The sequence below is a fragment of the Neopsephotus bourkii genome, unplaced genomic scaffold (genome assembly GCF_033783945.1).
Source record: "Neopsephotus bourkii isolate Nb327-2 ecotype Australia unplaced genomic scaffold, CSIRO-AGI_Nbou_v1 NB_1248, whole genome shotgun sequence".
NCBI classification, from domain to species: domain Eukaryota; kingdom Metazoa; phylum Chordata; class Aves; order Psittaciformes; family Psittacidae; genus Neopsephotus; species Neopsephotus bourkii.
In genome coordinates this window covers 1,364,704-1,508,882 of record NW_026901733.1, presented here as the reverse complement: position 1 = coordinate 1,508,882, position 144,179 = coordinate 1,364,704, and positions in this window count along the sequence as shown.

Here is a 144,179-nt window from a genome sequence, read left to right as displayed (position 1 = left end):
AATTTACACTCAGCTTTAAATCTCTGCAAAAATTAGCTGATAAAAAATAATGATAAATGATTGTTGTCTGAAGAGGTGGTATGCTAAAACTTAAAAGTACATTTACCAGTGTGTCTTTGTTTTACGTATTATTTTCAGATGTGTTTGTTTTTTCATGTATTTTGGTGTCTTCATGAAAAACTTTTTTTGAAAAACTCTTCCTTGAGGATCCTTCTCTAGTTTTGTCTCTTTCCATGAAAGAAGTTTTCCACCTTTTCCCTTTCATTAGTGACAGTATGCAGATGTATCATGCATGTCAAAATAAGAAATACTGTGTTTTTACCTCACCTGTGGCTGTTTTCCATTTTCTTGTATATCCCACTCCTGTATGAAGTATTTGTGGTCCTGTTTGAACCACTAGTTTGAAGGGGTAAAAGCCCTCTTTGGCTTTACCCTGTATAACATATGTAGACCTTTGCAGACCAGAACAACAACAAAATCTAAAGGAAGATTGTTCCCTTAAAGAATATCTCTAAACAGTAAATAAATCTTTTAGATGATCCCTCCAGGCAGAGCAAACTGTGGTAGGGGCGTTCAGTTTATGTGACTGTTTGGGACATTGAGACTTTAAAAAGAAATGGGATTTCACCATTGGCAGCATTTCCCAGGTCTTTTTTAATTTCCTTCCCAAGAGAAATGAGAGAATGCACTGAAGAAAATCCTCCAGTGCTGGGGACAGCCTGCAGGAAAACTTAACATGTGGGGTTTAAGTGACAATACTTGACAGACCTTGTTACCTACAAGGTGCTTCTTCTTTTTTGTCTTTTGTTCTGCTGCACAGCTGAGCTGATATGAAGCAAAAATGTCTGTTGCGTCAGAAATGAGAACTCTGCTTTTTATATGCTTGCAGGCACTGTTTTTTTGCCCCTCTGCTCAGCCTGCACAGACCTCTCAACAACTTCCTTACCTCTACTGCTCAAAGTAAAGCATTTGTTACCCACTGATACTTCTATTGCCCCCAGTGACATTAAAGATCACCATTTGATCTCTAGGTGCAGTGTGCAATGTAATTTTTGTCATAGTTTTATAACATTTACTACTCATTAAGTAGATGGCCTACAGGCTGAAATATGTAAATTAGCTAATTATCTGAGTGCTGATATAAAACTTAACACTTGTCTTCTCTGTGGAAGCTGTCTGGCATTGTTAGCTCCAGACCTTCAGCACCTTCAATTCTGTTATATTTCTGTGAACACATACTGTGCAGGGCCCGTATGTTCTCTGTCTATCCGTCCTGTCGTTCTTTGCAGTTTTTCTCACCTGGGTCTTTTCAAGCACCAGTCTTAGTATTAATTTTTGGTGCTTTAAATGCCCTCTAGTGGTAACTTTTATTACGGTGGTACTCCCTCAAGCTGAGACTTAAACATCAAGACAAGTATGTATGGGGGTTTTCGTGGAACAAACACTGCGGAGCAGCCCTCCATCACAGCCAGTTAAGGTGCTGACTGTGACAGAACTGCCACAGCCACCTAGGTTTGTGCTTAAGTATGTGACTGCAAACTTCCCAATCGGGAACTCACTTCTCTGTCCCCATCCCCCTGCACGTCCATTCCTCAGAACCTTTCCAGGCTGGCATCTCCCACCTTCTGGTGAATCCTTTCCATTTACCTATGTGGTGTGCTTGGTGTGCCATATCCTTCAGCAGGTGCTACTCACCTCACCCCATGAACTGAAGAACAAATTTGCCACAAATTTAATTTGGTGTATGTGCTTGCTTCAGGTCATGGTTCTGAAATCCGCCTGTGTTGAGGGTCTTAGAGAAGCAAGGCATCATGCAAGAGATAGGACTACTTTACCCTCCCTCTGGGGTTTTTCTGTTTGAACTGGTGTATATGCCATTGATTGTATGAATGCTACTGTCTGGATGTCTCTGGGTACCATGCAGGATGTCAGTGTTTGCATTTCTGATGTTATCTGCTGCTGTTGTTACAGATGTAGTGTCAGGAGTAAAATGCAAAAATGTAAATCCAGAGTTGAGTTTATATATATGAACAGATGCGCCACCAGAAATACTAAAGTAACTATGTAAAGGAGACTAAAAGATGTAGACTGGAAGAAATAAAAGGTTATGAATTCAGAATGACTAGAGCTTTATTTCTGACCCTTCTGGTGTGTCTGTGACAAAGTATCATTTATTATTATATTCTGTGTTTATGAGCTTCAATGATTTGTGGATTAGGAAAATTCAGTGCTGAAGATAGGGCTTTGCATACACATTTTCATCCTACTTTATTTTTCATTAAAACCCTAAAATATTTATAAATTTAATGTAGGGTTGTTGGTTGTTTGTTTTTTGTATTTTTTAAATAAAATTATGATCTACCTGAGAAGAAAAAGAGTAAAATATAATATTTTAACGATTTTTTTTTTTTCTCAAAAAGAGAGGTAAAGCTCCAGTCTTTAAAATTTTGCTCTGTATTAGCACAGGCTTAATAGGGAGTGAAACAAACAATTCCTGTTTAAATTACAAATTCTTGCATAATGTTAAGGCCTGCAAGATGGGAACCTACGAAACTAGATAAAAAAAAGAGACAGAAGGAGGATGGGCAAGAAAAAATTAATAGTGTGTAAGGTGGACAAATACATAAATGAACAGTTACATAGTTTTGTATGAAAAAGACAAACACTAAGTGCCTCATCCAAGAGACTAAAGGAAAATGCTGTTGCTAAAATTAAGTAGGCAAATGATGAAATCTCTTTTTTATTAAGATGTGAATTGAAGCTTAAGCTGAGCCAAGAGGGGTGATCCTGGAGAAAAAGGAGGTCATTTGCAATTTAAATAATCTATCAATGAATTAAAACATTAAGGGATACCAGGGTGTGGAATTCAACAACTGAAGTTGAGAAAAGGATTAAGTCACCCTTGTGAAACGTTTTAGGATGTAATGAAACACATTGGTGAACTTTGGCTGGTGAATAGTTGTCAGAGCAAATTGTATGTTAAATATTTGAGTAACTGTTAAAATGTCAGTTTATGGAGGAATCAAATCCATCTCTGACTATATATATTTTTTCCTTTAAAAGGCTTTTTAGGCTAAAAATAGTGAAGTATTAATAAACTATAACCTTGTCAAGGAGTAAAATAAATTTTTGAAGTAATTTCTTTTAGAAGTATCTTTTTCACTTTAAGTACTGGTGTTAATCACATTGTTTTATACCAACATTAATAGACATAGTTTTTAAACCATTACTGTAACATTATTTCCTAATTTGTGAAGACTTGTCTAGTGTTTATTGCTTTCTTTAATGTCTGTATGCTATGCAACATTCTTACAGTTTCTCTTACAGCTTCTTTATATAGAAATCTAATCATAGACTGACAGCATAATTTCCAAGTATATGGATGATCTACATTTTATAACTTTATTAGCTTTTTAATGTCCCTAGTAAATTTTGACTGTGTTTTGGGGGTAAATTTCACCTAGACAACATCATCTTTCCAGAACATAATTACAAAACGTTGGAGGAATGACTATATACAGATAGCATACAGTAAACAGTGAAACACCATTATATCTGCAGGTGAGTAAGTGTAGCTAGGCAAAAAAAACACAAGACCTTTTCATAGCAAAACCAGATAAAATAATGGGTACAGGAAATGAAGACTAATGTTTAAGGATCGAGACTTCAAGACCTCAGAGTAACGTGACAAATAATACTTCAGCTTCTTTCTGTAAATTTGAAGTTTCCATAGAAAGAACAAAACTGAAGTATGAACATAGTGTAATTGGTAATGGTTTATTTCCTTACATCTGTACACTAATGAAAACAGTAACCTTCATTTTGAATAAACAATCCTACGCTTTGTTATAGATGTTCAATGTACTCATGTACATCATGTCAGTGGTAACTTAGCAGACATTTGTGTGTTTAAGAAAAAGTAAGGTTTTCAGAACTTGAAAATAAACCTTAATGGCTATAAAAAAGGAATTCTAACCAAAACTTCAATATCCACTAATACTAGAAACTGAGCAGAAATTAAGGAGGAACTGTCAAACTACTCCTCTAACAGCTAGGCTCCAAAGTAAATGTACAGCTCAATGATACTTTGGACTCATCCTTTAGTTTCAGGTTGTAAAGGCACTAGAAGAGATTATAGACATGCAGCAATGAATAACAATAAATCAGCAGTGTCAAAAGCTTTTCAACCAGGAGCTCCAAAAGTAAAATAAATGTCACGTAGCTGAACACATGATTTGTAGGTAACCATTTTAATTAACTTTGGTACCTGCCTATGAGGGACTTGCAAAAACATCCAAGGGAGCACACAGAAGTACAGACAACTAACTTCCACTTTCATGTTGGGTAAACATTTTGAAATGCTAGAAAATGGTCATGTTAAATATATGGATAAATGTGATACAATGGGGAACAGTTAATGTGTCTTTAGTAAAAGAGAGCCATATCTCACATTCATCTCTTGTATGAAGAAATCACTTTAGCACATAGACAAATTTGGTATGGTTGGTACAGTATGTATTTACAGAAAACTATTTAAAAAAATCTTTTGTGAAGGTTATTAGAGAGACTAAGCTGCCATGAGATCATAGGGAAGATACCTTCACAAAATCACTACTGTCCAAAAAAGGAAAACCAGGACTGGTGTTGACAAAAAATACAGTTGCAGTGTTGTGAAGTCCCTGGTGTTTCACATATTGTTTACCATGTGGTGTTCTATTATAAAATTACAGAAGAGTAAAACTCATGGTTCTACTGAGCTATGATTGGAATTAAAAATGGTACTGGCAAGAGTAACTTTGGTAATGAACCATAGAGAATGGCTTCTATACAAGGAGAGATTTTATAAACAAGGTTATTCAAATTTGGAAAAGGAATGACTAAGGATAGTATAATTGAAATATACAAAGTCATGAATGACAGGGGAAAAGTGATTTAGGAGCTGCTCTACACCATTCAGAACATGAAAGCCAGGAAGGACCAAAGTAAATTATCAAGAAGTGTAATTGCCTTTCATATAATACATAATTAAATTGTGTAACTCATTGCTGCAGGATGTTTTGGATGCCAAAATATAAACAATTTCAAAAGAATAAAGTCCCATTAAAAGCTATTAAATACAACAATGTGGGTACAACCCTAAAACCTTGTTTTTCCAAAAGGACTCTTCATTGAGAAACAGCCTAAGTATGCTTTCTCTTCACCCCTAAAAAAAATGAGTCCTGACTAGTATAGGAGATGAGATTCTGGGTACTACAAGCCTTTGTTTTGACCTAGAATTAATAATCCTGTCCTAATCCCTCCTGGTTACAGAGGGAATCTTACTCAGGAGGATTCAGGGCTGTGAATGCAAAACCCTGTGTGCAAAACCCTGTGAATGCAAAACCTGTATGCAAAGCAGTGTCATGAAAGGACAAGGGGATCACTTGCAACTGTTGCATGGGAAAGTAAATGAAAGGCAGTACAAGGTAAGGGCATTTTAACCAGATTTATCTATCCTATCCTGTGCACAATATAGGTATAACTATCTTGGACCTTAGATTGGATTTCAAATTCTGTAACATTCAATTAAAATTTGTAATAAAATTTAAGCACAATGAAATAAATTATTTGTCATAACTCTTTTTACAATTGCGTGCCTCTACATGCTTGATTACAATTGGGAAATCAAGCATGTTGCAGAAATACTCCAATAAGGGCTACTGTTCTATTTTTTCATATGATGGTTCTCTACTCAGATGTGACACCCCATGACCAAAACCCATGTCTCTAATGAGCATCGTAAAGTCACAGAATCATTTAAGTAAGAAAAGACCTTCTTGGTGATCTGGGCACTGCTCGCTCATGTTCATCTGGCTGTCAACCAACAACCCCTGGTCCTTTTCCACTGTGCAGCTCTCTGTCCACTCTTCACCCATCCTGTAGTATTTCATGGGGTTGTTGTGACCCAGGTGCTGGACTCGGCACTTATCCTTGTTGAAACTCATACGTTGGCTACAGCCCGCTGATCCGGCCTTTCCTCTGTAGAGCCTTCCTACCCTCAAGCAGATCAACATTCCTACCCAAATTGATATAATCTGCAAAGTTATTGAGGATGCATTCCATCCCTTTATCCAAATCATTAATAACGATATTAAAAAGAAATGGGCCCCAATACTGAAGCCTGGGGAACACCACTTGTGACCAGTCACAAGCTGTATTTAACTCCATTCACCACTGCTCTTTAAGCCCAGCCATTCAGTCAGTTTCTTAACCAGCAGAGTCCACTGTCCAAGCCACAAGTAGCAAGTCTCTCCGGCAGAAAAATGTAGGAAATGGTGTCAAAGGCTTTAGTAAAGTCCAGGTAGACAATATTCACAGCCTTTTCCTCATCTCCTACATGCTATAGAAGGAGAGCAGGTTAATCAAGCAGGAGGGGTTTATGGGTTCATAAATCTATGCTGAGTAGGCCTGATCACCTTCTTGTCCTGTAGATGCTGCCTGATGGTACTCAAGGTGTTCTGCTCCATAACCTTCCCCAACCCCAAGGTGAGACTGATAGGTCTGTAGTTTTGTGGATCCTCCTTCCAGCTCTTCTTGTACATAGACATCACATTTGCTAATCTCCAGTCTACCGGGACCTCCCCAGTTGGCCAGGACTGCTGATGAATGATTGAAAGTAGTTCTGTAAGCACAGTCGTCAGCTCCCTCAGTAGTCTTGTGTGGATTCCATATGTCCACATACATATGTGTGTGTCTAAGTGGTGTACCAGGTTGCTGAGCTTTTCCTCCTGGATTATGGGGACTTCATTCTGCACCTTATCCCAGTTTTCCAGCTCAAGGTGTTGGGTATCTGGGGAAAAATTGTCTTACTATTAAGGGCTGAGGTAAAGAAAGAATTAAGTATCTCAACCTTTTTCTCATCCTTTGTTAGTATATTTCCCCACCCCCATTCCAATAAAGGAAGGACATTTTCTTTAGCCCTTGTTTCATTGCTAAGTATTTATATAAATAGTTTTTATTATCTTTTACAGCAGTAGCCAGATTAATTCCTAGTTGGGCTTTAGCTCTTCTAATTTTCTCCCTGCATAACCTCACAACATTCTTATAGTCTTTCTGAGTTGCCTGCCTCTTCTTCCAAAGGTTATAAACTCACCTTTTTTTCTTGAATTCCAAACAAAGCTCTCTGATGAGCCATGCCAATCTTCCATCTTTCAGCACACGGGATTGTGCTGCTCCTATTTGTGCCTGCAAGTTTTTTCTTCTTGAAGATGGTCCAGCCTTCCTGGACACCTTTGTCTTTCAGGACAGCTTTCCAAGGGACTCTGACAACCAGTCTCCTAAACAGGCCAAAGTCTGCTGTTTGGAATTCCAAGGGAGCAGTTCCGCTGAACTCTTTCCTTATTTATCTAAGAATGAAAATCTCTAAGGCAATTTCATAATTGCTCTACCTAAAAGGCCCTCCAACCATCACATCACCCACAAGTCCTTCTCTGTTCACAATAATAGATTCAGTGGGGAACCTTCTCTAGTTGGCTTACTCACCTGACCAGCTGTGTCAGGAAGTTATCTTCTGCCTACTCCAGGAACCACCTAGGCTGTTTCCTCTCTATTGTATTGCATTTCCAACAGACATCTGATAAGTTGAAGTAGGGGTAAACAGAGCCTTTGGGGGGAAGGGGAAAGAGAGCAGCTAATATTTTTTAGATGTTATTTAATTTCCATTTTAAAAAAAGTTCTTTAAATAGTTTCCTTGTAATCAGGTATTTTTAAGGGCTACAGCTAGCACTGAGAAAGTGAAGCTTTGGAGTAGTTTTCTTGTTATGTTTTTTTTTCACTTTTCAACACTGTGTTAGAAAGAAACCCATCTCTTTCAGTCATTTCTTTAATGACCTTTTGTCACCAGTCTTCTAACTGAGCTGAAGATTTTGTGTAAGGTTTTCTGCTATTCTTGCACAGAAGTCTCTGATGTAAACACTAAGGAGAAGTTTTAATTGATATGCTTAAAATAATTAGAAAGCAACAGAGCTCAGCAAGGCTGTTTAGGACTAAAGGCTAACAAGGAACCAAATCCCCAGACAACAATGTGATCATTAGGAAAGCTCAGAGATAAAACATGACATTTTGGAGAGCTAGGATGTGTGATTCAAAGTATTCCAAAGAAAATAAAGAAAAAAACTGACAACTTGCAGAAACAGTGCTGTGAAATGAAGCAGATTTTTTTCCTCTGTGAGCATAAATGTCCTCTATTTAAAGTGTTATATTTTAACATTGTTTATGATTGTGACAGTCTTTATAGATACATTTATTTAAGACTTTTTTTGTGAAGCTTTTATATGCAGTATTTAAAAATATATAATCTGTTTTTCTAATACCTGATTTTTAGTCTAGTTTGATCTAGCCGAGTCTATTTTTTTAAATGCAAAGATGTATTTCCATTTATTCACCATGGCATAGTAATGTCATGTAATGCATAGTAATTCATTCAGCTGGTAACATCAGAGTGATAGGGACAAGTTTGTCAACTTCAGAATAGTTCAAAACTTATCTAGGTTAAAGACCAGGTGTAAGTTGCCCATGAGTCATATTCTTATAACATGAATATTACTACAGTATGTCTAGTTTATGTCACATTATGAAAAAGATCAGAACTTCTCTCCCTTCAATCTTCCAAATTAAACCTAAAATGTGTTATCTGCTCCAGAGTTTATAAGTAGCATTCAATTCACAACAAAATAATATAAGGCTTAGGAAGGGTAGGTGTGTATAAAAAAGTGAGATGACTATCTGGAACTATAGCTGGGGTGTCCTGAATCTAGTAGTTTTGACTATTTTCTGATCCTAAGTAGAAGGAGAATAATATTCCAGACAGTTTGTCTTTCCTGCCATTTTACTACATGTTGTCTGTAATAGGTGGCAAATCGCTTTATATTCAGTATTCCACTGTTACTAGTTAAAGAGCCTGTATTTCCAGTCTAGTAAATTGCTGATGGGTCTCACTAAAGTCTTAAGACAACAATGATTACATGTCCATGACTAGAAGAATTGCTTCATTGGCTTCTGTGTTTTCCTTACCAATACAGGAACTGTACCAATACACTGTACGTAGCCATGTTAATGACATTAGCTGGACAATGCATCAGGAATCTACCAGTGCGTGCATGCATGTGAAGGACAATGCTGTTTCTGTGGCACAATTGTGGTGGGTGAGAAGCACGCAGCACCTGAACTACTGAACAAAAGAGAACTTGCAGGTAACTGTGTGAGGAGAGGTAAAACTGGGACATAGCAAAAGGAGTTTGATTTCCACATAACAGTGCTTCCTTAACTGATGCTGGAACTCATATTCCGATAATGAATAATGGTGTATCTTCCTTAGTAACATTCTCCTTTACTTTGTGAAAGATAGTACAACATTTTTTTCTCTCATCTGCTTTTCAGCAGTAGCAGTGGTAACCTTGACTAACCCATACTTTTAAGAATGTGTTTTGTAACTTTCTAAAACTCTCTGAAAACTTATAATTCAATAACTTTGTATTGTAAAAATGGATAAAATAAGACTTAATGTGATTTTCACCAGTATTAACTGAGATTATTGTGTTCCTCCAGAGAACGAAAGAAAACTTATTTTATAAGAACTTGGGTATCATCCAAATAACTCTATGGTAAGAAACCCCCAAACATTTAATGTTTATTAATTTTCTAAATAGAAAGGGATTATTATTTCTGCAATTATTATTTTTGTGGCTCAGCTGTTCATAGAAAGAAGAGGACAAAAATACAAAAAGTTTTAGAGATAAAAAGAGAAAAGTGAGTCTTTGAAATATATAAAAAATGAGAAGACGGAAGTGTATGAATGAGGATTTAGGCAACTGTAGAAAAAGGTACATCTTAGACCTAGACCATATGAGGAAGAAATAGAAAGTAAAAAGTTGAAAAAAATGGAAATAAGAAAGCTACTCCTCAAATTTATTTATAAAAAACAAATACAAATGTCCTGGTAAAGTGTGTGGGTTCTCATTTAGCTGGAAATGCTTTACTACACTTTGAGTTATTGAGATAACTGTTGCAGAACAGAATCTCAACAAATAAGATATAAACCACTTAGAAGATAACAAGCTGATGAGTATTATCTGACATGAAGTAGCATCTGACATTTCAACAAATGATGTTAAACAATGGAAATTTCTTTCTACAAAAAGGTAAGAGACTTTGTAGACAAAAAAAAAATGCATGAATTGCACAAATTCAGACTTTTGAGAAACTGGTCAGTTTTATAGGAAAGATTAAAGGATCATAATGAATGTAATCAATCACATAGTTGCAAAACACACAGGCAACTCTTCAAGGCAGATGTGGTAATCTTCCTCTCCTACACTCCCATAATATTGCCGAGCAATACTGTATCCAGTTTTTGTCACTGTGCTTTGAGAGAGGTATGGTTCTATTTGGCTTAGACCAGAGTAGGGCAACAAAAATAGTTTAAACCACAAATCCATTTAAAGAAACACTGAGCATCTTAGTTCAAAAAATAGGAGCCTTAGGGGAAAGAATGAACAGAGAGAAAGGAGAATAAGTCTTTAGGTACCTGAAGATGCATGAAGATGCTTAAAGGGTTGCTGCAAATAGAAGAGAACTTGTCCATTTTGTATGTCCATAATGCCATAAATTCTGGAACACAGTGGTGGGAAGCTTACTGTGCCATCACTAAGAGATGCAGCCAGGGCAGGGCAGACAAAACTTTGTAAGGAATATCATAGATCTTACAGATCCTGCTTTTGAGCTGGATGTGGACCTTTCAAGATCTTCAAAGCTGTATTGGAGTAATCTTATGATTTAGACTGCTAAATTTTGCTTGCTAATTGTATCTATTCTATGATCAGTTTTTGAGGTAAGGTATGTGTATGTTTTGAGGAGGGTACATGGGAGGAGGGTGTTGTTTATAAGTGAAGATGATAGGATGGACCTTTTACAGTATGATAAAAATCACCAGCTGTAGGAGAAGCTGCATGTGCTTCATGTACATTTAACACTATGGTCTCACCACAGTGTTTTGGAAAGTGTTTGAACTGTGTTAAATGAAAAAAAATAAAATGAAAATTACCAAATCAGTATGTTAGCAAATACAGTATATATCCACAAAGACAGCAGTTTTATCTGGCAGTGTCTTCTGAATCTGAGTGTATTGCTCTATTTGCCTCAGATGTCTGATAAGCAAGTAGGTTATGCAAGCAGGTTACAATAAACAGGAGGCGATATAAATGACTTTTGTAAATGACTTGAGAAATTTTCTATTTTTTATCTAGTTATTTTCACTATCTTGAATTTAACTCTATTCAATCCATCCTAAACATTTTGTAAGTGTCCTTTCTTTTTATCGGGAGTTAATAACATCCTTCTATGTATAAACTATTCTCATACATATGTATGCCATCTTCTTAGCACCCTAATTTAGCTGAATATGACATTAGAAATCTGATGGCATTGTTAATGACTCATTTTCTTTTAAGAGAGGAGAAATTTGAAGTTGACTTAAATATAATAATTTCAACATTAAATGCAACAGTTAGCATAATATTTTGGAGTGTCCTGAAGAGGCTCCTGCTGTAATACTAATCACTTCCTTCCCCACTCCCTTAGCTTGTTTGAAAATACTTTTCATTTCCTTCTTTCCTTCCCTCCTTTTTTCCAGTATATTTGGTTGTAATGTGTTCTCTTGAAAATACTTCTATATTCCTCTATGGTAAAAAATAGTATTTTATCATAACTTTTACCTGATGAAAATGTGTTAAATTATCATCAGTAAGTGCCAAATATATATTAACTTATATTACACTATTTTCAAATAGTAGTCTAGAATTCTTAAAGTTAAAAAAGGATCCCATTTTGGCAGGAACATGGCATATAGCTATAGCCTTCAAATGTGGAGGCATTTCCTTCCCCCAGTACTGAAGAATCCTAAAGTAATTAAGGTCCAATCTTAAGCATTTCTGCCCAGTGTTTAAACCATGAAGAATGACTCTAAGTCATATTAAGACAAAAGTAAGATCTGAAAAGCTCACATGAACAGATAAAAAAAAAAAAGTATATTGCAGCAAAATAGTCTGGAGCAAGAGGTACAGAAGAAAGGTGTGCTCCACGTAATTCAAGTAGAAATTAGAATTCAGACCTACTTGAAAAATAGGGACATCCAGCTCATAATATATGAACCATTATTATTATTTTATATATCTTCCATTTTGCTAGACAGATCAATCAATGACTACAAAAATACAAAAGAAGATATTTTCTTTAAAAAAGAGAAAAAAGTTGAAGACAGCTGGATATATCTTTCATATGATTCAACCCATCATAGTACAACACTTTAAGGCTGTCAAACTTTTTTTGACTACTCTGTTGTGCATATAATGGAATGGCTGAGCTGCTGCAATATTGTGCAGTACAGTGAAGTCAGGAGATTTAATGCACATACTAAGAAATAAAATAATTCATTGCTTCCTTTTTTTAATATTAAAAATCAAAACTTAATGAAATAAAGGTGAAAGCAAAGAGAAGTACGAAGACTAAACATACCTTTTGTGTAACTGTTGCTGATGATGCCTAGACCATGTAGTCTTTTTTACTTGTATATAGAGAAACTCTAGCATTTTTCAGTTTGGAAATTGCAATAAGATACAATGAAGAACACCTGAAGAACACTGTGATGGCTGGATCCAACTTAATTTCTCATCTGCCAATCCAACTGCCCTTTATTTTGCAGGCTGTTTTCTTCTTTTTTCTCTACCTGCTTGCTGGCTATTCTTTGCACTTAAGGTTTACATGTGCATCATATTTTCTTGGTATCTGAAGAGAATCATCCAAAGAAAAGGATCTCCCTTGCTCTAATAAAATCTTAAAACACAGCCCATGCACACTAGCAGGAAAACAGTCAAGTCTTGAATTGCATTCTGAAGTTCCACAAAACCTAATTTAGAGGTAAACAGCAGTTTTGATGGATCTTGTAGTAGTATTTTTTCACAGGCTTTCATAGATATAATGGCTGTGTTAAGACTGGTTTTTTAAGACCTCCACTTGACATGATCTTTTATGGCAAAAAGGACTAAGGTGTTTACTATCTTTAAAACACCTGTGCTTTGTTTTTCACTGTCAGTATACCAGCTCCTAAGTATTGGTAACAAATTCCCATAAGAATTTTAAAGAAAAGAAATAACAGACATAACATGATGACACATTGCTGTGGTCAGGCTTAAAGGGAAAGGAAGATATATATCTGCTCAGAAACAGGATTTGTAGAAGATCTGTGTCTTACTGACAATTGGACTGATTTCTTTGAAAAGAGATGCCTGACTTCTGGCTTAATTTATAGTTATTTATAGAAACATAGTGTCAACTTCCTAGATCCAGAACAGCAATGTTTCCTACAAGGTTTACAATGCAGTGAGTTTTATTTTACTTACATGTTACGGAAAATGAACGATTGCTCTGTTTTGTGCCTCAAGATTTCTATGGTAGAAAAGAATAACAATCATAGACCACCTTCAGAAATTCAGATGAGGTCAGTTTATTGTGGAAAAAGATTTTTAAGTATATGTGAATAACAGCCATGCATAGTCATTTCAGTCTTCTGGTGAACCAGATAGCTTCCCTAATTCTGTATATGGTGACTTGGTAGTCAAAGAAATCAAAAATCTTGTCAAAAGGCAACTGAACTATTAAATAGAAGAAATAGCTTAAATGAGAAAGAAACATTTGCAGTGTGTCTCTTTGTACTCAGTGATAGGTGATAATCCCAGTTCATGTGGCCTCATTATGTCTTGTAGGTACAGTGTTCAAAATTAATGTGGTAAGTTGACATATCCTGCCTGAGAGGGATGTCCAGTTGTATGCCCTTTCCTGCAGGAGGTGGAAGCTCTTCTGTTGATATCTTGCTTTCCTGAATAAAGGTTGCTTCATAGGCATATTCTTGACCCATTTCCATGTGTAAGCCTAGTAAGTCAGGAGATAACACATCTTGGTCTTTAGTGAGAAAACATTTTTTAAATGTTCGAGAAACTGAGACCTGGAATACTTACGTATTCATTGTCATAGATAATGCCTTTTATGAGTGCGTTAAGGATCAATGCAAGCACTGTAATTAATGAACCAGAACAGAATTAACATTGTTGTGGTGAAATTTGTCTTGCTTTCCCCAGTGGAGAAATGCAGTGATCACCAGCTATGATATTGGCAGAAAATAGCAAAAGAAGATTAATCTTAAATAAATGTGGGCAAACATATCTGGGCATTTATAATAAAAAAAATTCAAGTACTCACTGGAAGTAAAACAAAGTCAACATAATTTAAAGTAACAGTGATATACTGGGCAGGAAATGAAATGCTTGCATTTACCTTCACTTCCAGACATACTATGGTTTAAATTTTGCATTCAAGAGGACAAAAACTGGAAAGGTATATCCTTCTCCTCAGGTGAAAAGGCTGGGAAAGAGTATTGCATTGAATTCTGGATGTTAATTATCCCAATTTATGACCCAGTTACTACCCGTATTTACTAAACACCTATGTACTATCAAAGTAAAATTAGGGGAATATTCCAGCTAACAGAAATAAGCCTATGTCTTCCTTTTTTAGTACTAAACTAAAATAAAACTTTTAGAACACGAGGAGAGGATATTAAGAACTGAGATACACATTATATTACAACAATGGTTTCTTCTGACAGTTTGCTGATCTAGAGAGAACTGTAGAGTACAAACCCTTCAAACCCTTGGCAACAGTGATGTGATTAAGTTTTAACAACAGAACCTTAACTCCAATTATATATATAAACTGCTGTATCAGGGAAGTGAAAATGTTGAAGTAAACTCTCCCACACTATTTTCTAGTCATAATCCTCCTGATTCATTCTACAGATTGAATAATTCAGTATGAAATGTACTGATTAATAGAGATTATGTAATAACGGAAGAGGCATTTATAAATTATTATCCTAAATAATGTGGTTACTGCCTTAATTTAGGTATAGTTATAATTAGAACAATAAGGTACTTGTGATTTTAAAATGATATATGGCAAAAATAGAAAGTTTGTTGGGTTTTTTTTAACTGAATTTATAGGCTTTACAATCCTAAAATGTCTAGTGACTCCTGAATGTGCGTGTGTGTTTGCAATGTTTTATCAAGAAGCAATTTAAACTTATGTTTGCTATGTCTCTCATAAAAAAATCTCATTAATATACTAACTATCCTATGCAAAATGTTTACCTCTGTGTAGAGAGATGCATTTCTTCCTATTTTTAAGCAAGCCTGTGGAAAGAACTACAGTGTTTTAAACCATTTGGATCCCTAATTGCTGATATATAATGGCACTTAGTGCATGATTTAGTGAAAACATGGTGTTGATTAAAAGCATTTCCCTACAGCAAGAAAACCAGAATATTTTGGAAAAAGCAATACTTAGAAAATTACAGCTGGCAAATTATGAGCCCATTCTAACTCTCATTAAACTAAATGGCCATAGATTGGGCCTAGAATGAAGCTAATCAAAATGAAAGTAAAGTTGATTACAAAGGACTATAATGATATTTTGGTATTAATTTAGGGGGACGTTGTAGGCAATTAGACAGTAACACTCTGGGCAAAATTAAAAATTTTACAGATTTTGAACATGTGATTTTGAGACTCAAAGCTATAGAAACCTAATTTATATTCCTTGCAGACTAGACTACACTGAAATGCATTCTGTTTCTTTGTACAACCCCTTGAATATTTGCTGCAGCAGAAAATGTCTTTCTCATAAAAATAAAATACAAGCAGTGTCTGTTATATTATGGGTTTTTGTTTTCTTTTGGCTAAACCACCCAAGAGGTTCAGGTTATCAATACTTGACATTTACAACCAAGATTTAATTACATTTTATACAGCAGTTCTTTCTCTTGATCAAATCCTGATCCTGTATTGAAAGGGGATGACCTAGCCTGAAGCAGGTGTATTTGTTTCTCTTTCCTGTGGTTCGTCTGCACAGTCATGACCTTTTCTTAAGGCAGCTGGAGTCTCTCATATGGCTGATACTCTGCTTGGTGGTCAGAAACATACTTGAAGGTCAGCCTTCCAGCCAAGTTGTATGGTTAGGCCTCTTTCTGATGGTTCTTTTTACGGAAGCAAATAGAAGTGCTGTGAGAGACTTTAAAATTGGTTAAGTGCTCTGTGTTCCTTCTTCCACTGGTTTGACCGGTGAACTAATAGCTATACTGATTTGCACTCCAGTGCTACATGGCAAACACATCTCATTGCCTGCAGCTGTATTAAAGAGAGAATTAAATGTATAGCTAATATGTGACTGATGCACAAAATAACTAAGGAATTTTAAAGAATGTGAATTGTGTGTGATAAGGCAATTGAAACAAAGTTCAGGATATGTTTTTACTTCTTCATGTAAAACACACCATTCTCCTTTACCTCTTTTATTTAGCATACTTGGGCAAGAATGAAATTGTTCCTTGCTCCAGTATAATAATAAAAGTCAGCTGATAAAATTAAATTAAAACTTCAGAAGATAAAATGTAAATCTGAAGTGTTTTATTCCCTCATGAAAGCAAGAAAAACCAATCTGAACTTCCACCTGAGCAGAAGTTCCACCTCTTCAAAGGTATCTTCATTGTGCAGGTTGTCCATTTTAGACTTTTAATTTTCTTATATGTCAGAAGAGAATGATTTTGGAAGACATGAGGAAAGGCCGTGGCATAAAGAATCAGTTTTCTGGACAAGATGCATGGAACATGAAGTTCAGGCTTCATGATGTATATAGGTTGAAACTATGGTTATTTCTATCAGTCACAGATGGTTTGGAGTACAGCTAAAAGTTTAAAACTTTGAGTGTACTTTGTCACTAACAGCTAAATGTGAAACAGAAGGGAGATCAGGTAAATATTTTCTCAGCATACTCTGAGGTTTTGACAGTTGCTACTAAACTAATTGGTAGCAGATAGGACACTTTCCAAGGATAATTGTTTCCGGTTTAATTTAACAAAACAAGTTAAGCATATATTTAAGGGCAAGCAGAGATCTAATTCTAACCCCATTCAATAAAAAAGGCAAGCTCTCACTCCTTTATGCTTTTTCTTCATGCTGAATATATATCTTAAGTCATAGCTGAGCACTAATCCATGGAAGCAACTTTTACCAAACAGAGAAAACCCCATTAAACTAGGTATGTTTTTCCTTGTTTGGTAGGTTTTTCTCTTGTTTGGTTGTTTTTTATGTGTTCTTAGTTTTGTTCTTAAAAAAAAACAACAAAAACCAAACCAAAAAAACAGAAAAAAACAACAAAAACAAACAAAAACCCCCACCCTGTGTTATTTCTTTTTGGATACATTTACCAGGCACAGCATAGGATAGCTGTACTCATACAAGATTTTAGACAAGGATTATTTTTTGTTTTGTTTTGAGACACTGTAAGTTTCAACTTAAGCAAATGGAAATCCCATTTAAAAGAACTATATAAAGTCTGTGGAAGAACTATGGTTCAGTGAGTTTCCAGTAGCTCACTGAGTTCAGTAAGAAAATTAAAATTGTTTTCATGACTCTTTCAAAAAGGGATTTCTTTAATTTTGATGAGAACATTTGATCCTATAAAGCTTTTCTTAATTACTCCAATAAAACATATAATCTTCTTTTCTCATTCTTTACTGAACTAACATGCTTACTACCATTTTTATTACAAGTGTTTACTGATTTTTTCATAAATGCAGCTTACTGCATATTCTTTGCATGTTAATTTATTGCATCAAATTCACGTAGAAATTACAGTTGTCCATATTGCACTTCCAATCACACGTAGCCTCTTGTGCTTCTGATATTGATGACCATTTGAGCATAAGCAGTCATCACTGTAGTGTTTCCTATGAATAAATACCTTGGGGTCACATGAACTGAGACCATGAGAGAAAAGGCACGTAAATTGTCAATAACATAACAAGACTTAATGTGGTCTAACCACATAGTAAATGTACCTGCTGCAGCTTTCTAATGTTGTGTACTTTCCCATGGATTGTATTCATACAGCATTATTTTGAACCAGTAAGTTATTACCTATTTTATATAGCAGCCTATGTGCATAGACCAGTGTTAAGTATAACACATTACCATAAATTAATAACTCTCTGTAGTTCTGAAATATGTAAAGCAAAACAGGGGATCTTGATAACCAACTTAGTCCACTGAACAAACATTGATTGTCATTGAACTATCTCAAGGACACCCCTCAGAATATTCTGGAAAAATGACTAAAAGTATACAGTAAAACAACATTCATTTGCTCTCCCTTGTGAAGGAGTTTTGTCTTTGTGTGAACTTCAGTCCTGACTACAGGCAGATTTGCTTTTTCAAGCAATATGGAAAAAGAGCTTCCTCTTAATTTGGGAAGGGTAATAAAGAGGAAATTGTTTGGAAAGGGTGAAACAATTTGACTACATATGGAAATACAGTTTAAAGTAACATTTGACCATTGCAAGTCTTTAGTGTTACAGTCTGAGCTATCTTTGAGTTACAGCACTCTATTCTCTTGAAGTGATGATTAAAAAATGTTTCACAGAGAAACTAATCCAGCTAAGTCAGCTTTCCCTGTTTGACAGTTTATAACTGTAATAGCCTATGAGTGAAAAATAGAAGTGTAAATAAACTGTCTACATTTATGTAGAAATCAAAATCCTCTTTGTAAACCCAAGTCCTAAAAAGTTGCAAAAAGGTCCCTGATTTGCTTTGAACACCAGATCAATAAATCAAAACCAAAAAGTTTTCTTTTAAAATTCTGAGACATATAAAGAAGAGGGGAAAGAAAAATATTGCTGGGTTTTTTGTTTTTTCTTTGTTTTTTTGTCTGGGGTTGGTTGTTTGTTTGTTTTGAAAGTTGGTCTTTTACTGGACACCTGTGAACACAAGCATCTGTATTTCTACAGTGTGCAATACCAATAGCGGCATACCACTCGTCTGCCTTTAACTCCTTCATACTGAAATTCTAGCATGTCTGGTATGGCGACACTCAATGGTGGTGTTACTTCATTCAGGCCATGACAGTCTAGTGTTAGACTCCACTGTCTGTTAGACTTTTACACTGGCCATATGGGGATATTAAAGAGTGAGCAGGTCCTGCTGATCACTCCTTGACTTTCTAGTCTACTGATCAGCTTATGGATGGGAATCAGGGAGACTCGGTGCAGTATTGCCACCAGTGCACTGTTATGGTCGTGACTGGTATTTTTCGTTCGCCAGCCTTCAGCAACCCCACAGCAGAAGGATCCTCTGAGAGACCAGGCAAGGTGGACAGCTGCTCAATTTCCTCAGTCTTCGAAGCAGCAATACCAAAAGCCCATCAGTACCCTTTTGGGTCTTTGAAGTATCCTCTTCTGAGGTAGTCCATGCCAAGGATGCATGGAGCCTTTGGACCAGTAACAGTGGGTTGCTTTTGCCACTTCTCCCAGTCAGGCTAATTTCAGCCTCCAGTACAGTCAACTCTTGGGATCCTTCTGTCACTCCAGAAATATGGATGGGTTCCATCCCTTCTCAGCTTTATGGCATCAGGGTACACTGTGCACCAGTATCTACTAGACCCTTATACTTCTGTCAGACTGATGTGCCAGGCCATCTGATCCACACAGTCCAGCAAATTTGATTGTCCTGTACCTCCACGTGGCTGGAGGCAGGTCCCCTCTAATAGTCATCACAGCATTGGATGCTTATGTCTCGTTGACAGGGATTAGTCTTTATCACAGGACCTGGAGTAAAATCAGCTCTTCCACTTCATCTGGGAACCTGCTCACCAGAGACTGAAGCCGCAGCCTTCATGGGATGGTCATCCTTGACCTTTGTTCTTCTCTTCAGTTCACACATCTGTTCCTCCAAAGCTGAGGTAGGTTTTCCATCCCACTTCATCATGTCTCCTCTGTTATGCTGCAGGTAAAACCATAGGGTGGCAGTGGTGTATGCCTCCTATATCTTCTCTTTTGAGCAGTAGCATGCCTTTTGTTAATACCTGAGACGTGGGTTGGTACACGTGGGGAACTGGATAGATCTGATAGTCTCTCAATTGTTTGAACTCCTGATACAGTTTTTCCACAGCTGGAATGATGGAAGGGGTGAGATTGTCTTCAAAGTCTCAGAGCTGACGAATCATTTCATCCACTGTTGGTGTTGCTGTATCATTCCAAGTTATTGCTGCCGATGAGTGGGCATATGATGAGAGTGCACGCTGTGTAAATTTCCGCCATATGGGTAGTGTACGTTTGACTTCATCTGGATCTATGGGTCCTTTCCCAGCATCCGGCTTGCAATAGATCATCTCTATCATGGCTGATTCCCTCAGAGACTGGATGCCTTTCTCTAGAGTAGTCCACTTGGCTGAACTACTCATAACATTGTCCTTGTATGGAAACCTCTTTTTCACAGCTGCCAAGAGCCACCTCCAAAGGCTGAGGGACTGTTTCTCTTTTGCAATTGCTTTGCCAATTCCCCCTTCTCTAGCAAGTGATCCCAGCTGCTTGGTTTCTCCACCTTCTAGTTCGTGACAGTTGACCCCATTGTCCCAGCATTGGAGCACCATGTGATGATGTACTGCCCTGGTTGACAGGTAAAATCTTTTCCCATATTCTGTAGCTGTTGAGGTCCAGGGTCGAGAAGTTACCTCTTCTTCTTCCTCTGATTCACATACTAATAACTACTGGTCAGATGCTGTCCCAGGTGGTGAGTACATTGTTTCTTCATCTTGCTTCATCTTTCTTGCCTCTTTTCTGCTTTTCCCCTTGTGTAGAGGGGAAACCAATACTGGCATGAATTGGTTCTCTGGTTTAGCTTCAGTGATTATCACTGTGGTTGAAGTGGCAGCAGTATTTGTTGTCAGGGTTTCAGTAGTTGCTGTACTTGTTGCTGGGACTGGTGTAGCTGCTGTGCTTGGAGCTGAAGTAGCTGCGCTGTCTGTTGCAGTCAGAGTTTGATTAGCGACTGTACTTGTCGCTGGGGTTGGTGTAGCTGCTGTACTTTGAGTTGGAATAGCTGCGTTATCTATTGCAGTTGGAGTTTGAGGAGCTGCTGTACTTGTCACTATGGTTGGTGTAGCTGCTGTACTTGGAGTTGGAGCAGCTGCATTGTCTGTTGCTTTGCCATCAGATCCAAAGACATTTTTTTTCCCTTTGAAGGTGCTGGGTGGTGTTGAACAGGATTCTGTAAGCATAGGCCAAGCCCCAGCATGTTGCCATGATTTGTCCATCTCTGGTACGACCAGGATGATAACACACCTCATTTAAGTGTTTTATTAATTTTTCTGGATTTTGCACTTGTTCAGTGGTAAAGTTCTAAAACACTGGAGGGGCCCACTGGCCTAGATACTTGCCCATACTGCCCCACACTCCCTGCCACTCATGACTGTCCAGCCTCAGGGAAAATCTCTTGGTCTTCCTATATTGTGGTCTATCTCTAGACAAGGCCCAAACCCGACTCTGCTTAGCTCCTGAGGTCAGATGAAATGGTCATGGGTAAAACACACTTTGTATGCGTACTAACATGCTGATCCCCATCACAATCAGCAGGCAGGTCTCAAGAGTACCCAAAGGCCATTCAAAACCTTCGGAACTCTCAAATGATGCTGTAAATGGTCTGGTGGGGGGGCTGGGAGCATAAGGGAATGTCTCCTTCACAGTTTGCCCACCTGTGGAGGAAAAAAAAGAAGTGTAGTTGCTAAACACTTCTATTATATACTTCCCAAAGTATAAAGGTGGTGACCACACTGGGAACGCAAACCAGATCAGTTCATGATCAATCATTCTATTGTATTACAAGTCATTACCACAAAGTACCTTGAAACAAGAACCTTAGCCCAGGCCCCCAGCCAATAAACACTAAGACAGCAAGTACAGGCTGTAAAAAATGTATGACATGTTGAAACTGTGAGATCAAGAGCAACAACTTTGAGAGCCAATAAATCGGCATTGTGACGAATGACAACTAATCCAAAACAGTAAACGTTTATCACAAATACATTTAGACACACTCTGGTCAGATCTGTTGTTATTTCAACCCTCATGCCCTACGCTGGGCACCAAAAATGCTGTCGTGGTTTAAGCCCAGCTGGCAACTCAGAACCATGAAGCCACTCGCTCACTTTCCCACTTCTTCCCCCTGCTCCCAGAGGGATGGGGAGGAGAATTGAGAGAATGTAACTCCCACGGGTTGAGATAAGAACAGCCCAGTAACTAAGGTATAACACAAATCACTGCTGCTACCACCAATAATAATAACAACAGCAATAACAAGGGAAGAGAATACAACCACTCACCACCCGCCAACTGATACCCAGCCTGACTGACCAGTGACCTAGACCTTCTGGGTAACTGCCCCCAGTTTATATACTGGGCATGATGTGCTGTGGTATGGAATACCTCTTTGGCTAGTTTGGGTCAGGTGTCCTGTCTCTGCTTCCTCCCAGCTTCCCCTCCTCCCTGACAGAGCATGAGACTCAGAAAGTCCTTCGTCAAACTAAACATTACCAAGCAACAACTAAAACCATTGGTGTTGTCAGTGCTGTTCCCAGGCTGAAAGTCAAAACCACTGCAGTGCACCAGCTACTAAGAAGGAGAAAAATGATTGCTAGTGCTCAACCCAGGGCAAATATTTTTAACCTCTCCTCCCAAAGCTCATAAATAACAGTGCCCAGAAGTTCAAGACTGCTGAAAGCTGAAACTGAATGTTCAGCTTTCAGATGCTTGCAATTCTCTTCTTGGGTGAAGAATTGATTAAAATGTTGTTTTATAAATGAAGACTTCCTTTGTTCCTTTAGGCTCAATTGACACAAAAGCTATTATGTGTTTATTGATAGATGCTCTTGAATCAAGGGCTGACATTTTCTCAAATGCTAATTTGTCTGCTTACAGTGCTGATAGGTGAGGAAATCCCACCTAAATATGAAGACCCAGGCAGATGTCTTAGCTAAATAGTGTGTACCAACTAACATTTCTGAGAGTTAAATAGGCATCTAGCATTTCACTGATGTCCAGATCTTTTAGCCCTAAGGAACTGAAATAATCCTCTTACCTTTTCCATTTTCTGTCTTCTGGTAGTTCAACACTGATGAAGATGGGCTGTTTTTTCATCTTCTTGAGAAGTAAATATAGTATATATTCATTATTTCAGTTTGTATATTTGTAATATGCCCTATATTTCCTTTTCACCTTACCATCGCTACTACACAAACGTTTCAAACATTTGGTTTCACTACAGAAATACTTTTTTTTTTTTTTTTTTTAAACTTAACTGCTTTTGCCATTGGCCTATGAAAAGTAAATGCAAAGCAAATTGTATTTAAATTCTGGGCAATTTTCGTTAAGTTTCTTTAAAGGTCTCCAATGTGTAATGCTCATAGACACACTTTTACTGGGCTGGTTTGGATTTAGACCAAAGATCTTCCATTTCTAAAGCTTTCCCACACTGTAGCCTTTAGTAAGACAGATAATTTGTTTTCTGAAAGCGCTGCCCGGATGTAAACTTAGTTCTTCGAGAATCCGCTCTTTAACATCTACCAAGGTTCTATCTGTATGAAAAATGTGGAAGATGGTACCTTTCAAAGAAGTAATTTGAGGATTAAATACTGTACATAAAATGCTTCAAAGATTAGGTATCATGCAAATACAAAATGTTATTATGTTATTTTGCAGCATTAATTTCATCTGTGTTTCTTTACTTGTGTATATGCCATTTTCTACACTCGCTGCAGAAAATTACACTTGCTGATATAAATGGAGACTTGAACTCCAGCTGGGTTGTTCCTGGATTTTAGCTCTTCAGACAGTTTCCCTCCACAATCATTCCCTGTGAGGCTGTGGCAGTGAGGTGAGGCACTGTAGAGCAAGCAGAATTTTAATGGCTATTCAGAATTAAAGCTTAGTAACATCAAGCAGGCAGAAGCTGCCAGGTCAGGCACATTTCTAAAACAGAACTTGGAAACGATAAATTCAAAGCAGTGGAATTTAAGCATAGACATACATGCTGCAACTTGGGAATAACTCAGGAGCTGCTACACAGCCCAGGAACTAAGATGTCCAATTAGCTAGTGCTGCAAAAATGATCCAGTATTCAGTGTAACCACTCAAAGTACTCTGAAGTATCTAGCTCTTTGTACTTTACTCAGTTGTAACATGAGCTTTGTAAAGGTGCTTTTGCAAAACTTTGATATTTTTTTTTCCTGGTTCAGTGTATAGGCATGTTCATATGAAAGTGTGATTTGTCTTCAGGTTCAGTAGCAGTTTGTGACCTTTATGTCCATGTCAGAAATGTGTCATATATGAGCACTGCACTCTAGGAAAAGTATGTATGTTTTGCTGCCTGACATTGCTTGAGCTATTTGTTATTTTCAGGAACTTTAATTTATTTTATTTATTTGTAATTTACTGGGAACTATCTCATTGTCCTTACACAGAGCAACCCTAAAGGTACACTTCATATTTTCAAGGATTTCAGGAAGTTGTAGGGTAGAACATGCTAGAGAATAGCCTTGCAAAAGGAGAGAAGAATCAAAGATATAATTCTTCGGGGTGTATATGGTAAAAGTTGCTACAATCACAAGGGCACTGAAAATACCACGGAGCAATGCTGCCCTCTGGTATGTGGTTTGCTCACAGTTCTCTAGGGCAGTGTTTCTGGCTATTTTGTTCTCTCTTCTTTAGTGGCAGCCCCTCTAGTCATCTCTTTCTAATGAAAGTTTAATTGAAATTTAATTCATCCAGGTAGGTGTCATTAAAATATATTAGATTAATCTCTTTGAATGTCAGGAAATGAAAATAAATTATGATATTGTTCTTTTTTAATAATAAAACCGATTTGACCCACAGTAAGTTTGTGTGATGCAACTGCCTATATGTATGTGCGTATACACATATATAGACACACAACATATGTACTCATATAAATGCACATATGTGCACACACTCAGAACTGGAAGCAGCAAAGAATGAATTTTCCTGCAAATGGAAGCATCTGTCTAATATATGGGTAGGTAAAGGCAACAGCTGAGAAGCATTTGTTTGCTTCCTTCTGTAAATTTTTTTTTGAAGTTACATCCACTGATATTAGGAATGTAGGAATACTGGATAATGGAAAAGGTCCATTCAGCTTGGTATCCCAGAATCTGACATTAACAGAAAGCAAATTCTTGGGAATGAGCTCACACTGGAGGAGTCATCTTATCATAGTTTCTCCAAGTCCCTCCTAGCAATAGTTTCTGACTCTAAGGCTTCCTAGGCTGGAATTTGTTTAGTTGATGTTCATAGAAATGCTGTTTTACGCATTTGATTACCTTTGTCTGACTTCTCTGAACTTTTTCTACTTCTGTGATGTATTCTATGATATTAATTCAATGTTCCTTTGAGCTCTTTGTGTTAGTTAAATGAATTAACAGTGTTGTGTAGTTTTAATATTATTCAAACATTTTTGAAAACTGATTAGAATGACTCTCTACCAATGCAATAGATGGTTCTGACTGCAATTATAAAATAGAAGTAGAGATGTTCCAGTCCTTTACACTCCTTATGCAGTGTCAACTTCATCAGGGTTTTGCTACACCTTACCATAAGTTACAGCAGTTCTTGTATAGCCAAAGTCAGAGCCAAAGCTGCACAGTTTCAAAAGTGAGTTTAAAGCTAAACAGGTGAAGTCTGTCCCACTTAGATCTGTTTCTGTACTAACTTATTTACATCATGAAGCAGTCCTTCTTCATCCAGCTAATCACGTTGGTGGTAATTTGTGCTTGTTCTTTTCTTGAGACCTAACTATTGTCATATTTCCTGTATTGCCTACTTAACGTTAGCTAAAGTAATACATGCTCAGCTCCTCCCTGGTTGCTTTTTAGGAAACTGTATTCAAAATCATGCATAAATCAGCATTCACATAAAAAAAGATGAAAGCTAAGAACCTAATTTTCATTTATGTTCTTACACCCTGGGCAGTTATGTGAAAATGTTGGTGACACTTCCTTTTTCATATTGCAGTGATTTTGAATGAGCAGTTCTGAAACTTGTACTGAATGAGTTTGCTAATGAATAGAAAGCTCATATACTCACAAGTTACCAATTCAGTCAAAACCAGCTTTAGAAATAACCTGACAAAGGTAAAATTGAGGCTTACTCCAAGAAGCCAAGTACTATTTATAAAGAAATGAGGTAGATTTATGTATTTGTATGTGAAAATGTATTATTATTACAACATTATTATTTGTATGTGAAAATGTATTATTATTATGACAGATTTTATACAAAAGTTTAATTGTCCACTTTTTGTTCTGCAACTGTTGGATTTTTTTTTTTTTCTAATCTCCTCTGTGGCCTGGTCATATTTGATTAAGTTCTGCATTTGTTTTTATACATTACTGTTTTTCCATAACTTAAGTATTTTAAAACAGTAATTGGAAAGATGTGGGGAATTACATTGGTAAACAAGTTTATTATTTTCTATACCTCCATACCTATCATTAAAAACAACCAAAACCCTCCTGCAAAAATTTGGGATCATCTTAATTTTAAGTAAATTTTTTAAAATTAAGAGCAAATGAGAAAAATCTCTAATAAAGCTCTAATACCAGGGAAAGCTTATAGAGGAAATGACAGCTAGCTAATACTCTCAATAATATACACATACATCCAACATGATAGACACAAACATCGACTCTTAAAGCTAGAACAATTCAATTTTGTAGTGTTTCAAGAACCAAGGAGAAAAAGATTAATATTACAGCTTTTCCTACTACATTATCACAAATTTTTTGCTGTAGGTAAAACATGATGTTACGGTTATCAGTAATTTCTGATTATTTTATACTGAAAACTGTCAGAAGACTGGTGAATGTGAAAGATCTGTATTGCAATAACATCCTTCCCTAGAAGTAAAATTAGTCAAAAGCTAGACAGCTCTGTTCTGAATTTCTATAGAAATACATCCATTTGCTAAATTTCAGAAAGGAAATCCTACTCTACTGAAGTCAATCGAAATGAACTTTATTGGTGTTGACAGGGTTAACATATTTTGAGATATTTTAATTCTGCATATTTTACATTTTTACAAAATGCAGATAATTATAAACTCTAAAGTTTAGAAAGATTGCATTAACAGATTTTGCAGTAGGAACAGGTTTGGGTTTTTTTCAGCATGATCAAACATAATTGTCTTAAAAAAAATTAAATATTGAAACCACTGAATTGTTAGGAGGAATATAAGAACATGAAAAAGGTCAAATTAAACAAGTTTTTCTAAGTCAGCATTTAGCATATCATGGGTGTTTCCTCAGAGCTCATATTAAACCCCTGACCTCGAACGTTTTTGATAGGAATTGTGTTAGACAAGTCATCTCTCTTCTATTTGTAATCAGGTTAAAGTGATTGGAAGACTTACTTTAGGTTTTAGATGAAATGGATAAGATCTTAAATGGTTCCTAATGGAAACTGTCTGATTATTTGCTGTAGGTCAATCACATACCAGTGAACGAGGGGAATATGCACACATTTTTAAGGAGCTATAATGCTTTCAAATTTTTTATATGAGAATGCACTTTATTTATATCCCTGTATGCTCATATTAAATAGGGAATTTTTGAATTTAGTTCAAATTACATTGCATTTCCCTCAGATTACACTGTGGGTTTTGAAGGAGGCATGCACAAATTATTTTTCTGTACTACTTTCTTTTGGCAACAAACTCACTTGTTTGATTTGCTAATTAAAACCCTTCATCTTCATGTACAGTACAGTTTCTGGAACTCATTCTCCAATGGCTTTGCTCAGATGTAAATAAATTCACAGAGGATTAAAAAGAAGGCACCAGATGAATAATTAACATATAGCACTAACTTTACGTGTGTACTTGTATGTACTTACTGTATACTTGCCATAATACCAATGTGACCAGTTAACATTTACTGGTCACATTGGTATTATGTGACATTTACTGAAGTTTCATCTAAGCCTTGCAAAAAAATTTGATCTACAAGCTTTCTATTTAAAATCTACTTTATGATATTCTCTGTCCTGAACTGTTTTTTCTGCCTGTACGCAGCTGTATACTGTAATTTATCATACTGTTTTGGTCGTGGTGCACAAATTATTTCCTTGCATAGAAGAATTTTTCCAACCTGTTCTATTCAAGCCTCTTTCATGTTTCTCAAATTTTTCAGCAGCATCTAGTTAGGTATCCATTAAATCCAAGAAAGGCTGTTATCACCTCTTTATTTTAGGGAGGGAATTGGGGATCAAGGTGATACAATCTTAATTTCAAGTTCCTTTCACAAACCCAGTTTTGTTAACTTCTCACTTGTCCTTAAACTAAGTCAATCATCCACTGTAGCTCATCCACATTAAAAACCAGGAGCAGTTCTTACCTCAGGGGCCCTTATAGCCAGAGGCCCATGTGGTGTTTGCTGCTGCTTCCCATTGTAGTTAAATAAGAAGACGTGCAGTAGTTTAACACACGTTTCATTTCAGTTTGCAACTTTACCAGATGGAAATATCAAATAAATAAATAAATAAATAATATATATTTTTTTTAAAGGTTGGTAAAAGGTAGAGGGCAGAGATTTTTCTTTGAGAAAGAGAGTACAAGCTGCTGTTGGTTAAGCAAACTGCCTTTTCAAAAATACCCTTTTTGGGTTATTTTGGGTCTCAAATATCTCTTTCATCAAACATCTTCATTATATTAGACTGTGTCTGCATGCATGCCATGTATTGTGCATGAATGGCTGCTGCCACTCTCTTTTAGTACCTCCAAAGTTGTTCGTCTCCTTGTGTTCTGCCTGTTTTGGTTGTACTATGTGATTTCTGAGGCAGATTTGAAGTACCTTGCCTGGATTGATTTAAAAGGATAAATGGCTATTTCCCAGGGAGCTTCCTCTCACCCCAACATTAAAGAACACAAACAGTTTTTCAATGTGATATTTACATATTTTTTGTTGTCACTATGATGACTTGATGAGATTTCTCACTCGACACTGTAAGTCTTAAAGTGAGATTAAAAAAAATATCTCTACCCCAATTAACTTTACCTTTCTCTTTTTGGAAGTCATAAATCATAATATCTTCAGTCTCTTTCAATGCAAGACACTGTTATGTAAAACATTTTGTCTTTTGAACACAGCTGGCTATAAGTGTGGCAATTCCATTCAATCACCTTATAATTCTCTTTGCCAAAAAAAAAAAAATTGTTTCCTGCTATGTATTTTTCAGACCATTTTTAAAGTTTTTAGGTGTCCTGTCCATAACATTTATTTGAGTTTTGCTGAATAATAGAACTTATTTTACTTCTGGTGTAATAATTTTCTATCATATTGCAACAACAGAATGTAGGGTGAAGCTACTGGACTGATGAGTATTCTTCTACTGCTTTAGAAGACTGTTTTATAGGTGAACATGTTTCAAGGCTAAGAAATGACATGTTTCCTTGTAGGCCTTATTTTATTGCATTTATGCCCCTTATATGATTTTAAATATTTTTTTCCTGCTGCTTTATACTCATACTATTCCAGGACTTCCGTTATTGACATATATTAGCCAGGATATACAAAATTTATGTCTTTCCTTAGTTCCTTCATCAAAGGTCAGATTGTTCAAGCTCTTTGTTTCTTTCTTTCTTTTCTGAATTCTCCACATCTTATGAATTCTGAGATGCCCAGTAAGTCTTAATACATGTCTGATCTATGATGGAGGCACCTCTGTTTTCACCTAAAATCATACCAAAGTTATTATTTTTGTTTTCCTTCTTGCCAGTAGTGTTTTAAATATCATAGCTGTTCACTGTACCTCAAGACTTTTTCAGCACTGTTGTTTTTATATATTCCTGTGTGTTCAAAACCATTTTTTTCCATACGGACACAACTTTGAACTTTTTTTGGTAGCCTCTTCCCTTTCTTCCTCCTTTTCTTCCCTCTTTTCTCCCTTTTTTCTTTACCCCATCTAGCCTTTCACTGCTGAATAACTCTCCAAATGAGGAAAACGAGCATTTTTTTCAGCACAGTAATAGTAGTTACTGTGGAATAGAGATGGGCTGCACTTTGTTTGTCTGTATTTGTATGTAATCTCCTAAGACAGAAAAAGCACAAAAATATTGCATTAAGTTTTCCAGACCCCACCCTAGGAAATAAAACCCCCAAAGCCATAAGGCTTGTTGACAGACTTATATGCCTGTTGCATTTCTCTGAGAGGCAAACTCAGATAGTTCACCTGAGTTTATCATCACATGAATATGAGTGTGAAACACCAGGAGCACAAGAGTCTCATGGTGCAGGGCTGGACTTCAAGAGAGTATAACCACTTATACTTTGACTCTTGTCACCAGGAGAAGAAAGACCAGGAGAAGATCCTGGGTTTGAATTCAATAAGCACTCTTAGGCATCCTTGTAGAAATGGATGTAATTTCCTTGTGTGCAAGCTCTGGTAGTAAGGGAAGAGACAGGGTAGGACCTTCCTTTCACCTCAAAGGCATTACAACATGTTTTTATTTACTTTTATTTTGGGTGTTCATTTTGTGTTTCAGGAACTGAATGCCAAAAAGCTACCCGCTGTGGTTCCAATTTGTAGATTCATAAATCTGATCTTAAGTGTTGAAGTTAGTTGATTTTAATTAGGCACTCATCTTTCTAAAACTTTACCTGTGTTGTTAAAAAATTCCAGGAACTATCAGATTAAGTTTGACATGAGATCAGGCTAACTGCTGCCTGTTGTTATGGCTTGCCGAATTCTTATTTGTCATTTCTTGTTTATGTTCATGCTCAATGAGGACACATCTGTCCTTGCCCCTGTGCTCTCTAGGAAAGTTTATGCCATTATGTCAAATACCTCTCTGGACACCCACTACAGTGATGTCCATCAACTTTCCTTTCACAGGTGTTTATGGATATGAATTCAAAATAATTATTTTTTAGTGGTTGCCTCCTTATTAATTACATGTTTCTTTCATCACTATATTGCTATGGTTTTTTCTAACTCTTTTATTATAAAATGAAGCTTAAAATTTGCAGGATTCTCCTTTTCGTCTTTTATAACGTGCACCCACATACCCTCATGGGAGCAAGTTTCAGAAATGGCATCTAGATCTTTACAGGTTATTTCATATGTGCATATAAGTGTGGGGGTTTATATATAAATAATGTATTTAAGTATGCCTAACAACTGCCAGTAGTGTGATTCAGCACCTGCATCAAAAAAGCATCAAAAGTGGCCATAACTTTGTATGCATTTTGTTAGTACTGTAAAATTTGGCACCCTCTTATTAGTCAAGTTTTACTTAATTGTCAGAAACAATTGAAAATTATTAAGCAAAGTGATTGACTAAGAGATTTAAGATTCTGTCTGTTTAGTAAGAAAATCTGATATTAATTGCATATGCTCCCAAAAAGCCTTTCCGATTGCTTACTATACATGAATCATTTTGGTTACCTAATTTCTGCTAAAAATTTTTTTTTCTTTTTTTTTAGTTTTTCTTCTCCTGCTCGTAACCTTAATTGGCATTGACAATTTCACCTGACTTCCTCTTCCATTCCTCATTTTCTACTCAGGTTTTATTTTGCTTTAGGTGTCTGAGCAATCCCTTTAGGAGTCACTGCAAGATCAAGTACAATAAGCAGATGGGCTGTGGTATTTTCTGCTTTGAAAACTGTGCTTGGTTTTGGATAGGAAAAAAAGAAAAAATACACTACCGATGCACTCCACAGGTCCTTTCCCACCTCAGCCTCTGCTCCTGTGACTCTGTGATTAATTTTTGCCTTGCATAACATTATAGATATAGGCTTGCAAATTAATAGGGAAAATAATGGACAAATTCTTTTCTGTTTTTGAATTTAATCCTTTTTTTTTTTTTTTTTTTTTTTCTTTTTCAGGGAGTACTTCCAGCTGTCATGTCTGAACTCCTAACTGTCATGACAGGAAGTAAATCAGCATCCTGATGATGACAAGAAGATCATCAACGTCCCCAAGTAGACATAGGGGCTTTTCAGCATTAAAAAAAAAAAAAAAAAAAAAAAAAATTTACTAGTTTGTGATTTTAGAAACTGCCTTTGTTCATCAGAAAAAAGAATTGGTAAAACAGAACTCCATGAAGATTCAGAAGTCACCAGTGTACATAGTATCACTGCTTAAACTTGATCTGGATTATAATGTGGAGGCATCACACAGATAATTCCCCTTTTCTGTGGTTACATGCTTACCATTTTCTGAAGAGGTTTGACATCCCAACTGTATAACCTCACAAAACTGACGGGATACCATGTTATATCAATGCTTCTTCATTCTTAGGGGTAATTCTACCAAACTATAATCAATCTTTTCTTGTGTTCACACTAAGAAAAACAATGTTTATATCAGAATGTGGAGATTCACTTGTCTTTGAACTGAACATTGCAAAACATTGCAAAACATGTCTGCAAAAATACAGACAAACATTACATTTGAAATGAACAATGCCTCTAATTTATAATTACTTAGCAAAAACCAAGTAATGAAAATAATAGGCTGATGGAAATTCAATCCACAGAAATGAAAATTCTGCCTTGACTGAGGAAAAATACAAAGGTCGTGATGAAAAAAGATATTAGTTGGATGTATGGAAAAAAATATTCTAATGTCTTACCAGTTAGAAGTTTAACAATGGTTGTGGGTCTGAGGTATCAGCAACTTGAAGAATCCAGAGTGCAGTCCAGAGCAATCAGGCCTTAAAATCCATAGTATTGCAGGCCAGCTTCATGAATGTTCCCAGGAAAATCCATTTTCATACATTTTCAGTAGCCATATGGAGATTTACAAGGTCTATAGCTTAGACCTTTTATTGAGCACAGTGTTTGAAGTTAATGACTTCCAGTAGAGGAAAAGACCCCATCATTTTACTTCGGCTTTGCACAGATGTTTTTAGTTTTAGATAGTCTGAATAATGTTTTGTTTGTTTGTTTATGTTTTTGTGTAGTTTCAGTTCTTCATATGCACTTTCTGAGACTCATATCTAGTAATTAATGACTTTCAACCTTTCTGAAAATCTTACTCAATTTAGTTTTCCTAAGTGACCTTTTTAAATATATGCAAATGCAAGCTGTAGAAACAGAGGCTGTGAGTATGTGAAGTAGTGGTACATAAAACTTAAGAAAAAGTATGGTTTTAGTTAGGTATTTTTGACTTCTTTTCAAGTTCTGAAGGCATATTCTAGTCAGTCTTGCATGTGTACTCAACATGCTTTCTGGATATAATAAACAAAGGCGTTCAGTCACAGAACTCACTGTGAGTGAATCTTGCTGTCTGTAAGATTCCTTCCTCCCTTCTGTCTTCTGTAGCTCTTTGAGGTAGTGGCAAAGTATGTGGTATTTTGGTGGGTTTTTTTTGTCAGCATGGAACAAAGCAGAAATGGTTATTACAGGAGCTGAGTAGTGCAAAAGAAGTCAGTTCTCTATCTCTTCAGCCCTAGGAAGGTCTTCTGTTGTATTTCTTGAGAGTACCCATCACGTGCTTCATCTCTCTGCAGGATCTCATGTTCAGCAGTTCTTACGACTGGCTACACTCTAAGGCATCTTCATCTGTGTTCTCTGCACTGTCCTATTATTTATACAGAAAATACTACTCTTTCCCAAAATGAAATAAATCTTCCTTGGACATATTTGTATTTGCTGTTTATCATTCCAAGCAACTAGTTTACTGTATCATCAGAACAAATTTTGGAATTAAGGTCCCAAATACAGGTATTATTCAAATGCTAACACTTCAGTGTCCTTCAGCATTTGCTTCTGACTGTACTTGAAGTTCCCTTAACCTGGATTATAATTCCTTATTCTTCAGTTAACAACTTATTTTTTAAAAATATGCACCAGACAGCTGGTCCCAAATAGCCAACTAGTCTCTTTTCTGTCAACCCAAGTATGCGTTTTCAGCATTCAGAGATTTATACCTGAGTAGGTACTATCCAGTTTATGACTGCAGTAGAAACTATAATACTACTTTTAAGTAACTTGTTCTTGTGGACGTTTACAAGTTGGGTCAATGGTGGTGTAAGGATATGACACACCTCAAAAAAAGATACAGAAATAGATGAACTCCACTTATTGCTCAGTAAAAACATGCTAATAAAAAGGTTGGAAATTACAACTGTGCTATAGGCTAGCAATTTTCTTACTTATTTAAGAGGAAAGATGAGGCATCAAATATACCCACAGTGCGCTTTCCACATCATCTCTTCTTGCTAACTTCTTCACCTTGTCACTGGCATAGTCTAAGCCCAGTAAAAACAAGTGATGGCATCCCTTATGTAGGCATGCTCATTGTCTTTTAAGGAGCACCTCTGTTCCAGTAACAGTCTCAGCACATCCCAGAAAGCTTATATTCTAGATGCCAGTTATTATATCGGGCACATTTCTGAAGACAGAAATAGGTAGTTAAAAATTCTCCATTACATTAAGGCAACTCTTTTGTTTAAGGGCAAGTGTTTTAGAGGGAAAGGTCAACAGTTCATCATATCTTATATGATTCTGTCATGCTTATCCAGGAAAGGCTCAGAAATACAAGGCATTTGAGCATCTATTTGAATGACTGCTGCTGTGCATAGGTATTTGAGTCAGTCAGAGGACCCAGCTCCAACAGATCTTTTCTCTGATCAGTTAAGCAAATGCTTAGTAAAAAGGCTACCTGAGAAAGTCAGGAACGAAGAGGAGTCTTTATGTCACACAATAATATACGTAAGGAAGATGTGGATTTAGAATCATAGAATCATAGATAGATCATTTAGATCACCTGGGATAGACAGTTGAAAGATGACACATTATAGATACATGACTGGTAAGTACATATGAAGTGGTCATGGGCACACAGCAGTACTGACGCTTTCTTGGTCTGTAATCTCTTGTAAAAAACTTCTATTAAGTCTGTGTCGAGAAAACAGTGCAATCAGAACACCTTTGGGGTTTATTTGCATGTTTGTTCGTTTTCTCCAAAACAATGTTTATTTGCCTCAGACAGTAAGCAGACAGAAAGGTTGGAGTGATTGATTTTTTTCAGCTCAGTCTTCCCTAAACCTTGTCTTTTCCTGGAACAGTATATTAACTTTAGCTCTTCTAAGCAAACTGAGTTTTGTTCTGTAGGAAACAAAATGCTTGTCTTCAGTCTCTGTTACCAGATATATTTATATACTGCAAAGTAGAGTAGCAACACTACCTATAATTTCTGTATGGGTAGCTTTGATATTAGGAGCTGTTTAGCTTGACTTGGGGTCAATTGCAGGTAAAAACAATGTAAACAAACTCACAGTTTTGTATCATTTGATATTGAGTCTTCATAGTATCTGAGACAGCTTTTAATGTGAGGCACAGGTATATCAACTAACTGCCTGGGCATTCAGGCTTCTGTGCAACCCATGTCCCTTGCAGAAACTGGTCACCCTGCTGTGGCAGTCACGTGTTGGGCAGTAGCTATTACCAATCAGACCCTCCCTCAAATCCTATGTTTCCCTTCCTTTCTTCCTTCACTGTCAAAAATAACCATTCCTTTTGTGAACTTGGTGTCCTGGGCTCAGAAGTAGCAGTCATTTTTCTCCTTCTTAGTAGCTAGTGCAGTGCTGTGGTTTTGACTTTCAGCCTGGGAACAGCGCTGATAACACCAATGGTTTTAGCTGCTGCACAGAATGTTTAGTTTGACCAAGGACTTTGTGAGTCTCATGCCCTGCCAGGGAGGAGGGGAATCTGGGAGGAAGCAGAGACAGGACACCTGACCCAAACTGACCAAAGAGGTATTCCATACGACAGCATGTCATGCCCACTGTGTAAACTGGGAGCAGTTACCTGGAAGGGTTAGATCACTGCTTGGTCAGGCTGAGTATCGGTCGGTGGGTGGTAAGTGGTTGTATTCTCTTCCCTTGTTATTTCCCTTATCATTATCATTATTGGTGGTAGCAGCAGTGGTTTGTGTTATACCTTAATTACTGGACTGTTCTTATCTCAACCCGTGAGAGTTAAATTCTTTTGATTCTCCTCCCCATCCCTCCGGGAGCGGGTGGAGGAAGGGGGGGGGGGTGAGAGAGAGGCTGAATGACTGGGCTTAACCCACGACACTTGGTGATTATTAAACAAGCACATTCACTGTTCTTCCGTGGGCACAGGATATTTTCCTAGATGGTATGCTATTGTTAATCACAATTTAATAGTGTTAGAGGTCTTTTTGATTTAACTCCAGAAAGTAAAAAAAAAAAAAAAAAATAGCCAGCAGGTAATACGAACTTTAATTAAAAAACTAATATCAGTTACTCTCATTCTCCACATCAACAATATAATTTTAAAATATCATAAATTACTATAGACCCTCTGAGCATTGCAAGTGATCATGCACGGTTCTCTCGTTTATTCCTCTGATCTGGAGCTGCATCCATATGGCAATAATTTATTATATTATTGCGATTACTACCACTGTTATTATTTATTTAAGAGTCTTGGGGGGGAAATACATTTTATTTTGAAATTATTAAAATTCACTATTATAATGAGACAAGAAGAAATCAAGATTGTGGTTTTCTTTTGGTTTTGGTTTGTAGGTTTGTTGTTTTCCCCCGCCCTGTTCCTACTCTTCAGGGCTGACAGTATAAATTATTCCTGAATAAAAATAATAAATAAAAAAAAGTAACAAAGAAAGCAATAGCCTATATGTGTCTGGAACCAAAATATCCTCTTCTTTGATGATAAAGCTCCAGTCCTTGACTAGAATCCAATAGTAATATAGAGGGATGATGTTGTCCAGAAAACCAAGATCATTTTCCCCTCTTTTCGTTTTCTGGAATCTATGTGCACTTTCACACTTTCACTTTGAAACAAATTCTGTGTTTTTTTTTCTGAGATGTCTCAACCTTATTTACAAGTACATACAGCCTTATAAATGTCTGTGGGGTTCTTGGGTTTTTTTTTCTTTTTGGTTGGTTGGTTGGATTTTTTTCTGGCCAATTCAGTGCCAACAAAACTGTACTTGACATTCCAGCCTACTATTGATGGAAGATTTTTTTTCACCTGGTATTGATCTGAGAAACCAATGGATATGGATAAAGATAAAAGTCCTTTGGGGTTTTAAAAAAACCACGTTTCTTGGAAGATACAAACTGTCGTTTTAGGTATGTATAGTTTTGCTTCCATTTTCACCTAATGTTATTGAGTTTGACATAAGTTTTATTTTATTATCTGCTTTTTATCCAAGCATAACAGAGATAATGCTTAAATCGCAAGAAGAACTGGCAGAAAAATTGTTAGCAACAGCTACCCTTGCTGAATTTTGACTGCTGTCAAGCAACATCTATAATTTAATGTCCTGTTTAATTTTCTTCCTTTACTCTTTTACGTATAAACCCATTATTATAACTAAGACATGTAGCCAAATTGTTGCCAATCTTCTGACTTTTGAGTGCCTCCCTCCTAATACTAATATCTAGCCCTTAGCTAGCAAGATTAGAAATTCATAGCCTAACTGGACATGGTTGGGTACTTCTAACTTTAAAGCTCTAATTGGTAGGTTTTACTTCATTTTCTCTCCATGTTTTCCACTGCCTTATTCACAGAAGTTAAAAAGATCTTTAACTTTAAAACAGAAATAAAGGAGCACATTTGTAAAGCTTTTTATTAACACTATTTCTGTGATATCCTTCCCATGTGGAGCTTTGAAAGTATATCCAATGAAGCTTCTCAATTTTATTTTAAATATCCCCACTGTTGAATTTCATGTCCATTCACTGTAGAATAATGTTCTCTTCAACAGAGTTGAACAGAAGAGTGTTAATCTTTATTCATAAGGCCAATAAATTTGTTCAAAGCAGACATCTGCTAAAGGATGAAATGCCAATGAATGAGATGAACTGTGACTTTGTTTAGGTATCCAGTGACAGTTATTTACAAAAAGATGTACAAGCTTTTTGTTGTTTTATCCATTCTTTTGGTCTTTGATGAAATTAGTGATATAGAAAGTGAAATGCAAAACAAATGAAACTCTACATGGGTGATTTTATAATAATGCAAACCAATAAAAAAAATAAAACAATAAAAATGTCCATTAAGCGTTTTGGTATTTTCATTTAATTTTTACTTAGGCTATGTTTCAAAGTTCGTGTTAATTCCTCTGCACAATGTAGTGAATAAAATAAAGAATTTAGACTTGATATTAATTCTCTCAGAAGAGTGATTATTTCAATGCAATCACTTTTTATACCTTCAAATAGTTTTATTTTACTTAAAACTGGTTTTAGTACATGAATTTGTAGTTACACCTTTGGATGATTGTTCCATAGTGTCTGAGCAATACTGGACTCTTTATTTTTCTAGTTATTTACAGTGGAGGTAACTGGCAAGGTAGGTGCACATGTGCTTAGCCTAAACACGAAGCAATAAAATACCCTGCAATTGTCTTAATTCTTAGCTTCTTAAAAAATACATGCACAACAGAGATTTCTAGTTTCTTGATGATCAAACCCCTTTTCCCCGAAAGGGAAACAAACACACTTAGCACGGTCAAGGAACCCAAGATCTTGGTTATCACATCAAGCATGACAGTTGTTCTATAAAAAACATGACTCATGTTTTCTCAGCAACAATAATGCTTACATACTGCAGAGCAGAACAAACAAGTGTGTGATAGCTATATACACCCTTTGTGTTTTGTTCTTAGTTTATGGCTAAAAAAAATGCAGAAAAAATGTGTATAAAAGCTTAATACAAATAATCATAATAGATTATGATTCTAAATAATATTTATTCCTGCAGCAATGAATCTCTGACTCCCTCTAATTACTCTAATCTGTGTTTGAAAGCATCTCTTGTGATGCAGATTGAAAATTAAAAACAGACTAAGGACATCACCAACCTCTTTGAAGAAAAGACCCTCATATTTCATTAACAGGGTTAAATTCATAATGTGTTTATTCTTTGTTTTAGTTAATAAGGACTAGTGGTCTCTCCCAAAAATGGATGTGATCCGTCAATGAGATTTTTAGAAATATTTTTTATATTTGTCCAGGATTACTTGTCAGTCACAGGGTTTCCACAGGCCCAATAAGACTTGGGGCAAGGACATGATTCTCACAAAAGCACAAATTCACATATAGCTATGCTTTATTGTGTGTTATCCTTCTGTACTGTCCCTCCCAGCTTATCCTTTTACTAGCTGCTACAGTAGTTTTTTGACTAAGAAAGGATATCTTTATATGTACTTGATCATAGTCACTTTTTCTGCAAGACCACCATAGAAAAAGAAGATAGCCATTTATAACTCAGCCTTTAAGCTGAAACAAAGGAATACTACAATTCTGTAGTCCTTCATCACTCTTATACAGACTTTCCATGCGTTGAGATAAACTGTCATGTCTCTGCACAAGAGGCCTAATAATAAGTCTGCCATTCCTGAAGTTTTGAATGCTTGATTTTGCAGCCTTAATGTTCTTTTAATATCTTTTGTATGCAATATACATTTATACAGTTTCCATTTATTATTAAAAATTGATAAAGCACTAGGTTTTAATGACATGCATGCTTAACTAAGCATCCTTAATGTTCTTGATATAATATTTAAATGGGATTCTGAATTCAGTAGTGTCATTCTTTAATCAGTTAATATAAACAAGGGTCCTCCCTTGTTTAATAAATTGTAAAAGTGAGTCATTACACTCTAAAATATCTCTGACTGTAGTAGCATTTTTTTGTCCTAGGTATGAGGAACCATAATCCTGGCTGAATACTCACTGTTAGATATCAATTGCAGCTTATTGGTCCAGCAAAGTTGCAGCTGCCTAGGTCAAAGAAGTAGTCACATGTCTTGCTCTTCATTGCAGGAATAGATCTGTTACTGTGACAACACCTATGCACTGCCCTTGTGAAAGGAGATTTTAATTTTCCATGAATACAATCCATAAGGCACAGATGGCACCAAATAAAATGTAATGAATTAAAATGATACCTTGATACTTGCAGGGTTAAAATATGGACAGACAAGCAATGAATAAGAATGAGCACAATATAAGATTTTATGTGCTGTTTGAGGAGTATAAAATCTCCAGAGGTGCTCTGTTGCACAGCCATATGTTGTTTTCGCACTTAAGGCTTGTGAAAGTTTAAAAGATTAATAAGATTACTAATATTAAAGTCTAAGCCCAAAAGCTTCCCTAGAGTCTTAAGAGAAAGAAATGACAGACAAATGTGAGGAAAATATAAGGTGGGGAGAGAAGAGGGAAACAACAAGCTTTGCACTAGCTTTGAAAAGAATTCCATGATTTGTCAATAGAACGGACATTTATCTGCACTAGATTATTCAACTTTATATGCTTATACTACTCTGAGGTATGTCTTACTGAGACTTACTAAATAATGAAATGAGTTAAAGAAAAGGAGCAGCTTTGGTATGTTTTTATTTTCTGTAAAATTTAAAGCAGTTGGAGGCACCATGAAGAGTTTTGACAATAAGCAACTAATTTTTAAGATGAAACAGTATCTTAGTTAAACAATCCTTGTCTTTGAGTCTTGCGTCATAGATCTAGTCTGTACATAGCATTCCTGATCGCTTGGTTTAGGAGCACATTTTAGAAAAATCTGCAAAACACGTACACTTTTATCCCTTAGAAAAAATACTATAAAATACCTGAAGGCATAAAGAAACAAATATATCAAAATAAATACTCCTACAGTTATTAATAGCACTCCATATTACAATGATCAGCTTTTCAAAGCTTAAAATAATCATTGTGAAGATGCTAAAATTCCATTCCCAGAGAAGCTGAGATGCCAGGATGCTTCTTCCCCTTTAAGACTTTGTTTGTTTTCAGTGGACGTATCTGGGTTCTTTTGGTCATTTACCCACAGCAGCAAGTTGCCTCTGTCAGGTGGTAAAGCTGCAGGTAGGCTGGTTTTCCTCTTTTGACATCACCTTAAGGGTAACAACTGGAGCGCTCCCTTGTTTTGCGACAGTCTGATCATTTTTCCCTACCCTACTTTTTCATATAACTAATGAGAGGGATGGAGAAATTATTTTGTTTTATAATCAGCCTCTGAAGGTGTTGTGTACTGCGATAACTATAGTATTATAGGCAAACAAGCAAAACGATATTTTAGTAGAAAAAGATGACAAGACCCCAGTTCTGAAATCTATTCTACATGGGTTGCCTACTGTGTTAAACAAGGTGTAATTTCACAGTCTCTTCCTTTCACAAATGAGGAATTTGTTATTCATATAGAAGAAAATTACAAGACTGTAGCCCAAAACTGGGTTTTAAGTAGTAGCCAGGGCCTAAGCAGCTGAAGTACCTTGCAACAAATGAACTACCTGGAAGGCCAACCTCTTTACATAAACCTTTACATCACTGTAATTAGATATGTTTGTTAAAATAACATGTAAACTTACAACTTATGAAAGTTAGGGGCTATTTTATTAGTACAGAAAAATTGATTCCTTTTGATTTCTGAATGTTAACTAGTTAAGCTTTACTGAGACAATAAGAAAGAAGTTATAGAACAAAGATTAAAAATTTCATGTTTCGGTCACTTTCTTTTGATGAATATTTGTAGAATATATAAAATATATGCAATGTATGCAATATGTGCAGTAAAAATAGATTTCTTAGAAACAGATAAAGCATAAGTAGGGATGAAGAAAATTGATTGCTTATGTTGTGAGATCTCATAAAAAAGTAAGTTGGGGTAGTTTTAATCTACATCACAGGATTAACAGCCTTATTTTTTACTTTTACATGTACTGTACTTTGATTTTTGTAGTGATAAAAAGTGTGTGTTTGTGCATGGGAGGTTTTATATCAGCGTTTTCAATTAAATTGATATGGAGATTAGTTAGGTAATTGCTCAGGACAAGAAGAAAATTTCTTGTTGTCACATAGTTTAGATTCCTGTGACTAACTTGAAGTACTCTGAAATAAATTGAATTATTTATATTATAATATTATTTCTAATATTGCATTATTATATTATTTCTAACATATAGTTATATTATTAATATATTATTATTATTATATTAATACAATATTGTGTCTGTCAAAATCTTTATCACTTTCAGTAGAAAGACTTTGAAAAATATCTTTCTTCTGAAGCTAAAATATGTGTGCATTTCTTCACATATACGCTATGATTTTTTTGTATAAAACAATGCATTGCTCACAGAATAAAAATTAAGTCTCTAGAGTAGATATTATTATAGCAACAAAAACTATTAAACAAAGTTGACAGGTGAGTAACACAGGCAGGTATTAACCCTTTAGTTTACAAAAATATCCCCAGAAATGAATATCAGAAATAATGCTAATCTTAATCTTAGTTCCTACAAACGGCAACATCTTCAGGTTTTATATAGCAAAATGAAGACTAAATAAATAAAATTATTTTTCAGGCATATAAATTGCTACTATGTATACAAAATAGAGTATTAAAATTATTACAGAATGACTTCTCACTGCTCTAGATCAGTGTTTTGTTAATAGGATTAGATTCCTTACAATTAAATATATATTTTTACTTACTAATCTATGAAAGCTTTATTTTCTGTGGTAATCCTCTCTGAGTAAGTAGTTCAGAGTTAAAATATTACAAGCATAACATTGCTGATTGCATTTAGGATAGATGATGCTAAATTCATAGAGAAAACCTGTTGGCATATTAAATGTTAGAGTTTTCATCCCTTGAGGAACCTGAGGATTTAGGTGAGCGAAACTTGATGAAGGTCAAAAAAAAGTGCAAAGTTTTGTACTTGTGGTGGAACAAGAAGCCCTGTGCATCCAAATAGGCTGGCGACCACCCTGCTGAAGAGGCCTGAGGGTAATGGTGGATTAGAATCTGTCCATCATTTGAGGTTTTCATGGCTTTCTGCAAGTAAAAACCATGACTGACTTACTCTGTTATTGGTGATACTGCTTTGATATAGAGCTTGCACTAAATGACCTGCAGAGTTCCCTTCAAAACACTACTGTAATCTTATGATTATTGAGTTTTCAGGAGGCAGAAGGAGGTGGAAGTAATCTCTAACTTGATATTCTTGATAATGGAAGACAGCTGTGGAGTTTATCATTTATCCTGAATGCAACAGCCAGTTTGAAAGGCTGTTAAGAGTGCAGTATTAGGAAACCTGGACAATTTCCCTTGGTTATTTTGAATTTGTTCATTACATAAAACTCTGAAATTGCTTTAATTTAACATGGTATCAATATATTCTTAAAAGAACATAGGATCTATGGTACTGTTTAGCAGATGCAAGTTAATAAAATACTTCAATAAATCCCTTTTTAGACTACTGCATTCTGTGGATTTTGCATTGTGACAGTTTATCAGCATGACATAAAGATCTTAAAAGTAAAATTTCCCAACTTTGCTACAAAAAGGCCTCATATGCTGCAGCAATTTGTCAGTTAAGAGCTTTCTTAGTATCTGTGAATTATGCAACAAGAACAAGAACTAAATGCTGTTTAGTAGCCTGGGGGTATGCTCAATCACTTGTCCAGATCATTGATAAAGATATTAAACAGAACTGAACCCCAATACTGAGGCCTGGGGAGCACCACTTGTGACTGGTCCCAAACTGGATTTAACCACCATTCTTTGGGCTCGGCCATCCAGCCATTTTCTTACCCACTCAAGACTGCACCGTTCAAGCCATGAGCAGCGAGTCTCTCCAGCAGAAACATATAGGAAATGGTCTCAAAGGCTTTAGTAAAGTCCACGTAGACAACATCCACAGCCTTTCCCTCATGGACTAAGAGGAACAACTTGCTATAGAAGGAGATTAGGTCAGTCAAGCAGGACCTGTCTTTCGTAAACCCATGTTGAGTGGGCCTCCTAATCACCTTGTTGTCCTGTAGATGCTGAGTGATGGTACTTAAGGTGTTCTGCTCCATAACCTTATAGAAGCATAGAATGGTTAGGAAAGCATGTTAAGATCATCTAGTTCCAAGACTCTGGCCTGGGCAGGGGCACCTCACACTACACAATGTCGCCCAAAGCTCTGTCCATCCTGGCCTTGAACATGGTTGGGGATGGAGCATTCACCACTTCTTTGGGCAACCCATTCCAGTGCCTCACCACCCTCACAGTAAAGAACTTCTTCCTTATGTCTAACCTGAACATCCTTTGTTTAAATTTAAACCCATGACCCCTTCTCCTATTGCTACAGTCCCTGATGAAATGATTGAAAGTGGCTCTGTGAGCACTTCTGCCAGCTCCCTCAGTAGCCTTGGGTGGATCCCACATGTCCCCTCATATTCGTGTGTGTCTAAGTAGTGTAGCAGGTCACTGAGCATTTCCCCTTAAATTATGGGGACTTCATTCTGTTCCCCATCTCTGTCTGACAGCTCCTATTTTGCTTTTTCAAGGTCTCCCTTAAAAATGCCTGTATCCCGTTTCTTTGATTTTTAGAAGTGTTGCAATGCGGAGAAAGAAACGTGCAATAAACTGTATTTTAAATTTCCATCCGTTTTCTAGCCAGGCAGACTGATTTTACGCTATTATCGTCTAATCTTTTTATCTTTCAATCAAATCACAGATACACTAGCAGTGTTAAAATGTCTGTCAGGATGTTACCTTTATAGTATATGAACCTTACTGCTAATTCTGTCTTAATATCAAGCAAGCAAAGGTATATGGCTTGTGATAGTTTGTGTCTCTCTAAGTGTTCTGTTTTAAAATAGATACAAAAAATTACTTTGATACCGAGGAATACTGACTGGTCAAATCGAAAGAATATTGCTGGGATTTATATTGGGTGCAGACTTGAATTAGCTTTTTATTTAATGCATGTCTTTCTTGAAAACATATCTATTTTTTATGTCTCCTTAAGTAACTGAGATAATATAGGCAACTTATCTTCATAGCTGAAACTTACTAGATATTTCTCTTTACTGCAAAGTGTCCAATCTGCTAGAAATAAGTCAATAAGTCAAACAGGACTGCAGTTGTACAAAGAACAATTATTTCTCTAATTTCTGAACTTTATTTCCTGTTATTGCTACCAAACCTTCTGCCTGTAACAGTGAAGAAGAGTCAAACAGGTACCTTATGATGCCAGTTTTCCAACAGTGTAGAGGCCCTTTCCAGGGTTGCAGAACTGAGAGAGAACATAAAGAGGACTTATTCATTTTTTCTTTCTTTTTTTTTTTTTAACTTTTGAAGTCTCAATTCTGCATTAAATTGATTAGCTCATCTGTTATTGACACCTTTATTCCTACAGTTGTTCAGCACTCTCCTTTAATGACTTTTTTTGACTGTAAATTGACTTTTTAGATCTGATTTGACTTCTTAGTAATTAGAGATGTATTTATCATGTTATGGATGCACTTGAAATGAAATGTATCCTGGAAACACAAACACTGCTATGTGAAAACATTGTTTCTTGAACTCCAGATTTATTATCATTCACTCATTTCTCATTCTTGAGACTGTAATTGTAATGTTACAAAGCTATGCAGACATCAATAGCACAATGTTAACACTGTTGTAACTGGCATCCTCTGTTCTTTTCAGATGAGAAACTACAGGAAAAAAAAGAAAAAAAACATGTCTTTTTCCTTCTCCTAGTATCTACACTGATGGATATTCAAGGGCTGTTTGACTCTTATTTCAAAGACAATGATTTCTACCCCTAGAAAGTAATTAACTGGTCACTGAATACATGAGTACAGCTTATATCTTGAATACCACTAAACCAGCACAGATACAACAAAGGCCATAATTTGGGACATAATGACTGAAAATGTGAAACACAGTGTTTAGCTATCCAGTATATCACGTAGTCATATTTATTAAGGAAAGAGTGTCTATATCTAAATGCTGTTAGAACAGCCAAGGCTTAAATTCCTATCCTTTTTTATGGTTCCAGCTAATGAAATTACTTACTGAAGCGTGGTTGGACACTGAGTATGTGCAACTTGTCTGTCTTTTCTGTGATCCACACTCTTTTGGAGATTTTTTTTTTTTTTTTAATTTTTAGGTTTATTTTTTTTAAAGAGAATCTGTTAATGCAGGAGAAATGTGACTGAGCCAGCTGGATTCTGATCATTCCTCTGCTGGCAGCTATGCAAGTCTTATTTGCAGCTGTCCTGTCTCCTGCTGCCTTGTCCTTGAATGCTGATGGGTAGAAGCAACCAACAGGCTAGTTGAATAACTTCATCTGCCCCTTTCCCAGTGAGGGAGTGAAATACGTATTTCACAGGTCCTTCAGAAGGAGGCTGGCATGAAGAGAAGTTTGTGGTATTTTTTCACCTTTCTGGCTCCTTCCTTTCAAACTGCGATTTTTTTTTCAGTGATTTTTTTTTTTTAAACTGACAGAATATTTTTTTTAAGGTGTAAAAATACTTTTGCTTATATATCTGCCCCATGTTGCTCTGTTCTTCAAGACATTTGCTCTTTGCTACTTTCAGAGACGATGTAGTTGGCTAAATGGAGCTCTACTCTGACCCACAGCAGTTTTCCCAGTGTTCTTACTAAAATACCACCAGCAGAGACAGCCCTTAAAAATAGTACAAAAAAGACATTTCATTTTAGACCAAAGTTTTACTGTTACTGTTACTGCACAGACAGAGTTTACAACAAAATATTGAGTAATCTGACAGGGCAGAAAACTTAATTTATATTTGGTTTCAGGAAAATAATATGAACTGAGTTGCATGGCAAAGCCACATAAAATTTAGTGACTGTGGTTGTGGAGAGTCTAGTTAAGGTCTGGACTCTTAATGACAAACAGTGTTACTTTTTGTGCAATTTTAGTTTATGTAGTAAAACTTAAAATTGATTGAAAGTACAACATTTTCTACACTAAAAGTTTCTTCTGCACTCTGAGAGGGCTGTAAAACCTGACTTTTTCCACAATTCAAGTGCTTAAAAGTTAGTAATGTCCATCTAATTAGCAAAAAATGAAACAGAGATTTAACAAAAACCACATAAAATCAGTAGAATCTTGATCACTATCAATTCTATTTTCCTTCATTAGACTATGATCTCTTGACATTTATTTTAAAATATTTTCTTATTATTAATTTTATCCTTAGTTAGAGAGGAAATAACAAACTGAACACATTTTTCCTTTCCTGAATGCACAGTAAAACTAAACACAAGCTTTATCTTCTGTGTTTCTCACTGTTTTATTTTCAGTCCCTATGCCTCTAAAAATATCTTAATAAAAATGACTTAAAAAAACAATACAGAGGAACATTTAGTGGAGCTTCATGTTGAGGTTTTCACTAAGTGTTTGTGAAAAAGAGGTTTAAATGTATAACAGTAATACTGCTCCCATGATAGGAGCTTCCTCCTCTTTTTGGTGAGTTAGTGTAAGGAAAACACAGTTTCCATTTCAGTGTTTGCTATTTTAATAGAGTGAAAGTTTCTAGTTTTTATTTTGAGTGTAGGAGTTTGTATAATGGCTGAACACTAAAAATATATGGGTTAGAAATGTTGTTAATGAAACTAATAGATATATAATAGATGTTTGTTATTTATAGTGCATTTGTTCAGAAAACTAGTTACTCTATACAAGATCATAACGAATGTGATAAACTGTCCTGATATAGTAGTTGCACCTCTGAGCTACATCAATAAGCAGTGAAAACATTACTATATACTTGCTATTTCACATAGTGAAGAAACAACACGTACAGTCCTGAGGAAAGGTCACAGAGCAAGTTTACTAGAGAATGCTGCTTCAGCATTGGATCTTGTCTTGGTAGCTCAGCTCAAATGATCAGTAATCCAGCTAGAACTAACAGATCTTTCCAGTGGCAACAGAAGTATAAATTGGTGGGGGTCATGGAAAGCAAAGTAATCTGGGTCAGCTGGGAGATAATTTCACAGAACAATGTTGACACTCCTTTTTACAGACATAGCTGGCAAGCATCTAAACCATTTAAACTCTTGACAAATCCTTCATAAAGATTATTTGGCTTCCAATTAGGAAAAAAAAAAAAAAAAAGCCAAACCAAAAAAAGAAACAAAACCAGAAAACCTCAAACCAAAACAACAAACAAATGAAAACTGGCTATCCAGAACTTTCTTGGATTCAGTATTTAGCATAATCCTCTGTTCCTGCCTTGGTTACAGAAAGGGTGTTCAGACAAAAGCAATCTTTGTATACTTTTGCATTTCATCTACTGTGTCATTTCTGTCCAAGCTCACTGCCTGATTTGTGATTAATTTGAATCCTTACTTCAGTCTCAGTTATTCCATTGTTTTAATATGGGCTTAGTAAATCCATTGATCTATTTATTGTTTTATTCAAAATAGACTTCAGGTACCATTCCATAGAGATTATAACAAGAGTGTTGTAACTAATATGTATAGAGAATTAATAAGACATAACTGAAATTCTGAAGTTATGGAAAATCCTCTAGGTCCTACAGAAGTTTTCTTATCCTGGGTTTCACAGTAGAAGATACAGAGTTTGTGATTCATTATTGAATTGTATGATGCACTTTATAAGCCAGTTTATAATTTCAAAAATGTATAGGTACTCAAACATTTGGGATTATGGCTAATTACCTGGAAATGTGTAAAAGAAAACTTTGTGTAATTGCTGACTGAACTGAGTATTATACCAACAACACTGTGTTTCCCAGAAATACATTGGTATATAGGCAATATCTGTTTTTCATATGTCGGAAACATTTTTTTTTAAATAGCTCTTCTACTTTAACAAATCTCTGGACCTAGGTATTACAGGTAATTGTAGGGACACTATTCAGTTTATTCCACTGTCTCTCAGCACTCTTTCAGATGGCACTGGAAGGACCTTAAAGTCAAAAAGTGGAAGATATTCTTCCAGCTGTGGCATCTGACAATGCCAGAGGCAAGTTTCTGCATAAAATCACCAGGCGGTGATGCTGTCAAGTCCAAGGATGCCTTCAAGTCTACCACATAGTGTACCCCTGACTGGTTTCTGAATTTCTGTCTTCTTATTTCACCCTTTTTTTTTTTTTATAGCTTTACTTTGGAAACATTTCACACTCCTTTATTATTTTAGGAATATTTTTTGTGTATTTTTCCTGACTTATGGGGGGAATCTTTTTATGCTTACTTCTTAGCTACATAAAACTTTTCTTACTTTTTTCCGTGCTACAACTTGATGTGTATTCTTCTGCTACCCTACAAGTAATAGCTGAGAACTTATTTTTCTGTAAAACATGTTAGAGGCTTATGCCAAAAAAAAACCCCAAACAACAAACAACCCCACCCAAACAAACAAAAAACCACCTACAAACATAAGTAGTATAAACTAGCATTCAATGTAAAAAAAGGCAGAGAATATTTTGCCTGAATTTTTCGTCATACATATATAATTTACTTGTATATGTAAATGTATGTATAAAGAAAATATACACATGTACCAAAAATATTTTTATTCATCTCAACCACTCATAAGCAATTGGAATACTCTGATTGTTCTGTGTCCTTTACAGTGTACCTGGTCAAACTGTGACTCCCAGTGTATGCTTCACTGCTTGACTGTAAACAGATTAATAAGTATGTTTTTGTTATCCTTTTAAGGCACTCTCCCAGCTACAGAAATGAAATGAAAACGTTCAAATGTTGAGATGAAAGAATGAAACACTTTGTAATTAACAACCATACTTTTGTTTGGTTTCAATATCTTATTCATCTCAAACACAAAAATATTTATACAATATTTAACAGCTTTGAATTAGTTGACTTTGCAAGGCAAAGAAACCTTGCCAAGTACTGCAGCAATACTTACCAATGAAAGTATTGCATGACCTTCAGTATAAAGCAACCTAGAATTATCTTTATGAGTTCCCAATTAAGGCTAAGTAATCCATATGTTTAATAGCTTAAAAAGCAAAGTAATTTTAAAAAGTCCTTATTGCTAAGATTTTGGATGATTAGTTGTACATATTAATTTACCTGTTCCATTTGATAGTTTGTTTTTTTCAAAGCACAAAAAAGATGAAATCCTTACTGAAGTCTGTGCCAAAAGCCCATGTACTACTAATCAGGTGGAATTTCACTGGAGTTTTCTTTTTTCCCCTTTCCTAATATTAGTTAGCATCTATAAAAAATGTCTGCATCACTATTTGCTCTTTAGCTTACTAAACATTTTCAGTCAGTGTGTTTGTCTTATTTATAATGCTTAGGCTTAAATAAAGATATGATTTGTATTAAAACTTTGTTTTTGTTTATTAAGCGAGTAACTCTGCTAATTTGTGCTTTTTGTTATCTTCTTATTTTGTGCATACTTACATATGAACTACACACAAAGTTCAAACTTTGCTGCAGTGTGAACACACACATATTTTACAATATATAATTCACCACCGCATAAAACATTGATTACATGGAGTAGCTAAGGAATTCTGCTACTCATCAGGCAGAACAAAATCTTCAGAAAGGAAGTGCCAAGGTGAAATTAAAAAAACCCCAACCATTTAAAATTAGGCTTTTTTATTATTATTTCAAGAAATTTCCAGGAAAATACCTATTCTTATTCATGTTAGAGTAAAAAAAATAAAAGGAGTTCCTGTTCTTTCTCTTTATTTTTCTTTTTTTTCTCTGGAGTTTTATTTCTTCTTCATACTCATTGCATAAAGACAGACAAATATTTAGTTTTAGATATATGTGATTTCTTAGAAACTCAGTTCTATAAATTATTTTTCTGCATCTGCTGGATTTTATGAATTCAGAGTGTAAAGTCTCATGAAAAAAGTATAAGACCCAACTTTATTTATTTTATGTTTATTAACATAAAAAATGTTTTTGTACAAGCATCATACATTCTCTTTATCAAGGCCAACAGTTATCAGCCACTTATCCTGGGGTATAATGTATGATTTTCTATGTCTTCTCTTTGCCCTTTTCTGGTTAAAAAAGTCATGTGAACAGTCTTTTCAGGGCTTCTGCTGTCCTGAATTCTTAGCTCAGCCACATCAGGCTCTAGTTTGCCCTCCATAGTCCATGTATTTGTGAGCTTTGGCTTTGAAATTTCATTGTTCATATCAACCACTTGCGGTGATGGAAGGAGGAGGAATGGTTGATACACCAGAGGGCCATGCTGCCATTCAGAGTGGCCTCAACAGGCTGGAGGAACGGGCTGAAAGGAACCTTATAAAGGAGAAGTACAAATATCTTCATCTGTGGAGGAACAACCCCATATAATAATAAATGCTGGGGACCAGCCCTCTGGAAAGCAGCTTTGTACAAGAGGCCCTGGAGGTCCTAGTGGACACCAGGTTGAACATGAATTATGAATGTGTGCTTGTTGCAAAGAATTTTAATGGTATCCTGGGCGCCATTAGGAGGAGTGTTGCCGCTAAGCTGATGAGAGATATCCTCTCTGCTCAGAACTGGTGAGGCCAAACCTGGAGTAGTGAGTCCAGTTCTGGGCTCCTCAGTACAAGAGACACTTGGATATACTGTACAGAGTCCAATGAAAGGCCATGAAGATGATGAAGGTACTGAAACGACTCTTCTATGAGGAAAGGCTGAGAGAGCTGGAACTTTAGGCTGGAGAAGAAAGGCCTCAGGGTGATCTCCTCAATGCATATAGATATCTAAATGAAGGGGCTAAAGAAGACAGACCCAGGGCCTTTTCAATAGTGTTCAACGACAGGACCAGCGGCAATGGGCACACATGAAAGCACAGGAAACAATATTTTTACTCTAAGGATTGCAAAGTCTACCACCTTGGACATGGTCCTAGATAGCTGGCTCGAGGTGACCTTGCTTGTGCACAGATGTTGGTTTTCAGTCAACAAATCTTGTTTATTGCTATACATTTTCTTTAAGGGTTTAATGCCAGTTCTAATCTACTCTGATCTCTGTGTGCCATAGTGAATTTACATTTTCAGACAGGCAAATGACTGTCCCAATCACAAACATGAATGGGCCTGGGTTGAGGGCAATAATCACTCCAGCACCTACCTCTACACGCAGTCTACATGTCTATCCTTAAAATAATCTCTCAAATATCTTTATTAAGCTACAAATCCTCAAAAAAAAAAAAAAAATAAAAAATTACCATTTGCTGACTTAATGGTTTTTCAAATAAAACTTTAGTTCTTAGCTAGAACTGGAAACAAGTATAAATGTCTGTAAAAAATTTACTTTTTTTTCTGGGTATAAAATGTCTCTCAGTCTTTTTTCTTAATGTACGTTAGAAGACAACTGTTAGCTTACTAGAATTTTTGTTTCTAAACTTTTCTTAAACATCCTTGTTGAAACACTCATTAATATTCAAGTAACTTTCAAAGCTGAGAGGAAGGTAAACTCAATATTTAGTTTCTTTGCAGTGTAATGTAAATCATTAATTTTTCTGTAAAATGTCAACAAGAGGGAGAGTTTCAGTCTGCCTTTAGATCCTCTTTTACATAAAGAGGGTTATACCATGAAGCTATTGAGCCTGATTACTGTTTGTGTCATTTCACAAAAGAAGAATGCTTGCTAGTTTTGTTATTGTTATTCTCTTTCTTATCATGCTGGTTTTCAGCCAGCTTCCTAGGGCGACAAGTTCTTACAGACAGCATCTTTTGAATGTATTCAAGTAACATGTTTAAAAGAATATAGAAAAAAGTAGTGATTTCAAGAAGCATCCATCCTACACAAACTTTGTTTACGTATATATGTGACTATACATATATGGGACTTTTCCTCTTGATAGGATAGAGGGAATGGCTTTAGGCTGAAAGAGAGGGGATTTAGATTAGCTACTAGGAAGAAAATCTTTGCTATGAGGGTGGTGAGGCACTAAAAAGGTTGCCCAGAGAAGCTGTGGCTGCCCCATCCCTGTCAGTGTTCAAGGCCAGGCTGGATGGGGCTTTGAGCAGCCTGGCCTAGAGGAAGGTGTTCTCTCTGGTTGGTTTGCTTTAAATGTGGTGTGAAACGTCAAAGACATGCAAAACTTGATGGCATTTAATATCCAAATATGAAATAAAATTTGGGATGGCAAATAAAGACATGAGGACAAAAAACATTTAAACCCTTTTTGTTTCATATGACCTTATCAGAAAGAGCAGTCAGGTTTTAAAATGAAAGCTAGAAATGTTGCTTCTACTGTACAGAGCAGGTGATTAGTAAGAAAGAAAAGGTTGGAAGAGAACAGTGGATATGATTAAACACTGACAGTGCAAATTCAGTATTTCGGAAAAAGAGGCAATGTCACAGTAATTGTCTTTTTGCACAAAAATTAAGAAAAATATTCTTATTGAATATTGCTGACTGAATGACATGGTTACGTATCTTCTCAATGTGCGCATAGATACATACATGAGCTCACTACTAATTCTGAGCATTTGGTGGATGCTTTACATTGGTATTTAAAAAATGACTGGGGAAATAAGCTACTTTTGCACTTGTATTTCCCTATTACTGATTCTCATACAGCACAACACTAAATTTAAATGTTGAGTGTCTAGGTAAATCAAATGCCTTCAGCAGGAGAATTCTAAGCATAAACCATCCACTAGTTTATTGACTTCCAGGCCCTGCTTTGACCACTGGGCCATTTATATTGTATAGCACAGTCCACAGTCTAGATTGTATATGAACACCAGAAAAAAAAAAAAAAAAAAAAAGAGGCCTAGCAATTTGCATACTGGGACAAAGAAGGAGAAATAAGGATCCTGTCTTTTGATTTTGCGAAGCCAATGACTTACTGTGACAAGCTGGTAAATTGACATCACATAACCAAGAAAGAAAACTGAGTAATAAACAGCAATAAAGAGATTAAAAGTTTGGACCTAAATAAAGGAGAGTAAATTCAGCAACAAACTAGTCCTATATAAGTTCTTATTGTCCCATCATAGAGCAGAACATCTTTAATGTATACTATGTCATCCTTACTAAAATGTTGTGAAGAAAACAACTCTAAATTTACTTTTAGGTGATTTTGTATTTCAGCAGGAATAAATGACATAGTAATACCAGATTAAGTTAGAGACAGTTTAACTTTTAAAGTAAAATTATTGCATCAAGGAATGATGTAATATAAAATCACAAATAGCCTAGCCTTACATTATTTTTGCTCTGCATTGTGCTTGAAATGTCTTTATTTTAAATGCATTTTCTTTCCACTTTTGTTCCAAGACATCATTATCAGACTTGGGCATTCTCTGTAGTTAATTCAAATGCCACCAATATTTTAAAGTCATCCTTACAGGCCCAAGAGAGGTCCCATGACAATAGAAACAAGCATTGCATGGTCTGCTGAGACAATTATTTCTATTGTAGCATGGATTCCATTTGTTGTTCTGAAAACATTTTTAGCATTTGTTTGGGTAGTACTGATTGTGCATCTGAATACTTAAAATGTGCTCTTGGATCTTAGGCAGAATGTCCAACTTGGTTGTCAAAATCTCCAGCCTTTCCTAACAATGGCATAATGCATGCATTAGTTTTCAATGCAAAAAGCTGCAATATTTTGTAATTTATATTTTTGGGTCAGAGTGAAGCACAAATGTAATGGAATTTTCTACTGTTACTATGAGTAGCAACAATAATAATGCAAGAACTACTGAGGAAATTCTTTTCTTATTTATAATATCGGACTATTTAATATGTCTTACTCTCTTTTTATTATTTTTAGTCACCTATATTTCTTTTGAGCACTTTTTGAGCAGCAGAATTTAGTCTTTTATTATCTTAGATTTCTGTTTACAGAAGAAAGCTCACACTATTTTTCAGCTTCATGTACATTTTCAAGGTAAGTTAAAATGGTGGTTTTGAATGAAAAATTGAGAGCTGCTAAGTTGTCTGACACACTGGCTGGGGAAAAGCCTATAAAAGATGTGATTACATGCACACCTTCAGGTGTATTACAGATGTACTTGAGATAGAGATAGTTTAGATGTTGGCCTAATAGGCACAGATAAAGATGCGTGTTCTAAGTAGTACTGGAATAATGAGGAGGCCTGATTTGGGGAAAAAAAAAGAAATAAATTAATCCAAAGTGGCATTAAAGAATGCTGGAAGCTAGCATCTGCATGTTGATTAAATGACAGTACTTCACCCTATTACCCTTGTTTTACGTTCCTTGCCATCTATCATTTGAAAGCTTTTTCCATTAAATGACAGCTGAATCTTTTTCAGTATGATGAGACTGATTATGCAGGACAGAAGTCAAGATTTAACCACTAGCATAGAAAGAACCTAATGTGGAAAGTAGGGACAAGACATTGTGATCTCCAGCCCTTCATGGTGCACCTCCGCTGCCTGCTGGCGGCAGCCTCATGGCCAGATTCATCCGCTATGTAAACTTTGAGTTTCCAAACACTCCTTTATGTGGGACCTCTGAAGCCCTAATGGCCCTAAGTGTTACAGCATGGCATTGTTCATACCTTCCTAGGCTAATTTTTATACCTGTATTTTCTCTGTAAGATGTTTGCTTTGTTTAGTGATTAATAACCTAACCTATTCATTTTTGGTTTGAAATTTTTCGAAATATTATTTCAAAATTAGTTTATATTTTTATCAAATGCCTATATATAGTTATATAGGTATTTTTATTAGTTAACATAATTATATAGAATCTAAATTAAACATATTAATTTTCTTATTAACGGTTATTATTATCAAATTAACAACAACTTCCATGTTGGTTAGTGTTTCTCCAGTGCATTGATCCAAATAAGAAACATGATGATTGGGTTGTTGTGGTGCAACTCAGTTTTCACCAGCAGAATCTCTTCAGCATTTAGGTTGTTTGGCTTTCAGCTATTTTCATTGTTAAAATACTCCCTCCATCAGCCAATTTTAGTGGTTCCTGACTTTTGGATCCATCTTGGCAGATTTTTATTTTTGCTACAACTTCTACCTTTGATAGAGATTCATGAAATAGTTAGGGTTGGAAAGGATCTTAAGATTGTCTAATTCCAACCCCCTGCTATGGGCAGGGACACCTCACACTAAACCATGTCACCTAAGGCTCTGTCCAACCTGGCCTTCAACACTGGCAGGGATGGAGCATTCACAACTTCCCTGGGCAACCCATTCCAGTGCCTCACCACCCTAACAGGAAAGAATTTCCTCCTTATATGCAATCTAAACTTCCCCTGTTTAAGTTTTAAGCCATTACCCCTTGTCCTGTCACTACAGTCCCTAATGAAGAGTCCCTCCCCAGCATCCTTAGAATCCCTCTTCAGATACCGGAAGGCTGCTATGAGGTGTCCATGCAGCCTTCTCTTCTCCAGGCTCAACAGCCCCAACTTTCTCAGCTGATCTTCATACGGGAGGTGCTCCAGTCCCCTGATCATTCTTGTGGTCCTCCTTTGGACTTGTTCCAACAGTTTCATGTCCTTTTTTATGTTGAGGACACCAGAACTGTACATAATACTCCAAGTGAGGTCTCACGAGAGCAGAGTAGAGGGGCAGGATCACCTCCTTCGACCTGCTGATCACGCTCCTTTGGATGCAGCCCAGGATACTGTTGGCTTTCTGGGCTGCAAGCGCACACTGAAGCTGGCTCATGTTCATTTTTTCATCGACCAGCAGCCCCAAGTCCTTGTCTGCAAGGCTGCTCTGAATCTCTTCTCTGCCCAACCTGTAGCTGTGCCTGGGATTGCTCCGACCCAGGTGTAGGACCTTGCACTTGGCATGGTTAAACTTCATGAGGTTGGCATCAGCCCACCTCACAAGTGTGTCAAGGTCCCTCTGGATGGCATTCCTTCCCTCCAGCGTATCAACTGACCCACACAGCTTGGTGTCATCAGCAAACTTGCTGAGAACACACTCAATCCCACTGTCATATACTGATCCTTTGTTATTGGAAAAACTTCCCATTAGTTACTCCTAGTGCTGGACTCATTCTCAGCCTGCCAAGTGGTACATTCTTGCCTTGTAAGTTAGGGAAACTGACAGGAGCTTCTGCAACCATGTCTTCATGAGGGTTTCTACATATGCACCAAAACTGGCAAATTCTCTCATATGGATACAGCTTCTATATCACACGTTTTTTAAAGTCCAGTGTAATGCCACATAGATCTCAGAGGAACTGCTTTGTTTCCTGCTTGCCAGTTTCGGTGTTGTTACCTCAGTAATAAATGATAACACTAGGGCTGTGTGTGATAACAGTAAGTTTGTGGCTGAATGATTTTCAGAAATCAAGCATGGCTGAAAAATCCATTGCCTTCTGCATACATTTATTGTATCTCCCTGCCTCTGTCTCTCTCTTGCCTGTCTTCTTTTTCTTTCCTTGTCCCTCAACAGCGTCTGCTGGCAGCTATATGCCCCCAGTCCGATTCCTAATTGCTATGAAATGAGCAAGTGAGAGGCAGCTGAAGTGATAGGGAAAGAAGCGAGACTGATTTATTTTGTGTAAAACTGACTAAGCATTTGGTGGGGATGAGACCATGCTGGTAAAGTACTGAGTCATCAGTACACCCCTGCACTCCTTTGAGGGCTTCAGGCTCCATTGGTGATTGATGGATCAAGGAGTTTGACTGAAGCCTTCCTGTATTTTCCTGTGCTAAGTCATTATAACATCCTCACCTCTCTCCAGTTCTTCCCACTGGCGGTGTTATGATTCACTAGGCAGTGCAAATCACCTCAAGTGGCAGCTCACAGGACACACAGTAAATCTAACCTGTAATTAGGTCACAAGTGGAAAACAGTTTGAACCCTAATGGACATTTGCCCATGTCCATAAAACATTTGCAGGCTTTGGAACCTCTGGGCTAATTCTGATGAAGAGAGTAGAGCCGGGGTTACAAGGCCACAGCCAGATATAGTGCACTTGCAGTTATGCAAATAAGCCTGCACTTCATCTTCCCAAATGATGCCCGGAGGCTGCCAGAACAGTCATTCTTTCACTTTTATGAGCAGTGAATTTACATTAAAAGGCATTTAAATAAAGGCTGTAGAGTACACTTAAAAGATGTTGTTCCAATTTCGGACTTTATTATGGTGCTGTGGCATGGAGAAGTGACCCCTGCATGATCGATCTGAGGTGCCAACCTGCCCTAGAGATCTGTTAATAAGGATTGGTGATGCTGGAGGGAGCAATGTTGGCAAGAATGCTGATGAGCCTCGTTAGCAGTGTGCAGCTTGCTTACTTCAGAGAAGGATACACAAGCCTGTGGGGGAGAGCTGGTGATGAAGCCAGTCAAAGCTCTGCATCAAATAATTCAGCTAGCTCAGTCGGCCATTGTAAACAAGTCTTGCTTTCTGTGAATATGCTCATTAGTTATCTATTTCTGGACACTTACATTACATGGGCAAATTGGAGTCAATGTTTTGTCCACATTCTTCTCTGTAACTTTGTGTACAGGAACATGTTCCTTAGCAGACATTATTTGCACCACTAAAAGGGATATAAGTCATACTTACATTTTTGAGGATTCCTGACATGGATGAACTACAATATTTAAATTTCTTGTTACAGCAGTCATATCAGTCTTGCAGAAATAGCCCTGTTGCTCCTTCCCAGTCCTGTAAGCAGACATGTTAGCCTGTATGTACAGTTGTCTGCACTTGTAACAGTGAAATGAGTATAAGATGTAGTTGTGAAGAATATATTCACATATTTAAATCTCTGTCTTTATTGGAGAGTCCACATGGACAGAAGTCAGCCGTCACAATTAGTAGAACACAGGCAGCCTACTCACTTTCCCAAAGGCTCCTCAGATCCAGCCTGGAAGTAGCAGTGAGCTGCATCAGCTGCTTTGGATAGAGGTGTCCAATCCTAGTGACGATTTTTTTTACCAGCAGCTCTGCTTTTGTTGTCAGTCACTCTGCTGGAGCACTTCCACACTGAGGATGGAAGGACTGCCTCCTTGTTCAGCAAGCTGTTGTGAGAGATTTTTAAGTTTGGGTGCTCTAAATCTAGACTTTACAAATAAGGGGAACCTTTGAACAAATTCACAGAAGAGGGGCAGTCTGAACATTCGCACATGAAGGAGTCCATTTCTGTGGGTTGATTTTCTTTAGGAAAGCTAGGCAAAACTTGAAGTGACCTGAATTGTTCTGTGTAAATAGTGGTTTCTTACTATGTTAGAGGAACTGAAAGAAACGGAAAGAAACATATTTGGGTGTAGAATTAAATATTTAATTTCTGAGTTATTATCTGCACTTTCTTCAATGCAGATGAAACATATTTTCTTTTAAAACATTGCAAATTGAAAGCCATGAAAGTATTTCATTAAAACCAAGAAATAGGTTGACACATATACACATTTTTTGGAAACAATTCTTCATGTACAGATTAATGCAATAGGATAATCTAAGTCTAAAGAATTCTTTGGGAAAGAAATCTTTTGACTGCAAACTTGTATTTTCACCTGTAAAAATTCCACCTTCATTCTAACCTCTCAATAGCTCGATGCTCCCTTTTACTTTTCTCCCATAATAGATGGCACCAATTATGCTAAGCAGGGAGAGCTTGTGATTGGCCTCCCTTTCTCTGTCTGTGTGCTTTATATCTATTCTGGTTACATAGGCACAAAGTAGATGTATCTGAACAAGGAGAGGCAGACTATTAAATGTATTCCATTAGTGACGAAGAAAACAATAAAAGGGGTAAGAAGCTAATGCTTCAGTACAAAAGCAGTCTGAAATTGCATCTTCATCAGGATTTTGGACCAATGCTACTTACAGCATGTTAGACTAGATTTTGGAGAAACAACAGCAAACTGTTTAAGCCAGCATACAACCTGACAGTTCTCTTACTGGACACGTTTGTGAAACTGAACCTGGCTGCTCATCTATTAGTCTCTATTTTTCAGACTTAAAAAGGGGAACTTATTTTAGCAGTGTCCATTTAACTGTGACTCCTCTCTTATGCTGGTAATCTTGATCTATTTACCGATCCTGTGGCACTGGTGATATTTTTGCTTACTAATTCTTGAAAGCAGCAACAGTATAATTTCACGAAGGGGGTTTTCTAACAAATGAGCTATTACTACTTGGCCTACAAGTTTTTATATTTGTGTGTGTAACCTCACTAATTTAAACATTTTTTTTTCCTTTTTATCCCTCTAAGGAATTTCACATTCTATATTTATTTTTAAGGGTTACTTGATACTTTTATTTCTCTTCTTCATACATTGTTAGTAGCCACTGATAAGAATAATAATGCTGTTGTTCTCATTTTCCACCTCTCCCAGGTGTTTCAGTAGATGTGGTTTTGCAAGTCCAGACAGTTGTGTAAATATTAGTGATGATCTCTGTCAACATATTTTATCACCTTTTCCTTTCTGATGATTATATTGCAGAGAAAGGCTGCAGGGAATCTTATTTGCATAGCTCTATTCTCACCTGCACTTCATTAATAGCTAAGTCGTTTGCAAAAGTAATTTCCTAGTCAGTGCTCAACCACAATAAAATGTTCCATGTCTTAAGCATTTCCAATGAAGTCTACAAAAAAGACCACAGGAAGAGATCAATACTAGAGAAAACCAGTAACATTATTCTTGCATTTTCTAAAGGATCTTATTCCTATATTGTGTTTGGCCTCTACAATGATTTTCCACATCAGAAATCTATTTTATTACACATTTCACCATGCCACTGTACTAACTTCAACAGAAAGTTAGTTGGGATCAGAGTGACTTAGTTAGCAGGTAGCTGTCTTCAAGTATTCCTAAGCCTCTCAGCTACATCGATTGTGCTCATGCTGCCAAAATCTTGACTGTTCGAGGTGTGGTGCACATCAAGATGACTAGGTCAGTATCCTAGTACCCTGGTCAGTATCCTTGGTCAGTATCTGTGCATACTGACCAAGTACCTGGACCAGTATCTGGTCAGTATCCTTGTACCCTGGTCTTTGCATTGCTGTTGCCTGTTGAAGGTGAGAAAAAAAATTCTCACCATCAGAAGGACAAGCAGTTATTTTCTTCTCCAAAATTGTAATCTGTGTCCCTGGTGCAGGAAAATTACAAAATATATCTTGTTCTAAGAAGAGTTTCATGTTTCCCTAGTTTTCTTCTGTAGTCAGAAAAACAAGTCATGGGAGCGATCTTTTCTATTGTTTTGGACAAGCAGGGTAATAGGACAGAATGAAAATGGATAGTTTAGTTCCACTGTGTTGCACACAATGAACTCTGCAGTAAAATGACTGTGAAGAAAACCCCAAACTAACAGGAGGCAGCAAAATATTATGTGGAATTATTCACTATCACTTTAACAAAAAATATTACCCAAACTTCCAGATAATTAAAATTGTCTTTCAATCAAAACATAGATGATGAAGTCTTTCTTAGAAAATATGTTGCCTAAACTATTTTAAAACCATCACCTACTAGTTAATAGAAACAGAAGAAAAAGCAATGCTAAACACCAGTACGCTAAATGCAACTGTTTATCTTAATACATAGAATTATTAAAGAAAACAAAGAAAAAAAAAAAAAAGAAGCTTTTTCATCTTCATTCTGAATAGCAAACTAAACGCTACAGACATTATACTTTAAAACCTCCAGTGTGGAACTTTGCTCTGATGCTCTGGAATACCAGTGATGGACACAATTTTTCTAACAAGAAGAGAGTATAAAGGAGACATGTTACATGCATTCATCTTACAGAAGGACCATACCTTAGCAAAGCCCTTCTATTTTCTCATCATGTCCTACCGCTGGCGTGCCAGAAAAACATTCACATTGACAGTGAATCGTACACTAGCATAACTTGTTCTTGCTGCATCTTATGAAACATGAAACACGAAACCCATAGTACAGCTCATTCAGGGGTAACTAATTCAGAAAGCTCTACTCATAATAAATGGTTTGCCCATTCCAGGATGAAGTTAAATTTTCACAGTATAAGAAAATTAAATATTTTTGCAGGATAGTGATTATATATTTTAAAAATTAATCTTATTGATCCCATTCTCTGACATTGTTGGACATTATTTGCTTTACAAGTCATGGTATTCCCTAACAGCTCCCTGAAGGAAGTAGTGGATTTAGCTACTCTCATGAGTAAGGTCAGATTCAGCTTGCTAGGTTGAAGAAAGCAAAAGAAATCTTACAGCAGTATTAAAAGGTACTTCATTAATAGATACCCCACAGGTGAAATGAATTAATAGTAATAATAAAAAAGCTAGAAAACCAACATTTATTGCATAGGTATGAATTAGAGGGTTTTTAATGAGTCAAAAGTAGATGGGTTTATGTCCCTTATTTTACATAATTCAGTCTGTGGTTCTTAAAATAGCTAAGGCTTACCAGACAGTTTAGGAAGCTACCGTTTAAAGCTATAGTTAAATGTTAACAAGATTGGGTTTATTGCTTTTTATATTTTAGTAAAAACCTTAAAGTTCCATTATTGTTCAATTGAACCTTCTTATTCATGATAGGCGATACTTTTTAGGTTGCTCAAATACAGATGTTGTGTAAAAGCAAAATAAAAAATATATTTTCTTTTTTTAATGAAAGCTATTAACTGAATGTTAGAACAGCGGGTATGTAGATTTTTAATTTAAGTTATTAAAATGTGAAAGATAAGGAGTTACAGAGCAAAATATACATAGGTTTCCTAACACGTAATAAATGCAAGCTTTCATTTTTTCTATTGTTTTGCAACAGAATTTCCAGTAAATTGGTCAGCTGCAGAGTCACAATATTACATTCGTTGTAATAAAAGGCTTTAAAGTACTTATTTGCCCACAGAGGATTTTTGTATAGCTATATCTGCTGTTTCAGCAGAAGAATTTTGCTAGACTCATTCAGTGTCTTAATGGTGAGTATAATATGAAACTCAGTGAGGGGGACTAAAAGACTGGGATCTATTTCCTTCTGCATTTGACTTTTAAATCAAACAACTTTCTTCTGCTTTAAGAATTAGTTAATACAGTATCTCTAACTAACTGCAGAAAGAAATGTTGTTCAGAAATAACACAATCGAACTTTTCATGTTAATACTTGTGTATACTCTCTACTGTTTGTAAATTGCTCTGGAAAACACTGGGTAGACTATTTAATTTCTATTTAATTTCCAAGCACACCACACATTACTTATGCTTTTTGCATGAATTTCAATACAGCTGAATAGTCTATTTTATTTGTTTATAGAATCCTGTATTTTGAATAAATATATCTGTAAAATGTTCCGTACATTGTCAGCATATCCATTGAACAATGCTGTCAGGTAAGGATCTTCTAATAAAATTTATGGTATCTGTCTGTCATCGTATGCTGTTATGGACAGAGAATTGCCTTGGTTAGCTGAACCCAGCTATCCCCAAAAAATTGACTGAAACTGATTCTGAGAAATAGAGGGCACCCATCAGTTTTCAAAACCAGGCTGTTTATTTGTGAGAAGATAATGAGAAAGTACTGGAATATTTCAGGCAGAAACAACCTGACATCAAGACATCGGTAGACAGAAGTCATGGCATAGGGCAGGCAGTGCTAACATCTGCTTTTCTGCCATATTCTAAACAGCATCAGGAAGGTCCTGACATTGTAATATTTGTCAGATCCCCCAGAATGCGGAGTTAGTCGTATACAGTATATCAAATTCGAAAGTGACTGGCATCAACCCCCGTCACATTGCTCCTGTAAACCATTCTTCCCAGAGTGGATGGCAGGAGAAGAAGTTACCGGAGAGACTGCTCAGCACATATGCTGGTGCTGGAATCCTAACCTAAACAGCTAACAGCAGCTGAGAGTATGACCAAAAGCCCAAATAATCAGATTGCTTTAGGATGATGTAACTTGTTTATTCTTATTTAAATTTCCATTATAGCTGTTTATTCAACACTAATTGAGATATTGAGCAGAGTTTTGTAACATGGACTTATGCCTCACATTTTACATTATTATAGAAATTGAATTATATGAGTGGCATGTAGATTTAAAAAAAAAAAAAAAGGCATATAAGGTGAAAAGAATAATTTTTCTGGCTATGACAAGAACAGTCTGAGAATTACTGTGTATTTTATGGTTTGACCTTAAGGTTTTTTCCACACTTAAGGTTAAATATAATGAAAAACCATTACCTTCATGTAAGGTGCTATAGCTCTTAATTTTTAAGTGCCTGTTCTCTAGATGGAATTTAAAACTCATCATTACATGCCTTTAAGTCTTCTGCACAGGATGCAGGAAGCATTATGCGCCTCACAAAGGTCACTATAAGTCTGCATTTTAAGCAATGGGATGCATTCAGAACATAGTCATCCAAGTCTGGCCTATGGGTAAAAGCTTTCAGTCACCTGAATAGTGATGCTGAGGTTCTCTCCTGAGATTAGCAGTTCATGATATTTAAGCAGGGACCATTTTTTCCTTTCCAAATAAAGGCAGAGGAGAAACCATCTAAATATACTTTCCCCCCCCCCATTTTTGCTTACACACTGCTTATAACACTTATCTAGAAAGCTGAAGACCTTACTGATTACAACATTGACTATCTTTTGTATTTGGTCTTTTGTATTTTGTAGAATAGGAAACAAAATTAACAAGGAGTATAAAGAAAGTAGAAATTAAGAATGTGAATCTCTAAATAGTTTTTCTATATTTGTAAGAAATGTTTGCTCTTTACCAGTGTTGGGTTTTTTGTTCTGGTGTTTTTCTTTTTTAATTGTTTGGTTTTGTTTTGAGTTGTTGGGTTTTTTTGTTGTTGTTGTATTTGAGACAAAGGGGCACAAAATCACAAAACGGAATATAGAAACCTTTAGAATTGGTTTTAAGTAATGTTAAGTTTGATGGCTTTGTAACAGTAGCAATGAAAAATTATTGAGGCGCATGATACATAGAGAAAAAAAATAGAGTGCAACTAGAGAACGTACTGAGAATTCTCACAAGGTAAATCGTTATAGTTGACATAGTTTTAAGAAAAATAGTCTAGAAGAATAGGACACAGGGATAAGGAGTATCTGGGAATGGCAGGTGTTCAGGATGGGCTACAGTTAAACTAACTGATAAGTAGGAGGACAGGAGGATTATTATGTCTCTGATGCTACAAAGCAATTAAACTGGTATAAGCATTTTTTGTGTGTGCTTCAAAGGCTGCCAGAACTGATGAAGATTGTTGGAAGAAGTAAACGATCCTCAGAGACCACCACCACAATTATGTAAACATGAGTGGAACTTTCTGGAAAATGATGTAATCCATACGTAGCCTCATGAATATGTATGTATGCCCAGGGACTATATAAGGATGGCTTGTATAACAATACGGGGACACACATTAGGAGGAGTTACCCCCGTGTCTCCCGGCACCGCAATAAAGAATACCTGCTTGTCAGCTTGAAAACTTTGTTGACATGTTTGTTCCTGAAGTTTTCTCTGAATCATTTTAGTTTCTTTCTTATTTGTTGTTTTAGAGTTCAATTACAAATATAAATTCATGAACAGTTAAAAAAACAAAACCCAGAACCTATACCTTTGACATTTTGAGATAAATTTTGTAAGTTGAATAATGGCAATATTTTGTTCTATTTTATTTTAACCTCACAAATCCTTCATGCTTTTTAAATAGCTTAAAAAAATAAAGGGTCTTGAGAGAAAATTTGCTGATAGATATCTAGTGCAGTGACTTGATGCCCTCTGGGGAAAGGGAAACTTGTCTAATATCTCTTGCATGATGGAAAAATGTGGCCAGATCATAGAACCATAGAGTCGTAGATTGGTTTGAGTTGGAAAAGACCTTTAAAGTTATCTAGTTGAAACCCACCTGGCATGGGCAGGAACATCTTTCACTAGTTCAGATTGCTCAAAGCACCATCCCACCTGACCCTGAGACTTTGAAGGACGGGACATCCACAATATTTTTTCCTGTGCCTCACTATCCTAATAGTAAAAAAATGTCATCCTTATATCTAATCTAAATATATCCTCCTTTAGGTTAAAACTGTTACCCTTTGTCCTGTTACTGCAGGCTTTGGAAAAAAGGTTCTCTCCACCCTTTCTTATAAGACCCGTTATATAGCCAAAGGCAGAAGTAAGGTCTTCCCAGAACCTTCTCTTCTCCTGGCTAAACAATCATAACTGCCTTTCATCGTAGGAGAGGTGTCCCACCCCCTAACAATTTTCATAGACTTCCTCTGGACCCACTTTAACAGGTGCATGTATTTCTTGTACTAGGAACACCAGAGCTGAATGCAGTACTTCAGGTGGGGTATCACAAGAGTAGAATAGAAGGGGAAAATCATCTCCCTTGACCTCCTGGTTGTGCTTCTTTTTCTTTATTCTGGGATATGTTAACTTTCTGGGCTGCAACCGCACATTGCCTGATTGTGAAAAAATGTTCAACCATCAGTATCCCCTAGTCCTTCTTTTCAAGGCTATTACTGTTGAACTTCACGTGAAGTTCATATGGGCTTACTCCTCAAGCCTGTCAAGGTCAGTCTTGATGTCTTCCCTTCCCTCTAGCGTCATCAACTGCCCCACTTTCAGTGGGGTCACATACCATACATACCCTCACATACTGCTGAGGGTGCATCTGATCCGTCTATGTCACTGATGAAGATATTAAATACTAATGAGTTCCAGTATAGACCCTTAAGGGACACCACTCATCACAGGTTTCCATTTGGACACTGAGATGTTAACTATAACACTTTGGGCGTGGCCATCCAGCCAATTTATTATCCATCAAATAGTCCATCCATCAAACCCATATCTCTCTAATTCAGTGGCAAGGATGTTGTGGGGGACCTTATTAAAGGCCTTATGGAAGTTCAGGTACGGTGACATGTAGCTCTTTGTTCACTGAGGCAGTCCCTCCATTGTAAAAGGCCACTAATATTAGTCAGGCACAATTTGCCCTTGGTGAAGCCATACTGGCTGTGTGTAATCACATCTTTATTTTCATAGGCTTCAGCATAATTTTGAGGATCTTCTCCATGATCTTACTGGTCACTGAGGTAAGGCTGACTAGTTGGTAGTTCCCAGGGTCCTCTGTATTACCCTGCTTTCTGGGAGGAGGATGTGTAAATATTAGAATGTGATAATGAAATATGGGTAAAAAATTGACTCCAGGATAGGAAGAAAGAGGCGACATAAAAAAAAAGAAAGTACTGATAAACAGGGTAGTCAGAAATCAGTATTGGAACGGTTCTTATTTAATGATGTCTTAGCATTAGAAGAGGTTTGCTTGTCATAAAAGCATTCCTTGATACATCAAAGATAACATGTTCTAAGGAAAAGGAATGTTGAAATATCTGGAAGAAAAGAGTTAAAATAAATACCATGAAATTCACTACACAAAATTCTGGGATGTTGGGGACTAATTAAGCACTTTTGCTATATACTAAAATACTATCAGAGAAAAGCCCCAAACATCTTTTAGGACCTGTTAAACTAATCTCATGTTAGTTAAACTAATCACATGGAGGGTGTCCAGTGGAAGCACATGGTACTTACTCAGCTTTCTAGGTCTACAAAGTAGTAATGACTTAATAGATACTTAAATGCTTACATTCAAAAAATACAGAGATGTAGGGCTCTTTCTTTGGGGCACAGATCTTCTGTACTAAAGATGGAAAATTAATTAATATCTCCTACTTCCAATGCTACCTCTGAGTTTAGAATGAATACTATTATGTTACTTCGACTCTCCATTCAGTGTTAAAAATTAAGAAATGCGCATGCTAATAAGATCTCATTGTGTATCAAACCATTGATCTGATTATCAACTATTTTTTGTTATAAAGATTTATTATTAGTTTGTGACATGGGAAATTGGTAATCAGAACATCTTGTTAAAATCTGATATCATAACTTTCGAGTTTTGAAAAAAGAACAGCTCCAAATCTGGAGTAATATTTTGCAGATTGGCTTTTATTGTGGAAAAAGCTGGATCTCTTAGTGTGGAGTCAAATAAGCACACTGACGTGTTTTACAGATGTTTTAGAATTTTGATGAAATTCCCATCAAGTAAAACAAATACAACCTTAAGTTGGCATTAGTAATATCTACCAAAGTTCACTGGGGAAATTCCTTTAAATGTTGTTTAAGGTTCCTACCTTTCAAGATTTTAGTAAGAGCTGAATCAGAGATTGAATGCCTATGAAATAGCCGTTGCCATGCAATTCTGTATTAGAAACATTTTCTCTACATATTAGTTACATTTTCAATTGTTTTCTTATTCTCCAGTAGTTTTTATCTTAACGAAATGACAGAATAAAAGCAATACAAAAAATTCACCACAGCCTTTAAGGAGTTTTAAATTTGAATATTGTAGGGTTGATTAATTCCTTTTACTTAAAAGTAAGTTAATATTTTCCACTTTCAGATAATACGAAAAATTTTACTTGAGAAATGGAAGAAATTAGAATTCAAAACATGTTTATTTCTCCAGTTTAGGTACAGTCATTTTGTCTAATCATGTCTTTTATGTTTGTTCTTTTTGACATCATGAATTGTGTATTGAAAAAGAAAAAAAGTTACAAAAATGCAACATGTTTCAAAACAAGGATTCTGAAAGCTGTCATTCATACTATGCCTTTCAAATCTTTTCCATTCAAAAATTTCAGCTTTATTGGAAACATGTAGTGTTGAAATTTTTATAATTAAATTTTCATTTTAATCTCCAGCAGTTTTGGTATACCTTTATTTTGAAACCCCTGACAAAATATATGTCAATTTATATGCACTTTGTAGTGCTTTTGATATTTATATATTTTAGAAAGTACTATACTAATATTATGCACATTTTCCTGATCCTGAGTTTTGCTTTAGTTGCAGAAGGTTTGTTATTTGGGGTGATTTATATTTATTTCACTCTGAACTGTACTGTGGATGAAGTTTAACTTCCATCAGTTAATATATAATGTGATTAGAATAATGTTAATATTATTAGCAGTGAACAAAATTAAGTCTGGTGTGATCACTTGCATTGTAAGAGAAAATGGCAATTATGGCTGCTTTCATGCCTTATTTATTTATTCATTCATTTCTTTATTATTTTGTTTGCATAACAGGTGTTGGTGTTATGAAGAACTTGTGATTTACATTTCAAGATGGGAATAAGTAACCCCTGTTAAGAGTAGCTACATGTGCATTAAGCAAGAACTTGTCAAATGAAGATTGTTTTCTGAGCTAGTGCCAAGCTTAGAGCCTAAACGGTTAACACCCTCTTTGCTATATACAGTGAGATCATTTTACAGTCTTTGCTGAGACTTCAAACTGGAAGTGTCACCTGCATTTTTGCATGCAATCAGACAACTAGTTTAATTGGGCAATGGCAGAGCCTTGCAGGATATCCTAATGAGCCTAATTGGTAGCAGGAATCTGATTCCGGAGAGAACAGAGATAGAAACCAGAGAGACAAAGAGACAGGTAAAAGCTATGGAACAGAGAAATAAGACGGAAGAGCTCTCTCAGAGCGTAGTACTGCTATATACACTTCCTTGTTTTCTTGATTTTTTTCAGTCCTTCTCACCACTTTGTTTACCACCTGTGTGCCTATGGTGCTATTGTCTCTTTCCTGCTGCTTGAGTAGTCCTGTGGATCTTTTTGTTCTCACTGTAGTTTCTGTTCCCAAGTGATCTGAATATGCGAGGAGTCCTAGTTTGAAAGGCTGTCCAGTATAATAGGAAAGCTACTTTGCAAAATTCAGTGCAATGAGGGGAAGCAAAAAAAAAAATCTGATAAAACTCTGTGTTCCTGTGAGCAAGAGCATTCAGTGGAGTTTGGACCATCTCACTAAGAGTGCCCCTATCAGTTGCAGCTCTGTCACTGAAACTCTTGGCAACAATTGAATTTTAATGAAGGTCTGCTGTGCTTTAGAATTTAAATGAGATGTTTGATAAAAGAGAGAAAACCTTCTGCATCCTTACCTTATGTTCATAATGCATTCCTCCTGGTAAAAATAAATAAATAAATACAGGATTATTTCACTGCTTCTTTTCTACAAAGATTTCCCTGCAAAGCCGAAAAAAAATAGCCTGAGTTGCACAGAGCCATTTTTATGCCTATTTCCTTCTGTTTCTAATAGAACCCAGTTGCTGCATATGCAGCTCCTGTTGCTCTCTAGCTTCCTTAGCTTCCCAGACTGTCAGGGACATTTGTTCCTGATAGTTGAATCAGTGTCAAACTGTCTCAGACCAGCCGCAAGTAGCTTGGTGGAGCCATACTCATCTGAGCAGAGTTTTGGCACTATGTCTTCCCAGGACTTTTGCAGGTGAGCTAGTTATTGGTCCCTAATATGTGATGGTACATTTGAATGCAGGGTATGAGGACTTTAATAATGTAGTTTGTGCTTTGCTTTATTTCACTTGCCTGAATCTAATTTTTTCCAGGTGCGGAGTTTACCACTATATATTGTTCAGAGGTACCTGTATGCATATCAAAAGAGTTTTGACAGTAAAATGCTGTTTGCTGAACATGTTTCGTCTCCAAAGTAAGTTTCTAAGCTCAAACTGAGCCATGAAGTTATTGTGGGAGCAAAGTAAAGGTTATGTACTTTTAGTATGTTGTGCTTTTCTCCTTTGCAGCATATGACACTAGCTAGGTTTAAATGCTGCCTCACACAGATGTGCTAATGGAATTCCTGCTTTTATGTAACTGCTTCTTAGGGAGTGAGTGGAGCTTGAAATGCTCTATTCTAATTACAGATGTTTCTTTATGTTGTTAACTGTGAGGGTATACATGTTCAGGTACCTATGTGTGAAACAAAGGTCTAGCTCACAAACAAAAGTTTTTGAGCAATGGTAACATAAACTGAAAATAAAATGAACTAAAACCTTGTTGTAGAAACCCAATTTATTATATAGTGTGGATAACCTATCTATAGTCTTCTTCACCACCAGTTTATTTTGAATATCTTCTCATGCTTATTTCTCATGTTTATTTGGAATATCTTCTCATGAAGAGAAGGCTGCATGGAGACCTCATAACCCCCTTCTAGTGTCTGAAGGGAGCTTATAAGGATGCTGGGGAGGGACTCTTCATCAGGAACTGTAGTGATAGGACAAGGTGTAAAGTGTTCAGACTTAAGCAGGGGAAGTTTAGATTGGATATGAAGAAGAAGTTCTTCACTGTAAGTGTGGTGAGGCACTGGAATGGGCTGCCCAAGGAAGTTGTGAATGCTCGGTCCCTGGGAATGTTCAAGTCCAGGTTGAACAGAGCCTTGAGTGACATGGTTTAGTGTGAGGTGTCCCTGCTCATGGCAGGTGGGTTGGAACTTGATGATCGTAAGGTCCTTTCCAACCGTAACTACTCTATGATTCTATGATTCTATGCTTATCACTCTAACACAGCTCCTAGATTTAAAAAATCCAGTACTCAAAGCAATACAGAAAAGCTCTCCAAAAGAGCAGCACTGGAAAAAGAGAAAGGGAAGATATAACTAAAACACATAGAAAGGGAGTAGCAGCAGCTGGTATTTCTCATCTGACTAAAGGCTGAACTAGTTCTATAGTTCTGAACTATGATGAGATCTGTACTGTAGTATTTCTGAAATTAACTACCTGCTCTAAGGTTCACTTAAATTCATTATATTCTGCATGCAGGAAGCTTCAGTTAGAAATTTGAATTCCACTCTGCGCTCCTAATATCTCCTGAATTTTCTCTTGTTTCCTGAGTAAGCATATCATCACAGTTCTTAGTACAAGCTACCCTTCAAGAGGCAACTATACGTTTGTTTCTTCTTTTGTTAAACAGGAAACTGAAACCATTAAGAAACATTTTGTGTAGATATTTTGATGTTAGAAAGGAGATTTATTCCCCCCTCACAGTTTTAATATCTCTCTGTCACAGGACATGTTCAATTTCCAATTCAAATAGTCTAAATTGTGAAATGAAATTTAGGAGGAGTCTACAGGAAAACCAGGGACACCTTGCTGACAATGGTAGACTGTCAGTGAGATGTAGAGCAGGGTGCACATGTGAGAAAATATTTGCCACAGTAATCAGTGATTGATTTTAATACCATGTTATAGCATAGAATGGGAATGAGATTATCTTCATTCTCTTCTCAGCATTGTCATTGATGATGAGCTGTTACATCTACCAGGCCTTACCTTATGCCAGTGAAATTGAACCAATGAAACTGAACCAAGAATAATTGGAAATGGGATGGAGAATTACACCATCATTTATTGTGCTTGAACACTTTTACTTATCACTCTGGATCTAAAAGTAAAATCACTGAAAACAGGCTTTGTATAGCTTATAATGGTACTGCAGGAAAGGTTGCTGCTTTTGTACAGTTAAACAAATTGTAATATACATTTTAATACACCACTGTAATTGTTCTAGCACTTCTCTGTATGCCAAGTACTGGCTGCTCAGGCAGGGTGTGCTGTTCCCCCTTCATCTTTTGCTAACACCAAACAAATGCGATATATGAAGACACTTGGTCAATCTAAACTTCCTCTCCTGTGCTGGAGAGGCTGTTTCATAGGATGGTGCATCTGCCACCTTGAGTCGGCAGCAGAATAGATGAAAGTGTTTCCTGCAGAGCTGAGTGTTTTCCTTAGACCACTTTTTTAATGACCGCTGGGTTTTGGTTTCCATTAGCTTCATGTGTAGGCCCAGGCTTGGAGCCAAAAGGTTGTAAAAAAACAGATGCTTGCCTGTATGGTGGAGCACAGTACAGATCAGGCATTTCTGACCAGCAACACTGGCACACTGTTTCACACTGCACACCTCTGTGTATTCAGATACTAACTTATATCAAACTCTGTTCAGTCCTGTATTGGTAGCTGTTATTACCAAGTTGATAGCCATCTTCTTGAATTGTTGGGGGAAGATCTTTTTGATCTTTGACATATTCATGCAGGGAAACCAGAGATGTCTTCTATTGTGACCCTAAATTAGCCTATTTCTGTCCTTGCATCCTTCTGACTTGAAGAGAATGGTGTGCAGACTGCCCAAATGGCAGGCTTTCACTAAGAATATGCTCACTCGCATGGGAAGTGGTCAAGGGAACATGAGACAGCATGTGCTTCTCTGCTGAGAGTATTGATTGAAATAGGATGTGAGGTGAATCTGTGTTGTCTCTAAGGTATAGAGTTTGAAGCAGACAATTCTTGTTTCCAAGTCCAATTTCATTTTTCAGAAGGAGCAAGCTAGCTTATTTATTTTGCATCCCAGAAACCCACAGGAATGGTTACTGTGGGATGAGTGGAGAGAAGCGGTGTCGTGGTTTAAGCCCAGTCAGCAATTCAGCCACGCAGCCCACTCTGACTCCCCTGCTTCCTCCCCCCACTCCTGGAGGGATGGGTAGAAGAATCGAAACAATGTAACTCTCACGGGTTGAGATAAGAACAGCCCAGTAACTAAGGTATAACACAGATTACTGCTGCTACCACCAATAATAATAATGATAAGGGAAATAACAATGGAAGAGAATACAAACACTCACCACCCACCAACCGATACCCAGCCTGACCTGAGCAGTGATATAGCCCTTCCAGGTAACTCCCCCCAGTTTATATACTGGGCATGATGTGCTGTGGCATGTAATGCCTCTTCGGTTAGTTTGGGTCAGGTGTCCTGTCTCTGCTTCCTCTCAGCTTCCCATCCTCCCTGGCAGAGCATGAGACTCACAAAGTCCTTGGTCAGCGTAAACATTACTGAGCAGCAACTAAAACCATCAGTGTTATCAGCATTGTTCCCAGGCTGAAAGTCAAAACCACAGCATTGCACCAGCTACTAAGAAGGAGAAAAATGACTGCTACTGCTGAACCCAGGACAAGCAGGCACACACGATGTGAGAGAGTGGAGCAACTTCATATACTTACCAAAATATGTAAGCATAAGAAAATAAACACAGCTGTCATTTGATAAAAAAGGGCTTATTTACACTAATAGCTAATTGGATAAAAAGGACCCTTTTCATACTGTTTTTACAATGGCTGAAAGTGACAAGAGTTAACAGCTTCAAGGAGTACCAGGGGAGGTTTAGACTTGATATTTGGAAAAATTTCTTCACTGAAAGTGTAGTCAGGCATGGAACAGTCTTCCCAGAGAAATGATGGAATCCCTCCCCCTGGAAGAGTTCTAAAATAGTGTAGATGAGGCCCTCGGTGATATGGTTTAATGGTGGTCTTGAAAGTCCTAGGGTGATGGTTGGACTTGATCTTAAAGGCTTTTTCCAGCCTAGCTGATTGTATGATTCTATGAATGGTAGATTTCCATAGGGGTCTGTGCTGGAATAGACTGTCCACTACTGATCTGGAAAGTGAGGATTGGGGTGACAGGGTTTGCTGATAATGCTAAATTAATTCAGAATATTAAGTAAAGAATCTGAATGAAGAGCACGGTGCATTTTGTGAAACTGACTGAGTGGTGATAAAAGGGCAAGTGAGGTTCACTTTCGACAAATGCAAAGCAATACTGGTAGGAAAAAGTGTATCTATAAATAACAGTGAAGATCTTAGAATTAGTTATTACTATTCAGGAAAGAGATCTTGGAGTAATTATGTAATTCACCCTGAAAACATCTTGTGGTGATCAGAAAAGTAAATAGAATTTCGAGAACTAGGAAAAGAGTTGAGAGAAAAGCAAAAAAATATTATGCCACTGTATAAATCCATGTTGTACTTACATCTTGAATACTATTTGCAGTTCTGGTTATAAGAATAAAATATTAGAAATGGAAAAGGTACAGAAAAGGGCAACAATTGCGATAAATAGTGTGAAATGGTTTCTGCATAAGAAAAAGTGAAACAGATTTGGATGCTTTGGACTGAATAAGGATAGGATAATGAGCACTGTGGTATTGAGTGAATAGAAGAATGGTTATTCATTCTTTTTCATGATACAGAAACAAGGCAGATCCAAATTACATTTTAAGCAGATTTAACTCAAAGAGTAAGAAATAGTTTTGCTTCGGTTTTTGTTTGGTTTTGTGTTTTTCCCCACCCTCCCCAGAAGGTGTTATTATATCGTTCAAGTTCTTGACATGGAATAATACGTATGATAAAAGTTTAGATGGCTTAAAAATCAATTACTGAAATCTAGGGAAGAAATTTTCATTAAGTGCTGATAAACACAAAGATAAAACCTGTGGCTCGAAGTCCTCAAGTTGCACATTGTTGTTATCTCAGGGGAAATGTGGGGGTTAAGTGTCACAGGATGTCTGCCCTTTTCTTTTTTTTTTTTTCCTTTCTTTTTTTTATCCCCTGAGAGATGTGCCCTCAGAGCCAGGATATGCTTGTAGGTGGACCTTTATCTGACCCAATACAGCTGTACTCATGTTAAGGCTTAATAACCCAAATCTGTATCTCACAATACAAGACAGTGTAACCACTGATTAAACATATTTTCAGAGCAAAAAACATCCTGAAGTAAGTCTTTTGTCAGAAAGCAACCACTGAGCTCAAGAAGAGTAAAATACTTTTGTTACGTCCTAAGACTACAATGGATAGTGAATCTGCAGCAAAAATCATAGCTGTGCTTTCATGTGTAAAACTTTTCCTGTTAAGCACTACTCCAGGCTCTCTCTTTCTTTTTTTTTTTTATTTTTACTTTTTTACCTTTAGCTTTCAACCAAGACAAAGAAATGTCATAAAAACATGGAGTATTACTTGTTAGCAGTTGTGTAAATACCATAATATTAATGTATTTAAAGTATGTAAAGAAGAAATTATTATTACAAGAAGAAATTAATGTATTTTATTGTAGCAGTTCAGTGAACATTTTATGTAGTGCCATGAAAAACTATATGTAAGTGGCAAAGGTCTATAAAGAGATACTCAGACATTTCTCTTTAAGCTCAGGAACCCATAATTTGAGGTGATTTTACTGTGCTTATTTATTCTTTACAGCTGTCTCATCATGTGCTAGAACTAGGGAGAGGAATGAATTTCTTTTCAGTTAAGGACTAGATGACAGTTTCAAAGAAAAAAAGAAGATAGAAAGTTCCCACTGTGAGTCCTAAGATGAGGAAACTGGCCTCTGGGAATAAAGCAAAGAGCTAGATCAACTGAGAGAAGAAGTACATGGTTTTCAGAAAGACATATGACAATCTTTGCTGAAGGGTATTTCACATCCCAGTATCAGTTTTATCTTAAACAAAAGCTTTTATTTAGATATGTCCTTAAAAACTGAAGGGTCCTAAATATCTTCAAACTCTTCCATGACCACAAATAAGCTATTTGCATGCGTGATCTTAGATGTCCTCTTGCACTCCAGATGGCCTCCAGCTGTCCATCCTGGACTCAGGTCTATGGCAACAGATCTGTGTCATATCTGGTGCCTCTGGCCCCCTGAGTTTGTATTAGTTCTGCGTGGTTTAGGTACCTTAATCCCACCTTTCATGTTATTTCTGTGTGATACAGAAAGTGTTTTGGAGAATTTGGAGAGCTCTGTCTACATGCACTTGTCTTACTTTTAACTGTTTTGTCAGTTTTTATACAGGCTAAACTTTAACCTGGAGTGACAGTTTGTCACACAGAAAACCCACATCAATAGTGGAATAGCTTCCTACATAATTCTTTGGGGATTGAAACAGCATGGCTAGGAAAACTTTCATACTCAGGAACTAACATAACAGCAGAGCTCCCAATGGCCTTGGAAGGTCTTGGCTCAAGCAACTGTGGAGAAGTAAAGAATATCAAGGTATTTTTTTTGGAATTAAAATGAATTAAGCAATCCATGTAAACCCAACCAGAGGCATAGAAAGATACAAAAACTTGTTGAAAGGCACAATTTATCCCTCCCTATCCCTCAGTAAATTCAGTCTTCACCATTTTAACCTCTTTCCTTTACTTTCAAGCACCCATGGTCAACAGGCACACTCTGGTGGTGGACGTTTCTATGAAAGATTTTGAAAGAAAATTAGACACTTCTATAGTGTCATTAACTTTTTTCTTTTCAGTGGTACCTATGTAAATCAACAAAGCATCAATAAATTCTCCAAAAATATAGTTATTATTAAAATATCTCTCCCTAGTAGGGATTGCAAATGTAAATTTAACAAATAAAATTAAAACATAAAATTTCAGAATGATTCCTAAACTTTCCCATAAGGCTTTCAGAGCCTGTTTCAAAATAACAGCAAAACAGCCGTATCCCAGCAGAATTTATTAAATTCAAAATGTTGAAATTAAAAATTGTGTTTGGCAATCGACAGAGAATAAGGCTATGGTATTTAAGTCTTTCTATTAAGGAATATTAAGTATTGAATATTGTTGAATTTTAGTCTCCAAATGCATTTTGTCAAATTGCAATATTTTAACACTTAAAAGTTCATCCATATCTAAGCTTAAATATTTTAAATGAAATGAAAGTTAATGAATATATATGAATTTAAAATGCAATGCTAAGCAGGTGGGACTCCATCTTTTAAAACTTTTTCATCAGCTGAGCCTATATGCCTGTCCATCTCTCAACTCTTAAAGAATATGCCATTACGATTAACAGAAACTAAAGCATTTGTCAGTAGCATTGAATCTACTGTTATAATTACAATGTAATCCTAAAGAATTATTTCCCTTCCTAGAGCCAAAGCCACTTTTTAAGTTCTGTCGTTTGACATAATTTTCTTTTCTTTGCACCTATATTTGAAAAGATGGAGGAAGAGTCCATTCTTACACTTGACCAGGTTCCCTATCTTTTTTCCCCACTTTTTAAATTTTTTTTGCAAGTGTTCCATTTGCAATTTGTTACAGAATAAATCGTAAGTTAAAATATGCTTTCCCAAGGAGTTTCTAAAGTTTCCCTTATTTAAATATCACCTTATTAATTTGTCCAGAAGGTTTCCCCTTTAACACTGATGCTGGCAGATCTCCACAATGTTTGCATAAGTTCATAGGGAATATAGCTGCAGAAATGCAGGACAGTTGCAAATTGTTCAAGTGCTATACTGAGTAGATATGAATCCCCTCATAAGAAATTGAACCAGACTTGTTAGAAACCATGTAAGTGAGAAACCAAGATCTTTTATCATTGTGGTTTCTTCATACTTTTTTTTTTCATAGATACTTTCATATAACAATTAGAAGCAAATTGTATGTCATAAAGCAACATTGTAATTTCTCTAATTTATTTAATAACGTTATGCATGGTTTCGAATCAGAAAGAACAGAAATAAGTTGAGTAACTGTCCTTACAACTTTGAATTACTAATGTTGACATTCCGATATTGGGGTTTTTGCTCTAAAGATCCCAGATAATAGTTCGGATTGATAATTGAGGGTTTGGGAGTTGTGTCACATGTTTGGGGGTTTTTTTTGTTTGTTTGTCTGGGTTTTTCTGTTTGTTTTGTTTGAGAATTTGTGTGTCTGTGTTTTATTTTGTTTGGTTGTTTTTGTTTGGATTTCCTTCTTTTTTTTTTTTTTTTTTTACCATCTTGCAGCCTGAACCCAGAAAAAAAATTTCCATCTGGACAAGACATCTATGTAACATAATTACAAACTGGGAGTGAAAGTGTGGAAATAATTCAAGAGGTAATGCTTGTTGAGGCATCAGCTGAATGGTAGGAGCATGCATCCTATATTAATCTTGTCTCCTCTTCTTCAGGATATGCTTGTGCCAGAGGAGAATCGAAGTTAAAAAGCTGTCGTGCTTGACACTGTACTGCTGCTTCATCTCTTATGAGAAAGTAAATTCTATAATAAATCACATGTATAAATACGAGCAAATGATTTTCTTATTACATGCACTTACATACCAACTGGATAAAGTTACATGTCTTCCAACTTAACATATTCATTCTTTATTATGTCCTTTCTTATGAGAGTTAATTATTATACTTATTGATATTTCAGCATAAAGCAATTTTTCCTCTGCTCTTTGCCTGTGTTATACATAATGCTACTAGGGAAAGAAATACACTTTTTTCTGCCTTAATTTTTTAAAGCCAATTTTTGGCAGCTCTTATTTGTTATAGAATCATGACACAATTAAGGGTGGAACACATTTTTGGAGATCTGGTCCTATTTGTTTCTTATTGCAAGGTTAATTTCAAACTTAGATTACGTTGCTTGCAGATGTTATTCTAGAAAAAAATGTTTTATCATGGTACAAATGGTTACATGTGTATTAATTTGAAGTCCACTAAAGTAGAGCCATTATAAAGCTCATCTTGTGGCATGAGATTGAGGGAATTCTTAAAGAGCAGACAAAGCTTCCCAATAATTTACAGCAAGTAGAGAAAACATCCAATATAATTCAGAGTTCAGTCTTTCATATATTAAATCTTGCAGGTTCACCACCATTTCCTTGCAAACTCTGAGGATTCAGAAGTGCATATGTAGGAGTCATCACAGGGCCTGTGAAGGTTACTTACATTTCTGATATAAGGATTGTAATCTCTGGGCTCAGATCTGATTTCCCAGATATGGGAGTTACTCTATAATTGAAAGGCACGATTGCAGCTTTGGATATATCTGTGTATGTTGCAACTGTGTTACTGACTGCTGTGTCATTATACCTGTGGAATGGTGAAAAGATCAGTGGTATAAATATAGTATAAAAGCTGAGGTAATCACTAATGTTGTTAAAATAGGTCACCTAAAACAGCTGTTGCAGTACATCTGTATGCATAAATATTTTGTGGTGCTTGCTTGTCACCATAATTATTTCTTTTTGTGTGTGTGGGTGGTTCCTACAAATACAGATTTTTCCACTGTTGGAATTTTGCCATCTAGTAGCAGATTTAACAGCTCTAGAGGTCAGCAACATATTTAGCTCAGAAATAATAGATGCAGAATGCATTATTTTTATTGATTTCATTTCCTTATTTACATATCTTTGACCTATATTTCTGAACAGATGTGATAACAGATAACAAGTGATAAGTGATTGTTTGAATGGAAACCTCATGTAATGTATTTTTGGCTTGCCACATGACAGAAGCACTTGCTAAAAAAGCTAAAGCGCATCCTGCTATTTTACTATACTCTGCCACATTATCTCCTTTAGATCACTGCAGTTCTCCACTAGACAAGTCCCTCAGGCAGAGCAGTTAGGGGAAAAGGATGACTGTTGATGTAACAGCTGCAAGTAAACGTAGCACTGAGAGTGCAGACTAAAAGATTAATTTCTGTCTTGTGGATTACCAAATAATGTTATCTTAAGCCCACCAATATTTTTCTGTAAATGATTTATGTAATGGGCCAGGTGTTAACTTTTTATTTCTTTCTGGTAGTTCAGGAGTGTTAATGTCACATGGTAAAGTACAGCTGTTGTGTGCCTGCAATAAGGAGTATATATATTTGTCCAAACTGGGTTGTGTATTTTTATGACTGTCGTTCAGAAAATACCCAAAAGCTGAGTGGATTATTCTGAGATAAATCAGAACTACTGTATTGCTTCTGAAATATTTTAATTACTAGACAGACTGCATGGAAACATGACAATCCTGTCATACTGGGTAATGTCACCCAACTGTGTAGCTGAGTTTCCTCCTCTGTCAGTCTAGTGATTAACTTGCCTTGTGGTTGGAGGTTGTGAAGGTGTTGTGTGTGTATAGCACTTAGTAGAAAAGGATCCCTGACAGAGATATAAGGGAAGATAAATGAGCCTTTGAAGATATGAAATGCTAGAAGTTGCTACTACTGATGATGATAGGGAATAAAAGCTCTTTGCAAGTTAACTAGGAAGGACTGTTCAGCAAAGATTTCTTGTTTTCCCATCCAGTTTAACTTAAATTTAGTGGAACTTACCAATCTAAAAAAAACCAACATATATGGTTTGTTTATATACCTGTTGCTGCACTTTCTGCATCTGCTCTGCCTCAAAAATTTATAAAATCTAAAAATTAAAGTTAAGCTGTAATCATATGACCACATCTGTGGTCATACTTCTTTTTGCACTGATTTGTGAACTCTTTTGACTTTTGTTATTTTCTGTCTGGATTTCCACCCCCTTACCCCCCCACCCCCCCTTTGAAAGAAAGTTGTAGGATATCTGTGTAATAAAAGCAAATAGCTTTACTGGATTTTCTTTGTACGCTACCTGTGTTGTAGTTCTGCTGCACCACTAGAGTAGATGTGTTTTCCAAATTCTCCATGACATTTCAGTCCACGGTAAGTCATCGTAAGCAGCTGGTAGGCTGGACAATATTAGGTCTTTCCAGGTCACCCTTGCTTTGAAGATAACTATTTTTAGGTTAATTGAATAAATAATATTATTAGACTTATGGGTAAGATCATTTTATACCTTATGAAGAAATGAAGTATGAAAGGGCTTTGGAGCTTTCAGGACGGGAAAGTAAATGAAAGTGCATGTAATATGTTGATAGACTGCAACAGAAATATTGATGATTAAGACTTTGCATCCCATAATTAGATGTGTGGTCAACAAAGTACTTTCATTTATCTCTGAAAAATGGTTTATTCAAATATTACTGAAGTAATATTCAAATATTACTGATGAATATTGGCAGAACAGTGATAGAGGTCAATCATCTGGTGAGAAAGCATAGATACTACTGTTATCCACATATACAGCATCAATGCAATTCAATAATACTTTCTGAAAATCTTTTTTTCATGTCTAGCCTGAAGGACCTTGGTCTGTAAGATGCTTTTATTTTTTTCTTAGAACAAAGACTTATCCTGTGTCTTGCTGTATTTCACCCTACCTCCACCCAGAACAGTTTTTACTGCCCTCCTTTTAGAGGGGTTTCAAAACTTACAGAGAGAAGCTGTGGCTTTTTGCCATTCATGAACTTTTGCTCTCTCTTGCTTGTAGAGCAACTTAGTGGTCAATCCTTTGTGCTTCCTAGCAAGGAAACACCCATAGATTCCTTCTCTGAAGCTTTCACAAAGCTCAGAGCTTAGGTTGTAGAAAGATTTTTTATTCTTTTTTTTTCTGATGATTCTTTTCAAAAATCATTCTTTGTCAGAAAAAAAAAGAAAAAGAGGAGATTTTATAGAAAGGATTTGTCATAAACTTTTAGTTAGTAAGTAAGGAAACTCACTATGGAAATACTGTTGATAAGGCTATGATATCCCTTAATTATCAAGCCTATGGCATTTCACTATTTTATGCAAGGGTGTTTATGTTGTCTGCATTTTATGTTCCTATTGTAACTGCAGAAAATCTGAAAGTAAGCAAAAGTTAAAATGTAAATGCTATGTTCTTAGCTGTAATATTAAATGTTCCCCATGGTTTTACGATTACCCTTTACAGAATCTGTCGATGCATTTTGGCAAGCACAATATTAAAAATTTGCTTGGCAAAAATCCCCTTAGCAAAACCTGACAGACAGTAAGGTCAATAAAGTTTTAATCAATGAAGGAGAAAATACTCTTCTTCCAGATGGGTACCGCAGAACAATATTTTATGAAATATTTATGATTCACTTTAGAATCTCAGAGTCTGAAATATAAGTAAAGCTTGGTGATTATTTCTAAAGTAAAATGTGTTCATCCTTAGAATTTCTGTGGATTAAAATGCCAGTCTTGTTACTGAGAGTATACAATTTAGTATTTGACTGAACACCAAGCTTGTTATTGAACTTTCTTGTGTTCATGACATGGTATAATTTTTTAAGAAATCATAATGGCATATATTTTATGTGAAGATACTTTGAGTATCTCTGTCTTTTTAAACTGTAGTTTTTGTTCAGATGATAGGCAACTATATATTTACTGTTGGTAATGACATCATGCTGTCACTAGGTTGTTTTGGAGGTTTTTTTGTTGTTGTTATTCTAACTAACTGAATTTTATTATGTTAGAACTGTTTAGTGCACACAGTGGTATTCTAATAATAAAGTGTTCCTAGTTTCACTGTGTGGACTTGACTCTGTGATTGAGAAACTCAAAAAACCTGTAACAAAAAGAATTCTTGCTACTGGGAAAGTCCTGATTCTGCTACCTCACCTACTCTCAGACTCAGATCTGAGGAGGAGGAAACAAAGGAAAACTTTGACATCATGGATGGATGAATGGCATTCTTTATACAATCCTAACCCAGCGAAATAACTCTGCTTCCTATTATGAATCCTTAAGTGGTCTGATCACAAGAACTGAAATATTGAAATGGATTGCTTAATACTTTGCTATTCACAGCACAGTAAGTGAAAACCTTCCCAGACCAAGCCAAAACGTCCAGTGGCCATGGTGCAAAAAAGCCTATCTGAAAAATATCAAGTTGTCTATATATATCTGGAAATTACTTTTATAAAGTGGATACCTAAGGAAAGTCTAAATGTATTCTGCATTAATTTCTGCTACTATTTTAATTCTTGCTAATAAACAATGCAGCAATTAATTAACACCTACAGCAAGCTTCTTAGCCATCATACTGAGAGTTTGAAGGCACTGAAACATGATTTGTGGTTTTGAGTTTATTACGAATTCTGAATAATTCATCCTGCTTTCAAGAAACTGCTGTTTTGTACAGAGAAACTTAAATCACAGGTGTACAATGAGTTCAGTTATCAGCTACATTAACATATTTTAAATCCAAACTATATTGTTTTAACTTTGTGACATTAAAGGTGGCTGAAATATTTAATTAGTCATTTCTAGATTTCTGCTGTTATATTAAATCAGTGAGTTTAGGAATGAGGACTTTTTAAGAAAACAGTCTGGATGAGTGTGATAATGTAAAAAATAATCTGACTGCTTTTAGCTCAAATGAATGCAAATGTAATAAAAAAAAATATATGTAAGTTGTTTAAACTTTCTGTTAACCATAATTAGACTATTACAGTTATTGAAGATGAATTGGCTAAATTATCTATTTAAATAACCTGAAATTAGTATTATTTATGACAAAGTTATCTTTTCTGAATAGGATTTGATAGAATTTCTGCATCATGTGTATTAAGCTCATAATTTATCTTAAAACTTCTTGGCAGGTGCTGAGTTATTTTGCATAAAATTCACATAATCTGTCATGTTACCTTAAAAAAAAACTTTTTTTTTTTTCTAATTGTTTCTTTACCCTTTTTTTTAGTTCTCAGATTCAAAAAAAGACTGGGTTTGGTGATGGTGTTGTGCTTTGTTTATCAAAACACTGAGATAGATCTAATGTATTTTTAATGAGTATGTTATTATTCTGTCTTCCATAATTTTTTTCTAAAGTGATCGTTGCTATCACTGTATCCTATTGTTCATTCAGAACAAATGGAGTATGTTTAATTACTTTTTTTCTTTTTCTGTCAAGTCCTTAATTCTCTCACAAGCAATTTCAGGTGATACGTTTGGGGAAAGCCAGAATCTTAACCTGCTACCAGGCATGCGTATTTACTGCTGTCTACTACTGGGTGGAGTCCACACAGTATATCAGTGTTTTGCTAGAAAATAATCAAAGTGCTGCTTTGGAGCTCTGCTGGCATGAGTTTTAAAACCAGGCAGATCTTCTAACCATACCTGTTCTAGTATATAATTGTCAGAACATGAAAAGAGTCATTAAGAACAACCTCCCTCCCCTTGGGAGCAAAGACCAAGTTCATGATACTCTGGTACTGAATTAAGGTAAAATGACACTAACCAGACAGTATTATAATTTATTAGTACAAAGTACAAGGCATGTGTTTAGATATAATAACTCAACAATGATTAACTGGATCAGCAAGTCCTGTGCCATGCGTTAGACTTAGATCTAGTCGATATTCAATGAAAAAAAGAGAGGAGAGGACCAGGCACATAAATAGAGAAGGGGAAAAAAAAAAGGAGAGAGAGGAAAGTAAAGAGAGAGAAAAGGAAAGAGAAAAGGAAAGAAAAATGGAAAAAAAAGGGAGAGGAGAGGAGAGGAGAGGAGAGGAGAGGAGAGGAGAGGAGAGGAGAGGAGAGGAGAGGAGAGGAGAGGAGAGGAGAGGAGAGGAGAGGAGAGGAGAGGAGAGGAGAGGAGAGGAGAGGAGAGGAGAGGAGAGGAGAGAGAAAAAGAAGCATCACTACCCATGGATCCAATAGTGTCTTGCTGGACCTCTTCACTCGGTATCAGTGGTGGGAGCTCTCCCTTTGATCTGAGCTCTGCACTTTTACATTCATATTCTTTTGGGGTGTTATCCATAATTTGCACACAAAGAATAAAGGTGTTATTATGATAATGGTGAGCATAGCTTAGTGAGCACAGCTTAGTGAGCACATGTGCATTTTCAAAAATGGGGCTCCCTAGGGTCCTCCAGGTGGTCGTTGTCCCTCTTGTCCCTCATATAGTGGTGTCTGCTTTTTGAATCCATCCTCTAAGTTAGCTCATCATCCTTTCACAGTCCTGTGGAGTCTTAACAGCTTTGAACAAAGGGATCAGAACAATCCTATCTGTGCAGCATCGACAGCCAACACCCTTGTTATTTGCTTCAACATAATTGTAATTTGCGTCCTTTACTTGCCCAAGACTTCTCATGGTCACATGCAAATGCTGCCCCAGACAAGGTCGGTTTTCCGGCTCTGACTCACACTGTGGAATGCAAACAGTGTTTGAGACAAGCTCAATGTCCAGGTTCTCTTAGTAATAAAACTATACTGTGGCTACCAGAGTCCAATATAACTGCATATTCTGTGGCCTGAATTCTAGTGTGATTGTATAAAGAAAATTTTCAGTTCAATACTTGTTACAGATCTGCAATTCATATATCTGCTTCTGTTCTTCCTAAAATGTGTTATTAGTCAATTTCTTCACATGTAAGTTTCTCAACCCTGGCAGTGCTGGTTGTTGCCATTATGTCTACTAGATGTCAAAGGAGGAAGCCAGCTGAGTCTGTCTCTTAACAGAGCTAGCCACCTGCTCCCTCTCGTTTAGTTGAGCTTATTTTGTGTTATTAAACTGTCTTACATGGCCGTGGAGTCCTCCACGAATCAGTGCTCCCTATTGTAAAAACTGTGGTTGTAGATCAAAGGTAATCATAGCAATCAATTCATTCATAGCATGTATATTTGAAGATTTTGGTTGTAGTAATGGAGACTTGCAGCATGCTTAGACACCTGCAGCTTTCCTACACAGTGAGATCCATGGAAATATATAGTTTCAGTCTACTATTTTCTGCAATGAATACACACTGAGCAGAGCAGATGGCTTCCACATCACTCCACGAGGTTTTGCCCTTGCTGAGTAGCTGTGTTCTCTCTGTAACTGACTCCGTTATAACTTAATTTATTAAAACAATGAAAATATCAACTAACAGGGAATACTTGTCTCTGCTTGAGACTGAACCTTCACCAAAGTAAAAATCACAGAGTAATAACACATTTCATAGATGCTGAGATTAATACAAAGTCTAATTTCTAGTGCAAGTTTTCTTCAAGATATCTTTCCCACACACAACAGTGTTATGGGTTAAGCAGACAGTTCCTCATACATTTAATACTGCCTACACTTTTCCACATAAATCTTATTACTTAAGATTTTACTTAAAAATAAATAAATTCTCTGAAGGCAGATTTCCTTTGCTTATTTGTCATCTTCCCTCAGGTTGTTTCTATTTTAAATTGCTTAAAAATATAAGAAAAAAAAAGAAAGCTTAAACAGGAAATAAATAATTCTTCTGAATTCTTAAAGTGTATGTAAAAGTGACATTGTCAAAAGCTGCTGAAAAGCTACTGTTGGCACATGCATAAAGAGCCTGTTTTGAAGCCCAGCTAGGCACTTTTCAACTAAACATTTTTCAAAGCTAATACTTTACACCAAAAAAAAAAAAAAAGGAAAAAAAAAAGAAAAAAAAGGAAAAAAGTCTAATTTTGCTTTTTTTGTCAACTAGGCTCATGCTGGAATTGATGATCAAAGTCTGAAGGGCATTCAGCTCCTAAACGACTGGTTTCTTGTTACTATACTGACATACAGAAAGCCTGAGTTACCTGTCAAAGGCGTTCAGTCTTCTGTCCCTCAGGAGGTAGAACCACATACCCATGCTTCTTAAATCTTCTTTACCTGTTACAGGAATATTTACTGGAAACCAGAATGAGGTAATGAGCTATTGTCAGATATTTGTCATTTTGTGGCACTGCAAGTTTTCAAAAATTCATATGATCCTACCTATGAAAAGTATGAATTATTACTAACTGTGCATAACACCTAAGAGAAAAACAGGTTGAGAAGCATGAAGTCTGCACTTTTCCATTTGGAAAAACAAAAACCAACCCAAACAAGTAAACAAACCCCCAGATCATTCCTCTGCTAGTAGTGTTAGATGTCTATTTAGAACATTAAGTATCAATAATTTTTTATTTCTTATTTAATATTTAATGCTTTGGACAATTAAAATTTGTATTCCATTCTCAGCTTTTTAATGTTTATGCAGTTATATACTTCTTTTCCTTCCCCCCCCCCGTCGGAATTGTTGCATACAGAGTTGTCTGGTCTCTACTGTTTTTCAAAAAACCCTGCTAAGAAAATTGACTCCTCTGGTATTGAGTGAAGGAAAAGGATTTGACAGGTTTAGATATGAAATGAATAGTGACTTTCCTCTGAAAATGTGTCAAATTAGAGCAGGTGAGGAAAACAGCTACAATGTGTCAACTTTTACAGACTTTGATTTATTTTTAATGATGCTGTGCACTTTGGGAAGCCTGAGGATGTACTCATTCGCAACCCAGGTCTCATGGTGTGCTGTATTGTTCAGGTACTTCTTCTAAGTTCAGTGCAAGATGGGATCATGACCTAGAACTCCTGTAAATAGCAATTACCTCTTTGGAAAGAGAATGATTAAAGTTTAGTTGAATGTCATCAAACTATTCACTACTCTCTCTTTCTCCTTGCTGTAACTTATTTATACTTCTTAACCACACATCCTCCCAAAGTTTAGCTATTGCCAGCTGTCTTCATTATTTATTTATTAATTTATTATTTTATTTATTTATTTATTCATGATGGGTCACATAGGATAATGTGAAAGCATAAGATCTTAGTAAATTATCACATAGCAAACTAATAATTTCAGGTTCAAAGAAAAAAAGGAAAAAAAAATCTTGAAGAATAAGAGAAGTTTAAATGCATAATCAGTATTATTTCAGAGAAAAAACCAGGATCCACAATACAAGGTTCAAGATGAGGTCTCAGATAATTCAGCCAGATTTTTTTTTGAGAACATGCCAGCCACAAATCTCCTCTAGCTCATTTTCATTAAATAATTTGGTACTGGAAATGTAAATTGCACAAGAATGTGGCTAATGAGCGGGTTGCATTTAGTTACACCAAAAGGAGAAAGTAAAGAAAAACATTCTTCAGTATTACCAAAAATAAAATGTCTTGATGTTGATGTACTGACTTGCTTTCATTAACGACCTCAACATAGACATTAGAAGGCTTTGGTGAAATTTGTTGAAGACCCAAAACTAGAAAGCTTCAGTATTAAGAACAAACTGTGTCACCTCAAAAATTCCATTATGAATGAATTAAAACTTAACATTTCCAAGCTCAAGACTGTGTGCCTAAAGTCTGAAATAATAATTCTATTATAAAATGACAGATCAAAGGAAGACCCAGTATACCCACTAACGTGACTGAACAGTGATCAGAATATCTCCCTGAAAATAAGTCCCTTGATCCAAGGTAAAGAGCTCTACAGACGGCAAAATAGAATTTCCCTTACAGTACAATTAAGACTACTTATAATTTCAGTTTTAGTAGTAGTATTTAGTATTATTAGTAGTAGTAGTTATTTATTATTGCCTGTTTCTCTTTAGAGATTTTTTACGTCCTGGGGGTTACAAAAACAAATCAGGCAACTCCTGAAATTCCTGTGTTCTCATACCTGATGTGCATGACAGAAGACCCCAGTCTGAGGATCCAAATGCCAAACACTAATTGGAATAATTTGCTAGGTAGGAAGTTGAAAAGTAACCATATGTATGGTTGTCAGGAGCATGTGACAGAATGTCTTGGGGAGTCAAGTAAAGCCTCAGATTGTTACAGAAATGGAGAAGAAATGGGGAAGTACATCATTACGCATTTCAGATGGAACACTAAGAAAATTGTGGTGAAGTACCTAAAATAGCAGACATGTACATGGAGGAGATGGAAATAAAGTGACTAAACCATGTAGGCAAAGAAGGTCCCAAAGTATGAAACTCTTAATTCAAGTTTTTTTTGAGAAAAGCTTTAGAAATGTTAACTAAGTGAATTGTCCAGTGAAATGATTACTGGACAGCAGCAATCCTTGTGAATTCAGGCACTGCTAACTCTGATCTGGAAAAGCGGCCTAACCTCTGTAGACTAATTAAACTGCTCAGAATCTTAAAAGATGACCACATGTTAAGACAAATAGTATTAGTGAGATATGATAGAAACCACCTAGTGATTCTCTAGATAGTATTGAGAGAATTTCCGTATTTTCTTCAGAGTTTTACAAATCAATGTATGTAAGAAGCTTAAATGAACATGGTATTGAAAATGAGAGTAAAACCAGCTGTTCTGTTAGTGTTACACAAACTCCTCTGATATCATTGGCCTCTACTGAATCATTTTCTGCTTTTACTTTAGTTCTGTATTTGTATATGTTCCTGTAAACAAAGACCTCATGTTTAAGGATATGTGTGAGAACAGTTTTGATTCCTTGAATGACAGATCATTACTTAAGATCTATTATGCAGAAAAAATTGTGGCCAAATACTGTATGCCTTCAACAACAATGAATTTGCTCAAACAGGAAAACTTAACTGTGTGCAAATCAAATTCAATATGTCCAAATAAAGTTCTTTTATTCACCTCTCATCTGTGATTTGCAATAAGGAAGAAAATACACATTTTGGCCAAGTGAGCTGTTTAACTCTGATTCAGTGTAAGCTACTATTTTCAATAATTGCAGCTAGAAGTACAGCACATATTACTTGAATGTTTGCTGCAGTCTGAAGAATAAAAACTGAGCCAGTGAAAAGGTATTCATGAAAGAACACAAGCCGTAGTACCTCAAATAAACTTGGGTTTTGCTGTTTTCCTACAGGAAAAGGCAATTTAAAATCATAAAGAAACTCTGTTTTTAGATTCCAGGGTGAAGGAGATGCTGCTTATCAAAATAGTGGGTCAATCACTGATAATTGAGTCAGGAAATTATGGGTTTTGAAGTCTGCAGTTCTAGTCAAGAGCAAGCTAGATATTATAAAGTATATAGAAGCAACTTGATAATGAAAGTAAATTGCCTAAAACTGCTCTGCCAGGCTAAACACTCACCCTTACTGCCAAACTAATTCTGGTACTTGCCACTCATGTATCACTATGAATTGCAGGGCTGTTTTCCATTCCTGCTGTCAAGGTATATACTTTTTTTTTCTGTTAAGAATGAATGGATGATACTAAAATCTATGAAACACATTAGTTCTGGGTGACAGCGTTTCTGGGTTTATTTTCTTCTTTTCTTTTTAATGTTGCTCTTTTAAAGGTAGTAGTGACTGGGTGAGATGGATCTCTTGGTGAAAGGAGAAGACTTGTCCTTCTCTGGTGAGGAGCCGAGCACGATGAAGAAATCTTGAGATGGAGGTAAGAACTCACAATTCAAGCAGAGGGACTGGCAGATGGCAGGCTGAAGGAGGAAGCAGTCAGCCTCAGAGCTGGTCTGAAGAACTGTCTTGATGGACAACACGGAATACAGCACAGTTCAGTACAGTTTCAAAAGTAACACAGGTATGTAAAACCAATCCTGGAAGGAAGGATCTGCCTGCAAGGACCCAATGGGCATGGGAAGCAGGTATAAACCTTCTCTATTTCTATTCTGACAAACTTTCTAATTTCAAGTTTTCTATTTTTTTTCTTTCTTGATTTTTTGAGGTGTTTTTTTCCCTTTTTTTATTTTTTAACTTGGGTTTTGTTTGTTTGCTTTTTGTTTGTTTGTTGGTTTTTTTTTTTAGTTCAAAAGCATTGCAGTGTTCTTTCAGGAATGCAAAATTAGGAACAAGTCTAGACAGATTTACTTTAGAGTTGTAGTTGACTGAGGATCTTATTCACTAAGGTTAATGACCTTTGATTAACACAATTTGCCTGGCAGCCAATTCTGCTCAGTGTGAGTATCAGTCTTTACTGAAACATTAGTGGGCAATTAATATTGTCACTGCAGCCCAGATACAAAAGTGCACAGAAGCATGATGCACCCAAGGGCCTTCACAGGAGGAGACAAATACTGTAGTGAGAGTGATTAAAAATTACTTTGATGAACTATAAAAATTAATTAGTGTCAATCTAGACCAATGGCATAAAAGAAGAGACAAGAAGCGTGTAAGTGATTTCCTGGCTTCCACAGCTTGCTATGCGCGGGTTTGTATGTGGTGGAGCCAAGGAGTTTGGTTCTGAAATAACAGATTTGTTTATCAGATGTGGTGTCTGCAAGTTGCTGTGCATAAAGGTCACTTCATATTCAGAATATATGATTATATAAAAACAACAGTAATGCTGTAGTGGGCCCCAGCTTAATTTCCTGCTTTGCCACAAACTTCCTTTGTGGCTTCTACTAAGTGGTATTAAGCCCATGTATTGAAAGATATCTGGATGCCTGCCTGCATTTGAATTCATTAGTAACTAGACATCTAATTTTACATTTCAACTTTTTTTTTTTTTTACGTTCCTAGGATTTATGCCTTGTTCTATAGAAAATTTACTGCTCCTTTTCTAGATTACTCATGAATTTAACCTTCTGTTGGCAAACGAATATTCAAAGCATCTAATCAAGCAGAATAACACATAAACACCACAGAAATTTGTAGTTCCTTTTTTTTTGCTTTGTACAGTGATTTTCCTAATGATTAATTGTACAGACTGAATGTAGAATTAGAAGCATCTTTCAGCTAAAGTTGCCTTTAGTTTTGCACAGGTTGAAAAAAGTATTATTCACGTTTTAAAAATGAAATAAATAGACCTGTAAATTTACCTTCAGATAATTTTAAAGCAAAATATTAACAAAACATTGCAAGCAAGTCACCCCCACCCCACTGACTTTATGAAATGCATTAAGAAATAAAAGTTTTATTTAATGCATGTTTATTTACCAAATTTTCATGTGTTTTCACTCCTGACATTTTAAAATTTCTATTTTTTAAATTTAGTTTCAAAATAATAAATTAAAATTTTGTTAATTTAGTAAATTTTGGTATGCAATTGTATGTTTTTAACTAGTTAATGTTGATTTCTTTTTTCCTTTGGATTCACTGTTTTGCAACAATTTAGAATTAACTTGAACTTAGTCAAAACAGCTGATTTTCTACTATGAAAATATAATCTGAGATCTATGATTCTATGATCTTATTTTTTTTATTTATTTTTTTTAACAATGGTGCTTTTGACCAGCTGCTTGGTTTATATTTTTTAGTAATTTCCTTAACATGGTAATAAGCGTCTCTTTCCAGCATCAAAAAATGTGATATCTTGGGATTGTGACTGTAGAAGTGAGAAGACTTCACAGTTCCAGAGGTGACCAGAAGCCTATTGTATTTAACCACTCAGTCTCAGCTGTCTTGGAAAGATAGATAGAAGTGGATGGGAAAAGCAAAAAAAGATCATGCCTTTCCCTTCATGTCCTTGTGTTTTAAACTGAAGTAGGAATATGATTCTTCCCCATCTTCACCCCCACCCCACCCTGTCACCTTTAGGTGAATAAATTTTTAATCTGAAGGAACTTTGCATTTCTTAGGCAAATGCACCAGCAACATCTGGCTGTCAGAAGGCAAATGCTTTGAAATATATACTTAAGAAAGACCCAGCACTCTATTTATTAGAAATCATATTTACTATTTTTAAATTGTAATCAAGCATTTTAAAGCAAGTATTGTACTTCTTACAATTTTTTGTCTTTGAATTCTATTAATGAGTGTGATCATAACTGGAGCACTACAGAGATATGTAATATATTGTTAATGTTAGGCATTGAATGTCAGGCTAGAGGGACTGTATTACTACTGTAATCAATAATATGTCATTCAAGTTTCTGCATTTCATAGCTATTTATTACTCTTCCTGCTGGTGACAGCGTGATGTTTCTTGCTGATTTTATCTTCACATATTTTCCTTTCTCTAACTGCAACAGAAACTATGATACTCATCTGATAGGTGGTTCAGTACCTGCACAATTAGGGCTAAAATAAAAGTCTAACTATCATATCTGCACTGAAATCTAGTATATAATAAACATTAATCTGACTGAAGCCTTTTACATTCCCTGGATAGCAACATAGAGCTCATTTTGTGAAAGAAACAATGAGCTCAAAGGTGTATATATATGTATATATGTATGTATAACTTTTCAGTATAAGAACAAAATCTTAAAAGAATAATGAAGATCTTTTTATTGCCCTGTCAAGACTGTCATTTTTATGTGATAAACTTTCTTAGTGAGGTTAGATTACTCACTTGTCTTGGCCTGTAACTAAGATATTTTAAATGATTCTTACCTATTTTTCTCTTCTTTTTCTCTGCAAAATTTGAACCACAGTGTCCATTCAGGAATAACATATTTTTTCTTTCTTCTTGATCTTGTACCCTTCCTTTAAATATCCTCAGTCTTATCCCAAATGTCTTTTGTGGTTGACTGCTATTAATAATTTTATTTCATCTTTAAACTTCTCTTGCTATTATTGCTTGACAATCTTTATAATTTTTTAAATAAACTTTTGGCTTCCTTTTGTGCTCTTCCTTCCCAGTTCTGCAAAGCCAACATGTTTTGATCTGTGTTTGTGTGTAATGTATCATTTGATCCAATACTTTGTTTTGCAGTCCAAGAATCCATATACTTGTAGCACAGGTTATTTAAAAGCACTGAGCAACAAGTCTCAGAAATATTGATGCTTTATTCAGCCAACAGAGTGTAACACTGAATCCGTACTGTAAGCAATAACTGAAGTGTTGACATCAGTCCTTCAATTTGTCATCATTTGTCTGTTGACACTTTTGAGTGCTTGGGATGACTGAAGTAACAAATGAGTTGTCTCTTCTCAAGATGATGTTCCTTAGGGAAGAACTTGTCCTTTAGCCCCATATAAAACATCTTGATCTGGTGCCAAGCTGAGGTTTAAGTACCGAGTTTTGCTCTTGGCAGTTTCTTTTTGCTCTTTTGTCCAAAAGCTAATCCAGACCTGGGTATCAAAATTTTGACTGATATGTCTGCATCGTATTTTTCATTAAATCCCAAATACTTTTCCTACTGAAGTTCCCTTGGACATTTTATTCTGAATGAAAGAACCTATTCCCTCAGCAGAAAACAAATAATAAAAAAACCCCAAAAAAAATAAATTAAGTGTAAAACCATTTATCAGTTTTATTAGATGGCCAATAGACCTTTTAATGTGTAGGCAAGAATGATCCTTCTCTTGCTGCTTTTGGAAAGGCATGGCTCTTGGCAGAAGTGAGTACTACCAAGTCTGCGTGACACCATTTGAATGGAGAAAAAAATGTTGTCTCATTCTTGCTGCACCCAGCTTGGAGGTGAGAGAACAAGCTCATATCCTTCAAAAAACATCATGTTTGTAAAGTCATGGAGATGAGGGAAGGTCTGCCCTGCCTTTAGACAGACAAATTATTTACTCAAAAAAGATTAAAAAGCAAGCCAGAGCAATGCAGTCTGAGAAGATTCTGTGTGTACCCTGGGAAAATCATGGAATGAGTCCTTTTGAAACAAAAATTTCTGGGCATGTGTAATAGAAGAGGATTACTGGAAAGAGCCAACATGTATTTACCAAGGGTGATATCTGTCAAACCTGACTTCTAAATATTCTTGTAGCCAGGTTAGGACATTATGATCTGGAGGGGTGGACAACTGGTAAAAAGCTAGCTGGATGGTCAGCCCCAGAGGGCCATGGTTAATGGTCATGCTTTACCTGGAGGTCCACAGAAGGGGAGGACTTCAGGAGCCTGCACTGCGACCTGTCCTTATTAACACTTTTATTGTTTAACACCTGACCTGGAGGTCATAATAGAGCACACACTCATCAAGTGTGCAGAATACACCAAACTGGGGAGACAATTCAATATGCCACGTGATAGGATCCCATCCAAAGAAACTTGGATAAACCAGAGGAATCGAGCCAATTGACCCATTCTCTTTGTGAACCTTGCAAAACTGAACAAGGATAAAAGCCAAGTTCTAACCCTGGGACAGACGAACTCCTACAGTGGCACATGCTGGGGACAGACAGACTGAGAACAGTCCTGCAGGAAAGAGCCTGGGGTTTGGTAGGCATTGAACTGAACCTCAGTCAGCAAATGGGGACAACAACTTTAGCCTGAAAAGGCACATGGCCAATCAATACAGGCAGTGATATCTTCCTCTACTAAGAGCTCAGTTGACTTGAATCTGCAGTATAGTCTCTACTGGGAGAGTCTGAGGGACAGAAGCTACTTCAGCCTGGACGTGGCAGCACCTAACAGTAGACCACCAATGCCTGTGGGGAGGATGTCAAGGGGATGGAGCCAGGCTCTTCACAGCTATGTACCATGAGAAGATGAGAGGCAACTTGAGAAAGCTGAAATAAGAGAGGTTTAGACTGTGTATAAGGAATTGTTTAACCATGAGGATAAGCTACCCCTGAGACAGTGCAGTTTTTGCCTTTGGAGTTTTTCAAGGTTTGACTGGGCAACATCCTGGAGGATTCAGGAGGCTGAACTTGATGACATTCTGTGGTCCTTTCCAACTTGAATCTGTGATCCTGTAAATCACTATTTTAATGTGGGGGTTTTTTAAGTTTTTTTTTTGTTTGGTTTTATTTTCCTTAGTTTTTCTGCAGTCTTTAAACTTTTTTTTCTCTCCAGTTCTGTTACTTTTGATTTTCTTTGTGCTAACATGTAATTTCTTCATTTGTGTTCTTTGATGTCTTTTATGCTCCCCTTTGTTTTTTGGTTAGGTTTGGGTTTTTTTCCTTGTTTCCTACTAGGCAAAATGCTAACATATCTTAGTCTTTATAACTTTATTTATACCAAAATTTTGCTTTCCTTCTGTTAGTAAAAATTTTACTTACCATGATTGATTTATACCGCTCTTCAAGTTCTCAGGAAAGAGCAGAAGTTTTTGTTTGCATTTAACATCTGTTTTCATCTCAAAGGTGAATTTATCTTGTGAAACTTAAAAAAATCTGTTCAGCATATTTTGTTCCTGTAATGTATTTTTGTGATGAGTATAAGAAAAAATAAAAAAATTACTCCAAGAACCGACATATCAATAGACAATATAAATAGTTTGTTCATTAGCTCCACAAAGCATTTTAATTCACATAATTTTAAAACTGTGCCAAAAAAATCATAGTTTTATTTTGACAAAGTATTTGCCTTGCCTGAATTTAAAAAAAAAAAGTTGCGTGCAGATTTTTCAATAAGGTTGTGTTTATAACATGATTTATTTTCTTCATGTAAAGCTAAAAAGAATTATTCTGATTAGATTTTTGTCTGACTTGCCTCTTGCATAATAAAGATGAAAGATTTCCATTGGATTTTAAACTTTTAAAAATGTTATTTTGTGGGCACATCTTCCTTCTTTTTCTTTGTAACAAATACACATTTGGGAGGAAAAAAAACCAAATGAGGCTGCTGACCTAGTCTTGCTAAAGGTACCTTACGCATGTTCTAGTGAATTTTCCATGTAGATTTCTGTTAATCATGAATATCTAGCCATCTCTAGCCATGGAGATGCAAATCTGTTGTTCAGCTAAAGTAATTAGCTGAGTATGTATGTTGTATGGACACATACAACAGAGTATTTAAAAATATGTGTGTATATACATACGTATATATACACAGTTCATTTATTCAGATCACGTGACAGTTTCATGGGGAAACAGGACACTCCATTGCTGGTCTGTAGTGATAGGAGTCGGTATGGTAAGAGTCCTTGTAGCAGCAGAACCTGCTATTCTGTTCAGTTCTTATATTCTTGTTGCCCACAGTTGTGTGTGACAAACCCGGCAACACATGCAGTCTTAACCACATGATAACTGACCCCTGTTACCATTTCTGCAAGAACAGTTACTCTTGATTACTTACAAATATCTTATTTATGTATAGTGTGACCATTTTTGTAGCAGGAATCACCCAGAGGAGACTTTGGAGACTTCATCTAGGTCATCAGTCCACATATTTAAGCACATAAATCAGAGCAGGAGCTGCCTTGGGGAATTTCAAGAACTGTACAAAATTCCCATCTGAAACAATCCTATAACAATCAGTGAAATACTTGATACTGAAGGTTTGAGGAGTCACCTTGGTTCCAACTGATCTCAAACCTGTCCTTAATTTCACCTGTGCAGTTCTCAAATCACCCTGGGACTTAATGCCTTAAGTACTAGCTAGCTCAGCCCTTATACAGAGCTCCAAAGCCTGATCAGGATACAAAGTCATAATTGAATAGCAAATGGGATTTACATGCTTGTTTAAACTTGATATCTGTTGCCACACTTATCATATGAAGTGTAAGAAGGGTGGAATACTGAAGATATAGTACTACAGGGAAGAGGATTGTTTTGCCCTATCTCCTGCTGAAGATTTGTTCCTAGTTATGTTATGGATATTGCAGGTTTTGAAATGAGGTGAGGGGGCGCACCTTTGCACTCCTCTCCTTTCTGATATCAGTATATAAACAAGAAATGGTGTCCCGCCTTCTCCATCACATATGCTAAATGAGTTATTAACAATTTGCATGTTATGGTATGTAGCTGTAAGAAAAAAAAAAAACCCAACATTTTTATTGCTGCTCATTTAAGCACTTAGAATTCCTCTTGGAATAGAGAAAGAACAGATATTCTTTCAAGAGGCACCACATCATCACTCAAAACCCCCACTTTTTCTTCTGATAACAGGCAGTGATTATCATCTTACAAATATCTAACTAGACAGAAAGTCTACAGCATAAATAATGGTGGTTTGAGATCACAAACTCTACCCATATTTCTGCTGATACATCTCTTCAGCTGTAACATACCAAATGACTGTCTACTTTAGCTTTTGATTATTGTAGTTCTACAGAAACACCCATCTGGACATATTTGTATGGGCTTTTTTTGTTTGTTGTTGTTTGGTTGATTTGGTTTGGGTTTTTTCCCTTGTTATTTCAATCTTACATATTCTGTGATATTAGATACTCACTAATCTTCCTTAAAGTAGACCTGCTTTAATAGTCTGAAATTTGTATAAAGGTTAAAGATTCACAGGTAAATATTTTAATTAGGTTTTATTTAATTAAATATTTTATAACTTAATGCAGTACCCTTATATATTTAACATTAACTTAACTAAAAAACCACCATCTCCTAACTGTAACTGGGTTTGCATCTTTAAAATTGCAGTTCTGTCCTTAGGACTATTTTCCATTATCCTTTCATGCAATATGTGCATTCTGCTTTTGTTAGCTTTTAGATGTTCAGTACTAAGCATATGTTTGAAGAAAAGTTGTACAAGACTGTAAGGAAAATAAGTTCATGCTACAGTTTTGTAAATCGTTGCTGGTTCTTTTTCTTTTTGATCTACACCGTCATATCAGTAGCACAGACTGCACCTTCATATTCTTCTTACGATGCAATAGCAAAGCTAATTTCTGCTGCTTCATTTGCATTTTTTAAATTCTGCTTTCCTGCTCTGTTAAAGTGAAATGTAGGTCAAGACATCATCGCATAATTCTATCTTGAGAAGTTTCTGTTTGTTCCCAAACACATTCTAGTATTTGTCTTTTACTGTTCTATCATTAAGTCCACTGCTCAGTTCAGTTATATAATATATATATATATATATATATATAGGCTGGTTTTGTTGGTTTTATGATATAATTTCTAAGTTGTCATTTTGAAAGGCTGTCTTGATTCCCTTGCATTACATGTAATACCTGGAAGATCCTAGGATATCTAGATCCTAGATAGTGACTTACTACTTTGAATAAGACTTACAGGACAAAGAGACTGTGAACGTTCCCTCTCTGGGTGCAGAAGTCATTTACACAACTGATTTCAATTGTACTGTTTGGTTTTGTTTTTTTCTTTCCCCTTACTTGCAATTGTCAGATCACAATGGTTCTACTCTTTTACATTTTTCTAAAATCAATATCAAACAATTTTAATGTTTTATAGGTATACTTTAGGAAGCCTATTTAATTATTCTGGACCAAGCTTTGTTACTTGTGGAGAGCATTTACTACTGCAGGTGATTTTGCTGAATTGGGAAAAGGTTGTGTCAATAAATAAGGAGAATTGTAAGACTACAAACCCTTAGCTCTTGTTGCATAGACGAGCACATTTTATTTTTTTTTCATTTTCTGTGATTACAGATCACCTGAGATGGCTGATGGAAGAGTTTACTCTGGTCTTGGTCTCTAGAGGTAAGTTATGAAATACTAAACCAACTTTTGTAGAACAGATTTAGAGGATGGCGGGTGTTCTTGCTTTCCATTCCCATGGTGACTGTGTACGGTGCACAAGAGAGAGCAAGTTCTGGCACATTTGTGGATTTCAGAGACTGTTTCTGTCAGAGGATCTCTTGACAGCCAGTTCCCCAGGACTGTGCTAATATTAGTTCAAAGAAACTAGCTTTATCTTCTTGACTTAGTGGGATGATAGGAAAATGTTTGAAAAGAAGAAAGTCATACAACAAAGGCAAACTGGCAGTGAGAGGGAGTCTATGAAAATAATGCACACTCTAAACTTAAATATAATAAACTAAATGCTTTTTTGTGAAAATTAATATTTTCAGTCACACACCTTTCATGACTTTTATTTTCTTTCTTTTCTACAGGTGACTCAAGGTATGTGGTGTATGCATAATACGTCAATGTGTCTGACTTAAGGGGGTTTGTGGCCCTCAGCACATGAAGGTACCAGATGTCATGAACTATGTCAGCTGATAATTAAAAGGAGGCTGAGAAATTAACAGGTTGAGTGAGATGTAAAGCACAACCCTATGAGGTAAATACGTCCCTTCTATTTCTCTAAGGATGCCCAGATACTTGGGATGTCAAGGGAGATGGTATAATCTGAGGTGCAATTTAAATTCATGCCATTTATAGACATTTCTGCATCATATTTTTTTCTTTTTTAATTTTAAACAGTGTCAGAAAAAAAAAATTCATTAGCAAATAAGACTCCCTAAGCTGACAACCCACTTCCAGAATTTTTCAAAATAAGCTGAAAATTATTTTGTTAAACAACTAACTAGCTCTTATGGCCAGATCCTTCCAGGACAGCAGTGAGAACTCATTGTCTTCAATGAGTTTACCCCTTTAGCTTCCTTCTATAGAAATGAAAAACCTGAATTTCAGACACCTTAGAGGCAAATCTTAATAATGTGACCCCAGCTGGCTTGCAGCCACACACATTCATTCCTGATGTTCCAGGGCAAAGGAAGCTGAGAAAGAAGGTCCTGTGAGAGCTAGGAAAACCTGATGTGGCCTTTTTTAGCTTATATTGTGAAGTGGAGCAAATCTTCACATCAGCTTTTCCCTTGGTAGAATAGGAGTTATAAGATGCTTTGAGAACCTCAGTGTAGATGAAAAGTGATGAATTCGGGTAACTGAAGCCAAGTCAACAGCAGACAGATGAACCAGTGGTGGGGGGGTAATTGACAATCCAAACCCTTCCCTGTTGCATATGTTTTTCCCTGCTTTAACATGATCTTTAAGAATTGCCACACTGATTACTGTTCCCTCTCAGAGTCTCTAGAGATAAATTTATTTTTGGCATATCTTTCCAGGAAAATTATTTCCTCAGGTCCAATAGATGGATCTGAAATTTTATATTCCATTAGCATGAGATTCCCTGTGGTGAAAGTGAGGAGGATTTTGCTTTTTTATCTTTTGCTATTAGAATTCCTTTTTTCCCCCAAAAGATTATGTTTGGCACATGAAAAAAAGTGAGAATGAATGTCATAGAATGTATATTATGAAGCTGAAATCATAGAATCATAGAATAGTTAGGGTTGGAAAGGACCTTAAGATTGTCTAATTCAAACCCCCCTGCGATGGGCAGGGACACCTCGCACTAAACCACGTCACCCAAGGCTCTGTCCAGCCTGGCCTTGAACACCATGAGGGATGGACCATTCAGAACCTCCCTGGGCAACCCATTCCAGTGCCTCACCACCCTTACAGTAAAGAATTTCTTCCTTATATCCAACCTAGACTTCCCCTGTTTAAGTGAGAACCCATTACCCCTTGTCCTATCACTACAGTCCCTAATGAAGAGTCTCTCTCCAGCTTCCTCATAGTTCCCCTTCAGATACTGGAAGGCTGCTATGAGGTGTCCATGCAGCCTTCTCTTCTCCAGGCTCAACAGCCCCAACTTTCTCAGCCTATCTTCATATGGGAGGTGCTCCAGTCCCCTGATCACCCGTGTGGCCCTCCTCTGGACTTGTTCCAACAGTTCCATGTCCTTTTTATGTTGAGAACATCAGAACTGCACACAATACTCCAAGTGAGGTGTCACAAGAGCAGAGTAGAGGGACAGGATCACCTCCTTCAGCCTGCTGGTCACTCTCCTATATGTAAGGAAGAAGTTCTTTACTGTAAGGGTGATGAGGCACTGGTATGGGTTGCCCAGGGAGGTTGTGAATGCTCCATCCCTGGTGGTGTTCAAGGCCAGTTTGGACAGAGAGTTGGGTGACATGGTTTAGTGGGAGGTGTCACTGCCCATGGAAGGGGGTTGGAACTTGATGATCTCAACGTCCTTTCCAACCGTAACTATTGTATGATTATATGATTTAATTGAACTCCACTGTAAAAGTATTCATACTCTGAAAAACAATGTTATAATTTTGAGTCCCTTCTGTATTTTTAGATGACCAATGTAAAAATTGTGTTTCTCCAATGGAAGACTACAGTATCTTATTCACAATATACAAAGCCTTACAATGAGTTAAGAGGAACCCAGGTTTGTAAGCCTTGCATTATGTCAAGTAATTGTTTTATTATTGGTACACTATATTTTCCTTGGACTTCATGGAACTAAAAAACTTAATAACTATTACAAACCTTGGCTTGACAGCTGTTTACTGAACGTTATTGCTACTACTGTTTATACTTCAAGGAGTAAGCTTTATGTGTTCAAAGCTACTGTAATGAACTTCAAAGAAAGAGCTTTGTGTGATCAAATCTACCACAATACTATACCTTTCTGGAGGCATGCACTTCAAATCTATGAAGGGTCCCTTTAATTTCTGTTAGCAGAACATGTTCAAATACTCGATGTGATGCAACATTATAACAGTGCATTTTCATGTAGTATTTTTTGCTGGTATTGCCCGCTAACTGAGGGTGTTTGGCTATCACTGTTAATTTTCAGTAGTTTGTGATCACTAGAGAAAGAAACAAGAATATCTTTAAATATCCTATTGATTTGTGCATGTTTGAAATTCTAGGAAGAAGACAGAAATACAGTAAGTCTTTGAACTCTACTGCTGAAGGAATTTAATATTCAAGAAATTACTGTGAGCAATAAAACTGAAATATCATAGCAAGTACATGAGGCTACTAGGCAATATTTTAACACAATGTACCGAATCTTGATGCAATCTCAGCCTTGCGTAATAGGGAAGAGGAAGCTAAAAACTCCTTCATTAGGCAAAAATTTAATTTTTATGCAAAATGGTCCTCACCCTTAAACTCTCTGAAAAACTAAGTATCAAGCGAGATATTCCATTGCATAGTGTAGTCACAGTATCACAGTATGTTAGAGATTGGAAGGGACCTCAAAAGATCATCTAGTCCAATCCCCCTGCCGGAGCAGGAACACCTAGATAAGGTTACACAGGAACATGTCCAGGCGGGTTTTGAATGTCTCCAAAGAAGGAGATTCCACAACCTCCCTGGGCAGCCTGTTCCAGTGTTCCGTCACCCTCACTGAGAAGAAGTTTCTTCTCAAGTTTAAGTGGAACCTCTTGTGTTCCAATTTGTACCCATTACCCCTTGTCCTATCATTGTTTGCCACTGAGAAGAGCCTGGCTCCATCCTCGTGACACTCCCCCTTTATATATTTATATACACTAATAAGGTCACCCCTCAGTCTCCTCTTCTCCAAACTATAGAGACCCAGCTCCCTCAGTCTTTCCTCATAAGGGAGATGCTCCACTCCCTTAATCATCTTAGTTGCCCTGCGCTGGACTCTCTCCAGCAGGTCCCTGTCCTTCTTAAACTGAGGGGCCCAGAACTGGACACAATATTCCAGATGAGGTCTCACCAGGGCTGAGTAGAGGGGAAGGAGAACCTCTCTCGACCTACTAACCACCCCCCTTCTAATACAACCCAGGATGCCATTGGCCTTCTTGGCCACAAGGGCACAGTGTTGGCTCATGGTCACCCTGTCGTCCACCAGGACCCCCAGGTCCCTCTCCCCTACACTGCTCTCTAACAGGTCGTTCCCCAATCTATACTGGAACCTGGGGTTGTTCCTGCCCAGATGCAGGACTCTACACTTTCCCTTGTTATATTTCATCAAGTTATTCCCCGCCCAACTCTCCAGCCTGTCCAGGTCTCGCTGGATGGCAGCACAGCCTTCTGGCGTGTCGACGACTCCTCCCAGCTTAGTGTCATCAGCAAACTTGCTGATAGTACACTCAATTCCCTCATCTAAATCATTGATGAATATATTAAATATATTAAATAATACTGGTCACAAAAATAGTCATAGTAAAGCTGCTCAGGTGAGCCATTTGCAACTGGGCTCCTCCTGCACGACACATTTCTCTTTGTGCTATGTCTCAAAAATCTGACTGGATTCTAACAGTGGACAAGGGACATAAAATAGGTCCATATGTATGTTCATATGTTTATCAGCCATCTTATATAGTACCAGTGAATAACTGCAGAGATTTCAAAGCAAGCAGAAAGACACTTTAATCAGACTTTAATTGCATTAGTGTAACTTTCTCCATATTGTAACAAGGTTAGTCTTCTAGTTGCATACTTCAGTGATTCTGAGGGTAGAAAACAATTCATGTTGAAGCTGGAGGTAAACAATACAAAACCTGTAAGGCACTTACGAAAGAGTATTTGAAAAATTCTGTACCTAGCTATTTCTACTCTGCCAGTTATCTTGCTGTCTAGATGATGCAGGAATCAGTATCAATTATCCTACCTACCGACAAGTTGGGAAACTCTTGGTGCTACTGCAAAGTAAGATGAAACAAGAAAACATATTTGAAAGGAAAAAAGTCCCCAGAACATAGTACCTTTTTTTTTTTAATTATTTCTTCCTCCAGCTTTTCTACTTCTCACATGTACAAGTCACTAATTAGCATATCTATCTCATTAATGGGAGATTTGTGCTCAGTAATTCTTTCTACATCTTGTAGTAGCTCGAGAAACATCCATAGCAGAGGAAAAACTGCCTATTCTTCCAAAAATTGTTAATATGTTCTACCTACATGTTATAAAATCCTGCTCTGCTGTTACCTATGGGTAACAAAAGTGACTTCAACTCTTAAGACTGAAACAATATGTATCTTCAAGAAAGTGAAGCAAAAAACATAGACATGACAAATCAATAGGCAAAGACAAAAATCTTGTAACATAGGAAGCTAAGTGTCCTATAACAAAAAGGTGGCTCTGGAGACAGAATTTGATGTAAAACTCTGGGTGTTCTTGAATTCTTCAACAATGAGGTGCTGGCCCTGCACAGAACTTTCCCCCGTGTTTAGTCATTGTTTAGGGAATAACTGGTCACTTTACAAGTAGTTGGTTAAACATATAAATAATAGAAAATAAGAACCTGAAAACGAGCTGCAACTTTCCGCTTGGAAACTGGCTTAATGTTCAGCTAGGCAAGTTCTCAGATAAAAGCTTTTGGTATGTAGTGCCTGTTAAGCATGAGAAGAGATGAAATTTTGCAAGGATTGTGAATTGAGTCAGGTGTCATAACTAACATCATTAAAAAATGTATAAAATAGCTACAATTCCCTTTACTTCAGGGTCTTCATTAGCACTCTAATGGATTTCTGATGCTGGAGCGAGAAAGCTGAACCTATAGAGTCCTTCGCATGCTGCAATCTAATCAAGTTCCTTTCTTATTATAATCTCTCTGTAGTATTTTGGGTATGACTGGAAATCTGATTCAAATTATCTCCCCATTTCTTGTGCTGAAAGAGTGAGATAGAGCATGTTACTCTTCTAAGGATATGAAAACTTCCATTGTGCTGATTTTTGGTATGTCTCCACTTTAATGTCAGATTTAAGGTTACCATTCCTCCCAGCCCCATGACACTGGTGCTAGTGCTGATGCAAGCTGGTGCCACTCAGGTCCTGACATCAGTTTTTCAGCAGGTCCTGAACTGCTGATTGATAGTTTTTCTCCACTCTGAAGCTGAAAAGTCATCTGATGGTTGCAGCCACTTGGGAGCAACTTTTTCAAAACAAGCCAGCACAGATAGGATGTAGGATGGAATGAAAAACTAAAATTTGTGAAAATGTCTTCTTTGGCAGCATTTGTCTCTCAGTCTCTCTGGATTCTAGTTCAGGGCCCTCCACTTACTCCTACTATGGAAGATGAGGTCTGGCACCAGGGAGCTGATGCACTGCATTGACCTCTGCTCCCAAGCTTTTCATGCAGCACTCATGCCTGGGAACTGTGCCAGCATGTTACAGCTGCTCTCCAATGCTGGGAACATGAGGTCATCATCTACAGAGGACAGCAAGATGGTGAAAGCAATAGTTATCTCCGTAAAAGGAATATTCTGTAGGTTTAGAAGAGGCATGATGTGCCCAGATCTTAGTCAAGGTCCAGGCAAAAATTGCCGGAAAAACACCATCAGTTGTTAACTATTTTCACTAAGGTTGTACTTCACAAAATAAATAAAAAAACAAAACAAAATAAAACAAAACCCCACAACCTCCCTAACCCCCCCCCCCCCCCCCCTTCTTATTTAAAATCCAAGGGAAATTATGAGTGGCAGACAGTGTACAATACTGGATGGAATTCTCTGATTGCTAGAGTGAACCCCTGTCACCTGAGATAAGGGTGAATGGAGAGCCATAAACTAAAGACTGGATACCATCATCTGGTCCCAGTAGTCTGAAAATCAAAACAGGGTACTATATAAATTCTTTTTAATGTCCTTCTTTCTTCTTTATAGTGCTCACTCAATTGTCATTCTGGAGCATTTTAATTGATGGCTCTTCTTTGCGTTCATGGTGAGATATCTTTTCTTTTTCTTTCTTATTTTCTAGATATGCTTGTGAATTAAAAAAGTTGTTCCTTGGTCCATATTCTTCAAATAAGTATCTAAAACAGAGTATGAGAGAGAAACAGCTATGGAAGTGACTTAATGTGCTACAATCGCATACATAAATGACTGGTTTCAAATCTGGGAAATGCAGTCTGTTATTCTCATCCATGGTCCAATAATTTGTCTACTTCTCTGAGTGTGTCTTCCTGTAACACAACTACTGTTCTGAAGAGTTTTTTTTCTGTTCACCATTTTATTCTGAAACAGTAACTATCACTTCGCAGGGATGGTGGAGGTGGGGGGGATGTGAAAAATGTACTATTCATTCTCAAGAATAATTCTCACCTGCTACAAGCTACACTAAGTAGATGTTATCAACTATTACAAAATTAAAAGTGACAGATTTCTCAGTCATTGGTTCGTACTTAGAAACTTTTTAGCTTTGCACTCTAATAATGCTCCTTTTATTTCATTTTGCAAGGTTACCTTCATTTTATAAGATTACCTTCACTTTATATTACCTTCACTTTATAATATTTGGCTTTCCAGAAATCCAAGTAATAAAGTAAGCAGTTTCTTAGGGGTTGTCTTTGACTCCAAGTGACTTCGTTTCATGTAGTCTGGGAATTTTCAAACATACTAGTTTTCAGAATATATTTTAAAATTCCAGTCACATAATCTGTGTTCTGGGATTTGTGCTTATAGAGCTTTTAGGAAAACTCCTCTGGGTTAGTGCATGGAAGAACTGCTCTCTGCTGCAGTGCACCCCTTACTGCAACTAACTATTGAACTAATTGAAGGATCAAATCCATAATTAATCCTTTTAGTTTGTTCTTTTATTTATTTTTTTAATGGCACCTCTCCTAGTTATATTGTATTCAACTCTGAGTTTATGTTGTGCTGAGTACACAGGCAATGCTATGCTAGGATAATGGTTCTGTCTTAAGTTTTTGAATAGGAATCTATTTACTTCATAAATTTTATAGTCTAATGAATCTGTAGGTAAAGGGAACCCAGAAAAAATAAATAGAGATCACAAAAAATCAGTAAACCACAATTACTTTTGCCATACATGTCATACCTGTTATGCTGGTGATGCTGGGGAAACTGTCTTTTCACTGGCCAGAGCTGAGCTGCATGATTGTAAATATTTATTACTTTGGGTAGAAAGAGTAATAATTTATTTTGGAATTGCAACTATTCACTCTGTCTTTAAAGAAATTTGTGAATTTATATTTTCACCTGACAATACTTACAAAATTCTTTGTCATGGCTGTAGAACCATGAGGGTTATATTTATTCAAGGTGACATGCAAATGTCCAAGATATTTTCCCATTAGGTTTACAGCCATCAAGGACCACACACAAAGATGAGCTGGATTTCCCTTGGAAGGTTCTTCAAGGCAGCATACTAGTTATGAAAGACCATACACATGCATTAATTTATTTTCTTCCTACAATAATATTTTAGTTGTCACTGAATCCATGCAGTGGAGCTTTGTATTATACGGTGAAGAATTGGCACAAAAAAAGTATTCATTAGGAGGCTACACCACAGCAGGGGCTCCAAAGTAAAAAGGTTTGATTCTGGTTTTGGTTTAAATAGGTGTTATTCAGTAGGTACTCTTTGTTCAATACCTTTTAGTGCTTTAACTCCTCTACACTTGAGTTTCTCCCTGTATTTAATTACCAATGCTTGAGTTTGTTAGAGAAGGAGCCTCTCTCCATGAAATAATGCACCAAAACATTTATGAACCAAATTTTCTATGCCACATCTTAAATAATCAGTGAAACAGCATAGTGCTTTATATATCTGACTGGATAGTTTGTCTTTTTAGTTATCATTTTATTGTTTGCTTTCTCAAAACGTAATGTAGAAAGACATAACAATGTGTTGGAACAATTTTGGATAAAAAAAGGAAGCAGAAGTAGTTAGAAATAAAATGATAATTCAATGTAGATGTTTTATACATATTTAAATAATTTTAATATTATTAGAAATTCCAGTTTTAACATAAAAAATAACTACTTACCCCACAAGCATTTTTATTTTAATTATTCATACATCCTCTCTCTGCTCTTTTCTGTTTGTGTGGGAAGTTGGGTGCTTGTTGGATTTTCTTATACTCAGAATAGCTTTCTAGATTCCTGTAGCATATATTATGCATTAGCTGAAAATGTAGCTTCTGTGACTAGTCATGGTCTCTTAAAAATAAATTCAGCTACTCTAAAGACTCAAGACAAGCAGTCTGGGTATGAATATTCTCAAATATTTGTGCTGCTTTGATTTTGGTTAAACCCATCTGTATTATGGAATTCTGAGTATTGAAGTTGTTTGGCACTGAAATAGTAACATTTGGCTTGTGCCAGATTTATCATTGCTTATTGCCAAATTGACATTTCTCAAATAGGAAGAAGCTCCTCATAATATTTTATTTGGTTCAACTGAAGGGATACGCTAAATACTTCACATGTTCCTCGGTTTCTTTACTATGACAAATCACCTGTTGTGATCTAAACCCACTTACAAGTAAAATCACTTTCCTGTCTTCTGCATGCCATGCTATTTCAAAGCATTTCAAGGAAAGAGGATTAACATTTATAGACCTTTTAAGGATTTAAGCTGATAGTCATTTTTGTTTGCCATGAAGCCCTATTAGGCTGGGGTTTGTTCTTTTTTTTTTGTTTGTTTGTTTGTTTGTTTGTTTGTTTTCTTCCCTCCTCTATTTCCTATGACTAAAGCTATAACTGTGTAAGTGCAGCTGTGAAACTAATGTCTTTGCCAACATGTGGGACTGGAAAGTAGCGCTGACTCCCTGAGTCTGGCTCCTCAGTCAGAAGGATCTATGTGTTTATGTGTTAGATGTTTAGTAAGGAAAGATCCATAAAGCACATTTCTGCATCTAGCCGAGGCAGCAAAAGCCACAAAACACCCCCAGTATTTCATTATAAGATAAAGACATAGCTCAAAAGAATAAAAGGCATCAACTATAATAAATGACAGGAAAAGAAGAAGTAAAGGTCATTTCATTGTTAAACCAAACAGCTTACTTGGTATGATGCCAGGGAGAAACCATGATTTTTGCTATAGATTAAGGCAGAAAAAAAATCTACTCAAATTAAGATTTTTTTAACATTATTATTTTTTTTTTCCAAAACAGTTCTCGTGATCATTTGAATACCAAATGAGTGAGCAAGACGGATCAGCTAAGGACTAGAAAGAAAAGGCAATACCATTGGAAGTTTCCTGTGCAAGATCCTGTCCACAACTGAGGCAAGATTCTGTTCTTGCAAAGAAAATAAACCTCCACCTGAAAAATCAAATAATGCTTGAAGGAAAAGTCTCTCTGTAGAGTGTGAAAATTCCATTATGGTCCATGTAAACAAGAAGCAGAAGTTCTAAAGCCTGTTGTTAGAGCAGTATAAATATGGTGCAATAAACTAAAATCAACAAAGAGAGACAAAGTTTCCATTTTACAATAATGTGGGGATAATAAAAAATTGGAGGCTCTAAGATGCAGGCTTTGATTCTAAGGTAAGCACCAAGAAATCCATAACTTTCATTCCAGGTTTAATCTTTCACTTTGCCATTGTACTTATATTTATTAAAGGACAAAAAAATCAATGCTTCTAGCTGTGTAGAGATGGTTATACATCTGCACCTTCCTGGCTGAACAGGAAGGTATTTTTGATTATTGAAGGAGAGAAAAGGAGGCATAGGGAAATTGCTCTGACTGAGATCTTCCAGTGCCTTGGAATTAAATATATATCAGGCTTAAATTTTATTATATTGTCTATAAGTCATCCAGCACAGTAAAACTGTAACATTTTAATATATAGAAGTGTGTCTGTTCATGTGTCGGTCTAAATAATTTTTCATGTAGCATAGTAAAGAAATTATAAGTATCAGAAAAGTTAGTATTTATGGTTTGACCTTTCACACATAAAAATGTGATTAACTTTGTTGCCAAGTTAAGTTACCAAGAACTTTTATTTTAGTAAAGAAATTTCCTTTCTGCCTTGAACGTTTAATCTTTTAATCATTGGTTTTGCATACCTAATAATTGAAATATTAGAACATAACCTCATTTGAGAGCAGATTATTATTTTTCTTCTTAAAAGCACATTACTCTGTTTCAACTCCATATATGTCTTATATGTCACTTTCCATTTTAAGATCTATTTGTGCACGGGCAGTTTACGATAAATTGTAGGCTGCTCACAAAAACTTTTGCACCGATAAATGTGTAATTGGTTATTGAAGAAGGCTGAAACAGAAGGACCCTTGCCTAGTTTGGACCCTACATGACATGTAATAATAGCATTAAGTTCTCATATCTGAACACATAACAGATATTACTTCTTCTATGGTTTGCTCTGTGCAAACCATACTGCTGGGAAAGGAAAGCAGTGAAAGACACTGGTGTAAATCTAATTTAAACAGTTGCATAAAAGAGGAATATGGTATGATTTTGCTTATTGGTACAAAAGACAGGAGCAGGTACACTTAATTTATTTTTTTAAATATTACTTTCTTAGTTGGAACTGTGAACTCTCTTGTTTGTCTAGCCAGCCATTCTTATCTTTATTTCTTCACCATAGATGTGTCCCCATGTCTCATTAGAGTGCCATAAAACGGTTCAAGCTCCAGGGAGGATTCAGAGACGTAACTCAGCACATATATATAGTTAAAAATTACTGGAAGGGGAAATCCAAGGCCTGAATATTTCTAATGTTGAACTTCGTTGAGAAACTCAGTCACGGATTGCAGTAGCATCAGTAGGTAAGAAGATTTTCTCTGCAAAAGCTCTGTGCTTTTCCTTTCTTTACAAGCTAGTGGACTTCTGTGGATTCTCTGTTGAAGTGATATGACCAGTGTTCAGCAAGTGAATAAATTGTATTAGCTTTCATAAGGATCATTCACAGTACTGATGGGAACCTGCCAAGATATATCTCTCAACTGCATGTAGTCTTTGCCTATCACCTTAGCACTAAGAGATATGTTATGGTTCTTGAGCATCTGGAAACAATATTTTCTATTTTAGATATTTTCAGAGAAAAGGGTGTTGAACTCAACTGACTGAGTCCCATATGGTTGTTGCTGTATGTTACCCCATAATGACTAAAAAACACCATAGGCTGTCATTACCAAATCCATACCAGTCTGTTTACTAAATTTTTCAACCAACTTTTATACGTTGACTGCTCTTGATTCATCACAGTAACGTATTAACTAGTGATCTTAAAGCAAAAGGAAAAAGATGTGCTGACAACAACTGTCATGTATCAAGAAGCAAGCAAAGCGATAAACAGGTCATTGAGTACTTTTACAAGACCAGTGCGTTCATGACACAAGCTAACTTGGCAATGATGGTTGAATAATTTAATCTTGTCATTTTATGAAATAGTTTCCAAAATAATCAGTTGCTGCATCTTAGTAAGTTACTGAGCACTCTTTTCCCAAGAGATCTGTGGTTTTAAAACAGTCTCCCACATCCTTATCCCTCAGCAGTGACAGATACTAGTGTGTTCATTAGAGCCTGCCACTCTGCGTAGCTTGTGCATGCTTTTCATATTACTGATTGCACAGTAGAGGCTTTTGGTATAATGCCACCTTTCAAAACCCATTAACATATAGCAAATAAACTATTCTGTTGTAGAGTCTATTAATGCCATGTTACCCAGTTGCTGTTACAGCTCTTTATGACATTTTTTAAACATCGGTAAGTAGCCTCACCTAAGCTATCAGAAGAAAGACCTGGTGTTGTGTAACAATGATACTTGTGGAAAATGTTCAAGGAAAATTGCAAAGCTCACCTGTGTGAAGAAACGAGGCTTCATTTCTAACATGCAGGGATTTTTCCAACACATGCGTGAAGCTTTTGTGCTCTTCTTAGTAACAGCTTAAGTTAGGTCTGTGTGTGGAGGAGTACATGCCAAAACACCCCTGCTCTTGGTTAAAAGAATATCTAGGAAATAGCAGAAACATTCAGCAACACGACATGGGCTAACTTTTTCTCATGTCTTCTGAAAGTCTACTTCTTCAGGTTTGAAAGAGGGGGCAAAGATGATAAATGTCGGGTTCATTGTTTTGATAATTCAGAAATCCCAATGGATTTAATGTGAATATTGTTTGAGGAGAGATTGCAACATTTCACTAAGCACCAGAATTGCAAGCAGACTGAAACAGAAGCTGTCACTAAATCTTCATCCCCTCATATCCTCTTGCCCTCATCTGTGGGCTATGGCAGTAACTGATGTCAGCTTGGACCTTGCAGGCAGAAGCATCCTACATGCATCATCGTGAAAACTGAAACAGTGCAGCCTCTTTTGCAAGGAGCTTGAAACGGCTGCCACATTACATTGACTTCGATGTGACACAGCCCGTTTTAGCTGAAGAAACTGAAGTCCTCCTTCTTCTCTCCCTGCCACCAAACTGTCACACCCCCAAATGTCAAAGGGTTCAGGCTATTCTAGTGAGAGGTTATAGTAGTCATTTCTTCTTTTTTTTTTTCTTGAAGGTGTCATGGTAGCTTGACATGCTTGATATTCTGGTTTTGGAGAAATGATAGGAGATATGTTGATCAGAACAGTGGAAATGTCTCATATAATGCAATTTTCCAAGTAAGGTAAATAGGTTAATGCTGGTTTCTGGCTATTTAATTTATTTTAAAATTTTTCCTAGAAGCAGAAAAGTTGGTGCTTAACAAAGGAAGCATTTCCTAAGTGGTCAGGAGAGCTGATTTTTTTTTCTTTTTCTTCTTTCAATAAGGAAATAACTGTCAAAAGACAGAATGACTAAAACTGACAGGTTCTATTTTCTCATTTGAACAGTCATTTCTAGATTCATTATGGACTATCAGAGATTGCTGAAAGGAGATCTAGTTACCTGAATCTAAACATCTTTTAGTAACCGATGACTATAATGAACCAAGAGGACTAACTAAAGAAATCTGTAGTGAATTTTGACTGCAGGAAAATGTTAACTGACAAGTGTTGGATATGACTAGACTGACCTAGGGTGACTGTCAGCAGGAACTGTAATAAGCAAGCTTGTTCCAGCAGAAGTCAGAAAAATAGGGATTTATATATATGCTTGTCCAGCATCAGCTATTAAGAGAAAGAAATTAACCTTACACTCTGAAAACATGGTGAGCCTTCACCACAAATTGAAATGGATACTAAATTCAGTCTGCAGGCTTATTATTTGCTTACTGCTAGAGGTGTTCATGGCACGTTACAGACATGTAAGAAGATGATGTCCTTGCCTTAAGGAGCTTGCAATCTAAGTTAGATAGCAACAGATAATAAATATAAACCCTGATAGTGGAGTACTGTAAAGGAAGGAAAGGATGCCAGGTAAAAGGCGATAGTGCCCTCAGGAGAACTTTTGTTTCATAGAGGATTTTTTTGGCTTGTGCAGTGTGTGTGTGTTTCACGCATTTCTTGCCAATTCATTAGACGATGTTGTTTACCTTTTTATAAAGACTTTTAAAAACATCCAGATCTGAGTATCAAATAAATCATATTGCCAGTATGAATTAAAGTATTTTATTGAAATATACACATTCAGGTGCTGAAGCACAAGACAAATTGAAAAGCCACATAGGAGGAAAAATACCCCATTTTACTAATATACCCAAATTCCCTTTTTTCCCCTGAAAATACAGAAACATCAGATTCTTCTTCTGTTTTGGCTATTTTATAAATTCTTTTAGCTACAGAGCATCTTGTGGTTTACTTGCAAAGGAATTCAGCTCCCTAACCCCTTTTCAGTTATCCAGCATTTTAAGTTTGCAACTTTTTGAAAGAAGGAAAAGAGAAGGAATTTAAAAGTTTATATCAGCTTGTGGAACAACAGCCTAAATCAAGATTAGTTGAATTTGTTATTTAAATTTAAGTTTAGTTGTGAAGGGAAAGTATGAGAAAATAATGACTAACACAGCTGGTCAAAAGTAAGGAAGGATGGAGACAGAGAGATGCTCTGATAGAGAAGCTGACAGACCAATTCAAAAGCAGCAAAGGTTTGGTCCTGTGTCCCTCCTGCGACTTGTCCCATGCCCAACAGGACCTGCAGGAACACTTCCAGCTGCTTCCATCAAGCCTGTATATTTCTGTCACATCAGCAGAGGCAGGCTCAACCCTGGGTCAAAAGTCGGGGCTGTCAGCTGCACAAGTTCCTGCTGTCTCTGCCTGGAGAGATGGAGAGTCTTTGCCCCCTTCAGTAACTCTGCCTACTGAGAGTGCACGTACTTGTCAACCTGCTTGCTATCCCTTACTGAGGCAATGTAGACCTCTGCAGGAAGAGAATCACCAGAATATTTTACAAGTTTCAGTTATTCTCCTAAGAATCAGTGATGCATTTGGACTATGAGTGGCAGTTTTGTTAACATATGCCATAATGTCATCAACCAATATTTTTCCATGTAATCTTTACAATGGCTATCTACAGGTTTGGGAATTAACAATGCCTTGATGAATGACATGAAAGCTGTCATCACAGGTCAATCACAGGCTTTAGGCCAAAGACATATAATCTAACTTCTGGAATAATGCAAGATCTAGAATTTATCATTTTCTGGAATGGAATATGGCACTTAAAAAAAATAATCTCTTCCAAAAGAACCTTTCACTCTTATTTTTTTTAGTGATGACAAAAGTTCAACTCAATTTTGGTTAATTGACTTATTACTTTAAATTCCAACACGTTTCTAATCTATATTTATCTATTTTGAACTTTAAATGCAAGCTGAATGAATCACATAATCTTTACCAGTAAGTTGTCAGATACATTTAGCAAGTGCATATCAAGACATGTACAGGAATATGTACTACTGAATGGACTCATCATCAGGAAAATTAGGTAAACAGGCAAAGTTGCTAACTTCTGTAGTGCTGACTAATAACAGAAGCGTACTAAAACTGATGGCAAAACCCTGCAGGCAAGACTCACCTTTTGATGATCTATCAACAAAAGGCAAATATACATGAGTGGGGCAGAAATAATACCACATTCACACATAAATACAGGCCATAACAAGGCTTTTTTTTTTTTTTTTTTTTTTTAATCAGGAAAGATATCTTGAAGTGACCAGGAAAAGGTCTCTGAAAACATTTACTCAGTTTGACAACTGAAAAAGACAAAACTAATGCTAGATTCTCAGACGAAACTGGGAACAAAATGTGATTATGCCAGTATATCTAAAGTGTTCCACATCTTGAAACTGTACCATTTGTGTCACCTTTCTCAAAAAGATAGATAAGGTAGGGAAAAGAGCAATTCATATCACAAAACAGCAACCAGCTTTCTTAAAAGTGGAGGTTACAAAGCTCAGGACTCTTTATTCTGCAAAGAGGTGGTGAAGGTCATTAAAAGCATAGCTGTCACAGCAAACTTGGAACAAGTAACAGACACTGTTTCTCAGAGCAAGTGAACTATTAGCAGCAAATACTTCACTCTGAAGCATTAAGTTTAAAACAAGCAAACATACAGTGTCAAAGATTTTGTGAACTTCTGTAGGACTCTGTCACAGGATCCCAGGGAGAAGTCACAATCTGACATATAAAAAAACTAAGTTGGGCAATTGCTGTAGCACGGGGGGAAGGCAGAGAGGGAAATTGAGTTTATTTTCTCATAGCACTGGGGAATTGGGGCATTTCCTGGCACTACAAATGGTCTGGGTTGACTGCAATGCAGAGGGACCTAGCAGGATGAAGGGGAAGGAGCAGGTTACTGCTGTGGCTGGAGACAAATCAAAATCCAACTCTGCATTACCTGAAGTCCACTTGCTACTGAATTTTCCACTCATGTTTACTGTGGAGAACTGCTGTTCTGAATGGTTTCATATATACAGACGTACTCACATACATAAATTACTGTATTCTTTTCCTGCAAGAAGCCCATTCATCTGTTGCCCCGTCAGTGGAAGGAGGTGGACCTGGATTTCCTCCAAGGTAAATAATATACTAACCCAACTTTGAAAAAAAAACCTCCCCAGTCTGGTGTTGATAAACTATAAAAAAGAGATTTAATGATGTTTTCAGGCTGGCCACATGGACAAAGTGACACACAGGTAAAGTTATCAGTTCTATATTTGGAAGAGAGACTTTTAGAAACCAAGTTCAAGGTCAGAAGTTCCTTTTCTTTGGAAAGAGAGAAGGATGAATGGATTTGGAAAATGTTGCAGAGGGACTGCCAGCAGCATTTAATGCAGTGTCAAAATGAAGGGATAAGAAGAGAAGGAAAAAAAATTACTCATGCTTACCCTCTTATCTGAGATATCCTGCAATCTCCAGTCTGCTCTAAGGGCTGTGTACTTCCTCCTGATAGCACTTCTTTCAAAGGACAAATCCTACCATCTGATTATAGGTTAGGTCTAAAGTAATTTACTTGATTGAAGCAATCCAGAAAGCAGAAATACAGATCTGATTTAATGGTATTCTTTCACACTTCTGATATGATTTGGGATAAGAATTGTTCCCTGTAGCAGGGACCACATGTGGCAATGCACAGACTGTCTAAGGTAATGTAAATCCATACATACCCAGATAATTCGAGAAGCATGCTGTGCTGAAAGAAAAAAAGTTTTCTCTAGCCTAAGTTTCTCTGTGTCTGCCTACTACACCTTTTCTGGTTTTGCCAGATGTGGTAAACACGCTGACTCTGAAGTGGGGGTTGTTAATGGTGTGTGAACAAAGCACAAACATTTGCACATCATACCTCCTGCACATCTAGTTCAGTAGCTGCAATAACATGTGCAAATGCAAGGTACTATTATCTTGCCATTTTAGTTTGGGTGTTTAGATGAGAAATGTATACTATTTCTGTCCAAACACAGAGTGATCAGTGCTATGGTGCTTATAGTGGGTATTGTTTCTTCACAGGTAGAGTCAGCCTCTTCCTCCTTCCCCCAGCTTTGAACCCCCCAGCCTTATAAAATATCTAAGGTAGCTTGTGCCCCACCATGATGAGTTAGGATTAAAACCAAGAAAAGAATGAAGTGACTAACAAGCTTTTAATTGTAAAACCATCAAGTAGTCCTACAATAGATTTACATTATGTGGTATAATGAAAATGAGTTTGATATGTAAATCACACTGTTTCACTGAATCTTGTCCTCAATAAAGCTATGCTCTCTCCCCAAAGATTGCAGTCTGTAATTTAATGAATGGTTGGCATGCTTCTCGGGGCAATATACAAGACTGGAAAATGCATTGTATTTTAATATAATACAAGGCAATATGGATGTTGTAATATAGCATTACATGTCATTGAGAATTATCAACCTTATTTAATTTACATAATAAAAGCATGCCAAATAGCTTTGAAATAGCAGTGTTTTATATGTAAAAGACTTGATAGTAGCTTTTTATTAAAAATAACCTAACTACTTATGGAAACAGTCTTTAAGTGTATTTATCAATGCACATGGATTAAACAAGTTTATACATAATTCTTTTCTTGCATTTATCACTTTACAGTTGACGTATGAAAAGAATTGTTTAATTTTGGGAGAAAAGTCAGGAAATTACTATATTAACCTACCAGTTCTGCACTTCATTATTATTTTTTCTGTTCTTGCTGTGTTGATAGCATCTGAAAAATGAAGGGAGATTGGATCCTGAGGCTTGCCACGCTGGCAAAATTTATTGCGGTAAGTGATCTGGTATTTCTCAATCTGACATGGGCCAAAAGGAGAAGATTTTTACAGCGCAAAATTTACGTATTGCTTACTATGGAAAGTATTTTCGAGTTTTGTTTGGTTTTTTGGGGGGTGAAGGAGGTGTGGGGTTTGGTTGGTTGTTTTATTATATGATCTGAAACATTAATACTCCTTTATAGTGCATACATTCACTTATTTACTGCACTGCAGTGTGGAAGAAGGCAGCCCTAGCTAGTTTGTTCTCTGATAAATTACAGGACCAGGCCAAGGACCTCATGTGAATTTACTTCAGCTTGTGGATAAAGTGGCAGAGATCTTTTTTGGGTTTTTTATTTGCCTGTTCAAGTTATTGACATGATGGTCACTAGCTTGAACAATAACACTTTGAAGCAAAACTTGCTGATGGTGAATGTCTTTCCTTTCAGCTCATCATAATGGTTGCTTTTATTAATCTTGTCACTTAGTTTCTTATCATTAACTTCATTCACATCAATACCTAGAGAGAACAGTGATCTAGGGCTCATTATTACCCTATTTATGGCAGACTTTCCATCCCATCCTTTCTTTTTTTTCTTTCCAAATATTCTTTTCATTGTTCTTCCCAGTTTCATTTTTTAAAAGTAATTTTATTTAAAGAAAGTGCTGTTGCCTACTGAAGGAAAGCCATTTTTCTGAGAAGAAAGAAGAAAAAAATAAAAAGGAATCCCTGACATTTTTTCCTGTAAATGGACTTCATTACAACTGCTCTATGAATACTTTGGAGACATTGTTTGGTACTATGTAATTTTTTCTGTGCAGTTAAAATTGTTAATGCTGAAATTATTATCCCTAGAAAACCACTATGTCCTAGCAGATCCAGATTTTATTACACTATTGTGAACGTAAATCTAGGCTTAGTTTTTCAGCAGGCATTATGCCCAGTGTCCACAAAACCCATTAACTATTAAAAATAAGGTTTGTAATAAACATCTTAAGTTATTTCAATAAAAGAAGATTTGCAGAAAATTATATCTTACGGTATGTTTCTGCTGCTTAATGTATGTTGTTGCTCAGCAACAGCATCTATTTAGACTACAACATTAGACAGTAAATTAAAGGATTCAAAGGAATTAAACCATTGTTTTCATGCCAATAAGTGAATCATACTAGACTAGCCTTTAAAAAATACCCCAAAGGATGCTGTATGTGAGCTCTCCTTCAAAAGCTGAAAACTTTAGCATAGGACCAACATTTGCAATATAAAATAACGATGATTCTGGTGATTAGGTCTGTAAATCTTGCCTTATTGTGCTGACCCTGACTGACACAAGACACAAATGTAGTGCTCTGTATTACCTCATAAAACTCTTCGGTAATATTCCCATAAATCTGAGGCTTATGTTTTTTAGAATTTAAAACAGCATGGATATCACGATAATAGTTATTATCAAAGCTATGAAAATTTCTTTTATGTTTTAAAAAGGTGAATTAAATGTGAAATATAATTTTAGAAGTTCTTATTGATATTTAGAAGTCCTTATTGAAAAACCTGACAGAGTAAACTAGTGGTTTTATGGGGGGTTACTAATAATTGTGCCTCCTATGCACAACAGAGCTGAGCATACACAAGATTGAAAATATGATTCATATGTCAAAAGACTTGCAAAGTAAGCACATTTCAGGGCTGGAGAAATTGGGTGAAAAATAAAAATAGCTTTGGCATCTATTTTTCAGTGATCTATCACTGAGTTCTGAAAGCTGAAATAACACTGGGATAACACAGTGTATGCACACTTCCCTGTCTTTCCTCACACAAGTTAACGAAGGTGTTTGGATGTCTGCTTGTTCAAAAAGCTTTCCCTACTGTGAAATATCTGGTTAAGATTGGTCTTCAAGAACTGCAGAAGAAAACCCTCTATACCTCTAATATTAGGAAACTAATAGGTTCAGCAATAGAATTGTTTTTTTCAATTATGTGAAGAACATAATGTATTTTTTCTTAAAATCTAGTGAAGGATTGTTTAACATCTTAATTGGTTTTGGGGGTCAGCGAACAAATCAGTTGTATATCATTCTACTGAAAATACTTGCAGAGTTACTGATAGAGAGGTGGTAGATGGTTGAGATTTGAGTCAGATTATCACTGTTAGATTTTTAGTAGCTTTCAATAATCAATCCAGCTGGTCTTTTACTTGAATATCTAAAGTAAACTTCTTATTTTTATTAACATTTGTTATCATGCATATGATTTTTTCATTAGCTTAAGTTAGCAGGATGAAATACTTTACAGAGTATTGACCATTACTTTATACAAAAATATGACATCTCTAATAATTGTGTCAAAAGGCAGAATTAAAAAAAAATATTTTTTTCTTTATTCAGATAAAAAGAAGGTTATGTAATCACATGATGAAGAAACTCTTCGAACTTTGTAATTACTTCCTGTAAGAAGGTAACCAGAATTTCCTAAAGATAATTTCCATAATACAGGTGCTTACAATTCTCTCATAGCAATACTAAAGAAAATACTGTGCATGCTAAATTAGACAACTAAGAACTTTGGCATTATGAATACCAAGTATCGAGGTTTTATGAAAAATATAGTCTGTCAAATTACATTGATACTGGTTTTTTTAGGTGATTATTCTGTTTGACAAAAGTAATATTGATATATTAGACTTATATGAGCAACTGAACTTGTGCTACAGTGTATTTTGTTTAAGGAAGCTGATTCCGAATCAACATAATGCATAATCAGTGGATTAAAAGCTGGCTGACTGACAGGTCATAAAACAAATCATTAATGGAATATTCAGACAGTACATTGTTACTGAGATTGCACAGATAGAGCTTTTTGACTTTATACTTGACACTATACTACAAAATATTCATTATGCTGAGCTAACAAAGAAGTAGAAAGTATATAAAAGATGTAGTAATAATGAATCTGATCTGCTAATTTGGAAAAAAGACTACAAGCAAGCAATTAACACTTCTAATTGCCAAACAAAACTGTGTCTCAGTGAATAAAAAAATGGAGGCCACTTAATAGTATAAAAGATTATTCTGCGATACAATGGCTCTGTGGGGTTCTTGGTACCGACTCAGCTGATTAGCACCATTTTAGCCTGTGATTGGTACAGCAAAATCTACAGATTTATAGGCATCCATGGCACAGGTATTCTTGAAGAGGGATGCAGAAAGTTATAACCCTTATGTATTTGGAAAGAACAACATCAATAGGTATAGGACACTGATGTTAAAGTTAAGAGTAGAAAAACTCAAAGGGTTTGTTGCAAATAAATATGCCTGCTCAGAACTATGATAATTATTATTTCCAAACCACATAGCTCATGGACAATACTATGGAGCACATCAGTCCTCTTACAATAGCATTGTAAAATTGGAGCTCTTTGTGACCTTGTAACTGTTGAAGTGAATATTGTTAAGTTGTTAACTTGTATTCAAAATCTGCTATGCTGCTACTGAGTTTAATTGTATTTTTGTTTGGAGTAAGCAGATATTTAAGTGTGCACTTTTAAGAAGCATTCACAAGATGCAGAGAAACCAGGGGGAGTTTGTGGAAAGAAACTTACATGTTGCAATGCTGGTTGAAACTAGGCACTACATGAAGTGGGTCACTTTACTGTTTCAATTTTAGTGCCCAGTGAAGAACAGGTTAACAGTAGTCTCCTCAGAGGCATTTTTCCTCATCTCTTTCTTTAAGTTGACTATTTCATAATATTTTGATAATAAAGCTATGCTTTGGCTTAATAATAATAGTTATAGCCTTACTAATACAGCCACAGAATTTGTCTTATAATTTAGGAGTAGGCATTCAAACTCCTCCAGTATCTTAAATGGTAATGCTTGTTATCAACACATTAAACTTGACATGATGATTATGACTACTGAACACTATGGAGAGGATTAAATGGGGAGTGATGGCATAACAGTAATTTTTATCAGGAAGCAATTAATAAATTTGCTTAAAGAGTGGTATCACTTGTATTTTCCTTAAAGTATAAGCATACATGTTTTACTTGCTTTACTTGTGTAAGCACATACTAAAACTCCTTTGCTACTCACTAAAATGCCTTTTTTAGACTCTGCTAAAACCTAAACATTCTTTAATATTTTTTTCTGGATTATAGACTTTAATTTGCATAAAAAATGTCACTAAAACTTTGAGAGAATTCTGGGAGCAACATGGTTTTCTTTTCAACACTAATTTTATTTTGACAAGACCAGGTAAAAATTAGTAAATAGCTTGGAAATAAATGGTCTGGTTTTCCCTTGAAATAGCCAAAAACAGTTTAAAGTTCTCGAGACATCATCTAGATCTTAGTATGAAACCATATTTTGTTTTCCTAAATTTTTTAATTAAAAAAAAAAAGTAGCAGGATTTCTTTACAGATCCAGACTGTTCCACTTGAACAGATTGGAAATAGACAATTTTGCCTTGATCTGGCAAGTATCATAGCAGGTTTTAATCTTTTGATGTGGTCTGGTGTCCATAACCACCATGGAATCCATATAATAAAATCTTTTGTGATAGAGTAAAGCATTAATGTATGTTTAACATGCATATATATAGTTCCAATCATTGTTGGACTTTAGTAGATGGCAGTAACTGTTATGAGAGATATTATTCAATAAAGGATGGAAAAATATTACTTGCTTAGTATCAACATTGTGGGTAATACATATCATGTAAGAATAGCTTTTAATCTCATTTCAAGGCATCATGAACAATTTGCCAAGACAGCCCATGGACCTCAGTATGTAAACCCTGAATACATCTGATGCAACAAGAAAGACTCCATAACTTCTTTTGATCTCTGACCATGCGTTTTAACTATCCTCTTGTTTAACCTATTTTGTAACTCTGTGATGCTGTAAGCAGATGGAAGACCTACCAAGATACTGCCACATTATTGATCTTCAAGTTAATTATTATTTTGGGAGATATAGCAGTGCTCATACAGACGGTCTGGATATATGGAAGCAAAGCTGCTGCTGGTCTCTTTTGCTATTAAGGAAGTAAATTGTTCCTATGCAACAAATTCTTTCTCAAATGTCTGTTGCTTAAAATAACCACTGTTAAACTTAACTCATCACTCTTGATTGAAGTAAGTCACAGAACCAGGGAGCAAGTATGGCAGGAAAGTAACATTTCAGGTTTAAAAATTTGTATTCATTCTAGTGCTGTCCTACATAGACAACAGAGAAAATTAATCTCAGGTGTAACTCAGATAGGATGATACTGGTGATAAAATTTGGCTTATTGTATCAATCAATCTGACTTATTGTCTCCAGTAGCTTATAGTTGGGTTTTTTTGTAAGTTGTCTTTTAGTACAGACTGAATTTGAAAAGGTGGATTTTGTTTGGCAAGGTGCTAGAGCTCTTAAATGGTATTGTTCAACAACAGTGAAAATTTCATCTAATTAATTTAATGTCCATTTCCATGCGCATGAATCTTTTGTAAAATGGTTTCTGTAGCATCATAGTTAAGCACCCAGTAAATAATTTGTATGCTCAAGTGCCGGTTCATGAAGCGTTTGCCTTTTTGCTGTGTTTCTTATATTGGTGCTATGTGATTGACAGATAAGGCTGAGTACTTAAAGTTCTGTCCTCTGACTGAGTAGTTACAGCATTCATTTCTTTAATGGAAAAATGAGTGGAAAGTGAACACTAACTATCACTGTGAATGAATGCCACATTTCACTTGCAAAGCAGGCATTTTCATGGCTACCTGCCATCCCCAGATGCTTTTTCAGAAAACCTGCTGTTGCTGATTTAATTCCCTTCACTAAATATCTGTTGATGCAGCATTCTACAACAGAGACAATGAGGGGTTCTAATACTACATTTTACCACTGATTACAGGAATATATTTGCTTTTAGAATCAATATTGTATCAAATTCTCTTCTACCTAATTGTCTGTGTGTGCCCATATATATGGTATGAGGACAGATCATAATCATAAATATTGTATGGAAATAGAATAATCTCTATTTTCTCTCTTAATGGATGGAGCAATATGTACAGACTTTGGGGTGTTCTGCTGTTGGGCTGGTCACTTTTTGTTTGTTTATCTATCTATCTATCTATCTATCTATCATCTATTTATCTACCTATCTAATTTTGTGCGACACCAAAGGAGAGTTGATTACAGACCAGTAAATATAACAAAGTGTAACATAAGGATAAACTGCTGTTTTGCTTCATTGGTTCTGTTACCTGTGGTTCTCTAAGAGCGACCTTTTTAAACTTTTCTATGTTAAACTTTTAAATATTGGTCATACCATGTAGCTCTTTGGTAAATTTACATGTATCTTATCTAAAGTTTTAGGGTTTCCTTACTATATCCAATAATTTCTAGTATTAAAGACAACCAGTAAAAAGCTGGTATGGAGTTAATACCTTTTCTTTCATCTGAATCTGCCCTTACATAGACATGGTGTTTTCCACCCTTTCCCTGTCCCTGCCTTTACTGCCTGCACTCCCAGTAACCACATCTGGCAGTTTCTGAAGGGTGTATCAAGTGATATCCAGCTAAAGCACTCATACATAAAAATGTATGTAACATATGTACTCATACATAAAAATATATAGATACAAGCCTGCAAATCCTCAATATAGATAAGCATATATGCAAGTTAGTTTAAACTAGTCACTGCCCACCAAGAGCTTGTTGTGGCACAGGCTGCAGAATGGCAGCCACAGCACACAGACTACATAGGAGGGCTCCGGGCTGTTGCAGTTACACCCCCTGCGGGTGGTGCTTGTTATGCCAAGTATACTGTAAAAACCAATGGTTCTATTGAGACAAAGCACTCTTTTAATTATCACGTTTGTGATCCATAAAGTTAAGGTTTCAAATTTTAACACTAAAAGAACATAGGTTATACATTCAATGAAGCTAGTCAGTAGAAGACAGCTGCTGGTACCTTGCTTAAAACTTCTGTGAGTAGCTTCTCAATGCTGTCCTTCAACTTTCCTTTGAAGTAAAGGTCAAATATTCTGTTTGCTTTAAGGTAGCCATAAGACTCTGCACACACACATGAAGCTATGGTCATTCATTGGAAGCATTTGTAGAGCACTTTGATATTAAAGTACTACCTGAGTGATTTATAAAAATTATTTTCTGCCTTTAATGCTCTCTCTTCAAAGGTGGTGGGTCCTTCACTGCCATGCATGATTTCCAATGTGATTGTTTATACCATTAATAACCACAAGTGAAGAATCTGAAGACAAAATTTACTTTTCAGTATAATAATTTTCTAGATTATAGAATCATAAAATGGTTTGAGTTGGAAGGGACCTTAAAGATCATCTAGCTCCAAACTTCCTGACATTGGCAGAGACATCTTCCACAAGACCAGGTTGCTCAGAGTCCTGTCCAGCCTGGCCTTGAACACTTCAAGGTATGGGACAGCTACAACTTCTCTGGGCAGCCTGCTCCAGTGCCTCACCACACTTACAGTGAAGAACTTCTTCCAAACATCTAATCTAAATCTACCCTCCTTTAGTTCAAAGCCAGTTCCCCTTGTCTTCTCACTACATTCCCTTGTAGAAATTCTCTCTCCAGCTTTCTTGTAGGCCCCCTTTCGGTATTGGAAGGCTGATCTAAGGTCTCTTGAAGACTTTTCTTCTTCAGGCTGAACAAGCCAAATTCTCTCATCTAGGAGAGGTGCTCCAGCCCTCTGATCATCTCTGTGGCCTCTGGACTCACTCAGGTTTACATCTCTCTTATGATGGGGTCCCCAGAGGTGGATGCAGTACTGCAGTTGAGGTCTCATGAGGGTAGATTAGAGAGGGAGAATCATCTCCTGGTCACACTCCATTTGATGCAGCCCAGGATATAGTTGGCTTTCTGGGCTGCAAGTGCACACTTCTGGCTCATCTTGAGCTACACATCAGCTGATACCCTGAAGTCCTTCTCCTCAGGGTTGCTCTCAATCCATTCTCGGCCCAGCTTGCATTTGTGCTTGGATGTGCCACTGGTTACTTGAAAGTCAAGCAGAAGGTAAAAAAGCTTATAGTTAAAATCAGTTAGAATCATGGTCTAGAGGTCTTTCTTCTGGCCCTAGGTGAAAGGCACTTTTTATATTTGCTCATGAATCATCACTAATTGACTAATCACTAAATGGAGAAATACTATTTTTGCTTTGTTAAGAAATCAACAGAAAAATTAAGTATGTCTTTTCTGGAAACAAGAAACCAGTAATATATTAATTCTAAAATGGACTGTTCTTTTGCACTTTGCTCCTCAGTCGGGATTTGACATAATATGACACTTTGAACTCCATTACACTCAATCTGTGCCTATTTACAGAATGCAAAATGCATTGCAAAATCTTGCTCAGCACAGTACCTGTTACCTAGGTAACACAGTAAATCATGTTTTCTTACTCAAGTTTTCCAGGGGAAAAAAAAAAAAAACAAAAAACCAACAAAAGTGATTTCTCTTTTTATACACGAGATGGAAGTAAGCAGATTTCAATTACAGAATTTAAGTCCAGATCTGAAGTTTTTCTTAGAGGGAATAAAGATTACCAATATTTAAAATGGGAGTTTCAAACCTCAGTCTAACTGGAAAGGTGTAGTGATCGGCCTCAAATGGACTACTCTCTCATGATTAAGCTATATGAAAAGAAACATGTCAATTTAGCAAAGAGGTTATTAAGTGATGAAACAGGTTTGAGTGATGCATAGAACTGTCCTTGGACTCTGCTTGAATTAGTACATTGACTGACTGTATGATCATATAATAATAGTTTTCCCTCCAGCAAGAGTCTTTCCACATTCATTGCACAAAATTTGCCTGATTTTTTCTTCCTTGATAGGAAACTGTAAGAATTTTATAATCATAGTTCAAATTGTTACCAAGAGCTTTATTTTCTGTAAATCTTGTTCTGATGTCAAAATTGTCCTGTCGGATTTTCCCAAAACCAAAGGGGTCAGCTGACTGCCCCAGCTCAGTTAAGCCTTGCCTCTAATCAGTGGAACTGGAGAGGCTGTGAGCTCTCAGAACTCATCCTACAGATGTGATTCCTACATTCCCAGCTTGATTTTGGCAGTAGAGCCCTGGAGTCATATAGTTCTCTCCTGCCCCAGTACTGCCCTCAGTACACTCAGAAGCCAGGACTTCCCTGGTTAGTCAGGTTAGGAGCTTGCTGAAACACCCCTCAGCTATTTCCCTATCCTTTCTACCTTGAGTTTCCTTTCTTTGGAAACCAAGGCACTCAGGAGGTGTGGAAAGGAGGTCCAAACTTCAGCGTGATCTTGTGTGCGCAGCTCCTGATCCCTATATTTAAACATAGGTTGAGGGTTTCTTACCCTATTTCACTGGCTCTGGAGGTGTGCACAGTGGTGAACCTAACCCTGAGAATTTTAGGTACAGGGAAGTTTTCTAGAAATTGCAATTCTCAGACAATGCACAAGATGATATGATAATGAAACAAAGAAAAAAATACTTTTACCTGGAATATTATATTTTAATACTGATTTCTTTTGCAGAATAAATTCTGTAAAAATTTAAACAGATGTTTCAACATTTTACATGATAGAATTTCCACAGGCTTCATTAAGATGCCTTTTATTGTCTAAGTTTATTCATTCTGTGTATTACTTCAAATAGTTCTTTATATTACTTCGAAGAATGGACCTTCTAGCTGTGATTGAAATGAGCAGAGAAATAGCTTCCCACAAAAGTGAGGATTCCCAGGTCTGCAGGAGGTAAATGTTTTGGGACTGCTAGTGGAGTAAGCTGATAGGCATTTCTGATAACAGCAAAATGTTTTTCAAGTACTGGTACAATTACTGAGAAGAAATCAACGGTGAATTTTGTGTCTGTGGACTCACCACTCAAGAGCTCTTATAAAATATTTAAATACCCTTAGTTTTTATTTGCAGCTTTAATTCCCCATAAAATACATTCTATCAGTATTTACCTGCCAAATATTCAGATGCCTTAGCTTTCTGTTTTATATTAAGTTTTTATTTCTGTCAATTTGTATTTTAGATTGCAAATCAAGAAGCTTTCAAAAAAGTTTTGATTAATTTTGGGCACAGCATGGCTTCATTTCTTTTTATGTTTTGATGGTAATTTACCATGGCATAAAATTGTTTTGCACTAAACTACACTCATGAATCAAGAGTCTTTTCTATTAACAAGATCCATTTAAAGACTAAGCCCACCTACAAATCAACTATTTTGTGTCAGTTTCAGTAATTATTGTTTAGCAAGAGCTGGTACAATGGCACCATGAATTATTTCAGTGCATAGATCATTTAGGTAAATAGAATAGAAATATTAATACAAGTCATACTGTGCTAAATTACCTGGCAGAGGCCATGGGTTAGGGTCTGTTATTCTCTAAAGTGAAAAAAAAGAGCTTTGGTTTGTGCTGCTTTAGACTGCAACAATATTTCTTTAAAAGAGTTCTATTCATTAGGTAATAAACTGAGGCTACCTAAGCTTTCTAGCTGCAAAGTAAAGTATTATTTAATGACTGGAGCCCCTAGGTGCTTTAACTCAAATTTAGGTCTTTTTAAAAATATACATAGCTATTAAATATTTATAAAATGTATGTGTATATGTATATATTCATAAAATGTTCAAAGAAATATTCTCTTGCTCATAAACGTGTTTAGAAAGCCTGGCACATTAAAAGGAGGTCAGGTAGCATTCATTGATTTGATGACAGCTGTTAATAATGCATCAGTATCACTTTTCCTCTCAACAGCCTTGTTGAGTTTATTTCAGTCAATTTCAATGTTGGCTATATTTTTGTAATATATTCAGTAGACGTGCATTATTTACAGTAGTTCACTATGTCACATAATTACAAATTACAAGATTACTACATTAGTCCTCTTGTAATTGACGAAATGTGTGTCATTGTTTCTGTGATTTCAGCAGACGTATTATTCATCTCAAGTTGTTCTAATGTATTAAGGAGTATGCGTATGAAGAGCTTTAAATTTGATCACTCAGCATATATGGCAAAATTCTGGCAACAGAATTTGTCTTCCACCATAAATAAAAATTCTAAAAGCAAAAGGCTGATATTAAATGGGTATTTTAGAAGCTATGATGAAATGCATCTTATGCTTTGCTTTAGTTGACATGGTTTCAATAGCTGATGCTCAAGTTAAGCCTGCTTATTTTCATAGTGTTATCTTCATAACGCTAGTATTTTTTGATCATGTCAAAAATTACCACAGGTCAGGGTTTAACTAAATCTGCCTTGTGTCCTCACAATTGTCTAAGGCAATCAACGTCTTCTCTTTACAATTAGTTTTATTTTTCAGGAGTGAAGGAGAAGACATTCTTTTGCTTAATATAATTGATCCCCCCCTTCTACCTGCAGACTGACATCAAACCTCTGAGATATGTGAACAAGCCCACTTATCTCAGTAGGTATCAACTTACATGCCCCCAGAATGATTGCTTTACATAATTTTTCACAATCTGCCTTAATATTCCAGTGTAGTCAAAGTATATAAGGCCATGACTGTTAGTCAGTTGCTGGCAGAATAATGGGCGACCAGCTTAGGCCACAGACATTGTGGGATCAGGCTCTTTCATCTTTGAGTCTAACCTGAACTCTAATCTTACCTGTTGGATACCTCAGAAAGGTGTCAGCAAACATGTCTTTATTAGATATTTGGTTCATTTTCAAACTCTTATCTGGAAGAAAAATGAGAGGTATCTTTTCACTTTGCTTTGCTTCACTTCTCTTGTGTAGCTTCTGATGTCTTCATTCTCAGAGTGGAGGTCCAAGCTCTAAAATCTGTAATTTTCTGACTTGCCTAGAGTTCTGTCTGAATCACTCAGAGATCCCAAGACTGAAGACCACTAAGGTCATATGTCATGACTGCTCAATATGTTTTTTTGATTCTATTGTTCCTGTCATTAGACTTTCGGACAATCTGATATGAGATCTGTCAGTTATCATATGCAATAGCATCAGAAGCCAGTCCTCAAAAACCAGCACTGACAGAACTGATTCTGCTCCTAAGGCTCCTTCTGAATGTGGTTCAGCCAAACCAGAAACCGTGTCACCTTCAAAAAATTGTATAGAATAATTGAGGGTTTTATTGAATGAAATTTAAAAAGATGATGCTTCTTTTATTGTATGTGAACCTGTGAATACAGACAAACTTCCTTTCAAAGGAGCAGTTTCAAAAAGAAATATGAGGCATGATAATTCATGAGCTCAACCTGACTTTAAAAATCTATGTGAAATTACAGATTTCTATCTTGTAAATATAGACATTTTGCTTATGAACTCTTGGTGAGGCTCACTTACATCTCCACAAAGACTGCTTAATACTGAAGGATGACATTGCCATTCTAGTTTTTTTAAGTTGGCCTCTGATGGTTACCAGAATTTCTTGGTAAGAGATGCACATAGCTTACGTATATGTCTCAGCTGGGCTACCTTTCCTGTTCTCAAAGAATTAATTGGATCTTCCCTACCACTTGAAGTGGTTAATAAAACATGTTATCTGACAAGCAAATCAAATCAACTGATCCCCTTCCTAGGTAAAAGCTGTTAAGCACAAATATTAAAAATTTCAGAAAACTCTCAAAAAACAAGCAACCTCTCTGCCATCTCACTGTAAAATAAGAATCCTGAATTGTATGACAATTAGCTATAATGAGTTTTCTGCCAAAGCCTAATACAGAGCTGTGGGGTTTTTTTCCCTGACAATGTTTAACTGCAGTTAAATATGCCAAGTTGACATTTGCCTGCAATTACCATGGAGCCATATTGAGATCTTGGCTCTCTGAAGAGAATTTGAATGACTACAGCAGCTTCTAGGAGAATATATCTTGTTTTCATTAATCTTTGTAGTGACTTTCACTGTTGGCAGCCCATGACTGGAATCCAGCACTCATAGCTTGTCCTGCTATTTGAGCTTTCATAACTTTTTCAGTAAAAAAAATATAAAAATAGAGAGTCCTGATTAAAATCACAAACATGAATGATTGATAAATAATAATGTGATACAAGGCTTTCACATATTAGGTGCTAGTTTCATTCAAAGTTACTATTATTCTACATCCTTTTTGCAGTGTGACCTTATAAACTGTATCAGTATCTAAATATTAACTAATATAAACCACCTGAAAATTAAATCTGTGCATATTCTGACTATAACTGGACTCAAGACTCATGATATCCTCTCAGGTTATGAGAAGGATGTGGAGAGAGAGCAACACAGTTAGAAATCTTCTATTTTCTCTTCTGCCCAGGCATGCTCAGAATTTTGAATCATGGAAATAACTTTTTAACTTACTGAAAAGTCAGACTGCTTCCGTTGCAAAAATTGTTATTCAACCCTTTTAATAGGCATTTATTCTGAAAGTACAGTTAATAAAGTTAGTGGAATATCACTGTCCAAGGAAGCCTTTGAAATTGGAATTAAAAGAAAATATAATGTCTTGGACTTTCCTAACAGACAATTGTCCATAGTGCTTTTCCATAAGTTCACAATTCTCTTTGAATGGTGAAATACAGGATAACTGTTTCTAATCAAAGATATTAAGCAAACAAACTGCATATATAGGAATGAGTTATGTAAGGGGAAGATTATATACACTAAGTAGGCAGGAGGTTACATTTTTAGAAAGGAAGAAAAACACAATTGTCAATGTGTAGTTGTATTGCCTATGTTAGTATATGTGCCAGCAATAATTTTAAGAAGCACTCTGCAGCCACATTTGTTGATTTGGAGGTCACTAATAACTTCCTTCCTTCCCCTTGTCCTGATTAGTTACCATAACACAGCAAAGCTAAATTCCTCAAAATATTTGTTGATCTCTACTTAAAAGAAAGTCCAGGCTTTACAGAAGCAGCCTGCTATGTGGTACAATCATCTGGATTATGTACTACAGACTGTGCATGATTTGTATTTCTCATTTTCCTAGTTGTAGCAATAGGAAGTCGATCATAGCGATTCCCTACCTTGCTTCAGGATGTTGTAGATAATGTTATAGATGGTGGGCTGCTCAGGTGCTATTACACAAGCTGCACAAGTAACACAGAAAGATAATGCTCATTTCTGAGCAACACTTTCAGCACAGCCATCACACACTGAGACATTGACTTTTTTATTAACACATTGTGACAAGACCCCAGTTGGGTCAGATCCTTGAAGTGGAACCATCCACAACTTTTCCTTAAAGTGAGAGTGCCAAAACGCACTAACAGCTTTCCAATTACTAAAACTCTGTGGTTTACAACACAAGAAACAAGAAAACTGGAAACAGAAGTCAGATTTGCTGGGTGAGGCATTAAAAGGTCTGAAAAAAAAAAAAATCATTCCCAAACCCCTACTTTTTGTATTATTTTAAGGTGGGATCTTCCAAGTCCTGGTCTCAATCCAGCTATTTCCCATGACTTACTTTGTTTTCTTATTCTGTGCAATGCAGTTGGTTATGTTTTTCACCCCATTGTTTTAGGAATACTGTACACCTTTGTTTGTCAGTAGGCTTTTTCCCCTGCATCCCTGGTCATGCCCAGTGGCTTCCAAGGACAGCTCCATCTTTCCTTCATGCAGTTTCGCAGCTTCCACTGCTCTTGAACTAAATAGTAAGCAGAAAAATTTCCTTACTGAGGATGAGAACTTTTTTAAAACAAAAAATACAGTAAACTATAATCAAGCCCATTATGCACACTATGTATGTCATGGAGCTTTCGTGGAGTTTATTACTTCACCTTGAATCTTGGATCAGCAAACACTAGCGGCACCAAGCTTCTTGGAAACAGGATTGGATGCAGGTGCACAGAAAAATTGGTGGAGATACACATAGCGTGGAATGGATGTAACACATTATGCAGTGCAAATTTAGTGTATGTAGAGCATATTTGTTAAGTATTCATTCTGCAAACATTACAGAACTTTTTTTAATTATTATTCAATTAAGAGAAAAAAATATTTTATGAGCTAGTCATCCTGTGTTTTGTAGTGGCTGGCTTTTCTGGAAAAACTTCTCTGTGGTCATGTATTATACCAAAATTTAATTAAAATCATAAAATAAAAATATTGCACAACTGTGGTGGTAGCAGTTTTTCTTGACTTTTAAGGGCTTGGCTTTGTAGACTGCTTGACTTCACAAGGCTCATATCATACCTTTCCTGCACAGAGACCGTAGTTAAAACTTTAGGCATCACGTAAATGAATCAAACCCCATTGGTGCATGCAGAGTTTAAAGGTGAGGATGGAAGAAAGGAAGTAATAAAAGGCAAAGTGAGCTGCCTAGAGTGATACATGACACTGGAGACAAAAGGTAGAATAAGAATCAATTTTTTATATCACATACAATGAAATTATTTTGGGAGAGAAAGTCCACTTGGGTGTTATTGCTAGCCTAACTATTTCAGCCATATACATGTTTGCTGTTTTCTATTTCTTTAATCCCCAAGAAACTTGAAATTTCAAAAAGTCCAGTATTGATACAGTGTATCATTTTAGAAGAATACCTTTGCTGGTATCATTCACTTGGTAAGATTGACAACATGGTTTGGGATCTTGTAGATTCAACCCCTCTGGTAGAGCCTGGTAAAGATCTTTCAATTAGTCTGCCCTATGAATATGGTGTTTATCAGCTCTTGGGGCAAGAGTTTCCTGGGCATTGATTATTTATCAGTCACAATGGGCTCCTGACAACTGTGTGAAATCTGAAGGAGATAAATATAATTTGAGGTATACAGGAACAAAAGTGCTTTTTCATTACTGTCTTCATTGGAAGGGTAGGAGGGTTTTTTTATTTGTGGGTTGAGTGACTAAGTTTGTTCTCAAAGTGGGGATGGTTCAGTGGACCTAACCAAAAGCCTCTCAGAAGCATAGACAGAATCATTTTTTGTCTGTCCCACAAATGAGAGCTGAGGCCGGTTCACTCCCATCACAGAAAGCAGTGAGAAAGGTGGGGAAAAGGGACAGGAATAGGATCAAAATCTTTTGGGATGACCCTGCAGAGCAGGCTTTACCTATTGTGGTGGAGAGAAGGGAGAGATTGTTTATGTTTTCCAAACTGTTCTTACCCAGACTGTGTGAAGGCAAGAGTGGGAGCTTTATTGTATTTTTTTTCCTTTTTAGCACCATGATATAGGTAAAGCAGAAAAAGGAGTGATATTTCTCCTAGCAACTGCTGGATTTCACTGTATTTAAAGCTAAACCTAAGCAACTTAAACCTGAATGCAGAACACTGGAAGGTTTAAAACGATGGTGTGTCATAAACATACTGTGTTTTATGCATTATATGTAAAGATGTACACACATTATGATTTTAGCTACATATCCCCTCCCCCAGATGTTCAAAGTTTTAATTTAGTATGCAGCAAAATGTTGTGATAGGTAGTTATATGTGTGCTCTCTATAGATTGATAAACATATTAATGTGCAACAGGTACCTGACCCATGACCAGAGTTGGCCTTTCCCAATTTATACAACTAATTCTCCCACTTTCTCCTTTTCTTAACGTAAATGTAGAATATGGAAAGATGACTTTGACCTGCGCATTATGCATTTGATTCACTATCAAAATCCCTACATATATATATATATATCAAGATGAAGTTATGCAATTCACATACTGCCTCAACCTTTCAAATTTAAAATGCAGAATGAATAAAATAAAACATCTGAAGATCATTTATTACCTGAATTTATTGTTAAACACAGGACAACATAACATGATCTCAGACACTGGAAAACTTGAGCTGTCCCTAGTCCTCTGATTCGGAACATAGAGACTGGATAAGTGAAGAGTAATTTTTGAGCCTACAATATGTTGCAATCTGTGCAATGTGTTGGGCATCCTGGAATGTGAAATGGGAGTTCTTTCAACAATTTATTATAAATTAAAAGCATACAAATGGGAAAGTTTCCAACTTTTCAAATAAACTGCAAGTACAAAAAAAACCACCAAATAATTGTATCACAGTTTTATATGCTATTTCATGGAACCTGTAATATTTCCTGTTGTAGGAATGACTTTTTGATTAGAAACAAAGCATGATGGATTGTTAATAAAATATTCACTCAAAGAATGTATGTTGTTCTGGGGCCTTGGATAGGGAAGAAAAGTAGGTTTCAGGCTGTCCAGAGCTGCTCTCTCCCCAGGTGGCAAACTCAGCAGGGACACCAAGTACAGAATAAACCTCTCACCCCTAGATGTCTCCCCAGGTCAGACTTAAGAAATGATGAAAGAATAGTGTATAAAAGATTGTATCTTATGTTAACCATTCCTATGTTTCCTACAGAGAAATGTTATCATAAGTCACTTCCAGAATTTTGACATGAGCAAAGTTTTGCCAAAGATACGTAACTTAATCTTAACTACATAATGCAGTCTGCATTATGGCTGAGGGTCAAGTGATCACAATTTTAAAGAAAATATGATGTTTTAAACTCTGGGAGTCCTTGTCTTTCCTATGTAGCAAAATTAGTTGTACTTTATCCGTTGTGATTTTATTTTCAGTGACTCATTAAGATCACTCATTTAAAGTCTTAAAGTTAAACGTTTAAAAATCCTGTCAGAGGGACATACAGCACGATATATCATTAAAATAAAACAAAACTAGAAACTGAGAACCTTAAAATTCATATTTTCTTTCTTCTTGGTGTGTGTGTGTGTGAAGAAGGTTAAAGATCCACATTAGAGAGGAAATTAAATGAGAAAAATGTTTAATTCTGGAAAGGGCTCAGATGCTGTCATTGGTATAAGAACCTGAAGAGAACAGAAAATCTGTCACTTTTCCCAGCCACTGGGGGAGGATGCAATGTATATTTGTTACTAGAAATATCATTTTTTTGACAGCACTTTGCAGAAGAACAAAGTTTAAGAATAGTATAAGAATGTTTTTAAAAAAAGGAATAATAGTGATGTCTGCTTCAATATATCAAATAATCCAGAAATTCCATTCTATTTACTTTTTCCTGTCTAATTAAGTCCAAAAACACAGCTTCAAAAACATATCCATTATATTAATTCTATAATCAAGACTAAAATATTTTCATTCATGTTCTGCATAGTTCTCCACTTGCAGTGGGTTTAATGATATAGTTCTGTTTAATTAGGTGAGACCCCTCATCTAGCTTATTTATTCAATCGATTTCACTTTGTGTGTAGAATGAATGGTCAGAATTTCAGATTAGCAAGAACCCCATGCCTGAAATTCCTCAAGGTTTAAAGAAAAAAGAGGTGGTAGAGGAGGGACTCCCAGTATCATGAACCTTGATATTTTAGTCCAGCTTTCCAATCAATAGCTTAATAGCAACTATTGCAGCCTTGAGATCCCAAAGTGAGAGTTGGCATTTAACTAAACTAATCATTTGAGAACATTCAGCTCCATGGAGTCAGAGCTATTACACTTACTGAAAAACAGAATATAGAGCTGGAACAAGGGACATATCCATCATCAAGAGCTGTAGTCTGAGGTAGGGCTTTGTGTCTTACAAATGTATTATTGCTTTATATGGTAAAATTTATTGGTAAATAAAGACAAGTTTGTAATGAATTTTACTTACTGAATGTGTCTTTATAAGACAAAGGAAACTTTTTTTTTGGAGGGAGAGTCTTTTACTTAATTTCAGAGTTTTCTTGACAAGCAGGAAAGTCCATCATTATTGTTGTCTTAAATACAACTGGGGTTTAGAGGCTCATAAGTAAAGTGTTACTTTCCACATCTTAGGAGTTTGCACTGATTAATTTTGATTTTATACTGTGTGCAGAAAAAAGGACATCTTTTGTTTTATTTCTCTCTGCTCTTTTTCCTATCAGGGTGGAGGGCGGACGGACAGGGTGAGAAGTAAACCAGTTCTGTTTTATTTAATCTTCCTCCCAAATAACCCAGAAGTGTTCAGAGAAAAGATAAACTTTCTATAATGGTAAATAAGATGAAGCTACAAATCTTTTGAATTTTAACTGTATATAAGAAGACCAGAATAAAAATCTCAACATTAGTTTTCTGTTAATATTGTATTGAAACAAACTATTTTGTATGTATGCTCTACAGCGTACCTTTCTACTTATTGCTTTTATTTTTTGGGGACCTGCAAAAGTCTGTCTAGACCATCTCTCTTTGTGAGTGCATGTATGTGTGTGTGTCTGTGTAGGCTTTTGTTTGGGCTTTTTGTGGATATTTTTCAGGATAGCCACAAGGAAATCCTAGCAGGCATTATGTAGTCTTGCTTGTTGTTAATCCAAATTTATTCATTTTTCATTTGTATTCACTCTCTCTATATCTTGCCACATTAAAGATGCAAAAGGTTTTTAGAACCTTGTTATCTAGACTTCATTGTGATGTTGTACTATGCTTCTCTTCTGCTAAACTCATGGGAAAAAAGTATTAATCGAAAATATTATGATACTAAAATGAATAAACATTTTTCAGTCAAACTTTATTCATTTTGTAGTTTCACAAAAGATGGGCCTACTTGCAAAATATTCTAATTTACTTTGCTGAAATTGGCTTAATTTCTGAGGAAGAACAGTTAACACTTTTTTATGTTATACCTAGGAAAGTAAATGGACATAGTTTGAAATTAGTTACTAAAATGTAGAACAAAACTAAAAAAATCCTTTAACAACTTTCCAATGCTTCATCTTTATATATATGCTTTCCATGTCAAATTATAGTTAACACTTTTCCATGCATAAAATAAGTATGTGCAATTTTGCATGCTAGCTTCAATATAGACCTGGGTTCTTTCAAATCAGACAACATTTGAAATGCTGGCATTGTGTTTTGTTGCTCTGAGGCAGCAATTACCCTACTGTCCTTTGTGGCTTTGGAAAATATTATAACCCAAGAATTAACAGACTACATGTTGATTATAATTTCCTGGTTAGTAATGCCCATGCTGGTAAGAAGAATGGAAACGTAATGAAATTCTCTTTCTCCTCTTGCAGCATGCCAATTGGAGGTCTTATTTTCAATTCTTAATGATAAGCTTAGACTGTTTTCTCGTTTTGTGTCCTGTTGAGAGCAGGACATAACCCTTGTCTCAGTTATAAGCTTTCTCATTCATTGCTACTTTATTTGCAGGGTTTTTAAGTCAATATGTACTTACCTATGATCCACAAAGTTACAGTATTCAGCAGATAAGGTCAAATGAGGAAACATATCAGTTTAGCCAGTTCTAAGGTGCGGGTAAGGGTTTCTGACTATCAGCAACAAATACTTTTCTTCCACCAGCTATTCTCCTCCAGCATTTTATGTCTGTGTATGCATATGTGCATACACTAAATAATCTTTTCCCTTGGTCTCATTACAGTTTTTGTGTCTTGTGAATGATCCAGTCTTTGTTTCTGCTACATGTCCTAGAAGAGTTATCAGAAAATATCCCGTCCTAAGAGACCTAATAGACCTTATGAAAATACAATTTTGGGCAGAGAAGAGATTCAGAGCAGCCTTGCAGACAAGGACTTGGGGGTGTTGGTCGATGAGAAAATGAACATGAGCCAGCAGTGTGCGCTTGCAGCTCAGAAAGCCAACCGTATCCTGGGCTGCATCAAAAGGAGTGTGACCAGCAGGTCGAAGGAGGTGATCCTGCCCCTTTATTCTGCTCTTGTGAGACCTCACTTGGAGTATTGTGTGCAGTTCTGGTTTCCTCAACATAAAAAGGACATGGAACTGTTGGAACAAGTCTAGAGGAGGGCCACGAGAATGGTCAGGGGACTGGAGCACCTCCCATATGAAGATAGGCTGAGAAAATTGGGGCTGTTGAGCCTGGAGAAGGCTGCATGGAGACCTCATAGCAGCCTTCTAGTATCTGAAGGGGGCATATAGGGATGCTGGGGATGGACTCTTCATTAGGGACTGTAGTGATAGGATAAGGGGTAACAGGTTAAAACTTGAGCAGGGGAAGTTTAGATTAGATATAAGGAAGAAATTCTTTACTGTGATTTTGGTGAGGCACTGGAATGGGTTGTCCAGGGAAGTTGTGAATTATTCATTGCTGGTGGTGTTCAAGGCCAGGTTGGACAGAACCTTGGGTGATATGGTTTAGAGAGAGGTGTCCCTGCCCATGGCAGGGGGATTGGGACTACCTACACAACCCTAACTATTCTATGATTCTAAAATGCATAGGGTTTACTTTTTTACCTCAGAAGAGGGATAGTAAGAAATTATGGAAGTGGGTATTCAAAGTCTTTGTATAATTATTTTCAAAGGAAAGAAATTAAAAAGCAGCAAAACCAGTATAATTAGAGGGGACTTTGCAATGCAGCTTTTCTGTTGTGAAGCAAAACACACTGACAATAATTCAACAACATGTATTTTGAAATTCTTAAAGGGTATGGCATAATGACATTAATGAGAAAATGAGCTATACCAGAATAGTTTGATACACTTATGATTTGTTTTGATGCTCAACTGAAGTTTCCCAAAGTAAAATTGGCAATTTGTATTAGGATTTATAAAGTGTGGGCAATTAAAAAGACCAAAAAAAAAAAAAAAAGAAAAAAGAAAAAGAAAAAAAAAAAAAAAGAAGGTATTGCTGAAAAGTACAGCTTGTTGTTACCCACTACATTTTTCTCACATAGTCTAAGGAAAATAATGTCCTAGGAAATATGCTGTACCCAACAGTGAAAGCTACTCTATTTCATAGCCCTTTCAATTATAAGAACATCAGTCTGTGAGCAGATGCCCATCATGCTTTGCCTTTTGGTATTAATATTTATCACTTAAATGTTGCCTGCATAATTGAAAAGGCCAGCATAAAAGGCAGCAAGTGGATGTGCACAGCTTCAGCATCAAGAAGGTTAGTAAATAATATCTTCATTTTACAGATATGGAAACTAAGGTGTTACAACCTTGCCCAAGCCACAGTCAGAGTCAAGGAACCCATAAAGACTAGAGCTGTTAATTTATATATATTTATCCAGCAGATTCAATAAAAACATAAAAATGCTACATTTGACAAAGTAGAGCTTTCATCTTCCTCCAGTTTCAGTTGCTGGGTTGCATTGCAGTCAGGGGTGCATTTTATGCGTGGTGTCAAGCAGTTGCATCTGTCACAAAGTGAGTTGAATGATACATACGTAAAAGCAGTTATTCCTAAATTGCTTCCCACATGACAGTGCTCTTTCTGAAGTTTAGCATCTAGAGGGGAGAACATCTTCCAAACAGCTGTGATGATCAGTAGATTGGGGTGTATATGTTTGTTTGTTTACTTGTTTGATTTTTTTTCTTTGCTTCATTAGTTTTTGTTTGTTATGTGGGATTTTTTTGTTTTGGTTTGGTTTGGTGTTCTTATGCTGACAAGCCCTAGGAGGCAGGAGAGTTCATTAAATATAAAATCAGACAACTTAAAACAGTATTCTCAGCTTCTCTGCGAATTTTATTCATAACTTTAAAATTAGTTTAACACACAGCTTCTTATTTAACTTATTTATTGTGAAGAAATAATGAAAGACATTTAGCAGTTACCCTTCCTTCTGTCACCTTTTATTTTTTATTTTTTTTTTATTTTGCCTTACTTCTTATGTATCATTTAAAAATGATGTATAATAAAGAGGCTGCTGTGGCTGATAGATGATTTTTTTAGTCCGTGAAAAATAATGTAATTCATTTTTACCTTAAAACTTGCCGGAAAATGTTTAAATAATTCAATTTATTTAATTGAGAGTTAAATTATTAATATGTTCTTGTTGTTCACCTTTACATACAGTGCTATTACTGCAGCAATTTATAACAAGGAAATTCTACTCTCTTTTTTTTTTCTTTTTTTTTTCCTTTCTCCTTATTTAGCTGGATTCTTTTAACTGAAAGACAATCCCTTCAACAATAAATTATGAAAACTTTAATAAAGACGAAAGGTAGTTAGATATTTAAAAGTATAAATCTCACTAATCTGACATCCATTGTGTCATTTTATTTGTGACATCAGATTTGCCTCTTTGGAATTTCATATTTCCAAACAGAGGAGAATCTACAAGTTCTAATTCAAAGCATCAATCACAGAAAATGAACATAACCTAATGTCACTGCTGAATCAGGCCATCAATTTATTACTTTGTAAAAGCAATCAGCAGGCTATCAAGCTATAAAGTGTATGAGATAAGTGCTTCTTTTGAGACAGCACAGCCATTGACAATGATATACTGACAGAGAATAGCAACTATTTTCCAACGTAGTATGCCTATTACTTGTTAAAAGCTCTGAACTGTTCAACAGATGTGAAATATGTTTCTTATTATTATGGACCAATATAGTTTGTTTAATAGCCTTGTAAGCCACTTAGACTTGCTGTCATACTTAATGAGGTTGTATTTGTACTCTCTGGCTCTTTTGTTTTAGTTAAAAAAAAGTATGACTTCAGTTTTTTCACTCGATTTTTCCAAGGAACAGTGAATACATGGACAATGTTTGTTTCATTTGCTTATTATGTAAAGTGCTACAGAGCAAATTTCAGAGCAATTCAAATCCTGTCACTGTACTACAAGACCATATATTTCACCCTGTGCTAAGATGCAACTGATTATTTCACAGACATCTAAAACACACACCTTTAGCAGTTATTTTTTCCCCTTCTTTACCCCCATCTCCTGTCTGCTTGTGATAAAAGTGGAAGCTAGAAAAAGCGTATGATAGCATATAGTGAGGTCACCTGATCTGCACTGATGAGGTGCGTATGTTATATTGGTACGGTGAACCCTGCAACTGTTATCTGCTCTAGGCAGGAAGTCTAGAACTAACAATTTCATCTGTGTCATCAGTGCTGGGAAAAGGTGATGTGGCCTCAAGAACAATGAACAGTTAGAAATAAAGCATTAAAAAGGTCTTTGCTACTCTTGATAGGCCCTAAAGGATTGCTGTGGTAGGCAGTACTACACAGTTAAATTTACTAGCCTGCTATCGGTAGGTCTGATGAGATTTCCTGCAGAATTTTTAATCACTTAACCTTTCCCATTGCATTAAGAGCAGCTGTCAGGGGCCTCCTTTTTTAATGATTAGTAAAAATCTCCATTGTCTCCACGTTTTCCTTACCTTTTAAACTCCAATATGTTCCTAGAGCATTTTTGTATCCCAGAGAATTCACAGTCCTATGTTAAGACCATATCTTATTTGCCTAGATGCACAATTTTAGAGATCTGAATAACTGTGGATTAGCTCACGATTTTGTGTTAACTCTTGGTAGGATTTAATATTGGGGTTTCTAGATAAAGAAAGTTTAAGTTTCAATTGAAAATAAATGAAGGATTTTCCTGCACAGGCAATCAATATGGGTTTGTAGACTTTGAAACCAAATGGTTATTATTTTTTTCAGCTCTGTTCTAAAAAAGTGTATATTCAACTCCCATTTACAAATATGAAGTAATTAGACACGACGGAGTTATTTTGAGGATGAATAGTATGGTTTATGAAATTAACAAAAAAAAGGAAAACTGAATACTAGATATGGTAACATTCTCTTATAGTAGCACAGTGAAGGGAGACAGACTAGGGATAAGAATTACTGATCCCCACCCTAAGTCCTTTTCCTCTGTCAGCTGCAAAGTATTTTTACTGTATCATTCACTGTCTTGTGGTACATAAGGTGACATGGCTAACGGTTTTCTCATACTGTTCTTTTTTCTCTGTCTCTCAGAAAGCTCCAGAAATTTTTCATTGGAATATTTGGTATTAATACTGTTACTTCTCTTATTTAAAGAGATCTGCATAACACTGTATTTATATATATATATAGGGAAAGTAAGGTCTAATATATGCATTTTGAAGTTGGAAGTGATGGTCATCTTTGATTGCCATGCAATATCTCTCATCAGTTTTTGTTCATCTCTTGAGGAAATTTTATGTCTTGTACAAATGGCTTTATGGCTATTTTCCATTATTCTTCAGTGTTGAAGCTTCTATTCTGAGTTTCTTTACCGTCCTGTAAAGAAACTGCTAATGAGCACAGGAGTAGAGAACACTTCCATTGTTATAACTCTGGGCATGAAATTTCAATAAATAAAGGTAATTAAATGAAATTTCCTACCGCCTGTTTAAAATTTCTATTATCTATGTGCAATTAAATAACATTGCACTACTTGAATATCTCCTTTATAAAGCTTGGATCAAGAGACTGAAAAAATAGAGAGATAAACATTAAATCATCTTAAAAACAAGGCTTTTCCTTTTTTTACTCATTCTAATTTAAAGCACCTCTCTTCCTCCCACCATTGAGCTTCTCCTGTATAATTTCCTTCTTTTAGGAAGAACTTACTCCTGAACATAAATACAAGAACTGTTTCATAGGTGAATGTAAAGTACCAGATTCAAATTTTAGAAAACACTTCTCATTGAATAGTTTCTCTGTTTCACAATGCCTCCAGTTTAGATTTAAGTTTCTAATTCTTAGCTAGGTAACAAAGTTAGGTAAACGACATTTAGCTAAGACAGACTTCAAAAAGCTTTAAATACACAGGACACGTTGAAGTCTTGAACAGTGAAGTCTTGAACAGTTAAGTCTTGACTTTGCCAGCAACTCCGATATTTTTTGAAATTATTGCTTCATTCGCTCATGACTTTCTGGAGGTAAATGGTTTTATCAAGTGGTTATCTGGTTGAAGCAAGTAGGTTAAACCCTGTGGCTTGATGTCAGTAAGCCTCCTGGAACAGAGGGGAAGCTATCCAGAAAAGTCTTTAATGAATGTGTTTTAAAATGTTCTTTCCAAATACTTTGATACGAATCTGAGATGTGATTCTGTGACCCTAACTACATTTTGCATTCAATTAATTTTTAACCCCTTTGTCAAAAAGCCCCAACAGAACAAACCACCTACCTTAAAGTATCACCCATGAAATATTGCTGCTTTTCTTCCTCTTCTTACTTTTAACCACAGCATTGTTTCTGCTTGATGGCACAGGGTCACCTGAATGCACACTGTACGTCATTTTAGCTTGTTATATGCTAATAAATCTTATTAAAAACTCAAGTATGCTTTTAATATAGTATTTTTGAAATCACAGTAATGAACATGCTTGTCACCCTAGAAGTAGAAAGCAGATTTTGGAGAAAAAAAAGGAGGGAAAATTATGCATATACTGTTTCATTCCAGTGTTACCTTTTCAAAAATACTGATTTTTCCAGGTATGTCTGTTTTGAAAAGGTTTACATGACATGGGAAAGTCATTCTGTTTCAAAAATAACAATGCATATACAGAGCTATTGCATATTGGTTTAGCTTCACTGATTGATAACGTAATACTTGTAAGCATTTCTTCTGCAGACATGTCCTGACATTACTTGCCTTTTCAGCTTTATATTAAACACTAAAATCTAATGGGGTATATAAGCCTGCAATGTATCTTTGTACTGTCAAAATTTGTGAATTTCTGGCTTTTCCATGGGGAGGCCAAGTCTTTGGAGTCTACTTGTCTGTTCCAAGAAGGAAAAGCAGTTTGATGACTTGATGCTTTGTGCACCAGGGGAATTTATCTATTAATTAGATAATCTATTTTTTTTATTTATTGATCAATTCATTTACATATTTATTTAACTACTATTGTATATGTTCTTGAGAAAATTATATTTATAATGAAAATAAGAAACCAAACATATCTCTTGAAACTGAGCACCAAACAAGAATGGCTTCTTGCTTTTCCTTTGTGTTTCAGATTTAGTGATCTCTTCTGGCCTTATATCTACATACTAACATCTACAAAAATTCTTTAAAAAGACACTGATTTCTTTAGCTTAAATATCTTCAAAATGAATTGAAAGTCCTACCATGGAACATTAAAGTATG